The following is a 122,788-nucleotide window of genomic DNA, read 5'->3' on the forward strand; positions in this document are numbered from 1 at the left end:
TTTTTGTTTTTGTCTTTTATTTAAACAGCTTTATTGGAGTATAATTGCTTTACAATGGTGTGTTAGTTTCTGCTGTATAACAATCAGCTATATGTATACCTATATCCCCATATCCCCTCCCTCTTGCATCTCCCTCCCACCAACCCTATCCCACCCCTCTAGGTGGTCACAAAGCACTGAGCTGATCTCCCTGTGCTATGCGGCTGCTTCCCACTAGCTATCTATTTTACATTTGGTAGTGCGTATGTGTCCATGCCACTCTCTCACTTCATCCCAGCTTACCCTTCCCACTCCCCATGTCCTCAAGTCCATTCGGTATGTCCGTGTCTTTTTTCCTGTCCTGCCCCTAGGTTCTACAGAACCTTTTTTTTTTTTTTTTTTTTTTTTAGATTCCATATATATGTGTTAGCATACGGTATTTGTTTTTCTCTTTCTGACTTACTTCACTCTGTATGACAGTCGACAGTCTCTAGGTTCATCCACCTCACTACAAATAACTCACTTTCGTTTCCTTTTATGGCCGAGTACTATTCCATTGTATACATGTGCCACATCTTCTTTATCCATTCATCTGTCAATGGACACTTAGATTGCTTCCATGTCCTGGCTGTTGTAAATAGAGCTACAATGAACATTGTGGTACATGACTCTTTTTGAATTATGGTTTTCTCCGGGTATATGCCCAGTAGTGGGGTTGCTGGGTCGTATGGTAGTTCTATTTTTAGTTTTTAAAGGAACCTCCATACTGTTCTCCATAGTGGCTGTATCAGTTTACATTCCCACCAACAGTGCAAGAGGGTTCCCTTTCCTCCACACACTCTCTAGAATTGTTTGTAGATTTTTTGATGATGGCCATTCTGACAGATGTAAGGTGATACCTCATTGTAGTTTTGATTTGCATTTCTCTAATGATTAGTGACATTGAGCATCCTTTCATGTGTTTGTTGGCAATCTGTATATCTTCTTTGGAGAATTGTCTATTTAGGTCTTCTGTCCATTTTTGGATTGGGTTGTTTGTGGTTTTTTGATATTGAGCTGTATGAGCTGCTTGTAAATTTTGGAGATTAATCCTTTGTCAGTTGCTTCGTTTACAAATATTTTCTCCCATTCTGAGGGTTGTATTTTCATCTTGTGTATGGTTTCCTTTGCTGTGCAAAAGCTTTTAAATTTCATTAGGTCCCATTTATTTATTTTTGTTTTTATTTCCATTTCTCTAGGAGGTGGGCCTAAAGGATCTTGCTGGGATTTATGTGATAGAGTGTCCTGCCTATGTTTTCCTCTAAGAGTTTTATAGTGTCTGGCCTTACATTTAAGTCTCTAATCCATTTTGAGTTTATTTTTGTGTATGGTGTTAGGGAGTGTTCTAATTTCATTCTTTTACATGTAGCTGTCCAATTTTCCCAGCACCACTTATTGAAGAGGCTGTATTTTCTCCATTGTATATTCTTGCCTCCTTTATCAAAGATAAGGTGACCATATGTGCATGAATTTATCTCTGGGATTTCTATCCTGTTCTCTTGATCTATATTTCTATTTTTGTGCCAGTACCATACTGTCTTGATTACTGTAGCTTTACAGTATAGTCTGAAGTCTGGGAGCCTGATTCCTCCAGCTCCATTTTTCTTTCTTAAGATTGCTTTGGCTATTCGGGTTCTTTCATGTTTTCATACAAATTATGAAGTTTTTTGTTCTAGTTCTATTAAAAATGCCATTGGTAGTTTGATAGGGATTGCATTGAATCTGTAGATTGCTTTGGGTAGTATACTCATTTTCACAATGTTGATTCTTCCAATCTAAGATCATGGTATATCTTTCCATCTGTTTGTATGTATCATCTTTAATTTCTTTTATCAGTGTCTTATAGTTTTCTGCATACAGGTCTTTTGTCTCCTTAGGGAGGTTTATTCCTAGGTATTTTATTCTTTTTGTTGCAATGGTAAATGGGAGTGTTTCCTTGATTTCTCTTTCAGATTTTCATCCTTAGTGTATAGGAATGCAAGAGATTTCTGTGCAGAAATTTTGTATCCTGCTGCTTTACCAAATTCATTGATCAGCTCTAGTACTTTTCTGGTAGCATCTTTAGGATTCTCTATGTATAGTATCGTGTCATCTGCCAACAGTGACAAATTTACTTCTTCTTTTCCAATTTGGATTCCGTTTATTTCTTTTTCTTCCCTGATTGCTGTGGCAAAAACTTCCAAAACTATGTTGAATAATAGTGGTGAGAGTAGACAATCTTGTCTTGTTCCTGATCTTAGAGGAACGAGACAGTTTCAGTTTTTCACCATTCAGAATGATGTTGGCTGTGGGTTTGTCATATATGGCCTTTATTATATTGAGGTAAGTTCCCTCTATGCCTACTTTCTGGAGGGTTTTTAATCATAAATAAGTGTTGAATTTTGTCGAAAGCTTTTTATGCATTTATTGAGATGATCATATGTTTTTTCTCCTTCAATTTGTTAATATGGTGTATCACATTGATTGATTTGCATACATTGAAGAGTCCTTGCATTCCTGGGATAAACCCCACTTGATCATCATGTATGATCCTTTTAATGTGCTGTTGGATTCTGTTTGCTAGTATTTTGTTGAGGATTTTTGCATCTATGTTCATCAGTGATATTGGCCTGTAGTTTTCTTTCTTTGTGACATCTTTGTCTGGTTTAGGTATCAGGGTGATGGTGGCCTCGTAGAATGAGTTGGGGAGTGTTCCTCCCTTTTTTGGGAAGAGTTTGAGAAAGATAGGTGTTAGCTCTTCTCTAAATGTTTGATAGAATTCACCTGTGAAGCCATCTGGTCCTGGACTTTTGTTTGTTGCAAGATATTTAATCACAATCTCAATTTCAGTGCTTGTGATTGGTCTGTTTCTATTTCTTCCTGGTTCAGTCTCAGAAGGTTGTGCTTTTCTAAGAATTTGTCCATTTCTTCCAGGTTGTCCATTTTATTGGCATAGAGTTGCTTGTAGTAATCTCTTATGCTCTTTTGTATTTCTGCAGTGTCAGTTGTTACTTCTCCATTTTCATTTCTAAATCTATTGATTTGAGTCTTCTCCCTTTTTTTCTTGATGAGTCTGGCTAATGGTTTATCAGTTTTGTTTATCTTCTCAAAGAACCAGCTTTTAGTTTTATTGATCTTTGCTATTGTTTTCTTTGTTTCTATTTCATGTATTTCTGCTGTGGTCTTTATGATTTCTTTCCTTCTGCTAGCTTTGGGGTTTTTTTAGTTCTTCTTTCTCTAATTGCTTTAGGTGTAAGGTTAATTTGTTTATTTGAGATGTTTCTTATTTCTTCAGGTAGGATTGTATTGCTATAAACTTCCATCTTAGAACTGCTTTTGCTGCATCTCTTAGGTTTTGGGTCATTGTGTTTTCATTGTCATTTATTTCTAGGTATTTTTTGATTTCCTCTTCGATTTCTTCAGTGATCTCTTGGTTATTTAATAGTGTATTGTTTAGCCTCCATGTGTTTATATTTTTTACAGATTTTTTCCTGTAATTGATATCTAGTCTCATAGCGTTGTGGTCAGAAACGATACTTGATACAATTTCAGTTTTCTTAAATTTACCAGGCTTGATTTGTGACCCAAGATATGATCTATCCTGGAGAATGTTCCATGAGCACTTGAGAAGAAAGTGTATTCTGTTGTTTTGGGATGGAATGTCCCGTAGATATCAATTAAGTCCATCTTGTTTAATGTATCATTTAAAGCTTCTGTTTCCTTATTTATTTTCATTTTCGATGATCTGTCCATTGGTGAAAGTGGTTAACGTCCCCTACTATAATTGTGTTACTGTTGATTTCCCCTTTTATGGCTGTTAGCATTTGCCTTATGTATTGAGGTGCTCGTATGTTGGGTGCATAAATATTTACAATTGTTATATCTTCTTCTTGGATTGATCCCTTGATCATTATGTAGTGTCCTTCTTTGTCTTTTGTAATAGTCTTTATTTTAAAATCTATTCTGTCTGATATGAGAATTGCTACTCCAGCTTTCTTTTGATTTCCATTTGCATGGAATGTCTTTTTCCATCCCCTCACTTTCAGTCTGTATGAGTCCGTAGGAATGAAGTGGGTCTCTTGTAGACAGCATATGTACAGGTCTTGTTTTTGTATCCATTCAGCCAGTCTCTGTCTTTTGGTGGGAGCATTTAATCCCTTTACATTTAAGGAAATTATCAATATGTATGTTTATATCACCATTTTCTTAATTGTTTTGGATTTGTTATTGTAGGTCTTTTCCTGCTGTTGTGTTTCCTGCCTTGAGAAGTTCCTTTAGCATTTGTTGTAAAGCTGGTTTGGTGGTGCTGAATTCTCTTTGCTTTTGCTTGTCTGTAAAAGTTTTAATTTCTCCATTGAATCTGAATGAGAAAAAGAAAAAAATAGTAGTAATAATAATAATATTTTCTTGTGACCTCAGCTGTCAGTGTCTTTGTCCCCACAGTGAGCCACAGCCAATCCCTGCCTGCCCAGGAAGTCCTCCAGTACTTCTAGGTAGGTCTCTGGACCTGCTGTGGGCACTGTGGGGCCAGCTCAGACTCTGATCTGGCCTTACTCCCGCGTGTACTTGCCTCCAAAGTCCACAGTTGCCTCCAGAGTCCACAGTTGCCTCCAAAGTCCACAGCCTCAATTGTGGGAGCACTCATCATCTATTCAGATATTTCACAGATGCAGGGTCTAGCATGCTGATTGCAGGGATTTAATCCGATGCTCCTGCGGCTGCATGGAGAGATTTCCCTTTCTCTTCTTTGGTAGCACTGCCCCTGGAGCTCAGCTTTGGCTTTGGCCCTGCCTCTGCATGTGTGCCGCCCTCAGGCATCTGTTCTCCGCCCAGGCAAGAAGGGGTGAAAGCAGTGGCTGATTAGGGCTCACTTGCTCCCTCAGGCCAGGGAGAGGGAGGGATACGGCAGTCACAATTGGGATGTGCGGGAGTGCCTGCAGCAGCAGAGGCCAGCAGGAAGTTGCTACAGCCTGAGGCGCGCAGTGCATTCTCCTGGGGATGCTGGCCCAGGTCACGGGACCCTCGGCAGTGGCAGGTTGCACAGGCTCCCGGGAAGGTGTAAGCAGTGACCTGCGCTTGCTCACAGGACCCTTGGTGGCAGCGGCGGCAGCATCGTGCCTGCCTCTGGGGTCTGAGATTAACAGCTGCGGCTCGCACCTGCCTCGAGCTCGCACAGGCGATGCCCTGCCATCTGTGAGCGCACGGACCAAGAAGCTCCTATGGCGGGCCCACGCCTCGCCTTGTGTGCTCCGCAACAATGGCCTCTTGCCTCTCTGGCGGGCCCAGGCTTTTTCTCGGACTCCCTCAGCTGTGGCGCACTAGCCCCTTCACGCTGTCTTTATGCAGCCAACCCCAGTCCTCTCCCTGGGATCTGACCTCCGAAGCCCAAGCCTCAGCGCCCAGCCCCCACCTGCCCCGGCGGGCGAGCAGACCATCTCAGGCTGGGGAGTGCTGGTCGGCACTGATCCTCTGTGCGGAATTCTCTCCACTTCGCCCTCTGCACCCCTGTTGCTGCTCTCTCTTCTGAGGCTCCGAAGTTCCCCCCATCCCCACCAGTGAAGGGGCTTCCCAGTGTGTGGAAACTTTTCCTCCTTCACAGCTCCCTCCCAGAGGTACAGGTCCCATCCTGATTCCTTTGTCCCTTTTTTTTCATTTTTCTTTTGCCCTACCCAGGTACGTGGAGATTTTCTTGCCTTTTTGGAAGTCTGAGGTCTTCTGCCAGCGTTCAGTAGGTGTTCTGTAGGAGTTGTTCCACATGTAGATGTATTTCTGATTTATTTGTGGGAAGGAAGATGATCTCCACGTTTTACTCCTCTGCCATCTTGAAGGTCCTCCAACCCATCATATTCTTTTATTTTAAATTTAATTAATTAATTAATTAATTGATTTTTTTGGCTGTGTTGGGTCTTCGCTGCTGTGTGCAGGCTTTCTCTAGTTGTGGTGAGCAGGGACTACTCTTCGTTGTGGTGCATGGGCTTCTCAGTGCAGTGGCTTCTCTTGTTGTGGATCATGGGCTCTAGGCACGTGGGCTTCAGTAGTTGTGACACGTGGCCTCAGTAGTTGTGGCTCGCGGGCCCTAGAGCACAGACTCAGTAATTGTGGCTCATGGGCTTAGTTGCTCCGCGGCATGTGGGATCTTCCCGGACCAGGGATCAAACCTGTGTCTTCTGCATTGGCAGGCAGATTGTTAAGCACTGCGCCACCAGGGAAGTCCCCATCATATTCTTAAGGTCACCCAAATTTCCCAAGCACATTCATACATATTACTGCATTAAGTCTCAACATCCTCATGCAGGCTTTGTGCTCATTTTACAGATGAAGATCCTAACTCCTTGTCAGAATGTGATCTGCAGACTAGCAGCATTGGCATTGCCCGGGAGTTGGTTAAACATGCAGAGTCTCAGGCTCTGACCTGCTGAATCATGACCTGCAGTTTAAGATGATTCCCAGGTGATTCATATGCACATTAAAGTGTGGAGGCCCTGGACTAAAACTCAGAAAGGTTCAGTGACTTTCCCAGGGTTCCAGGACAAAGTGGTGGCTCAGCTGGGATGAGAACTCAGGCTCTGAGCCTCCAAGAGAAATGCTTTTCTGACAATAATGCTTCACTCTGTGCTCGAAGGCACAACCATCCTTTAGGTCAGTTCCCGGGTCACGTCCACATCCTTACCCTAAAGACCCAAGCAGAGTCAGACACCCCTGCTTTTGCTCCTGAAGCCCTTGGTGGGCTCCTCTGTACAGTGGTGAAGGCACTGAGCCTTGTAACGAGGAGAAGGAAATCAAATCATCAAGCATCTTCTCAGGTCAGCCACTGGATTTGTCTGGAAGAGCTCCATACATCACTTGGGTGGGCATACCTGAGCAATGGGGCAGCAAAGGGAACAAACTGCTGTGCAAAAGGAGGAATTTGTGTTGATCCTGAGAATGAAGACCAAGGTGGGAGAGAAATTAGGAGGAGAAAAGAGGAGGGGAGAGTGCTAGAGCCTTGTAGGAGGAGGTACAGTAATGCTTCTAAATTCTTGGTGGGAATGGATAGCTTTTTGTGTTTTTTTGGTTTTTGGTTTTTGTTTGTTTGTTTTGTCCATGCCACGCAGCATGCAGGATCTTAGTTCCCCGACCAGGGATTGAACCCGTACCCCTGTAGTGGAAGCACAGAGTCTTAACCACTGGACCTCCAGGGAAACCCTTGTTTGTTTGTTTGTTGATAGTGGTGAATGGGCTGTGTTTTACCCAAAATAGAGGCTTGGATTGGCACACTGAAGCTGAGAACTGAAGCTGACACACTGAAGCCAGAGGGGTGTGAGGCCTCAGTGAGCCCTGGGACTGCATAGTGACTGGTATGGGCCAGCTTGTTTCTTGTGCTTCTTGGAACCCCCAAGACCTAGCCCAGTACTCCCAAAATGTTTCTCGTATGAATGAATGAAAGCCAAAGAAATCCATAAATATCGTCCAGTCCAATTCCCTCTTTTTTGTTTCTGTTTATTTGTTGTTGACTTTTCATTTTTTATAAGATGCATTAAATAGTCCAACATGAAAATACAAATATACAGTTTAAAAAATAACAGTAAAATGAACACCAATATACTCACCATCTGAATCAAGAAACAGAAGAGCAAAGGTTTTATAGTTTTTCCTCTCATGTTTACGTCTTTAATCCACCTGGAAATATTTTCTTTTGTAAGGTATGAGGTAGGGGGCTAAGTATTTTTTTCATATGGATAATCAATTGACTCAGCATTTCTTGAAAAAAATTTTCCTCTTCTCACTGAGCTTGCAAGACCAACTTGGATATAAAACAAATTCCAACTATGAGTGGGTTTATTTCTGGGTTCTATCTTTGGTTCCTTTGATCTGCCTATCATTTTCAGTGTAAAACTATGTGATCTTAATTACCAAAGCTTTATAATAATTACTAATATCTGACATGGTGAGACCCCATGTTGTTCTTTTTTAGCAGTTTCTTGGCTGTTTATAGGCATTTGTATTTCTAAATAATTTTTAGAACCAGTTTGTCAATCACAAAAAAATATTGTGAGGTTTTTTATAATTATATGGAATCCTTAAATCAATTTGGGAGAGAACTCACATCTCTTGATATTTAATCTTCTAAAACATGAACAGGAAATTTCTCTATAACTCTTTAGAAATTCTTTTATGTATTTTAATAAAGTTTTATAATTTTTTCTAAAAAGATTATTGTTCACTTTGTGAGACTTATGTATCAACACTTCATATTTATTGATGCTATAATATAAGAAATCATTTTTTTAAAAACTACATTTTATATATGTTTGTTGCTGAAACATAGAAATTCAGTGGAACTGTGTGTTATCAACTTTTCATTCAGCGATGTTATTAAATTCTCTTGCTAACTTTAATATTTTGTCTGTAGATTCTTTTGGATTTCCTAAAGAAATCTGTAGAGTTGCTTGGGTTTTCCCCTTACGTCCTCTGTAAATGATATCTTTTTTCTTCTTTCCTAGTCCTTACGCCATTTATTTTTTGTCTTTGACTTATTATACAGGTGGGTATCTCTGGTACCAGGTAGAAATGATGACAGAGAAGGCATATTTTTCTTATTCCTAATTTCAAAGGGATCTGTTTTGACATGTCCTCATTGATGGTGATATTTGATTTGTTTTTGTTTTGTTCAGGTTAAAGAAGTCCCATCTTTAAGAATTATTTTTCATGAAGAGATGTTCATTTTTTTTGTCTTAAAAATAAAGTGTAGAAGGAGAGTCAAGATGGCAGAGTAGGACGACAGAGAGTTTGCATCTCCTCACAGCTAGGGCACCTAACAGAGACTGCTGGGGGACCTTGACACCCAAGGGGACAGGGGAAACCCCAGAGCGACCAGGTAGGATGTGGAGGGAGTGAGGAGAGAGGAGAAGTGGAGGCAGGATGGGACCTGTGCTCCTGAAGGGCAGCTGGGAGAGGGGAGGGGTTCCCACACCTGGAGAGGCCTACTCACCTTGAGGGGATCAACAGGGACGGGCAGAGAACCTCAGAGGTTCAGAGGATCGGAGGGGAATGCACCTAGTGTTTCCCCTGCCCACTTAGGCCCCAGGGAGCCTGCTGGGGTCCCAGGCCTGGTCTTCCATCCTCTGAGGCTCCCTATGGCTGCGTGGGTCCTGGGGGTGTGGGAGGGAGGGGTGAGGAAGAGTGGAGTCAAATGAGAAGAGACCCTCGGGGATCGAAGGATGGGGGGGAGCACAGCTAGCATTTTCCCTGACAACTTGGGCCCCGGCGAACCTGCTGAACTTCTGGGCATGATCCTCCCCAATCCGAGGCCTGAGGCACTCCGGGGCTGCCTCTGGCTGCTCTGAGCATAGGGCCCACCCCCACCTAACCTCCACCCCACCTAAGCACTGCCCCCCAACACACACAGCCAAGGCCTTTTCCAGCTTTTTCTTTTTGTTCTTTTTTTTGCTACTGTGGTTCTGATTTACCTTCTGGTTGTTGTTTTACTATTCTAATTTTTTTGTTTGTTTTATGTTTTGGGGTTTTTTTTGCGGTATGCGGGCCTCTCACTGTTGTGGCCTCTCCCATTGCGGAGCACAGGCTCCGGACGCACAGGCTCAGCGGCCATGGCTCACAGGCCCAGCCGCTCCACGGCATGTGGGATCTTCCCGGACCGGGGCACGAACCCGTGTCCCCTGCATTGGCAGGCGGACTCTCAACCACTGCGCCACCAGGGAAGCCCTATTCTAATTTTATTTCATTTTTTATTCTTTGTTATTTTTCTCCTTTTTTTTTTTTTTTGCCACACCACGAGGCATGTGGGATCTTGGTTTATGGGCCGAGGGTCAGGCCTGAGCTCCTGTGGTGGGAGCGCTGAGTCCAAGCTGCTGGACTAACAGAGAACTTCAGGTCCCAGGGAATATTAATCAGTGTGAGGTCTCCCAGAGGTCCTCATATCAGCACCAAGACCCGGCTACACCCAGCTGCCTACAAACTCTAGTGTTGGATGCCTCAGGCCAAACAATCAGCAGGACAGGAACATAGCCCCATCCATAAAAAAAAACTGTGATGACAAAAAAATATGTTACAGACGAAGGAGCAAGGTAAAAACCTACAAGACCAAACAAATGAAGAGGAAATAGGCAAGCTACCTGAAAAAGAATGCAGAGTAATGATAGTAAAGATGATCCCAAATCTTGGAAACAGAATGGAGGCACTGATGGAGAAAATACAAGAAATGTTTAACAAAGACCTAGAAGAACTAAAGAACAAACAAACAGAGATGAACAGCACAATAACTGAAATGAAAAATACTCTAGAAGGAATCAATAGCACAATAACTGAGGCAGAAGAATGAATAAGTGAGCTGGAAGATAGAATGGTGGAAATAGCTGCCGAGGAGCAGAATAAAGAAAAAAGAATGAAAAGAATTGAGGACAGTTTCAGAGACCTCTGGGAAAAAATAAACACACCAACATTCAAATTATAGGGGTCTCAGGAAAAGAAGAGAAAGAGAGAGGGTCTGGGAAAATATTTGAAGAGATTATAGTTGAAAACTTCCCTAACATGGGAAAGGAAGTAGTCAATCAAGTCCAGGAAGCACAGAGAGTCCCATACAGAATAAACCAAAGGAGAAACATGCTGAGACACATATTAATCAGACTATCAAAAAGTAAATTCAAAGAAAAAGTATTAAAATCAGCAAGGAAAAAGCAACAAATAACATACAAGGGAATCCCCATAAGGTTCCATAAGGTTATCAGCAGATTTTTCAGCAGAAACTCTGCAGGCCAGAAGGGAGTGGCAGGATATATTTAAAGTAATGAAATGGAAAACCTGCAACCAAGATTACTCTAACCAGCAAGGATCTCATTTGGATTCGATGGAGAAATCAAAAGCTTTACAGACAAGCAAAAGCCAAGAGAATTCTGCACCACCAAACCAGCTCTACAACAAATGCTAAAGGCACTTCTCTAAGCAGGAAACACAAGAGAAGAAAAGAACCTACAAAAACAAACCCAAAACAATTAAGAAAATGGTCATAGGAACATACATTCACCTTAAACGTGAATGGATTAAATGCTCCAACCAAGAGACATAGACTGGCTGAATGAATACAAAAACAAGACCCATTTATATGCTGTCTACAAGAGACCCACTTCAGACCTAGGGACACATACAGACTGAAAGTGAAAGGATGGAAAAAGATATTCCATGCAAATTGAAATCAAAAGAAAGCTGGAGTAGCAATACTCATATCAGATAAAATAGACTTTAAAATAATGATTGTTACAAGAGACAAGGAAGGACACTACATAATGATCAAGGGATCAATCCAAGAAGAAGATATAACAATTATAAATATTTATGCACCCAACATAGGAGCACCTCAATATATAAGGTAAATGCAAATAGCTATAGAAGGGGAAATTGACAGTAACACAATAATAGTGGGAGACTTTAACACCCCACTTACACCAATGGACTGATCATCCAGACAGAAAATAAATAAGCACAGGCTTTAAATGACACAATAGACCAGATAGAGTTAATTGATATTTATAGAACATTCCACCCAAAAGTGGCAGAATACACTTTCTTCTCAAGTGCACATGGAACATTCTCCACAATAGATCACATTTTGGGTCACAAATCAAGCCTTGGTAAATTTAAGAAAACTGAAATCATATCAAGCATCTTTTCTGACCACAATGCTATGAGATTATAAATCAATTACAGGAAAAAAAGTGTAAAAAGCACAAACACATGGAGGCTAAACAGTGTGCTGCTAAATGACAAAGAGATCACTGAAGAAACCAAAGAGGAAATTAAAAAATGCATAGAAAGAAATGACAATGAAAACATGATGACCCAAAACCTATGGGACACAGCAGAAGCAGTTCTAAGAGGGACGTTCATAGCAATTCAGTCCCACCTCAAGAAACAAGAAAAATCTCATAAACAATCTAACCTTACAGCAACTAGAGAAAGAAGAAGAAGAACAACAACAAAAAACCCGAAGTTAATAGAAGGAAATAAATCATGGAGATCAGAGCAGAAATAAATGAAATAGAAATGAAGAAACAATAGCAAAGATCAATAAAACTAAAAGTTGGTTATTTGAGAAGATAAACAACACTGATAAACCTTTAGCCAGATTCATCTAGAAAAAAAAGGGAGAGGACGCAAGTCAATAAAATTAGAAGTGAAAAAGGAGAAATTACAACTGACACTGCAGAAACACCAAGGAGCATAAGAGACTACTACCAGCAACTCTATGCCAATAAAATGGACAACCTGGAAGAAATGGACAAGTTCTTAGAAATGTACAACCTTCCAAGACTGAACCAGGAAGAATTAGAAAATATAAACAGGCCAGTCACAAGTATTGAAATTGAAACTGTAATTTAAAATCTTTCAACAAAAGTCTAAGACCAGATGGCTTCACAGGTGAATTCTATCAAACATTTAGCGAAGAGCTAACACCCATCCTTCCCAAACTTCCAAAAAATTGCATAGGAAGAAACACTCCCAAGCTCATTCTATGAGGTCACCATCACCCTGATACCAAAGCTAGACAAAGATAGCACAAAAAAAGAAAATTACAGACCAATATCACTGATGAACATAGATGCAAAAATCCTCAACAAAATACTAGCAAACAGAATGCAACAACACATTAAAAGGATCATACACCATGATCAAGTGTGAGTTATCCCAGGAATGCAAGGATTCTTCAATATATGCAAATCAATCAATGTGATAAATGATATTAACAAATCAAAGAATAAAAACCATATGATCATCTCAATAGATGCAGAAAAACCTTTTGACAAAATTCAACACCCATTTATGATAAAAACTATGCAGAAAATGGGCAGAGAGGGAACCTACCTCAACATAATAAAGACCATGTATGACAGACCCACAGCAAACATCATTCTCAATGGTGAAAAACTGAAAGCATTTCCACTAAGATCAGGAACAGGACAAGGGTGTTCACTCTCACCACTCTTATTCAACATAATTATGGAAGTCCTAGCCATGGCAATCAGAGAAGAAAAAGAAATAAAATGAATCCAAATTGGAAGAGAAGAAGTAAAACTGTCACTGTTTGCAGATGACATGATACTATACATAAATAATCCTAAAGAAGTCACCAAAAACTACCAGAGCTAACCAATGAATTTGGTAAAGTTGCAGGATACAAAATTTCTGCACAGAAATCTCTTGCATTCCTATACACTAACAACAAAAGATCAGAAAGAGAAATTAAGGAAACAATCCCATTCACCATTTCAACAAAAAGAATAAAATACCTCAGAATTAACCTACATAAGGAGGCAAAAGACCTGTACTCAGAAAACTATGAGACACTGATGAAATAAATGAAAGATGACACAAACAGATGGAGAAATATACCATGTTCTTGGATTGGAAGAATCAATCTTGTGAAAATAACTACTACGCAAAGCAATCTACAGATACAATGCAATCCCTATCAAATTACCAATGGCATTTTTCACAGAGCTAAAACAAAAAATCTTAAAATTTGTATGGAAACACAGAAGACCCTGAATAGCCAAAGCAATTTTGAGAAAGAAAAACGAGCTAGAGGAATTAGGCTCCCTGACTTCAAACTGTACTGCAAAGCTACAGTAATCAAGGCAGTATGGTACTGGCCCAAAAACAGAAATATAGATCAATGGAACAGGGTAGAAAGCCCACAGATGAACCCACGCACCTGTGGTCACTAACACCATACACAAAAATAAACTCAAATGGATTAAAGATCTAAATGTAAGACTGGACACTATAAAACTCTTATAGGAAAACATAGCAAAAACTCTCTGACATAAATCACCACAAGATCTTTTTTGACCCACCTCCTAGAGTAATGAAAATAAAAGCAAAAATAAACAAGTGGGACCTAATGAAACTTAAAAGCTTTTGCACGGTAAAGGGAACCATAAACAAGACGAAAAGACAATCCCCAGAATGGGAGAAAATATTTGCAAACAAATCAACAGACAAAGGATTAATCTCCAAAATATACAAACAGTTCATGCAGCTCAATATCGAAAAAACAAACAACCCAATCAAAAAATGGGCGGAAGACCTAAATAGACATTTCTCCAAAGAAGACATACAGATGATCAAGAGGCACATGAAAAGATGCTCAACATCATTAATTATTAGAGAAATGCAAATCAAAGCTATAATGAGGTATCACCTCACACTGGTCAGAATGGCCATCATCAAAAAATCTAGGAACAATAAATGCTGGACAGGGTGTGGAGAAAAGGGAACCCTCTTGTACTGTTGGTGAAAATGTAAATTGATACAGCCTCTGTGGAGAACAGTATGGAGGTTCCTTAAATAACTAAAAATAGAACTACCATATGACCCAGCAATCCCACTACTGGGCATAAACCCTGAGAAAACCATAATTTAAAAGGCCACATGTATCCCAGTGTTCATTGCAGCACTATTTACAATAGCCAGGATGTAGAAACAACTTAAACATCCATCAACAAATAATGGATAAAGAAGATGTGGTACATATCTACAATGGAATATTACTCAGCCATAAAAAGGAACGAAATTGGGTCATTTGTAGAGACGTGGATGGACCTAGAGTCTGTCATACGGACCTAGAGTCTGTCATACAGAGTGAAGTAAGTCCAAAAGAGAAAAACAAACATTGTATATTAATGCATATATGTGGAATCTAGAAAAATGGTACAAATGAACCTATTTCCAGGGCAGGAATATAGACTCAGATGTAGAGAACAGATTTGTGAACACAGTGGGGGAAGGGGAGTCTGGGACAAATTGGGAGATTAGGATTGACGTATATACACTACCAAGTGTAAAATAAATAGCTATTGGGAACCTGCTATAAAGCACAGGAAGCTCAGCTCGGTGCTCTGTGATGACCTAGAGGGATGGGATGGGGGGTGGGGTGGGAGGGAGGTCCAAGAGGAAGGGGATATATGTATACATATAGCTTATTCACTTCATTGTACAGCAGAAACCAACACAAAATTGTAAAGCAATTATACTCCAATTTTTAAAAATGAAGTGTAATATACATGTAGAAGATGCCTATGTCATAAATGTATGTATTTCTACAAACGGAACCCTCTGTGTGACCAGCACCCAGATCAAGAAATAGCGTATCACCAGCTCCCAAGTCACACCTTTCCATCTTATTACTCAACCCACCAAGGTAATTTTTTTTTTGCAGTACACGGGCCTCTCACTGCTGTGGCCTCTCCTGTTGCAGAGCACAGACTCCGGACGCACAGGCTCAGCGGCCATGGCTCATGGGCCCAGCTGTTCTGCAGCATGTGGGACCTTCCCGGACCGGGGCACGAGCCCGTGTCCCCTGCGTCGGCAGGCGGACTCTCAACCACTGCGCCACCAGGGAAGCCCGGTAACCAATCTTCTGATACCATAGATTAGTTTTACCTGTTTTTTAGTCCCTTATGTAAGTGGAGTCATAGTATGCTGCCTTTGTGTCTGGCTTCTTTTGTGCAACATTATGTTAGTGGATTCACCTATACTATTTTATACAATTGTAGATCATCAATTCTCATTGCTTTAGTGTATTTTATTGTGTGAATATACTGGAATCTATTTATCCTACGATTGATGGGCATTTGGGTAGTTTCCAGTAGTCTATTATGAACAGTGCTGCCATGAGTATTCTAATACATGTCTTTAGTGAAATATATACGTTTATGTTAAATATATACTTCACGGTAGAATTGATAAACCATTGAATATGTGCATGTTTCACTTTAGTAGAAAAATGCCACACCATTTTCAAAAGTGGTTGCAATGGTTTTCACTCCCACCAGCAGAGTTGGAGAGTTTCACTTGCTCCATATACACACTGAATTTTATCGATTTTCCTGCATCTATTGAGATGACCATTTGATCATCAGATTTTTTCCATTGATCTATTAATGTGGTGAATTACACTTATAATTTTTTTCTAATGAAAAAGGAACCTTTCATTACTGGGATAAATCCAACTTGGTCAAGATGTACAAACTGTACATTGCTTGATTCTGTGTGGTATTATTTTGTGTAAGGTTTTTTTTACCTCTGTCTTCATTGGTGAGGTTGGCCTATATTTTTTATTTGATAATGATCCTAGTTCCCTGAAAGTTTATGAAGGCTAAGGTAAACTCTTGACACCCTCCAAATCTAACAATCTTTGACTCCCCGATTTGCAAAACTGCACATTTGATTTCCTCCTTGTTCTCATGACAAGGGCTTAGCTCATGCATTCCCCAGGCAGAGGAATGAAGCATGGCTCCTACAGTAATCCTCCCGGGAATCTTCGGTGATGTGTGCATGTCTGCTAAAGCCCCCAGATTAGATGAGTCTCACACACTCACAAGGAATGGATGGAGAGCATGATTGTAGGGGCAGAGGAAGAAAGCCTCTGTGTTCATGAACCTGAGGCCCACTCTACTGTGTAGGCATGGGATGTCTCTAGCACACCTCCACTTTGTTGCTGGAGGCTTCTCTCCTGGCCCCCTGGCCCCACCCTGTCTCTGGTGTTGGTGCAGGATGGAGAGCTCCTGGACCACAAGGCTCCAATTTGCCCACGCCTCCCTAAGTCACTAACCACAAGGCTTCCACACAGGAAATTGGTGAAAATGAGAATTCATGCCTCTTGAACCCAGGCAGTACAGACCTTTTTCAATGTTTCATCTCTGAGAGAACTTATTCTGCAAAAGCTTCCAGAACAGCACCCCTGGGAGTTTGATGGGAAATGGGATATCTACATGATCTCAAAGAATCTCTCACAAATGGCTTATTAAGTAAAGGGAAAAATAGCAACTTTACTACTGGTGGACATTTGAATGAAGTGAACAAGGTTGATATCACGAACGCTGGACTAATGGACATCATGTGTCCCCTGAGAAGGACTCATCATTTCTGTGGTGTTCCTGCCAAAAATGTTTAACCTGAACCTAATCACAAGGAAACATCAGGCAAATCCAAATTGAGGGACATTCTGAAAAATAACTGGTCTGTATTCTTTTTAAAATGTCAATGTCTTAAAAAACAGAGAGGCAGAGGCACGGTTTCCAACCAAAGGAGAGTAAAAGGACTTGACAGTACAATCCTTGCATGACCCTGGGTTGGATCCTGAACCAGGGGATGAAAAGGTACTATAAAGGTCATTACTGTGACAATTGGTGAGATTGTAAAATAGACTTCTTAGAGAGTAGTACTGTGTTAATGTTAAATTTCTTGATAACAGTACTACAGTGACGTAAGAGAATGTCCTTGTTTTTAAGAAATTCACACTGAAGGGTTTAGGGATGAAGAAACATGATGCCAAAATTTTCAGCTGATTTAGAAAAAAAATATGTATATATCACATATATATAGAGAGAAAGAGCAAATGTGTCAAAATGTTAACACTTGGTGAATCTTGGAGAAGAATATAGCAATTCTTTGTATATTCTTGCAACCTTTTCTGGATATTATTTCGAAACAATAAGCTAAAAAATCTTTACTTTCATGCCTAGCAAATGGAAAACTACGAAGGTAAAATGATAAGGATCACCTTGGTGGTTAATATAAAGTGTAGTTATTAACACATACTTGGTGCTAGATGTCTTCAGAGGAAATTGCTTATCTTCTTAACCTTTTGAGAAAGGGATCATCACCTGACGTGTACAGATGAAAATGATGAGGGCTACAGAGGTGAAATAAAACACTCAAGCAAATCGCTGAGTGGAATTTCACTCAGGTCTGTGTGACTCCAAAGCCTTCAGGTGCCACAAATTCCCTGGGATGTGACCCTGACAAAAACTGACCAGAAGAGAAGGTGACACTTATGTCCTCTTTGTTGTAAGCTGTTGGGTCTAATTCATCCTGCCTTTTCTAAGACCTACCTCTTGCTGCCTGCCTTGGAAGTAGTGAGTGGAGACCAAAAAAAAAAAAAGGGCAAGATGTGAGTTGAGTCTGGGGAGGAAGACAGTCCAAAGAACACGAGGGTGGATGTGGACAAGATCTACAATGAGAAGCAAGGGTTTCTGGCAGCCCAGAGGAGAAGGAAGTTGATTCTGACTGCCCTGATGGCTTTGGGTAGCTTACTCTATTTCTGATGAGGATTGATGGATGTGAGAGAAGGGGCACTGGTGTCCAAGTGGACAGTATAACCTGGATTGGTACCAGTTCTGCCTCTTAGGAGCTGTGCAGATCTTGGAAAAGTTGGCTAAAATATCTGCAGGGTTGATCTGAGAATTGGATTTAGTGTAAGTGAAATGCTGGTGTGACTGGTTCAGCATCTCTTTTAGGAGCTGGTTTGGCCTTTTGGGGTCTGGGAGTAGCTAAAAAGAAAACAGAGGTTGGTGGAGATCATATTGATGTTACTGTGCCTTTGGTCATCAAGGAAACTAGAATAGAGGTGTCCCCAGCCTGGTTCCAAAATGGATATTCTGAACCAAGCTTTAATACAGGAAAAAAACAAAAGAGGAATAATGCATTATTTCATAAACTCCTCTTATATGCAGGGAACAGGAGTGAATGGTATCAGGAGAGAAAAAGAGAAGCATCTTAACACTCTACCTTCACCCTTAACTTGGGAGTACTTTTCCTGGGGCAGGGGAGGAAGTCCTCCTAGCTCCCCTTTAAGAGTTCTCCATATGCCCATGAGCTGCAAAGCATCCTGTCTTTGCCAAACATCCTGGTCCCTAGGTTCCTCCCACAGAATTTGGAATCAGTAAAACAGACAATACCCATAGGTACAGAGATGAAAAGGTGCCCACCCTAAGACAACACAACCTGAGCACAGGTTTCACCAGCGATGGAAATGTCCACTGCCTGAGGGCTAGTGCTCAGTCTTGGAGCAGTCTCAACCTCAGTCTCAACCTGAAGCTTAAAAGAGGAGCCCAGGGCACTCCCATAACCCCACCAAGGGCGAAATATATAAGCTATGGCTGACTCATGAGGGGTACTCACAAAATGGAGATATTATTAAGTGAAGTCAGAATATGCCACCCCAAAATATGCTACTTTAGTATAAGGATTATTTTCAGTTAAAGGCAACTGAGAATCAATCAATACAGGAAGAGTTCTCTGCCCTTCCCTCGTATACCAAAATCAGGGCATACATTTCCCTTTGAGAAAGGTGCCCACTCTGTACCAGAAAAAGAAAAGTGCCTCTTATTATCAAAGATAAGAAGTTGGCACCAAGTTTAGTTTGCATAAACAGACCTTATTAAAATAGCTCTTATCTTCTATTAGTTCTCTCACATATTTCCTTGTCACTTTACCACAATTTATCATCCTTTGAAGCCCAAACCTCCTTTCCTTTGTTAAAATGGTACATAAGCCCCCAAGTCTAACTGCTTCTTTGAGTTTCACTCCTTTCCTGTGAACACCCATGCACCTAAACATTAATAAAAATTATGCCTTTTCTCCTCTTAATCTGTCTTTTGTTAGTTTAATTTATAGACCTTCAATTACTGAGCCTAAGAGAGTAGAGGAAACTGTTTTTCTCCCCAACATATGCTTAATAATGATAAACTCAGACTTGCCTTGTATACGACTTCTTGTCATGTAGATGCTTTTTGTCATTGGGAGAATTCCAAGTGTGGATTAGTAAATTAACCTACAACTTAATCAGTTACAAAATGGAAACTTACCTGCTTTAAATTTGTCACTGATAGCCACTTTCTATTTCCTAAAAACTTATTATTGAAAAGACAACATATTATTTTTAAAATATTTATTTATTTATTTATTGGCTGCATTGGGTCTTAGTTTCAGCACATGGGATCTTTCATTGCAGTGCGCAGTCTTCTCTCTAGTTGTGGCGTGCGGGCTCCAGAACGTGCGGCTTATTAGTTGCAGCCAGAGTGCTCGGGCTCCAGAGTGCATGGGCTCTGTAGTAGTGGCACGCAGCCTCCAGAGCTCATGGGCTCTTTAGTTGTGGCACGCAGGCTCTTTAGTTGTGGCGCACAGGCTTATTTGCCCCGTGGCATGTGGGATCTTAGTTCCCTGACCAGGGATCGAACCGGCATCCCCTGCGTCGCAAGACGGATTCTTAACCAATGGACCACCAGGGAAGTCCCGACAACATATCATTATTAAAGAAAACTTTCAAAATAAAGAACAGTCTAATATTTGACTTTAATTTCTGCTTGTTTCATTCTAGAATATGATCACATCCATCCGTGTCTTGGCACAGACAAACGTAGCATATATGCCACCTTAATCTGCTTTTCTAATCATAAAGATTTTCCTGGATTTCTACATAGTTTTCACAATGACTTTTTCCTTTCATTATTCATCATTCTTCAGAGAGCCGTTACCTCCTGGGACTCCTGTGATGAAAGTACCATTGTCTGCTAAACCCCTAAAGGGGGGAATCATATAATTTCACCTTTTTATCTCTTCTAATGACTAGAGCAGTGCTGGGAATATGCTAGGTCCTCAGTAAGTTTTTGTAGTGTTGAAAAAAACCAAAAATGTTAGTAGAAGGTAAATTCTGGAATAAAGAACCCTGTTACAGGCTAAGAAGTCTAATCAGGTCATGCATACAATATAGCATAAGTTTCCTGAAAATGCAACTAAAAGTACATATATTATACTATTAACCACACATGTGTCTCCATGTTCAACACTTCAAAGCAATATTGCAGTTGTACCTTTGATTGTATGCAGGCAATGTTCCTGACCACTCTTATACAGGAAATAAATATTTAAGAGTAAGAAAAAAAATCTATTTATTGTAGCTTTTGGGGGGGGTAATCTATGTGGAAAATTAAATTATATAGATGGCAAAAAAGTTTCTGATAAACTGGCTTTATTATCAATAACACATATGCTTTTATTAAACTCAGGTTTCTGCCTACCACTTTTTGTTAAGCAAATGCTTTTGTACCCTGAAAATCATGGGTGGACTTATAGTTGGAAAAAGTAGAAAACCCAAAAAGATTCCCCCTAGTTTTATCCACAACTCTGTAATACTATCACATGAGAATTTTTAAAATACAGTGTCATGTGAAAAGAACCCTAGGCTATGCTTCAGAAGACCTGAGTTCTGTCTCTGGCTCAACCACCAACTTACTGAGTGTTTTTGTGGGGAGTTACTTCCTTTCTGGGCTTAATATTCCCATTTATAAAGAAAGAGTTAGGTTTGATGACCTGAGGTCACTTTCTGCCCAATGCTCTATGGCAAGTATATGTGATAGTACTAATTTATGCATTTACACTGAGAGTTGACTTAAACACAGTCTTTTCTTTCTTTTCATTTTGGAGGAAAGGAGATAGAAGATGCTGTGATCTATTATTTGTCAAGCGGAGAATTGATATCCTATTGCAAGGTAACTGCCTCTGAGGAGGTTATTGTAAGATCTTAAAGTGAGAGGAGGCTAGCCTAGTCTGCCAGAGGAGGTGGAGCTGCTTCTGATAGCAAAGGAGGCTCAAGGGGAACCAGCTGTCCAAGGTTGTCAGATATCTAGGAAGATAACTCACATTTCGGAAGATGTCCTCCCATCTTTCCTGTCTTTAAAGGAGTTCTGACTCTGTGCTGATGCACATCTGGGGACTGCATGATTGCATCTCTAACATGAAGCTAAGGCTAGATCTCTTTGCCAGATCAATTTCCTTGGATGCGCAAATCAAGCAAAATATCTGTAACTGCCTGTTAGTTTGTTCCCATGAATCCCATGATTAACCCACTTAGCCAGAGACATTGGCCCAACGTGTTGTCCCAATCTGTGATTAGCTTGCCCACCCCACACTCTGCCCTAACAACGGCAGTAGTTAGCTGTCCTGCCTCAACACCCCAGGCTCTTACTGTCCCCACTGACTGTGGTGCTGTGAGCCCATTTCAACTATAGTCAGTCCCCAGCACAGCACTTTATAAGAATTTCGGGGTTTCCTTCATCAATGTTTTTAATTCTGAGGTGAAGGGAAGTCTTCTGGATTCTTGGAGGGACATGACAGAGTTGGACTTACATGGGACTTCTCTGGTAGACTTACATGGGACTTCTCTGGTAGATCCAATCTAGCATTTCTGTGTCCTAGAGAATGTAAATTCTTTCTCTTACCTCTGTCAAACGTTTTTTTTAAAAAATGTCCATCCCTGAGGGTATTCCTTCCAGAACCTGGTGAATGTTTCCGTGCAACAGAAGGTGGACTTGGAAAGACCATTGATTCTGGGGGCCTTACATGACCTTGTCTGTGTAGTTTGGTACCTTCTTCTAGGATGCTAGGATCCCTGCCGTGTGCCCAAAGGTGAGGAACGAAGGCTCCTCTTTAACTCTGTCACAGTCTGTGTCTTTAGAGCCAGGGTATAGTAATTTGAATAAAGGCCACCCAAAGATGTCAAGTCCTAATCTCTGGAATTTGTAAAAGTAACCTTATTTGGAAAAAGGGTCTTTGCAGATGTCATTAGGTCAAGGATCTTAAGATAGGGAGATTATCCTGAATTATCCAAGTGGACCCTAAATGCAATCTCATAGTAAAGACTCCTTGGTGTATAAATGAGCCCCAGAATCACCTCTTCCCAAGTCAAGTCACTCAGTCAAACTTGGCCTCTACCAAGTGGCCCAGTTTTGTGGAGTTGAGGAAACATGCAGGATTCTTGGAGGGAATCTTGGAGGGAATCTTGGAGGGAATCTTGGAATCTTGGAGGGAATCTTGGAGGGAATCCCTGACTTCCCTCAGCCCCTACTCAGTTACCCTGCATAAAGCAAGGACATCTGCGCCAAGTCCCATGCTGTCATTCTAGCCCATCCTGGAATTCGGCTTTGGGAGAATTCCACCAAGTCCCTTAGGCCTGCTTGGCTGAGCTGGGGAAAGGTCCACGGCTCCTTCCACAACTTCAGGTGAAACAGGTATCATAGTTCCCGCCCTTGTGATGTGAATCAGCAATATCTGTGGGCCCTGAGTCTCACTTTCTGTGAACCATTGATCTTTGCTTATCACATACAAAACTCTTATAAAAGATCTGAGGTTTTCCCCAAACTGCATCAGCATGTAAATGATGTGGGTGAGGGGAGTTACTTAGATATGAACTCAGGCACCAGCAGATATTTCTATGAGATGAGATTGCAGACAAAAGAGATTGGATGTAGAGGTCATGAAACAAGGCATACAGGAGTACATAAGCATTCTAAATTGCATCTAAAGAAAGAAGTTGAAGTGTAACAGTGATGGGCGTCATCTGCATGTGAGAATTCTTACCTCGCGCCCTGTGTTTCCACGAGGAACTTCGACATCCCTCCAGGAGGGGGAGCAGTATTGGAAAGGACAGCTCTGGTTCCACCTCTCTCCTCACTTCCCGCTCCTCACTGGAGGGTGATGAGCACCTATGATTGGCAGGTGGGGAGAGTTTGTCACTTGTTATCTGTTGGACCACAAAAGCCAGAGGGATGGGCCCCCTTTCTCTGTTGCCTTCCTGGGACAGCCTGAACCCCACAGTAAAGGTGTTTGTGGCTGTAGACCTTTGTGTAAGTTAACCAAGTTGGTCTGGTTTTGTCAGGCCCAGTTAGGTTCTTGCCTCTCGATATTGAGGCAAGAGACTCTCTTCCATGCAGATGACCGAACTTATCCCACTGGCCTGGTCTCAACCAGCAGAAATAAACCATGTGTTCATCACTTCACAATTCTGTTCCTGAAACACCTCTTCTTGCCACCGTAAGGAAGAATCTGTTGCGTTTCTACACACGAAAAATGAAATATCAGAAAGAGAAAGTTTAAAAAATTACCATTTAAAATTGCATTAAAAAAACACCTAGGAAAGAGGCTTTCCTGGTGGCGCAGTGGTTGAGAGTCCGCCTGCCGATGCAGGGGACATGGGTTCGTGCCCCGGTCCAGGAAGATCCCACATGCCGTGGAGCGGCTGGGCCCGTGAGCCATGGCCACTGAGCCTGCACGTCTGGATCCTGTGCTCCGCAACGGGAGAGGCCACAGCAGTGAGAGGCCCGCGTACCACAAAAATAAACCAAACACTTAGGAATAAACTTTAACCAAGAAGGTGAAAGACGTATACTCTGAAAACTATAAAACACTGATGAAGGAAATTGAAGATGATTCAAAGAAATGGAACGATATCTCGTGCTCTTGGATTGGAAGAATCATCCCCCTGCCCCTGAACCCCAGACAACCACTGATCATTTACTGTCTCAATCGTTTTGCCTTTTCCAAAATGTCCTATCGTTGGAGTCATATGGCATGTAGCCTTTTCATACAGGCTTCTTTCACTTAACAATATACACTTAAGACTTCTATTTGTGGCTTGATAGCTGGTTTTCTAAAATCACTGAATAACATGCCATTATATACATTACCACAGTTTGTTTATCCATTCATCTATGGAAGGGCATCTTGGTCAATTCCAATTTTTGACAATTATAAATAAAGATGCTATAAATAGCCATGCTCAGGTTTCTGTGTGGATATGTTTTCAACTCATTTGGGTAAAAATCAGGAGCATGATTACTGGATTATATGGTAAGCCTATTCTAGCTTTATAAAAAATTACCAAACTGTCTTCCAAAGTGATTATACCAGTTTGCATTTCCATGAGCGATAAATGAGAGCTCCTCTTAATCTTCTCCCTCTCCGGCATTTGGTGTTTTGATTTTAGCCATTCTTCCACATCACAAGTGTGTGGCAGTAACTCACTGTTGCTTTAATGTACAATTCCCTAGTGAAATAATGTTTTATCACATGCTAATTTGCCATCTGTATGTGTTCTTTGGTGAGATCTATTTTTTAATTTTTAGTTTTTGTGTGTGTGCTGTCACTATATATGATTTTTAAGCATTTTTTTAAAAAAAGAAGTATAGTTGATGTACAATATTACGTATCACAGGTGTACACTATAGTGATTCACAATTTTTAAAAGTTAGACTCCATTTATAGTTATTATAAAATATTGGCTGTATTCTCCATGTGTACATGATATCCTTGTAGCTTATTTTATACCTAAGAGTTCATACCTCTTAATTCCCTACCCCTACATTGCCCCTCCCCACTTGCCTCTCCCCATTGGTAACCACTAGTTTGTTCTCTATATGAGATCATTTTTTTAAACTTTTTAAATCACTGCAGGGTGCGATAGTAGACCCACCCCTATTCTGCCACTCACCACAGATAAGATACCTGCAGAGGAGCTGTTCTCGTCTGAGCAGAACACATGACAGCGCAGACTCTGAGAAAAGGGAATTAGCAACACTGAAAACCTCTGGAAAGAAGGCTCTAATTAAGGTATGTATTACTAAGCATCCTTGGGGAAGAAGGATGTATGAAGCAGGGACAGTTTTATGTCCCTGGGGGCAGGCAAAGGGAACACCGTGACTTCAGAAATCTGGCACAAGAGGTGACTTTTTTTTTTCTTTGCATATCCCCAGAGTTTACAAACCCTGCATATATCTTAATAGCTGTCTGTGGCTCTGGTGGAGGAAAGAAAGCCATGCCACTTTTCTCTGCAGGATGCTAGGAGGGTGTCAAAGCCCCTCCAAGAGTGGGAAGGTGGATAAGAAAAGATCCCTCCTGTCACCAGGCATCTGGGGAGGAGTCTGTCCATTTGCTGTGTACAGTGCATCTGTGAGATAACAGGAAGACATGTGGGTATTGTTCTCAAGGAACAAAGCTGGCAGGCAAACGTTCATCCCCAACTAGATGCTAACTTCAATGACTTCAGGCACGTCCCACCAACCCCTGAAAAGCGTTCTTAGCCCCCTTCCACAGAGGGGAACCTGAAACTCAGTTTGAAAAACAAGTCCAAGTTTACTCTGCTACAAACTAATCTAGAACTTGGAAGTCAGGTTGTCTAGATTCTAAAAGGTAAGAGCTTTTTACTCTTTTTTTTTTTCTTTAAACATATGAAATAGAGAAATATGGAAAAGAACAAGGATTGGAGTAGACAGATGTGGTTTTTGAGTCCTGGCTCTAATCTCTCACCCTCTGTGTAACTTCAGGCACTGGACAGAAGCTGAGATTCGGTATGATCGTAACTGCAGGAATAGAAAGGAGATATTAGTGCCTGCTTCATAGGGATTCAAGAGGAATAAATGAGGTGATGCATCTAAAATTCCTGGTCCACTGTGATAAATGGTAGAGCTTGCTAATACTTTCCACAGATTTTAAGGATAAAAGAGCACGGGTGAAGTGTGGAGTGGGCGTCAGTAGGAAGGATCTGGGGAAGAAAATGAGTTGAAGACCTCCTCATAGTCCAGGATCTTAGGAGAGAAGAAGAGAAGGACCATGAAATGGAAATTGTTTTTAAAAATAACTGTAAAAGACAAGTAGGGAGGAAGATGTAGGAGGGGAGACTGTTGTTTTGAAAGTTGTTGGCCACATAAAAAAAGACCCACCTCCGTACTTCAGAAACTATTTTAAAATCTATTTTGCATACATAGTGAAATTAATATTTTTTAAATGGCTAACTTGCTTGGCATTTCAAGTTATAGAAATGTGGCATAGTGGATAGGGATGTCTGAATGTTCAATAATCAAATGCCTTGGGAAAATAATAAGTTTAGGTTGAAATTGCCTTGAATATAAATATCAGTTTGAGGAGAATGATCATGTTTTTGTTTGTTTGTTTTCTGAAACGAATTTATTAATGTCTCTCTGTAAGTGGATGTACAGCAGCAAGAAACAGAGCATTGAAAATCAGCTATACCCCATTATAAAGAAAATTTAAAAAAAATCAAACACAGTGAGAGACAGATAAATACTTACAAAATACATTCAGGGGGTGTGATGCAACCAGGATTGACCACACTAAAACCACATCTGGATGAGACCTAAGGCTGGGCACTGGTGGGGCTGAGAGAATTGGTGAGGATGGGTCAGCAAATGTAGCCACTTAAGAGTAATACTGCCTGCCCCCCATTCCATGGGTCCCAAAACTCCAGGTGCAGGGGAACTGTCCTACTGCTGAAACATGCATGGGACACCCAGGGGATGGTACATCGTCTGATCAGGAAGAGTGTGGAAAAGTTGCCTCATCTCCTCATTTCCTGGTGCTCGCATTCTCCCCACCGGCCTCTTTCCTAACAATCTCCCCACTTGGAGAATGCGCACCTTCAACATCCTGTTTCGAACAGCTTGGAATTTGTCCGGAGGATGAAGGGGAAGGGGGGAAACCAATGAGAAACAAGCCCTAGGTGTTTGGACAGGCACATGTCACTCTAATTTCCAATCAAGAAGACGAATTGACCAAAGGCTCAGCTTGCCCCTGGAATCAGATTAGGGCTTGCAGCAATCCTGCTGTTTTGGGGGCCAGTTCCTACAAAAGTAAGTTAAAAAATGGAGGTCAGGGGCTTCCCTGGTGGCGCGGTGGTTGAGAGTCCGCCTGCTGATGCAGGGGACACGGGTTCATGCCCCGGTCCGGGAGGATCCCACATGCCGCGGAGCAGCTGCGTCCGTGAGCCACGGCCGCTGAGCCTGCGCGTCCGGAACCTGTGCTCCACAACGGGAGAAGCCGAAGCAGGGAGAGGCCCACGTACCGCAAAAAAAAAAAAAAAAAAAAAAAATGGAGGTCAGGGGTACTGCAATTCACAAACCTGCAGGGTTGTAAATGATACCTATCGTCGAAAAATGGCTTTAGGAAAGTCATCGAAAGGGGCTTGAAAACAAGGCAGAATTACAGGAAAGGGATTTCAAGAGGTTGATTCGAGTCGCCATTGAAGCACATGAAAAGCGGCTGAACTTCGCCATTGCTGCAGTTGGCCAAAAAGGGCATATGCGTCTTTCCTGAATATAAGAGAATGATCATGTTTTAAATGTTGAGTCTTCCTTTCACTTTATCTCCATTGCAGAAGGAAGGAAGGGAGGAAAAGGAAAAGAATCAAAAGCAAATATGGCAGTATGCTAGCAGTTGCTAATTCTGAGGGGTAGAACTATAGGTATTTAAGTTTTCTTTGCAAATTTTGGCTTTTCTTATCCCACACAACCCCTCTGTATTAGTCAGCCATAGGTATTTAAGTTTTCTTTGCAAATTTTGGCTTTTCTTATCCCACACAACCCCTCTGTATTAGTCAGCCCAGGCAGTTTTCAGCTTTTAAAAAGTGCTAATAGGCTGTACTTTTTAGATAAGTTTTAAGTTTACAGAAAATTTGAAAATTTGGGTAGAAAAGGCAGAGAGGTCCCACGTAGCCCCTGTATTAGTCTGTTTAAGCTGCCATCACAAAATGTCACAGGCTGGGTGGCTTAAATGACAGGGATTTATTTTCTCACAGTTCTGGAGGCTAGAAGTCCAAGAGCAAGGTGCTAACAAATTGGATTTCTGGTGAGAGCCTCTTGGGCTGCCTTCACACTTTGTCCTCATCTTACAAGGACACCAGTCCGATTGGATTAGGGTCCCATCTGATGATCTCATTTAACCTAAATTACCTCCTTAATGGCCTGTCTCCAAATATAGTGACATTGGGAGTGTCTTGGTCAGTTTGGGCTCTTATAACAGAATACCATAGACTGGGTGGCTGACAAACAACAAATTTATTTCTCACAGTTCTAGAGTCTGGGAAGTCCAAGATCAAGGTACCAGAACAGTCAGGTTCTGGTGAGGGCCCTCTTCCAGATTGCAAACTGCCAAATTCCCATTGTATCCTCACAAACCCTAGAGCAGAGAGAGGAAGCAAGCTCTCCTGTGATTCTTACAAGGGCACTCATCCCATTCATGAGGGCTCCACCCTTATGACCTCACCTAATCCAATCACTTTGCAAAGGCTCCACCTCCTAATACCGTCAAAATGGGGGTAGGGTTTCAACATACAAATTATGGAAGGACACAGTTAGACCATAACAGGGCTTTAGAGCTTCAACACATGAACTTGGGAGGGGCGAGAGGCACAATTCAATCCATACTTTTAAATAAAAATATTGTTAAATGAATCTCTCTTAGGTGCCTCTGTAGCCAAGTCTTCCTGCCTTGATGGATTATACACTTGAGCCCAATGTGACAATAACTGACTACTACTATCCTGATATCATCTCAAGCCCCTGCGATGGGGAACTTATCCAAAGAGATAGCAAGTTGCTTCTTGCCGTCTTTTACTGCCTCCTGTTTGTATTTGGTCTTCTGGGAAACAGCCTGGTCATCCTGGTCCTTGTCACCTGCAAGAAGCTGAGGAGCATCACAGACATATACCTCTTGAACCTGGCCCTGTCTGACTTGCTTTTTGTCTTCACCTTCCCCTTTCAGACCCACTATCAGCTGGACCAGTGGGTGTTTGGGACTGTAATGTGCAAGGTGGTCTCTGGCTTTTATTACATTGGCTTCTTTAGCAGCATGTTCTTTGTCACCCTCATGAGTGTGGACAGGTACCTGGCAGTTGTCCGTGCTGTATATGCCATGAAAGTGAGGACGACCAGAATGGGCATAGCCCTGAGTCTGGCAATGTGGCTGATTGCCTTCGTGGCCACCAGCCCATTACTAGTATTTTACCAAGAAGACTCTGATGATGGTGTTCTACAGTGTTATTTGTATTACAATCAAGAGACGCTGAAGTGGAAGATCTTCATCCACTTTGAAATGAATATCTTAGGCCTGTTGATCCCATTCACCATCCTTATGTTCTGCTACATTAGCATCCTGCACCAGCTGAAGAGTTGCCAGAGCCACAACAAGACCAAGACCATCAAGCTCGTGCTCGTTGTGGTGGTTTTCTCTTTACTCTTCTGGGTCCCGTTCAATGTAGTACTTTTCCTTACTTCCCTGCACAACATGCACATCTTGGATGGATGCGTCATGAGCCAGCGGTTGATCTATGCCACCCATGTCACAGAAACCATTTCCTTCACCCACTGCTGTGTGAACCCTATTATCTATGCGTTCATGGGTGAGAAGTTCAAGAAACACCTCTCAGAAATATTTCAGAAAAGTTGCAGCCACATCTTCCTCTACATAGGGAGACAAATCTCTAGGGAGGCCTGGGAAAAGTCATCCTCCTATCAGCACTCCTCCCATTCCTCCAGTATAGACTACATTTTGTGAGGCAGGTGCCTTAGAGCAGCCTTCTGCCTCCATCACCCGTTTTCTTTCAGGAGACAAAAATGATTCACACTGGAATCTGAGACTATGTGAAGGGAGACTCTTAGAAATTTGGCTACAGATACAAGACTTATTTCATGATATTCAAGGAATTCCTACTATTGCAACTTTCAAAAGCTTTGTTACTATTTTCTGAAAAGAGTCTATATATTTCACTATGAATTGTAATGTTAGCTCTAGGGATTTTTTTTCCCTTAGTTTTTGGAGTATCTTTATCAAATACCAACTTAAATTTTATCAGATGCTTTTTCCTTATCGATTGAAGTGATCATGTAGTTTTCCTCCATTATTCTGTTAATTTGGTGAACTATATTGATTGATTTTAAATCAACCTGTATTTTCCCTGGAAAAAAATGACCTCATGGTTATGATCATTTTAATAAATAATTGGATTCTCTTGGGATTTTCGTATCTGTGTTCATGAGAGATCTTGTCTTGTAATTTTTCTTTCTTATAATGTCCTGGCCAGGTTTGGCCCCCAAAACAAAGAGTGGATTGTATTATACGTCAATTAAAACGTAATAAAAAAATGCAAGTCCCCCTCCCCCACACACAACAAAACCAACCAACCAACTCGACAACTCTTCAACAGGGCCTGTAATACCCCGCAAAGATTGTCTCCCTTTTCTCTTTACTTGTGCTGGTCCAGCCACTCTGGCTTCCCTTCAATCCTGGGAGATTGATCTCCACGATTTATTCAAATGGTTCTTCCTCTCAATTTGTGTGTGTGTCTTTTTCTCCCAGAACTCTAGTTAACTGAGTGTTAATATTTTTCTTATCCATATCTTATAGCTTTATTTTATATTTTCTGTTTTTTAAAGAGTTCTTTAATTTGCTCTTCTGATTTTCTAATTCATGTTTTAGCTATATTCCATCTATTATGCTCTCATTTCAGCTATTATATATATGTGTGTGTAGATATATATATATGTATATATATATATGTATATAATGTGCTCCTTATTTCAACTATTATATTTTTCATGCTGGCACAGTGATGGCCTTGATACTTGCTGGGTTAAAATGATGAGGTCAGATAGAATCATGCTGTGTGTAGCCTTTTTTAAAAAAAAATTTTATTGGAGTATAGTTGATTTACAATGTTGTGTTAGTTTCAGTTGTACTCCCCTCTGTTTCTTTTTTTTTTTTTTAATTATTTATTTATTTATTTTTGGCTGTGTTGGGTCTTCGTTGCTGCACACAGGCTTTCTCTAGTTGCGGCGAGTGGGGGCTACTCTTTGTTGCGGTGCGCAGGCTTCTCATTGCGGTGGTTTCTCTTGTTGCAGAGCACAGGCTCTAGGCGAGCAGGCTCAGTAGTTGTGGCTCATGGGCTCTGGAGTGCAGGCTCAGTAGTTGTAGCGCACGGGCTTAGTTGCTCCAAGGCATGTGGGATCTTCCCGGACCAGGGCTCAAACCCGTGTCTCCTGCATTGGCAGGTGGATTCTTAACCTCTGTGCCACCAGGTAAGTGCCCCATCTGTTTCTTAAAAGGAAATCCTGACACCAAAGTCAGCCCGGTGGCTTTGTGTGTTCCTTGCTAAGGCAAGCCTCTACTCTTTGCCATTAGCTGTATGCAAAAGGATTTATATATTTGAAACAAATAATCAGCTGAATACTGGGCTATGTTGAGTCAGATTTAGATGACTCTGCTCAAGCCACATGCATGATGGCAGCTATCCTGTCCACATAATAGATACCAAGATCAAGCCACAGCAAGTTCATTTAAGAGCGTGAACCAATTTCTAAGTATTTTGACAGATATACTTGCAGGTGAGATGATATAGGATAAAATAATTATAATACATGAAAAACGTGTTTTGAATTTTATAAAAGGCATTATAATTGGCCCTCATGTAGCCCTGCTAATGGAGGAAACATATATAAATAATCTTAAATGGCAAAAGCAAAATGCCGTTAAACCCTAGGTCTGAAGTGCGTTGGAATTTACTTTCTCAAAGCAATAGCAAATTACCTTTCTGATAATAGATGGTTTTATTAAATATTAAAAGTGGCTAGTGTTTACTTGAGTTCATCCTGACTTGTCCTGATACATCCTGAGTGGCAGGGGAGTCAACCTGAAATGGAACATTTGCTGGAAATAATCCACCAAATAAAGAATAATCCATATGTGTTTCATCTAGAGATTACTATAAAAAAATGAAATGATGAGCTCAGGAGGGATATGGAGAAGGGAACAGAGGGACATTCACATTTTTGGGCACCTACTCTGAGCTGAGCACTTAACTGGAATTTTCTCATTAATCTACAAAGAGCCCTTCAGGATGATTATTGTTAACCTAAGAGGCTGCCAAATCAGAATCCCAGAGCATGATGTCTCCAAAGCCACAGAGTTCCCCCCTACCTCCTGCAAGTGCACTGTCTTCTCACATGTGCCCTGTGCTCCTCAGCTGGGCTGCCTCGCTGCCTGGCCTGGAGTAGGCTGAGTTCTGCAGGACACAACTCTGAGTTCAGCCAGCCCCTCGGAGGGGCCTCCACCTAGGGCACCACCAGAATGGACCAGCTCGATGGTCGGGGTGTGAATTGGGGAGGGGTCTCCCCGACATGCTACTGGACTGCTGTCTGCCAGGATTTTTCTCTCTCCAACCCAGCGAAGACCATTTGGAGGGGCCAACACTTGTGAAGTGGGATGAATCTCTGGATCTTGAACCATGCTGGCCTTTCCTGATAGGACATTGCAGGGGATGCCTCAGAATTCCTGTCCTGGACCCTGCTCCTCACTTACAAGCCAGCCTGAAGTAACCTCTCTGCGTGTCAAGGCAGTCATGTATAAGATGAGGTTGAAGATGGTGATGATGATGCTTTCTGTCTTGCCTTCTCCATAGGAACGCCTGATGTCCCACCTGTAACCTGTAAACATCTTTGTACACATAAAAGGTTAATTATTATTACTATGATAAAAATACACAGCACATAGCCTTCTACTAGCTGTGCAACTTTGGACACCTTACATTAACTGTTCTGTGCTTCAGTTTCCCTACATGTAAAATGCAGATAGTAATAATGCATACCTCTGATTTCTGTGAGATGGTTGGTTATACAGGGTTATGCGCTGTGTCTAACGCCACCTACCGTTCACTAGCTGGCAGTAACAAGAGTCTCCTACAGCAAGATTGAAAGAATGGGAGATCATTCCTGTGCGTATCTGGTATGTGTGCTTGGTATGTTAAGAATGTGTCTGTCAAGGAAAGGCTAAAAAACTGTTCCAGATTAAAGAAATATATGATCTTAAATTGGATTCTGGATCGAGGGGAAAATGCTCTGAAGGATGGTTTAGGAACAATTGGTGAAATTTTAATTTGGACTATTTATGAGATAGCATTAAGTATTAAAAGCGATAAAACAGGGCTTCCCTGGTGGCGCAGTGGTTAAGAATCCGCCTGCCAATGCAGGGGACCCGGGTTCAAGCCCTGGTCTGGGAAGATCCCACATGCTGCAGAGCAACTAAGCCCGTGTGCCACAACTACTGAGCCTGAGTGCCTAGAGCCCGTGCTCCACGACAAGAGAAGCCACCGCAATGAGAAGCCGGCACACCGCAATGAAGAATAGCCCCCGCTCTCCGCAACTGGAGAAAGCCCATACACAGCAACAAAGATCCAACGCAGCCAAAAATAAAATAAATAAATTTTTTTTAAAAAAGGTGATAAAACAGAGAAACAGAACAGTGCCTGGGTACAGAAAGCACAACAATTAATGTTACTTGTTATTACCAACTGGGATGTAAGCCCCATGAGGTCATTGACTTTACCTGTTTTATTCACTGCTGCATCCCCAAAGTCTGGAACAGTCTCTGGCACACAATATGTGCTTAATTAATATTTGTTGGATGAAGAAATGAACTGGTTCCTGAAACAAGACACAGTTAAGAACTGGGGTGAGGTATCAGGGCCATCTGTCCTCACACGCAGAGACTGAGGTTATCCACTCTGGTTCCTGGTCATTGTTTGCGACCCTGGTGACCCTGGCTTGCAAAACATTCTGAGATTGATTCAGTTGTTCCAGGCACATGGTTCACACAAACAAAAATTCATCTGGCAGCTCCCGAAATCAAATGCATTTGTAACTTACTAACCTGTGATTACAGGATGTCCCTTCTAGTTCTGCTCCCCACTGCTTTGCCTGGCAGTGGGAGAGGGACTTGGGATGCCCTGGCTGCCATCCTCTCTCTGCCCCTCAGGGGACCAACACAGGCTCTGACTGGCTGAGTCTGAGCCTCAGGCCAGTGCTCATCTACCAGGAGGAAGGCTTGCCTTTGTAAGGAGGTTCAGTTGGCACATCTCAGCTGGACATCATGCTGCAGAGAGGTCTCAGGTGGCTGGTGAGGCACCGACAGGCAGCACCCCTTCTCCCAGCCCTGGCTGGCCAGCCCCGGATGCTCAAGTCAGACTGGATGCCAGCCCCCACACATCACCATGTGTACCCACATCGTGTACAGGTGCGGGCAGCTGTGAGTGTGGTCAGAGAGTCCCAGATTGAGGGAGGTGGAAGGAACCCCAGACTCCATTGACAGATGAGAAATCTGAGGCCTGGAGATACGAGATGGCCTTCCCAAGGCCACAGCAGAGCCTTAGAGCCAGGACTCCTGATTCTTAGAAGATGCTCATTTCACTTGGCCATTTCATCCTATATTGAGGGGTGGACCCTCAAACTGGGAACTTAGAGACAACATCTGGAGGCTCCTCCAGTCTTACTGACCCTGCTGAACATTTCCCGTATGGGAAAGTTGGGTTGCTGATTCCCCAGAACAAGCAGAATCAGGGAAAGAGAATCTGATTAGTGACAACTCAAGGGAGAGCAGTGATGACAGTTTAATGTAGCGTTTTCTGGACCAAAAAAAAAAAGGGCATAATTAAAAGTGAATTGTGGCAAGAGGGAGGAGATTTGGAGATACATGTATATGTATAGCTGATTCACTTTGTTATAAAGCAGAAACTAACACACCATTGTAAAGCATTTATACTCCAATAAAGATGTAAAAAAAATACAGTTTTAAAAAGCACAAGCTTTGGAACCAAATAATATTCACTTTTTAAGTCTTCAGTTCAAAAGGAGATCACAGGAAGTTACAAAATACTCAGATCGTGGGTAGATCTTAACGGTGCTGAATGGAAAAAGTAATAAATACAATGAAGACCTTAAATTTTAAAAAAAAGTGAATTGTGGAACAGAGTCAAGATGGTGGAATAGGAGGACATGGAGTTTGCGTCTCCTCACAACTAGGGCACCTACTAGGAACTGATAGTGGTCCTCGGACACCTAAGGGGATGGGAGGAATCCCTGCATGACCAGGTAGGATGTGGGAGGGAAGGAAAGAGGAGAGAAAGGTGGAGGTGTGACGGTACCCTGCGGGGGGCTGGGGAAGGGGAGAGGGTCCCACACTCGGAGGGGCCACTCACGGCGAAGGGATCAGCGGGGATAGAGAGGGACCTTAGGGGGATCAGGGGATTGGAGGGGAATGTAGCCAGCCTCTCTCTCCCCCACCCACTCAGGCCCTGGCAAGCCTGCTGGAGTCCCAGGCCTGAATCCCCACCCCCTGGGGCCCCCTCTGGCTGGGCAGGTCCCAAGCCTGACCCTCCCGCCCCCCCAGCCCCCCCCCCACCCCTACCAACACCTCTTCCAGCTGTGCCGGCCCCAGCGGGGCCGCCCCTGACAGGGATTCCTCTGGCCATGCATGTTCAGGTAGGTCAAGTGCCACCTCCTCCAAGGCCTTCTCTGGCTGTGCCAGCCCCTGCGGGTGAGCCTGTGGAGGCCTGTGCCCCAGCTGACCTGCATGGGCATGTGTGCTCTGGGCCAGCTCCAGGAACAGATGCTGGTGAGAGGAACACATGCAGAGCTGGGGCTGGCACAGTGGGTCCAGATACCTACCTAGAGGTCTTGGAAGCCTACTGGGGAGGCAGGGGTATGCTGTAGCTCACTGTGGGGGCAAGGACACTGATAGAGAAGGCACCAGGGAATTTTTTATTTTTTAATTTAAAAATTTTTTCATTTTCTTTTTTCTCTCTGCTGTTCTGGTTCTGTTTTGTTGTTGTTTCACTTTTATTTTTTTCTAATATATTTTTTATTTTTCCAATTTTATTTAATTTTTTATTCTTTGTTACTGTTCTGCTCTTTTCTGTTTGTTTTATGTTTTTGTTTGTTTTTGCTGTGCCACGTGGCTTGTGGGGTCTTGGATCCCAGGACAGGGGTTGGGCGTGAGCTCCTGTGGTGGGAGTGCTGAGTCCAAGCTGCTGGACTAACAGAGAACTTCAGGTCCCAGGGAATATTAATCAGTGTGAGGTCTCCCAGAGATCCTCATCTTGGCACCAAGACTCAGCTCCACCCAGCTGCCTGCAAACTCCAGTGCTGGACGCCTCAGGCCAAACAATCAGCAAGACAGGAACACAGCCCCACCCATCAAAAAAAATGAGATGCCAAAAAAAATATGTTACAGATGAAGGAGCAAGGTAAAAACCTACAAGACCAAATAAATGAAGAGGAAATAGGCAACCTACATGAAAAAGAATGCAGAGTAATGATAGTAAAGATGATCCAGAATATCAGAAATAGAATGGAGGCATGGATCGAGAAAATACAAGAAATGTTTAACAAAGACCTAGAAGAACTAAAGAACAAACAAACAGAGATGAACAACACAATAACTGAAATGAAAAATACTCTAGAAGGAATCAATAGCACAATAACTGAGGCAGAAAAACGAATAAGTGAGCTGGAAGATAGAATGGTGGAAATAGCTGCTGAGGAGCAGAATAAAGAAAAAAGAATGAAAAGAATTGAGGACAGTCTCAGAGACCTCTGGGAAAAAATAAACGCACCAACATTCGAATTATAGGGGTCCCAGGAAAAGAAGAGAAAGAGAGAGGGTCTGAGAAAATATTTGAAGAGATTATAGTCGAAAACTTCCCTAACATGGGAAAGGAAATAGCCACCCATGTCCAGGAAGCACAGAGATTCCCATACAGGATAAAACCAAGGAGCAACACTCTGAGACACATATTAATCAAACTAGCAAAAACTAAATTCAAAGAAAAAATATTAAAAGGAGCAAGGGAAAAGCAAAAAATAACATACAAAGGAATCCCCATAAGTTTATCAGCTGATTTCAGTAGAAACTCTGCAGGCCAGAAGGGAGTGGCAGGACATATTCAAAGTGATGAAAGGGAAAAAACTATAACCAAGATTACTCTACCCAGCAAGGATCTCATTCAGATTCAACAGAGAAATCAAAAGCTTTATAGCAAGCAAAAGCAAAGAGGATTCAGCACCACCAAACTAGCTTTACAACAAATGTTAAAGGAACTTCTCTAGGCAGGAAACACAAGAGCGGAAGAAGAAAAAGACCTACAAAAACAAACCCAAAACAATAAAGAAAATAGGAATGGGAACCTACATATCAATAATTACCTTAAATGTAAATGTATTAAATGCTTCAACCAAAAGACACAGACTGGCTGAATTGATACAAAAACAGACCCATATATATACTGTCTACAAGAGACCCACTTCAGACCTAGTGACACATACAGACTGAAAGTGAGGGGATGGAAAAAGATATTCCACACAAATGGAAATCAAAAGAAAGCTGGAGTAGCAATACTCATGTCAGATAAAATAGACTTTAAAATAAAGACTGTTACAAGAGACAAGGAAGGGCACTATGTAATGATCAAGGGATCAATCCAAGAAGATATAACAATTATAAATATTTATGCACCCAACATAGGAGCACCTCAATACATAAGGCAAATGCTAACAGCTATAAAAGGGGAAATCGACAGTAACACAAAAATGGTGGGGGCTTTACCACCCCACTTACACCAATGGACAGATCATCAGGAAAGAAAATTAATAAGGAAACACAAGCTTTAAATGACACACAGAACAATAGATTTAATTGATATTTATAGGACATTCCATCTGAAAGCAGCAGAATGCACTTTCTTCTCAAGTGCACACAGAGCATTCTCCAGGATAGATCACATCTTGGGTCACAAATCAAGCCTTCTTAAATTTAAGAAAATTGAAATTCTATCAAGCATCTTTTCTGAAAACAGTGCTATGAGTTTAGAAATCAATTACAGGGAAAAAATACTGTAAAAAACACAAACAGATGGAGGCTAAATAATACACTACTAAATAACCAAGAGATCATTGAAAAAATAAAAGAGGAAATCAAAAAATACATAGAAACAAATGACACTGAAAACACAAAGACCCAAAACCTATGGGATGCAGCAAAAACAGTCCTATGAGAGAAGTTTATAGCAATTCAATCCTACCTCAAGAAACAAGAAACATCTCAAATAAACAACCTAACCTTACACCTAAAGCAACTAGAGAAAGAAGAACAAACAAAACCCAAAGTTAGTAGAAGGAAAGAAATCATAAAGATCAGAGCAGAAATAAATGAAATAGCAAAGAAGAAAACAACAGCAAAAAAATCAATGAAACTAAAAGCTGGTTCTTCAAGAAAATAAACAAAATTGATAATCCTTTAGCCAGGCTTATCAAGAAAAAAAGGGAGAGGATTCAAATCAATAAAATTAGAAATGAAAAAGGAGAAATTACAACTGACACCACAGAAATACCAAGGATCCTAAGAGACTACTACAGGCAACTCTATGCCAATAAAATGGACAACCTGGAAGAAATGGACAAATTCTTAGAAACATACAACCTTCTAAGACTGAACCGGGAAGAAATAGAAAATATAAACAGACCAAGCATAAATAATGAAATTGAAACTGCAATTAAAAATCTTTCAACAAACAAAAGTCCAGGACCAGATGGCTTCAGAAGTGAATTCTATCAAATATTTAGAGAAGAGCTAACACCCATCCTTCTCAAACTTCCAAAAAATTGCATAGGAAGGAACACTCCCAAGCTCATTCTATGAGGCCACCATCACCCTGATACCTAAACCAGACAAAGATGTCACAAAGAAAGAAAACTACAGGCCAATATCACTGATGAACATAGATGCAAAAATCCTCAATAAAATACAAGCAAACAGAATCCAACAACACATTAAAAGGTTCATACATCATGATCAATTGGGATTTATCCCAGGGATGCAAGAATTCTTCAGTATACGCAAATCAATCAGTCTGATACACCATATTAACAAATTGAAGAATAAAATCCATGTGATCATCTCAATAGATGCTGAAAACGCTTCTGACAAAATTAGACACCCAATTATGATAAAAAAAAACTCTCCAGAAATTGGGCATAGAGTGAACCTACCTTGACTTAATAAAGGCCATATATGACAAACCCACAGCAAACATCATTCTCAATGGTGAAAAACTGAAAACATTTCCTCTAAAATCAGGAACAGGACAAGGATGTTCACTCTCTCCACTCATTCAACAGAGTTTTGGAAGTCCTAGCCACGGCAGTCAGAGAAGAAAAAGAAATAAAATGAATCCAAATTGGAAAAGAAGAAGTAAAATTGTCTCTGTTTGCAGATGACATGATACTACATGTGGAAAATTCTAAAGTAGCCACCAGAAAACTACTAGAGCTAATCAATGAATTTGGTAAAGTTGCAGGATACAAAATTAATGCACAGAAATCTCTTGCATTCCTATACACTAACAATGAAAGATCAGAAAGAGAAATTAAGGAAACAATCCCATTTACCATTGCAACATAAAGAATAAAATACCTAGGAATAAACCTACCTAAGGAGACAAAAGACCTGTACTCAGAAAACTATAAGACACTGATGGAAGAAATCAAAGATGACAGAAAGAGATGGAGAGATATACCATGTTCTTGGATTGGAAGAATCAATATTGTGAAAATGACTATACTACCCAAAGCAATCTACAGATACAATGCAATCCCTATCAAATTTTCAGTGGCATTTTTCACAGAATTAGAACAAAAAATTTTACAATTTGTATGGAAACACAAAAGACCCTGAACAGCTAAAGCAACCTTGAGAATGAAAAACAGAGCTTGGGGAATCAGACTCTGAGAGTTGAGACTATACTACAAAGCTACAGTAATCAAGACAGTATGGTACTGGCACAAAAATAGAAATATAGATCAATGGATCAGAACAGAAAGCCCAGAGATGAGCCCACACACCTAAGGTCACCTAATCTATGACAGAGGAGCCAAGAATATACAATGGAGAAAAGACAGTCTCTTCGGTAAGTGGTGCTGGGAAAACTGGAGAGCTACATGTAAAAGAGTGAAATTAGAACACTCCTTAACACCATACACAAAACTAAACTCAAAATGGATTAAAGACCTAAATGTAAGACTGGACACTACAAAACTCTTAGAGGAAAAAATAGGAAAAACACTCTTTGACATAAATCACAGTAAGTTCTTTTCTGACCCACCTCCTAGCATAATGAAAATAAAAACAAAAATAAACAAATGGGAACCAATGAAACTTAAAAGCTTTTGCACAGCAAAGAAAACCATAAATGAGATGAAAAGACGACCCTCAGAATGGGAGAAAATATTTGCAAACAAAGCAACTGACTAGGGATTAATCTCCAAAATATACAAACAGCTCATGCAGCTCAATATCAAAAAAACAAACAACCCAATCAAACAATGGGCAGAGGACCTAAATAGACATTTCTCCAAAGAAGACCTACAGATGGCCAAGAGGCACATGAAAAGATGCTCAACATCACTAATTATTAGAAAAATGCAGATCAAAACTGCAATGAGGGGCTTCCCTGGTGGCGCAGTGGTTGAGAGTCCGCCTGCCGATGCAGGGGACGCGGGTTCGTGACCCGGTCCGGGAGGATCCCACGTGCCGCGGAGCGGCTAGGCCCGTGAGCCATGGCCGCTGAGCCTGCGCGTCCGGAGCCTGTGCTCCGCAACGGGAGAGGCCACAACAGTGAGAGGCCCGTGTACCGCAAAAAAAGAAAAAAAGAAAAAAAACTGCAATGAGGTATCACCTCACACTGGTCAGAATGGCCATCATCAAAAAGCTACAAACAGTAAATGCTGGAGAGGGTGTGGAGAAAAGGAAACCCTCTTGTACTGTTGGTGGGAATGTAAACTTTTTTTAATTTATTTTTTTTCAAGCTACTGAATAAACTTTTTATTTTATATTGGAGTATAGCCAATTAACAATGTTGTGATAGTTTCAGGTGCACAGCAAAGCAACTCAGCCATACATATACATGTATCCAGTCTCCCCCAAACTCCCTTCCCATCCAGGCTGCCCATAACATTGTGCAGAGTTCCCTGTGCTATACAGTAGATCCTTGTTGGTTATCCATTTTAAATATGGTAGTGTGTACATGTCGATACCAAACTCCATAACTATCCCTTCCTCTCACTCTTCCCCCCGGTAGCCATAAGTTTGTTCTCTAAGAATGTAAACTGATACAGCCACTATGGAGAACAGTATGGAGGTTCCTTAAAAAACTAAAAATAGAGGTACCATATGATCCAGCAGTCCCATTCCTGGGCATATACCCTGAGTAAACCATAATTCAAAAAGACACATGCACCCCAATGTTCATTGTAGCACTATTTACGATAGCCAGGACATGGAAGCAACCTAAATGTCCATTGATAGATGAATGGATAAAGAAGATGTGGTACTTATACACAATGGACTATTACTCAGCCCCAAAAAGGAACGGAATTGGGTCATTTGTAGAGACGTAGATGGATCTAGAGTCTTGTCATACAGAGTGAAGTAAGTCAGACAGAGAAACAGAAATAGCGTATATTAACGCATATATGTGGAATCTAGAAAAATGGTACAGATGAACCTATTTGCAGGGCAGGAATAGAGACGCAGACATAGAGAATGGACGTGTGGACATGGGGCTGGGAAGGGGGGATGAATTGAGAGATTGGGATTGATGTATGTGCACTGCCATGTGTAAAACAGATAGCTAGTGGGAACCTGCTGTATAGCACAGGGAGCTCAGCTCGGTCTCTGTGGTGACCTAGATGGGTGGGATGGGGTGGTGGGTAGGAGGGAGTTTCAAGAGGGAGGGGATATATGTATAAATATAGCTGACTCACTTCGTTGTACAGCAGAAAGTAACACAACATTGTAAAGCAACTATACCCCAATAAAAAAATGAATTGTGTGCAAATTAAGTGCTCAAAAGTAGCATCGATTGGATGTCACCCCTTTCATCATTTCATAAGATGAGTAAACTCATTCCAAAATATTTTGAGTTCAGGTTTGGTTTCATATGATCAGTACCAGGAAAGAATTCTTTGGAATCAAACTTGAGGAGGAGAGACTTTTCCTGTTGGATTCAGATGAAACTAACATCTTAGAATGCTTGCTCTGGGCCAGGTACTGAGCCAGGTACATTCCAATATCATGACCGCATGCAGTCCTCACAGCAACCTACAGGGCAGGTGGTATTATTCTCATTTTACAGATTTAACAACTGATGCTCAAAGCAGTTAAAGGACAAGTACCATTCAGTGCAGTGTATTAACGGGAAGAAGTTAGGGAGACAGAATTCAAATGCCACTCTACCCTCTACTAGCTGGCAAAAAGCTCCCTGCAAGAGGGCAGTAAGGATCGGGGACCATTCCTAGGTGTTAGGCTTTTCCCCCTCTTAAAAGCCTGTCTGTCTATAAATAATATAAGAATCTGTATTTTCTCCATCTGTGTAGGTAAGTAAGAGCGTATACAGGGAACTGTGAGTAAGCCAGTAACTAAGCCAGAAAAAATGTAGAAACTGTACAAGAGCAAGAAGGACTGATTGGCACTGATGATATGAACAGTAGCCAGGTGGAAGGTACAAGAAAATGTTGCCATATGATGGATTTTCCAAAACCCTGGGAGGAGGGTTGGCCATCTAGACCTGGTCCTCCTCTCCTCTGTCTGCCGGAAAAGGGAGTCTCTGGTGGAGCCCCCAGCTGTAATGGGACAGTAAAGAGGCCTAATAAACCAGAGAGTCAACCAAGGTGAGCTGTGTTGGGAGAAGAGCCTGGAGGACATGGGGGAGCAGGAGAGGGAAACAGCCGGGAAAAGACCGTGTCTTTGAATTGTTTATCAACCAGGCTCCCAATGTCATTGAGGCTTGACCAGACTACAGGTTCCCATGTGCAAGTAGGAATCCTTCTAACAAGGAAATCTGACCATTTCATTCTCCTGCTTATAGCTCTTCTGTATAAAGCCCAGATTCTTTAACATGGCAGCTTGGGCCCTAGTTTTTCTCTCTGACCTCCTTCCTTGCCCCCCTTCCCTACCACTAGACCTTTCCCCTTGCACAGTTCTGGGAACAGGCTCTCTCTCATCTCTGGGCATTTTCTCCATCAGGCTCTGCCTGGTGAAAACTGCCCCATCTATTAAATACATGCATAAATGATGAATCAAGTTGGAATTGGATCAGGCCTAGTCAGCTACCTCTTTTGGATTTTCCAGGTCTCAAGTAGCCACCTCCATTCCAATACAAAGGATTATTCCCTACCCAATGCCAGCTGGAGCCCAATCATGGTGAGGCTGTACAATGAACACATGGAGAAGATGGTGGTTGGGACGGGGACGAGACTTCCAGGTTATTTGCGCTCTTTGCAGTTCCTTAAAGACTTAGCTAGGATCACTAAAGCTGTCCCTGGTATGTTCACATCCCTGTATCAGGAGCACTTAACCTCGGCTGGAGCAGGGCTCTGGTTAGTGCAGGACTGTTGGCAAATCTTTGCTTATGTGTGTGCATTTTCCTCGAGGAACTCTGTGCCCCAGCCCAGTTCCAGCACCTCCTGTGTGGGCTACATTAGCCTGAGAGTCAGGTGCAAGGCAGTCTGGGCATGGTGATCCTAGACTCACACAATATTAGGCCAGAAAAGGAACGTGGAGGCCACCTTGTTCAACCTGCTAATTTTACAAGAGAGAAAACTGAGGCCTAGATAGGTGATGAAGTGAGTTTTTGGCAGAGCCTGGACTAGAATCAGGAATTCCTGACTCCTGGGGTAGTGCTCTCTCCACCCATGTCTGCAGTCACCCCGGCATCTCCTTATACCTGCCAGCCCCATCCTCTCTTGTAGACCAGACAGGTGCAGTCTCAGTGAGGAATTGGGAAGAGGCAGTGCCTGGGATTAAGGACCAGTGCCTTTACCCTGGTACACACAGGGTCGGAAGCTCAGTGATGCAGCCAGGGGGCAGTATCTTACTGACCCCTGAGGCCAGAAGCCAGAACCTGTTATGGACAGGACTCATGCTCCCTCTAGTGGTCAGTTTGAGCTGAGCTCTTGAACCAGTGAAGGACATCAGATGGAAAACAAACACCGGATCCCGCGTTGCAGAGACAGGAGCCAGCCGAAGTCTTCTAATTTTATATACCTAAGCAGTTATTCGAAATTCTGCTTTGAGATTCATGGTAAAAATGCAGGTGTTTGACAAGTCTTGGATTTTATATATCGGAGGCTTTACCTCTAATTAAATCCTCTAAATTATCCCCAATTCAAGTCATACTGTATAGACAAATTTCTCTGAAATCTCAGACCTGTGGCAGTGAGAGGGGACATATATATTTAATTTACAGAAAGGACTTTTGCCTGCCTATTCCTTGATCTGCCACAATCAATGCATTCAGATTAGTATTTATTATTCAGTTGATAGGAACAGCGGTGTCCCAAATTCACAGGCAGTTCACCCCTCACTGTCCCTCACACTGCTGATCTCATCCCTTCCTTGGAAGCTGCTCGTCTCCTTCAGAGGTTTATGGGGCCATCCCGGGGGGTGCAGATGGGAAGCTGAGGGCAGTGGGTTTCCTGAGGACCTCCTCCGGTTGGATGCTTTCTGCCCTGGAGACCGCACCGTCCCAAGGGTCAGACTCCAGCTCGACGTCTTTCTCACCGACTCAACTCTACTCTCCAGTCCAAATGGTAGAAGACACCCACCACTTCTTCTGGATCACAGAGATGAAGAAACTCGGCTTTGAGTATGTCATCTTCCACAGTGCCTCGGAAAAGAAGTGCATCTGCTTGCTCCAGCCTGAGCCCCTCCTGCAGGGGCTGCCTGGGTGAGGCACAGAGAGCCATCCCAGCCAGTAGCTCAAATGGGCTTTTTCTTGGTCAAAGAGCAGCGAGGGGTGGGGGTGAGAGGACAGTTGGTGGGTCCATGGCTGCCTTCAGCAGGTTCTTGGTTACTGCAGCTTTATTCTACTGACTCCCTGGGTAGGGAGGCTCTGCTAGCCCCTCGGTCACCCACCCGAGGTGTAGCCTCTCCCTGTTAGGGACTTCCTGAACCTCCTAAATGGCAGTGGAGTAAGCAGTGGACATTGGAAATAAGAAGGGGGAAAAACTATTCTTGTTCAGTGGCCAGTATATGCCAGACCCTGCACATGGAGATTTGGCTGTCTTAATTTAATGCCCACAAAAATTCTTAGGAGATATTCCTATCTTATGGATGAAGAAACAGATGGCCCAAGTGGTTCTCTGACTGAGGTCACATGGCTAGAAATGTGAGATTTAGAGTTAGGTCTCTCTGCCTGCAAAGCCCATGCTGTTTTCACTGCACCTTTCTAGTTCCCCCTGAGACCAACCCAAGAGGGAACACAAGATTCATCAGACTTTGTGGTTGGAGCTGGTTGTGGGGTGGGGAGTTTCTTCTGCTTTAATTTATTCTCTTCTAAGCAGGTGTTACTTGCTTCAGACAGCCTTGTTTGCTTCCCCTGCATTTCTTTGCTCTCACATGTCCGCTCTCTACCCTGAGCGATGCAAGAATCTTGTTCTGGATTGCAGGGAACCCTTCAGCATGTCACCACACTGGAACCTCGCCGTGCAGAGTGGAGTCCTGGGTGACTCTTTCTTTCCCTTTCTCCCCTCGTCTGCCCCTGCAGGGTTATCCATGGTGGCGCACTGGGGACCATGACAGACACGTTTTTCATGATGGTGTTCAACAGTGCCAAGGCAGTCGTTACAGGAACCATGACCATCACCTTCGAGAGGTCTGTTTCCTTGCCTGGGTTCAAGTTAGGAGTAAGCTGGCATGGGGTTATTCCATGTGTTGCGATGGAAGATGAGGGCTCATGTAGCAATCCTGAGTGCAAAGAGGAGTTTCTACTTTTGCTTTTCTCATGGACCAATCTAAACTTGTTAGATGTTCCTTTTTCATCCAAGGACAAGGTGATAAGCTTGAAGATGGGTTATGTGTTCCAACATAAAGATATTCTACATGGGATGATGATGAACTACTTTTGGCTGCCTCTCATTTAGAGAAAGCCAGCCCATGTGCCTGTAAATATTTACTTCAGTCCACAAATAATTATTGGGCCCCTACTGAAATGATAATTCCTGATATTTGACTAGTCTCTTGCGAAACATGCACACATTATTTTGTTCAATCTTTACTATAATCCTGGGAGGTCAGTACATTATCTCCAACTTGACAGATGAAGAAGCTGAGGTGAATACACAGCTAGCAGGTGACAAATGCAAGGGCCCCTGATATCTTGGAGTAGAACCCCAGGACCTCCACTCCGGCAGCCTCATCCTCCCACGGGGTCATCCCTCCCTTTCTCAGGAGACCAGCCCACCAGCCACTCTCCCCCATTGCTCTCTCCTAGACCACTCACCCTTAGCTCAGTGGTGAGGCTGGAGGCAAAGGTCACTGGCATGGAAGGAAGAAAGGTGTTTCTCTCTTGTGAAACCCAAAGCAGTGACAGGACCGTCCTCTTCGCCAAAGCTTCTGGTAAGGCCATTAGAATTCTTTTTTCCTCCTGTTTGTGCCCATCCTTGTGACCGGGCACAGAGGGTGACTTTCCACACTGCTGAGGGCACTGCCTACCCTGGGATACTCTTAAGGCTGCGTGTTTGGGGTTGGAGGGGATGCTCTCATGGAGAGGAGCCTCTATAAGTTGTAGGATAGAGGCCATCATAACACACCCATTCACCTCTCTGGGAGGCCAGTGTTGTCCAGTAGAAAAGTAGTTCGAGCCACAGGTGCAATTTTTAAAAATTTTATTGAAGTATAGTTGATTTACAATGTTGTGTTAATTTCTGCTGTACAGCAAAGTGACTCAGTTTTACATACATATGTTCTTTTTCATATTCTTTTCCATTATGTTTTATCACAGGATAACAAATGTAATCTTGTGTTCTAGTAAACATATGAAAAAAGCAAAGAGATAAAATTAATTTAATAATTATTTCACCTAATTCAATACACCCAAAATATCATTTCAACACGTAATAATGTAAAAATTATTCATGAGATTATTTTATCTTATTGTCACGTCTTAGAAATCCAGCGTGTGGATAACTTACAGCACATTTCTGGCACGAAATTTTCAGCGTTTAAAGGGAAATGTGGATCTGCCAAGACAATAAAGTTGTGTTTAATGGAAAAATATTCCACACCGCTTCGGGTTTTAATACAAATTAATTACAATTAAATCAAGTTTAAAAGTCTGGTCTTCAGTCACACTAGCCACACTTCACGTGCTTGATAGCCACAGTTGGCTACTGGCTACCGCATTGGGCAGAGCGAGTCTGGACTGTAACTACCTTCAGACGTGGCGCCCAGAAGCGTACCTCCCTGCAGACGCCCGATGCAGCTCCGGGCGCAGGGAAGCCCCGATCCTGCAGTTCCGGAGGTCTCCACGAGGTAGCACTAAGGAGCACACCCTCGCCAGCGCGCGACCCGCGTCCAACCCCGGAAGTTAAATTCCGCCGTTATACCTAGTTCCTCCGGCTTTCTCCACTCCCGGATGAACCCTGTCTAATACTCTCAAGTCCTGAAGACGGCGACGGGACAGGATGGGCAGGGCAGCAGAGCCTCGCAGTCTGCTGAGCTAGTGAAGAGCGGCGCCTGGAGCCACTCACGTGCGGTGGGCGTGCAGGTCCCGATCGCCGACCAGCGCAGACTGCAGAGAAGTCGCGCGGTAGAACGCGTCTCCCGGCTACCGCCATCGCGTCGTCTTCTCTAGAATCGTCAGGGCCGGGCCTGAGCTCCCACCGACGGCACCCCGGGCCCAGTGCAGTCGCAGGCCTCCCCTCAAATGATTCAGAAGTCACGCCCGGCGCTGCTGCAGCCTCAAGATGTCGGAGACAGGGTGGAAACGCTTATGGTAACCTGCGGGGAAGGGAAGGTAGGGGTTCCGGCATTGCCGGCGCGGGGAGGGAAATTCGGAAGGTTGCCGAGGGTCAGCGGCCCTCGGGGAACCTTTTCTGCCTCCGGGATGCGCGCATAACCCGTTGGGGACGTGGCGGCAGAGATGGAGTTTGACTAAGGGATTAAAAGAGGGGAGGGAGGGAGGAAGGAGAGAAGTTGCAGTCCAGTCCTTGGGATAGGCAAGCAAAGGTCTCGCTCCTGTATTGGTAATCTGGGTAGAGGTAGGCGGAATTGCCGGGGCCTTGGCCGGTGTCGGGGGGGAATGTGCCCGCGTGGTCCAGAGAGAGGTGCGAGCGCTACGGGACGTTGCTTTGAGTTGGATGCCTAGAATGACAAGTGGGAGGACACCTGGGTAGATATTTGGACCATTGCAAAGCCCGGCAATAACGCTAAGCCTGAGGAGAGATTGTTGCTCGAGCGAGGTGGGTTAGGGCTGCACAGCGCTCGCGGGCTGGACCAGGTGGACTCTCCCGGGAACCAGTGCGGATTGCCCTCGCCACGAGGCCACGCCCCTCCCGCGCCTGGATTGGCTGCTATGTTCGCGCCGCGGGGCTGCCATTGGTGGAGGCGGAGGCGGAGGCGGAGGCTGGGCTGGGCCGGCGAGGACGGTCTGGCTGAGTTGCTGCTAGCGGTGGGTGGAGGCGGGGTTGCGGCTTCGCTTTAGGCCGGGAGGGGCAGTTGGCCGTGGCTACTTTTCTCCCTGAGGTCAAGGTCATGGCCCACCTGCGCCGGGGGCAGGACAGGGGTGTGGGGTTTTTTGTTTTGTTTTGTTTTTTATCTTTAACAAAGGTGGAGGCGGGGACCACTCTACGTTTACATCTTATAACATGTGCTTACGTATTTCCTTTTGGGTCCTCCAGCTCTGGCCTGGAGATCTGAATTGGATTTGGGATATAGTTTTTTTAAAGGGAAGCAGGAGTGGCTTGTGGAACCTGTTTGCTAACTATTCAAGTGCTGCTTATTGCCTTTATGTATCTATGTATCATTGTTTGGTTGTTTTTGCCCTAACCCCCCTCAAAAAACAAACAAATAAACAAAAAAGCCAGCTGTATTATTTGTTTTATTTACCTTGAATAAATTTGGGCTGTTTAGGAAAAAAAAAATCAAGCATGCCTTAAAGGGTATGCCATCCACCATTGACAATATCTTAAAAATGAAAAGTGTAAATTCTATTTTTTTAAAACAATTATGTTACCTGTTTTGTTTTGTTTTTAACTATCAGAGGTTAATCTATACTGCTGGTTTATATTTTGCATCTGTTCTATGCTAATGGACCTGGAAAATTACAAAGTTAAAAAAGTTATGGGCCCTATGCATGTATCCACAAATATTTATTTAGCCAATAAAATGTTCAAGCAATGTGCTGTAAAAATAAAAACATTAATAGTTCCTGCAATGGAGGACAGTGTGTTGGGCGTTGGGGAGCAGTATACAGTAGTTCCATACACAACCTGTGAGAGCGTTAGAGAGGCAGCTCCAAAGAGAACTGCTTAGAAGCTGTAACTGCAGGCCATTCCTACAGCCTTACTGGAGTAAAGGGCTGGGGGAAGCCAGGGGAGAGTCCCCTGTCCAGGGATGTGGCCTGCAGGGCCCTCTAAGCTTTATCCTGTGGAATTGTGCTCAAGGGAGAGCCATGTGCAGATTTCCTGTTAGATGAAGTGATTCGTTCATTCTTTTTTTTTTTTTTTAATTTATTTTTGGCTGCGTTGGGTCTTCGTTGCTGTGCGAGGGCTTTCTCTAGTTGCGGCAAGCGGGGGTACTCTTCGTTGTAATGAGCGGGCTTCTCACTGCGGTGGCTTCTCTTGTTGCAGAGCAGGACCTCTACACGCACGGGCTTCAGTAGTTGTGGCGCGTGGGCTTAGCTGCTCCGCGGCATGTGGGATCTTCCTGGACCAGGGCTCGAACCCGTGTCCCCTGCATTGGCAGGCGGATTCTTAACCACTGCGCCACCAGGGAAGTCCCTGATTCATTCATTCTTGATTGTTGAGCACCTGCTGTGGACCAGGCTCCGTGGTCAGTGCAGGAGGAACCACCATGAACAGGACAGTCCAGGCCTCCTCTGTCCTTGACCCTCAGTCATAAGGCAGGTGGGCTCCGGTGCCGTGGAAGCACTGAAGAGGAGCACTGAACGCGAGTGTGGGGTTAGGGTAGATCAATGGCAGGGCGTTCACTGGGATGGAGTGCCCTGGAGGAGAGGCACATGGGGGGTGAGGAAGAAAGATGGGTTCAGGTTTGGAAATGTCAACCCGCGGTGCCTGTGGGCCGTCGGATTAAGTGGATATGGGAGTCTGCAGAAGACAGCTTGCAAGTGTGGACAGAAGGGTGGAAAAGAAGAGGCTCTGCATGTGAAGGCGGAGAGGCCGGGGAAGTGGGAGGAAGATCAGGACAGTGTTAATCCCAGAAGCCAGAGGCAGAGCACATTTCCAGAAGGAGCTGGTGGTGGTCAACAGCCAACAGCAGAACGCTGCTGAGCTGCCTGGGAAGTGCCCTGGACTGTCACTTAGACTGGGAGGAATGGTGGAAAAAAGCATGAACTTTGAGTCTCAGCCAATAGCTTTAAACCCTGTGACTTAGGATACATTGTCATCCCTGTGAGCTCCAGTTTCATCTGGAAAATGGGTTTGAACATCTAGCTCTTACGAGCGTTGTGAGATTTCGAGGTGCTGTATGTATATGGATGCCTCACCCCAGCCTGCTCTGGTAGCGGGGGTTGGCACTGCTGAGGCTGGAGACCCCCAAGGAGATCACTAGGATAGATCAGTGTGGGGCAGGCTCTGGGAAGAATGAGGGGTCATCAGTAGGAGTTGGTCATGAAACAGTAGGTAGATCAAGGAGTCTTATTTGTCTCCCAAATGTCCTGCTGGGACATGAAGGAGAGGCAAGCGTGTGGAGAACCGTGGACAGAGTTTCCATTAGGGGATGTTGAGTTTGAGATGCCTACAGGCCATTCGAGGGGAGGTGGGGGAAGCATGGGGACAGTGGACTCGGGAGAGAGGCTGAAGTGGGCTGGAGGTGTGGGCGTTGCCGGCATGTGTGCGTGGAGCATGGTGTGGTGTGGAGATGAGGGTGCCCTGAGAGGCCGCAGCTACGGGGAGATAAGAGGAACAGCAACATCTGTGGCTGGGGAAAGGAGGCTTAGAAGGGCAGCCAGAAACCACAGAGAGAGGAGCGGCGATCAGCTGTTTCAAATGCACCAGCGAGGCCAAGTAAGAGAAGGCCACAGATGGGAAAGGGGTCCTGGGATATGGCAGGTCCTTGGTGAGGCAGCTTTAGTGGAGGGGCTTACCTGGATGGCAGACTGGGGAACCTGAAGGGTGACTAGTGAAGAGGGAGTGGAGATGATGTGGCATCAGGCTGGAAATATGGGGGGCTTTCAAGCTTGTTCCAGACAAAGGAGAAGATGTCAGTGGAAGTAAGAGGCTGAGTATGCAGGGAAGAGAGGCTCACTGATGCCACAAAGGTTCGGATGAGGCTGAGAAACAAAATTCGTGGGAATATGGGTTAGCAAAAGGAGCAGGACACACATGTGATGAAGCTGTTCCCATCTGGCTTGGTTGTACTAGTGGTCTTACCTTTGATGCTTGGAAGGCTATTTGAACGTGCTTATAAGCTCCAGTATTTATTATATGAACTTATTAAGTCCTTTTAAGGAATTCCAGTTATAAATTGAGACTTGCTCTTTTGGTGAAACGTGGAATAATCTCTCTTCTCTGTGAAACAAATACCACAGATTACAAACATTTTGGTTCCGGGTAGGTAGTTTTTTTGACGTGTATAACAGGCAACTTCATCTTAATAGCATTTTAGGACTATAGTATGCCATTTATTAAAAAGTAATAGTGCAAATGCCATTTAATGAGAAGAGAGACAATCTTTGGATGGAGTTTGCCAAGTGTCTCCTTTGGAAAAGAGGACATTTGTTTCCTGCTTGGATTTTTAAGTGTGTTTTCACAACCATTTGATTGCATCTGGATTCTGGGGCGTGCTGTGGGGCCTCTGGAGTGTGCTTGGGGGAAACACAGTCAGTCTGCGAGGCAGTCCTGCCCTCCTGGATGCCGCCTCTCAATTAGACAGTGTGTGTGACTCTCCTGGCTTAGAGGACAGCCAGCAAACCCAGGAGTGGCTGCTGGCCTAGTGGTGTCCCTGCGATCTATTTAGGTCCCGGTGAGACGAATGGGTATATGACGGGGAAAGTTTTACATTAAGGAAATGCATGGGTTTTACAGGAAATGGCACAGACGTTTCACATTGTACCTGCTCACTTATGGTTTCACTTCCTTTGTCTTACTCCTGTAAATAGCCTGCAGGCCCTACAACCAAGGGAACCTGAAACCAGCAGTTCAGAGTTAAAACACTGTCCAACTGATTTTTGCTTTTGTGACGAGAAGGAGTTGGCCTGTAACTTACCGTCAAGACAAGTAGGGAGGTGTGGCCAGTGGCGTAATTCACAGATGGAAATTACTGTGTTGCTCAGTAGGACCAAAGTTATCCATAAGTTTTTAATTATCAGTAATTACTAAAGTTGTTATCAGTAAGACCAGAGAGCTACCTCTTGGAGTATACTGTGCTCTCAATAACATTCCAACACTGTTCGTTCCTGGCTATGCTTTTCCCTTCTGTGAAGTCTGACGCTAATACAGGGTGCCACCAGGTGAGTTTCTAAGAGATCCTTATAGAGAACTGACTGGTCCCGGTGTGACGAAGGCTGGGACAAAGCTGCTGACACACTGTTCTCTTGCCCTGCAGTTGCAGCCCGTGATCAAAGCTTTCCTGTGTGGCTCCATCAGTGGGACCTGCTCTACCCTCCTTTTCCAACCCCTGGATCTCCTCAAAACGCGCCTGCAGACCCTTCAGCCCTCAGCCCATGGGTAAGGCCTGCTGCCCCATTCCCCCGCCCCCTCCCCCCCTTTTCACTGAGGACCTGGTTTCAACAGCTTCTCTCAGACACTGGCACATCTTTACTGTGTTCAGTCAACTTGCATTCTGTTAGATGAGCGAAGAGAAACACAGGCCAGGCCGAGCTTCCATGTGTTTTATATATACTCTTAATTAAGTGGGGTCCTTCCCTGAGTAGCTTCCTGGGATCTGCCTTGGTGACGTTTGCATTTTACTGTGCCAGCCTGTAATGTCATAACTGTGCTGCCTGGCACAAGCAGTGGGTGGTTTTCTGGAAATAAGATAGGTATTGAGTATATCTTGTGTGCCCCCTATTGGGCTCAGCCCTGTGGGAAGTGCACAGAGTGTATGTAAAATGAGAAGTTATCCCGTTGCTTGCAGTGTGAATGGACAAAGAATCATGCACCTGCCACATCATGAACGCATAGGAACTCAGTAACTCCAGGGTGCCTTTTAGAGATTCTTAAGTGTTCTAGAAAGGAGTCCATACAGAGAAGTCTGTGAGTGGGGAGTTCTTTCACAGGGATGTGGTCTAAGTGATTTTTCCTTCCTTGCCTCCGTTTTGTCTGCCTTCAGATCCAGACGTGTTGGGATGTTGGCTCTGCTCTTGAATGTGGTTCGCACGGAGAGTCTTTTTGGCCTCTGGAAAGGGATGTCCCCCGTAAGCTGCCTTTTGGGTCTTGTCTTGCACCCCCTCCTTTAATAACTAGCCGTCTCTCATCCACCTCACACCTCCTCTCTTTTAAGGGTACGTGAGGTTGGAGGTGGTGGGAGGGCCTTTCTGGTCTTCCTGTCCGTCCCTCTCACTGTCGCTGGCTTCCATTTGAGGGCCCTGGGAATAGCACACCTGTGCATCCTGGGCACGGCTTCTTAGTGCAGCATGAGGTCCTAGAGCAGAGGCAGCTGGCGCCCCACCTGTGAACAGACCTTGCCCTTACCCCTCCAGTGCCTCCACACCTGCACTTCTTTGCCTAGACAGCTTTTTCTGGCCTTAGGAACTCACTTTCCTGGAAATGGCAGGGAATTCACGCTCACCCCAACCCCGCAGCAGCCCTTAACCGATGAAAGACGAGAGCTGATGTTTAAAACTTCCCTTCCCTCCTCAGGTGGCAGGGTAACCTAGGATACTGATTCCCAGAGTTCCCCAGAGGGATTCCGTTGCCCATGGCAATAACTGATGAGATGACACACTCTTTGTTGGCTGCCTTCTCTCCCATCTCATTTCCCTACTCTCCCATTGGTGTTCCCTCCACACCTTAAATCGACTCCTTGCATGCGAATCCTGGGTCTTCTTTGGGGAAATCCAGCTCAGACAGGATCTTACATGTTGGTGTTTGATTCCGTTCCTCCCTCCGACTTGTTCTGCAGTCCATCGTGAGGTGCGTCCCTGGCATTGGAATCTACTTCGGCACTCTCTACTCTTTGAAGCAGTACTTCCTGCGAGGCCATCCCCCCACTGCCCTGGAGTCAGTCATACTGGGGGTGGGCTCCCGCTCTGTCGCGGGGGTCTGCATGTCACCCATCACTGTGATCAAGACACGGTACGAGGTGAGTGGGCAACCAGAGACACCAGGCTCTTGAGTCAAGTGGTCACTGATGCCACCTCCCGATTTATAACCTAACACAGGGTTGATGTGGTCGGAGAACTCATCTGTGTAGTCAGGCCAAGCACATGCAAACCAGAGCCGCCAGGGCTCCGGTAATGCACCCTGAGGATGGCTTCGTTCAGTGCGCAAACCCAGGGCCACTGTGCCAGCCATTGGTTCTGTGCTTCCTTTGCAGAGCGGGCGGTACAGCTATGAGAGCATCTACGCGGCCCTGAGGAGCATCTGTCACAGCGAGGGGTACCGGGGTCTCTTCAGTGGCCTGACAGCAACACTCCTTCGTGATGCCCCCTTTTCCGGAATCTACTTGATGTTTTACAACCAGACCAAAAACATTGTGCTTCATGGTACGGGTAAAGGAAGGTGTGGTGGGAAGAGATATCCCTTGAGAGATCACATCCTCACCACTTTCTCTGAGACAGGAGACTATTCGTTGTTCTTAGCAGCTCCAGATTCTTATCCTAGTTTTAGAAACCGAGCCATATCTGCATTGTGTCAGGCATGGGACCCGGTGCTGGGATGCGAGGGCGGCCATGAAGACATGGTCCCTGCCCTTTTGAGTTTATAGCTTCCTAAGGCAGACTACTGATAGTATGTAATTCTTGAGTCGGGGAGAGGGTAGGTTAAAGCTCATTTTGCATAGGTTTTGCAGCAATACTTCCCACATTTGCCTGATCTGGGTCCTACCCAAGGCATCCTAAATCAGAAGCTTTGGGGTAAGACCTCAGAGACTGTATTTTTCAAGAAGCACTTGTTGTGATTCTTATCAGACAAGCTTGGGAAATCCAATGGCTTAGGAGCTAGAAGAAAAATATTTTCATGTCCCTTGCTGTGCTCTTGGCTAACATTGTTTTGAGCCCTCCTTTTGGTTGGAGAGAAAGGTGCCAAACCCCTAGCATTCTGGCAGGCCCACGCTTCCAGAAAGCTCGTGTTGTCAAGACATGGGCAAAATCGACAGGCAGTAAACATCCACCCAAGCAGAGCCAGGCATTGATAGAAACACATCCTATAAAGTGAACCTGCATTCAGTAAGGTGTCTATGGATAATGTGAGCAAGGAATTGCAACCAAAGTCGTTTAATTGGGAAAGCCAGAATGCCACCCCCAAGACAGTGGTGTCAGTTGGAGTGCTTTGGGAGATTTGCTGCTTCTCCCCAGGCACCAGGAGGTGTGACACTACAGGTCACAGCCTTACCTTACAGGAGAAAGTTAAGGCAATAAGGGGGCTTGGATATACATTTTTAACTTCTTCATCCATCCTAAAAATTTTTTTTAATTTGGTATTTAGAAATCATTTTATGCTTACCAAAAAAGCCACAAGAATAGTACCTATAACTCCATAGCTCATTATTCTCTTTCTATGTGTATAATTGTTTTCCTCAAACCATTTAAGAATAAGTTGCAGACATGATGCCTCTTTACCCTTAAATACATCAGTGTGTACTTCCTAAGAACAAATGCATCCTTGTATAACCATCGATAGTTCTTTCATCTATAGTCTTGATTTCTCCAATTTTCCCAATAATGTATTTTGTAGCAATTTTTATTTTTTATTTTCAAGAGTATAAGCCAGTTATATAACCTCAGTGTGGGTTTCCCTGATGTTTCCTTTCAACTAGATTCATTTACACCTTTCTAGCAAAAGGAGCACATAACTGAGGTTGTGTCTTCAGTGCCTTATATCAGGAAGCTCATGACATCCGTTTGACGCACTGTGGGTGATGTTAACTTTTTATCACTATAAAAATAGTGTCTCCACTGAAAACTCAATTGTTTGTTCTTTTGTAATTTCTAAGTATCTCTGTGGGGAGATACTTTGAATATATAAATCTATATAACACTTCCTGTCCTTTCATCCATATATTTTAGCATCAGTGAATGACTCTTGCCTGAGTCAATTATGCTGATGGTTGTAAAAAGGTGAACTTTTCCATTATCCTACTTACACTGATTAGTTTAGATTTTGATTTCTTAGCCTTGTTTGCATCCAGACCCTTCTGGCTTTCAGGAAGAATTAGTGGGCAACTTGACATGGATATCTGATGAATGTGGGATTTATTTATAACTGAATGTTGCCTTTGTCCTGTTTCAGACCAGTTGGATGCAGTCCTTGTTCCCGTTGTAAATTTCAGTTGTGGGATATTTGCTGGGATTCTGGCCTCACTGGTAACTCAACCTGCAGATGTTATCAAAACTCGCATGCAGCTCTCCCCAATGAAATTTCGGTGGATTGGCCAGGCAGTGACACTCATTTTCAAAGTAAGGCTTTAGAATAAATATTGGTTCATACTGTGGTTAAGGCTTTCTCTCTCAGGCAGTAGCTCTTATCCTTTACATGGTAGAAACACCTGGGAAGCTTTTAAAACAATCCCGATTCCCAGCTCATAACCTGGGCTTATCATATTAGAATCTCTGGAGGAGATGAAACCCTGGCATCAGTATTTTAAGTTCCCTGGTGATTCCAGTGTGTTGCCAAGGTTGAGAATCACTGCTAAAAATCTATGGTTGTGGGATTTTCTGTTGTTGTTGTTGTTTTGGTTTTGTTTGTTTAGGGAGGGAGCCTGACATTAGGACAACATGTGATATTTGTTAAACATGCATATTGTTGGGCTCTACCCCAGACCTACCTAGTCAGGAGATCCAGGAGGACTCCTTAACCTAATCAAGGATCTAGGAGAAAATGTAGTCAGAAAAAAATCACAAGCACATTGTTTTGTTTCCAGGAGTTCGCACTAATGCAAATGGACAGATGGTATTGAAGATAAACAGTATAGTAATTGTAAAGTACACTAAAATGCTATTTAAAAGCCACTGAGTAAGCCCTTTGGGAACGTACTGTTATCAGATATTCTTTTTGAAAGTAAATTCGTCACCTAGATCTTTAGATGTTTCTGTACTACTCAATTTTTGTATGTAGCACAGGAAACAAGTAGGCATCTGCAGCAAGTATCTGCCTTATCCTAGATATAAGCAAGTATTTGTGAGTCAGATCATATTCATCACACGGCTTAGGTTGCCTGCTTCCTTATTCTCTATACCTAAAATCATGAAGTTTGAAAAGAGAGTCTTCAGTATATGTGAAAATGGTAAGATTTTCAGCTAAGAAATAAATTCCCCTGGATGGAGCAAGCCTAAAAAAAGATAAAGCTTAGCAACTATTCCAAAAAAATTTTTTTTTAGTTTATTGCCTCCTTGGACCCAGTATTCATAGTTTTAACATTATTTATAAAAGTCTAAAAAGTAAGACTTAACAATGGGGTAATGCAGAGAGAGATCCTCACTCTCGTGCCAGGTATATGAGTGTATTGCTGCTTTAGTCCCAGAGTTTTGGCCTCCATTTTCCTCCTAGGATTATGGGCTGCGTGGCTTCTTCCAAGGCGGTGTCCCCCGGGCCCTCCGCAGAACTCTGATGGCAGCCATGGCGTGGACAGTCTACGAAGAGATGATGGCCAAGATGGGCCTGAAGTCCTGACCGAGCCAGGACCAGGCAGAGATGGGATCTGTCGCCCTGCCTGTTTTCTGCCAAGGACCTCTTCAACTCACTACCCTGGAGTAGGACGAAGTCCTATCTGGAGAGGCAGGCAAACACGTCACCTTCGGTTACCCAGCTCAAGAAGAGAATAGGTGGGTCCGACTCAAGCCTTCCAGACCTCCCAGAAGAGGAGTCACTGACATGGACATCATTTTGGGGAGTTAGGAGAAGGGTTTGCATACCCTGCAAGGCTACTTGAAAAGGCATTTCCAGAGAGTGCTCTGTCTGGTGTCTCTGCTCAGCCACCCACTACACCACAGTGCCTCTTTGGATCTGCTCTTGGGCAGTGCAGCGCCAGGGGTGCTGTGGGCCGCCTGCAGTGGCGGAGGAGTTCCAGCAGCCAGGCTGGATCTGCCGAGAGAGGAGTCACTGTCACCAGGCTGAAGACTGCCTCTGAGGTGATGTTAGGATGCGGAAGCACAGATGTCACGACTTCATTGGTTCCTCATCGACTTCTCAGAGGCTCCGGAGAAGGGGGGCAGTGGCTTCCTAGCCCCTAAGTGTCCAAATAATATTGTTTGATCTTGGCTCCTGCACTGTTTCAACTCCAAGTTACTCTGGCTTTTTTCTGCAGCTAAAGTTGGATAAATAAAGTGAAGCACTTTATCATTGAAAAACCTCAAGTGCCACGACTCTGCTCTAAAATAACAAAATAGTCTAAGGTGGCTGACTCTTGATCTGTATAGGTCCTCAAACCTAAAATTTTTAAAAATAGCTTTATTTTATATATCATACAATTCATCCATTCCAAGTAGACAATTCTGTGATTTTTTTAGTAACTTTACTGACTGGTGCAGCCATCACCATAAATCAGTTTCAGAACACAGTCACCCCCCCGCCCCCAATAAGATCTCTTATTTACAATTAACCCTCGTTCCCAGCCCCAGCACAGCCCAGGCAGCCACTGAACGGCTTTCTGTCTATAAATTTGCCTTTTCTGTGCACTTCCTACATAGTCATACACTATGTAGTCTGTTGTACCTGGCTTCTTTCACTTAGCATAACGTTTTGGAGGTTCATCCATGATGTGGCATGTTCAACAGTTTATCCTTTTTTTATGGCCAAATAATATTCTATTGTGTGCCTATTTATCCATTCATCAGTTGATGAATGTGTGAATTGCTAGCACTTTTTGGCACTTGCGAATATTGTCACTATGAACATTCACGTATGAATCATTTGTGTGGACATACATTTTCATTTCCCTTGTGTACATGCCTAGGAGTGGAATTACTGGATCATGTGGTAACTATGTTTAACCATTTGAGAAACTACCAGACTGTTTCCAAAGTGGCAGCACCATTTAACATCACCACCAGAAGTTTATGAGGGTTCTGATTTCCGCACACCCTCCTCAACACTTGTTATTGTCTGTTTTATTTATTGTAGCCATTCTAGTGGGTTCTATCAACTTTCAAGCTTAGGAAGGGGCTGTTGTTTTATCCAAACAGCAGAAGGGGGAAGTTTGATCTCCTGGTTAAGAACATGGGCTGTGATTCAGGCGGCCCAGGTTAAAAGGCTGGCTCTCCACCTACTTAGACACATTTGAAGTTGTCCCCAGGGGATGGGGATAGTAATATTTCCTACCTCCCAGGGTGGTGGCAAGGGTTAATTGAGCATATGTTTCTGGTGCATTACATTAGTTTCCTAGGGCTGCCACAGCAAACCACCACAAGTCGGGTGGCTTCTAACAAATTTATTCTCTCAGTTTGGAGCCTACAAGTCTGAAATCAAGATGTCTGCAGGGCCATACTCTCTGAAGGCCCTAGGGGAAGATGGTTCCTTGTCTCTTCCAGTTAATCCCATGGTGGCTGGCAGTTCTTGGTGTTCATCAATTCAACCTCTCTCTCTGTCTTCACAATGCTTTCTCCCCCGTGTGTCTCTCTGTCCAAATTTGCATCTATTTTTAAGGGCACCAGTCATTGGATCAGGGCCCACCCTACTCCAGAATGACATCTTGATTACATTGCAAAGACCGTATTTCCAAATATGGTCATGTTCATAGGAACTGGGGGTTAGGACTCCAACGTATCTTTTTGGGGGACACAAGTCAATTCATACATATTAAGTTTAATGATTTATAAGTTTAGGTTAGAATGCCGTATTCCAAATTATAATATGGAGAGGAGTATGGGAGAAGTCAAACCAGGATCCTAATCTCCTAGTGGTACCCAAGCCACCAGTGCTTGGTGACCTATGTGTGTGAGGCTGTGTGCTGGGGAAAGCAGGGGAGCACCTATGGCTGGAAATGGTGTGCTTGGGGCAGCAGTGCAGGGCAGGCAGCTTAACACAGGTGATTGATGGAGTGCCTGCCGCCTAAGGACTTAGCCTCTGAGGCAGGATGTTCAGGTTTCTTGGCCTCTTCAGTCTCCCTGACCCTCATCTTGGGCTCTGGGAGCCTAATGCCAGTGGGGCCCGGCCACGGGCTGCTGGGAGTGGAGGGGCAGAGATAAGCCCGAGAGGTGCAGGCTTCATCCCAGTGCAGATTTGCTCGCCTTATACACAGCTGGTGAATTTCAGCCACCAGAGGCCCCTCCCTGCTCTTCATTTGTTCTGTTGGGGGCAAATCATCTTAAAATTTGGAGAAATCGTCTCATTTTCTCTAAATATGGAGTAAAACTGAAATTTGCCATTATGAACTCTGATTCCAGAGGCAAGTGGCCCTGGAGTCTACATATCCCAGGCCCCCAGAATTTTTTTCCTCTCCCGTAGTCTCCCACAAGTATTAAAAGTTCAGAAAGGAAGTGGCTAGTGAGCTTCAGAGGGCTTTGGAAACACTGCCCAGTGCCCTCCCCCCACTATTTTTTTTTTTTTAAATTGATTCCTTCTTGGCTGCCTTAGACTTAAAGCAAATTATATAGGGGCGGAGCTTTGTGGGAGTAAACAGTCATCTGGCACTAGAGATAAGGCCTAGTAAGGCAGGAGGCAAAAAGGACAGAAGCAAAGCTTTCAAGCTGCTATACTCAATTTCCAAGAATATGTTACGAAATATCTCAATCACAAGAGTAGAATAGATGGTACATTGCCCCTTCACTCACATCACTCAAATGGAACAATTATCAGGATTTAGCCACTTTTGCTTGTCTTTCCCCTCCTCCCCACCTCCTTTTTTCTTTCCTTAACTGAAGCTTTTAAAAGCAGATCCCACACATCATACCATTTCACCCTTCCACATTTCTATATGCATATCTAAAAATAACGGACATTTTTCTTAGGTAACTACAAAGTTATTATCCTACTTGAAAAAAAGTTAACATTTTTTTTTTGCTTATCAGCCAATACCCAGTCCATATTCATGTTTCCCTGATTGTCTCAAAAATTATTGTTTACAGTTGGTTTATTTGCATCAGGATTCAAACAAGTCCTAAGATTCTTTCACCAGCTGTTGGAAAGGGTAAGTAATTTTGAGGCAAACCACAGTTAAAGTGAGTCATCACTTCCTGAGGGCCCTATCAAGTCAGGGAGCCTAGCAATAGGACTCTGGGGGGTTGCAAAGCTGAGATCTGCTCTCCAAGGCAGTGCTCCTTCCACGCCTCCAGGCTGAGCAGTGTGTCCTTCCACCTCCTTGCTGCCTTCAAATTCTCAAATATCAGCTTTTGTCACCATGTCCTCTCTAAAAAAAACTGGCTCAATGCCATAATCTGTAGGTGTTCTTTCACCTTCCAAGTTCTTCCCTGCTCCTTGGGAACTACTGGCTTAGGTAGCTGGTAAACGCTCTAAGGTCAGTGGTTCTCAAACTTGGCTGCACACTGGAATCATCAGGGAGCTTTAAAAACCACTGATTCCTTGGTCGGCCACCCAGACGTTCTAATGTAATCAGTTCAGGTTGTGGCCTGGGCATGACTAGTTTCAAAAGTCCTCCTGGTGATCGTAACGCGTGCCAAGGCCGAGCACCTCGGAGTAGCCCTGCAGGGCGGGCACCACTCGGCTCTGCTAACCCAGGCTCCAAGGGTTAAAGAAGGAGCTCTTGTGGGCGGAGCGGGGCCTCCAGGGTGCGGGGCGTGGCTCCGAGGCGGGGGCGGACCTCGGGCCCGAGAGGACGGAAGGCGGGACCTTGCAGGCGGACGGCGTCCAGATCTCCGGGCTTCAGAGGACGAGCGGAAACGCCTCCAGTTTTCAAAACAAAGAGGAGAAGCGGGAGGCGTGTGAGGCGCGCAGGGCTCAGATTGGTCCCTCCCGCCCGGTCGCTTCAGCATCATTGGGTGACAATGGAGGGGAGCCCGGGAATCGGCGGGCGCTCGGGGTCTGACGGTTCGCGGGCGCCTCCGAAGATCCCGCCGGCCATGGAGGAGCTGCAGAGCCGCTTGCAGGAGACCCTGGACCTTCTGTCCTCGCAGGAGCTGCGCAGCTTCCGCGACCACCTCAAGAAGGTGGAGCCGCGCGTGAGCCAGGTGAAGCTGGAGCTGGAGGGCCGCAGCCCGTCGGGGCTGGCCAGGCTCCTCGCCAAGCAGTACTACCCACCGGCCGCCGCCAAGCGCGTCCTCGTCCAGGTGCTGGAGCAGCTGCCCCGCGCTGACCTGCTGCCGCGCTGGCAGAGCGCCGCCGCCGACGGCCCGGGTGAGCGCGCGGAGATTCCCGGGGTTGGGGGGACCGGAGGGGGTGCTTGGTGACCGCTGGGTTTGGCCCTACCGCCCGGGGATTCCCGGATTGGCGGAGGGAGGACTGACCGGGATTCCTGGGCAGGGGGAGGGGGTACTAACTGGAGGGAAGGGGGACTGGCGGGGAGGGGGATGTCCTAGGTGAGCGCCGGGTTAGGCCTGGGGCACAGATGAGCGGCGGTGGACCGAGCTTCGGTGGGGTGGGGGGAGTGGAGCAAGGAGGATGCGGGGGTCGAGGGACCAGTGAACGCGCGGCGGGAAGTGGGAACCGGGGGATAAGCGGGCAGGAGAGAGACAGTTCCCAGGCACGGAATCGAAGTGACCAGTCCAAGAGTAGCCATCAGGGTCTACCAGTTCATTCTGGGGTGGGTTGAGAAATCAGATTGACTCAGCAGGCCTGAGATGCATTTTTAACAATTACCTCCAAGTGATTATGATGGAGGAGGTTTTTAGATGATGCAGTGAGAAACCCCGTGTTGGAATCCACCATTAGAACATTTGCCATAAATCTGGGAAGATGTGGCTTAAGATCAAGAAATGTAACAAGTTGGGGGTGGTTAGGGTTTCCCCTCATAAGTTTAGTAAATGTATGTGTGTATAATATGTGAGCGAATTTGTGTACATAGAGAAAGAGAGAATGAGAAAGAAAGAGAAAGCACTTCTACTGGGCACACTGAGGTAGACACTAAAATATACTGTTGCTGGTCTCTGCCATCGCATGCTTATGATCTGGTTGAGTTTTTGGGGTTTTTTTCCTTTTTAATTATTAAATCAAAAGTACGACCGCTACTTAACTCTACACACGCATTTAACATTTTTTAAGGAATAACGTAGTGAGTCATTACACCAAATTCCTGACTAATAGCTCTCCAAAAATTTGAGAAAAATCACGCGGAGGGGAAGAGTAAGCTGGGACGAAGTGAGAGAGTAGCATTGACACATATACACTACCAAACGTAAAATAGATAGCTAGTGGGAAGCAGCTGCATCGCACAGGGAGATCAGCTTGGGGATTTGTGACCACCTAGAGGGGTGGGATAGGGAGGGTGGGAGGGAGACGCAAGAGGGAGGAGATATATGTATACATAGAGCCGATTCACTTTGTTATACAGCAGAAAGGAACACAACATTATAAAGCAATTGTATGCCAATAAAGATCTGGTTGAGTTTTGAGGTATGTTGCTTTGCTGACTTTTAGATTCCTAATGGGTGACAACTGTAAACGACCTCAAAACATGGCCTGTAGGCAGCATACTGGCCCCACGAAGCCTTTGATTCTCCCTTGACTGCATCTGCACAGCACTTATCATAATGTCTCTCCAGGCTTAGTGGTTAATGTATCACACTTTTGTTATCACCCCTTTAAACTGTGAGTCTCTTGCAGTTGGTAAACTGGGCTTTTTTGTTTTTCAGAATCAACCAAACTACCCGGTATCATGACTACACACTGTAGGCACTCCAAAAATATTTGAATTGAATGCTAAAAGTTTGTTTAATTAAAAAATTAAATAGGGTCTAGTTCCTTTAACTTCATTTTTCTCTTTATTGATGTCTTGGTCTCCTTTTCTGGAGGTACATGTTCACTAATGTTCATTGGTGCTTCTCCTTTTCATCTCTGGCCTGGCTTTCCCTGCCCCTGAATCTGACTGGGGCCTAAGGGAGTTCTGTTAAGTTTTCGTCCTTATGAGTTTGGGAGAGGGTTTTCAGAATCCTAGAAACCTGTTTTAAAACATAAGAGGCAACTGATTTCCTTGGGAAGTGCTTCCTGTTAACAGGAATGACAGCAGATCATGCTTAAGAAGAGGAAAAAGAAAAAATATGTTCTTTTCTGTTTTGTCTTTTCATGAAAATTCATTCAGTGATTCCACGAAAGATTCCAAAGAGAAGCTATGACTGTGTGGAAGGTGAATTGGTAAATATCTGGACTCTTTAAGATAGTATTTAGTCACCATTTGAACATTTTTTTGTGCTGCTTCTGTTGGATTGGAGGTGGGTATCTGTGTCATTGTCTCAAGCGGTCAGATCTTCCTGCTTTCCGTTATAAATAGGAAAAGCAAAACATTAGCCAGATAAAACCACTTTGCACGCATTAACCAAATGAGGTAAGCACTGTTAGTATCTGCATTTTACAGACGAAGGCATTGCAGGCTGTGTGGCCTCTCGAAACTACATAAATTGCTGGCTTCTGGCCTTTTTTTTGCTTGTTTTATTATGGACATTTAAAACATAAGCTAAAGTAGAGAGAAGAGAAAAATGAATCTCCAGACTCCAGCCCAGCCTACTCTTTGCCCTGATTCAACAATTAGCAACATGGCCAATCTTGTTTCATCTGCTCCTCCCCCCACCCACCCCATCATATTGAAGCAGATTCCCCAGCTACCATATCACTTTCATACGTACGATACTTGAGTATGTATTTCTGAGAAAGACTTTTTCCAAACATAGCCATGATACCATTATTCTACCTAGAAACAAATTCCTTATTGGCAGTCAGCCTTCAGATGTCCTTGGCTGGCTCTTACGCCTTTTACAGTTGGATTGAGTCAGGGTCCGACTCACGCAAGGTCTACACAGTTACACTTGATGGTTTGTCTCTTAAGAGGCTTAATTTATGATACCTCTCCCTTTGACCTCTTCTCTTGTTTGTTGACGAAACCAGGTTATTTGTCCTGTAGAATGTCCCACATTCTGGATTTTGATAACTGCAGCCCTGTGTTGTCATTTACCATTTTCCTTAAATGGGCAGTTCTGGCTATGTATAGGAATTTAAAAATGAAATTGGCCTATTCGTCCTAGTTTGAGAAAGGTATTTGAGAAAATTATAAATGAAGTCATGATGAGAGAGGAAATCAGTGTTGTGCCCCTGCTCTGAGCTGGGAAACGTCATCATTAACTCCAGAAGAAACTCATTTCACATATAAGGTGTATTTGGATTTGGTTTGGTTTAAATATTGTTTCTTGGCTTTCCTTGAAAACAGGACCGTTATGACCTGAGTGGCAGGCGGAAGGCCTTCCTCATGTGTGTGAAGAGAAACAGGCTGGGCGCTCACCAGGATGTCTTACTGATGGAGGACTGGCTTGGCCAGTGCCAGTTCGAAAATACGTTGTGCATCGATCCCGACAAAATGGTATCAAGTTAAAAACAAAAATGAAAATTTGTGGCTCGGGACTTCCCTGGCGGTCCAGTGATTAAGACTCCGTGCCTCCACTGAAGGGGCGCAGGTTTGATCTCTGGTTGGGAAACAAAGATCCCACATGCCTTTGCGGCACAGCCAAAAAAAAATAAAAGAAGAAGAAAAATTGTAGTTTGGATATTATAATTTTCCTTCCTTTTTAAAAATATTGGGTTTTATTACCTGGTTAGGACCAGGGCCTGCTGAGCAATGGATGTGTATGTCCTGATGAAATTCTTACCCAGCTTACCTGTTGGATACAGATGCTTTTGTCATGTTAAGTGTGTGATGATACTCCAGCTTCCCTTCTAGTCAAGCAGGGACCTCTTGGGTCCCTGCATTTGAAGAGGGAAGGGAATCCAAGAAGGTGTAAAAGTGAGTTGGGCAAGGAGGCCCAAGGACTAGCTGTGAGTCCAGAGTAGGCAAGGTCCAGAGCATTTGGAAACAGGAAGACCAAGGGGACAGCTTTGAGAGGTCATCAAGCAGCCAGGCCAGAGGAATCCCAGCAGCATTGGAGCCCAGGGGCTTTGGAAGATCCTGGTGGGACTTGCTTAGAACCATGGGAGGGGTGGGGAGAGGAGTTGCTGAGAGCCCTGGGCAGAATTGCATTGTGATTTAACTCGAGGACACAAGAAAATGAGGTGGAAGAGTGGTGGTGGTGGGTGGGAACTGCATTTTGACTTCTCTGACCCCAGCTGAGTCCTGGCCTAGCTCTGCGCATGTTTTGGGATAATAACAGGAAAGTCCTTCATAGACCCCAGGAGGCACTGCTCGTGAATATCAAGGAACAGCATAGCAGAAGGGCTAGGAAAGCAGCACACACTGACTGGTGGAATCTCGTCTCTTACTAATTGTTACCTTAAATCTGGTTCTCAACTGAGGGTGATTTTTGTCCCCCCAGAGGACATTTGACAATGTCTGGAGACATTTTTGGTTGTCACAACTGGAGGGTGCTATTGGCATCTTGTGTAGTTGCCGAGGTAGAGCCAGGGTGCTACTGAACACCCTACAGTGTACAGGACGGCCCCCAAGGCAAAGATTACCTGACACAAAATAATAGTGCAAGAGTTCTAGAAATTCTGTCTTAAATTAATTGACTACTTTCTTATCTCTAAAATGGAGGGGGAGCTGATAGTAATTTATCTTGTAGGGCTATGGTGAGGATGAAATGAGCTGCGTTATGTAAAAGTTCTCAGAATAGTAGCTGGCTTATAGTAAGCGCTCAATAAATTTTGATTTTATTATTTCAAAGCTAAAAACAGACTCCTTCATGTTTCCCAACGATTGTACCAGAATCTCTTCCAATATTATGTGATTTTTTTAATCCAGTCCTTTCCATTCAGATTACAGATAATTGCCAGGGTTCTTCTGGTTTATTCTCCCAAAAGTCCAGAAGTGGCCTCTTTCTCTACATCTTGTCAACATTTATTTGTAAATATTTAGCAACTTTACTGGTAAAATTATTTCACTGTTTCATTTTCCTGATTATTAGTTTGGTTGAACATCTTCTGGCCATTTTTTTTCTTCTGGGAATTATTTGAATTACCTGTTTGCCCTTTTTTCTTACTGGATTTTCTTTTTCCTTTTTGTTTTGGCTGTGCCATGTGGCTTGCAGGATCTTAGTTCCCCGATCAGCAATCGAACCCGGGCCCTGCATTGAGAGCACGGAGTCCTAACCACTGGACCACCCTGGATTTTATTTTTCTTATTCTGTAGTTCTTTTTCCTGAATTTTAGACAAAATAGAGTGCAAATATTTTTCTCCTGCCTTGTTACTTGCCTTTTGACTTTTTGTTATCTTAAGTCAAATGGAAGTCTTTTTTATTTTTTTTTAAATTTATTTATTTTATTTTTAGCTGTGTTGGGTCTTCGTTGCTGCGCATGGGCTTTCTCTAGTTGTGGCGAGCGGGGGCTACTCTTCGTTGCAGTGCGCGTGCTCATCACGGTGGCTTCTCTTGTTGCAAAGCACAGGCCCTAGAGCACGTAGGCTTCAGTAGTTGTGGTGCGTGGGCTCAGTAGTTGTGGCACATGGGCTTAGTTGCTCCGTGGCATTGCAAGTCTTTTTTATTTATTTATTAAATTATTTATTTTGGCCTCACCATGCGGCTTGTGGAATCTCAGTTCCCTGACCAGGGATGAAACCCAGGCCACAGCAATGAAAGTGCCAAATCCTAACCACTAGACCACGAGGGAACTCCCCTGGAAGTCTTAGTTTTTGTGAGTAAACTTGTCAGTCTTTCTGTTTGTTGCCTTCTTGGCTTTTATGTCTTGATTAAACTCCATGATTTCCCAACTTAAAATTTTTTTAAATTATTTTTCTGTAACATTTTTATAGTTTAAGGTTAGCCTTCTACTCACTGGAATTATATTTTTTGGAACAGTGAGGTGGGAGGTCTAACTTTATTTCCAAGCCAGTCATCTCATTTTGTTGATGATACATCCTTTCCCCACATATTTGAATTCCATTCTTATCATAAATTAAATCCTTATATATATATTTGGATCAATTTCTGTATTCTAAAATATTCTATTCATACATTTGTTTATTCTTAAGCTGGTATATCAGTGTTTTGTTCACCATGATTTTATAGTACCTTTGGATGTCTGATAGGACCTATCCTATGGGGATTCATTGTTTTTTATGTTTTTTTTGCTTTTTTTTTTTTTTTTAAACCTCTGAATGTTCTTTGCTATTCTTGAGCACTTTGCTGTTCCTGAGCATCTGTTCTCTGTGACCTTGAGAACCATCTGGTTAAGTTTCACAGAAATCCTTTGAGATTTTAATTGACATGACATTGAATTGAGATTAATTTAGAGTTAACTGGCAAATTAATAGTATTGAGTCATCTCAGAAACATCGGTATGTCATAGTTTATGTTGCCTCTTCACTAAAGTTTTTTTTTTAATAATTTTCTTCACTTAGGTAATGTCCATTTCTTGTTAGGTTTATTCCTACGTATTGTTTTACTTTTTTTATGACCATGAATGGATCCCTTTTCCATTATGTGGTTTACATTATTATTCCTGGGTAATTGGGGAGCTATAGATCTTGGTAAATTAACTTTGTATCTGGTCAACTTGCTGATCTCTAGTTCTAGTAGTTTTTAGTTGATTGTATTTCTAGATAGTCATATTATCTGTAAGTAATGAGTTTGTTTCCAATGTTTAAACTTCATCTAATTTTTTACTTTACTTTATTGAAATGGCTAGGATCTTTGTTACAACATGTATGAGGCTAGTGAGAACAGCCATTCCTGTCTTCTCTTTTTAGTGGGATTGATTCTGATGACGTCTCCTGATAGATTCTGGCAAGTAGATATGATTGGGTAGACTCCTCCATTCCCTTCCATTTCTAGCTTATTGAGGGTATTAATTTTATAAGATAATTTTATATATTAAAGTAAGTTAATAATATAGCATTGAAATACATTAACCCTTTGGGGAGCTATAATTCTGTTGTATTTTGTGGTAGAGAATCAGAAATACCCTAATTTTGTCAAACAAGAACCACCAGTGGTACAAGAAGAAATCATATGAATTCCGAAAGCAACCAAAAGGGAAGTGACAAGTTATACTGACTCTGTTAGAGATGCAGGTATTTTCATATTTGTCGTCTCATTGGATCACCTTGTAAAGGAGCCATCTCTGGGATTTCTGGGTTTTCCTACTTGCAGTTCTTTTTAATATGTTTTCCTATTTTACAGGAGTTACTTGGAAAAATAACATCATTTCGAGATGGACTAAATGAAATTAAAGATGACATTGGCTGTTGCCTTGTTGCTCTTATGTCCCACGGAGAAGAAGGCTTTATCAAAATGAAAGATGGTGAAAAAGTCAGCCTGGAAGGCATTTTTGAAATGTTTAACAATAAAAATTGTCCAGCACTTCAAGAGAAACCCAAAATCTTTATAATCCAGGCCTGCAGAGGAGGTAAGTGGAGACCTCTTTGTAATAGTTCTGTTTCTAGGAAATTCTCATATTGATGATTGAGGAAAGAAAACTGAGTTTTAAAAAATTATTTTACATTAGCGGACACTTAGCTGATGTAACTTTAGTTATGTAGTATAGTAGGGACTTTGAGCTGGGAGGAAAGAATGAAGGGAAAGCTTTCCTGGGATAGGATAGTTAATTTAGGCTCAGGAAGGGTCTAAGTCTTTAAATTCATGAGGTGGGTTGGGGAACCTCAAATTCTGGGAGAGAGGTGGGCAATTTCCAGGGGATGTCCCACCGTTCATGTGATTCCAGGTGGCTTGTGGGACTAATACCTGATTTATGTTAACTTTGGTGGATATTTCTCTCTCTTATGGAGATACAAGCTTGTGACTTTTATTAAAGATTACTGGTGTCAGTGGTGTATTATCGTAGTTTGCATTTTCATTCCTCAAAAAATAGAGAGAAGAGACAGTGGTGTTGAAACGGATGATGAACCCATGGACTCGGATGATGGATCAGAGAAGAGGAGGCTGCCTACATTCAGTGATTATTTCATCATCTATCCCACCCAGGCAGGTAAGACAGTGAGGCTTGATGACAGTGAGATGCACATTCGTCCAGAGAGTTTAGCTTATTCCTAATGATTTTGAAAATCTTTTTATTTTTTTTTAGCTCTGCCACGTGGCTCATGGGATCTTAGTTCCCCGACTAGGGATTGAACCTGGGTCCTCGGCAGTGAGAGTGCTGAGTCCTAACCACTGTACTGCCAGGGAATTACTGAAAATCTTTTTAAAAAATATTATCTGTGCTTTACAGATTGATGTACATAAGGAGAAATTTTCACTAACCTATCCATCTTCAACTGTTCCACTTTCAGAGATGGCAAGTTTGCATCTGACTGTTCATGTCTTCCAGGAAGATGCCATCCTTTTAGCAAAGTATCACATAGTAAATGAGATCATCAGCTCTCATGTGAAAAAGATCTTGGTCCAAAGCCAGCTCTGCCACTTGCTGTCTTTGAGACCTTCAATATTTCTTAGCCTCTAGATATGTCAGTTTCTTTATGCAAAAGAAGAATGATAAAATATACTTGTGTCATTGGGATGTTATATAAATTAAATTATGTAGTGCAGGTATTGTGCTTATCATAATAACTGGCATAATAAGGTAAAAAAGAAATTAATATTATTACTAATATATTATGCTGATTACATTATTATCCTTATTATTACTATACTATTAATACTAATAAGTTAAAATCCAAAAGAATCTTGTGTGCTGAAGGGGTGAACTTGATTCAGTTGTGAAAGGGAAACAGGAAAATGTAGAGAAGATAGAAATAAATGGTCAAGGGCATTTATTTAGCTGTTTTTATCTTGACTTTCTTCAAAAAGGATTAAAATAGCTTATGTGTGTGTATATATACATATACACACGTATATGTATATATATATATATATATATATATATATATGCAATTCAAGATAAAATGTTAGTGAAGAAATGGAAGCAAAGGAAAATAAGGACAATAATATAAAACGAAAATATCCCCATTAAAGTTAGATGTAACTTTATTCATCCAAGAGAGATGAAAGCATATGTCCTGAGACTTCCCTGGTGGTCCAGCAGTTAAGTCTCCGTGCTCCCAATGCAGGGGGCCCGAGTTCGATCCCTAGTCGGGGAACAAGATCCTGCATGCATGCTGCGACTAAGAAGCCTGCATGCTGCAACAAAGATCCTGAGTGCCAAAACTGAGACCTGGCACAGCCAAAAATAAATAAATATATAATAAATAAATAAGTATTAAAAAAAAAGAAAGAAAGAAAGCATATGTCCTGATAGACACTTGTAACATAGCAAGTGCAAGCACGTTTATTTGAAAGTCAAAGATTAGAAACAACCCAAATGATCAACAGGTGAAAGAACTACTCAGCAATAAAAGAAATGAGCTTCTGATGCATGCTACAGCATAGATGAAGCTCAGAATAGTCCTGCTGACTGAAAGGAGTCAGACAGAATAAAGCAGATACTGTGTGGTTCCATGCATATAAAATTCTAGAAAATGCAAACCAGTCTATAAGACAGCAAATCAGTTGTGTTTGGAGATGGGAGTGGAGAGGGAAGGAAGGATTGCAGAGGGGCATGAGGACATTGGAGGGGGCTGATTGGATTCATTATCTGGGTTGTGATGGTTTCACGGAAGTATACGTATTTCAAAACTTATTAAATTGTTTGCTTAAAATATGTGCAGGACTTCCTCGGTGGTCCAGTGGTTAAGAATCCATGCTTCCAATGCAGGGGTCATGGGTTCAGTCCCTGGTCAGGGAACTGAGATCCCACATGCTGCGTGGTGCCACCAAAAATATATATATATGCAGATGCTTGTCAATGATCAATCATACTTTAATAAAGCTGTAAATTTTTTAAAAAGTTAGATGTAAGACAGGCATGCCCACTCTCAGTCCTACTGTTTGACATGGCATGGGTAGTCCTAGCTAATTCATTAAGATAAGAAAAGATGTAAGGATCAATATTGTAGAAATCAATAGTTTTGAATATCTAGCAGTAATCACTTAGAACATATAATAGAAAAGAAAAAAGATACCACGTTATTTTTTCTTGCTTTAGTGAATGATGTCTAGGAATGACTAACAAAAGATGAGCAAGAACTTTATTAGAGAAAATGAGAGAACATTCCGGAAAGGCATAAAGAAAGACCTGAATCAATGGTGGGAAATACCATGCTCATGGTTGAGATTTTCAATACCATGGAGATGACCTTTTTTTCCCCAAATGAGTTTGTAAATTGAATTCTACGTGTTTTTTCGTGGAATTTGACAAACTAATCACAAAATTGTTATGGAACAGTTAAGGGTCAAGACGAGGAATCTTGAGCTCCGATTTTGCTGAGTGAATGAATTTCATGACTATATGCTGGCTATTTCTGTTGACGACTAGAGATTCAGTATTGAACACAAGAACTAAAAATCTCTGCCTCCATGGAGCTTATGTTCTAGGGGAGGAGACGACAGTAAGCACATACGGAAAACAGATCCTGGGTTGCTTTATGATTCCATGTCTATGAAGTTCAAAACCAGGCAAAACTAATCTATGGTGGATGGTAGAAGTCCAGGTGCTGCTTGTCCTCAGGGTGCACAGTGTTTGGAGTGGTTATGACCAGAGCAGCAAGAGGGGACTTCTGGAGTACTGGTATCATCGTGTTTCTTGATGAGGGTGCCAGTTATGGGGGTGTGTTCATTTTATGAAAATTTATTGAGCTATTATATATCCATATGCTTTGCATACTTTTCTGTATGATGGTTACCCTTCAGTGAAAAGTTTACCAAATAAAATGTTAGATGGTGATAAGTGCTATGGAGAAAAGTAATGCAGGAACCGGGGAGAGGGAGTATTGAGGGGTAGAAGTGGAGATTATAATTTTTTTGTTTTTTGTTTTTTTGGCTGCATTGGATCTTCGTTGCTAAGCACAGGCTTTCTCTAGTTGTGGCAAGCAGGGGCTACTCTCTTGCGGTGCGTGGGCTTCTTATTGCTGTGGCTTCACTTGTGGAGCACTGGCTCTAGGGTGTGCAGGCTCCAGTAGTTGTGGCTCACGGGCTCTGGAGCTCAGGCTCAGTAGTTGTGGTGCACGTGCACGGGCTTAGTTGCTCCGCGGCAGGTGGGATCTTCCCGGACCAGGGATCTAACCCATGTCTCCTGCATTGGCAGGTGGATTCTTAACCACTGCGCCACCAGGGAAGTCCCGAGACTGTGGTTTTAAAAAGAGATGTGTAGAGATGTTTCCACTGAGAAGGTGATTATTGTGTAGAACTGAAGGCCATGAGAGTGTGAGCTATGCAGATATTTGAGAAAATGTGTCTTCTAAGATATGAATACTTAGTAGAAAGCAATAACAAAAACTCTATCAGCCGGTACATAGACAAACAGATCATTGGGATAGAATAAAGAATGTAGAGGTAGACCCAAATATATAGGGAAACGAGACACATGACAAAGAAGCCATTGCTAATCAATGGTGAAAGGATGGACCATTTAATAAGTGATGGGAAAACTGGCTTCTCAACGGGAGAAAAGCAAGTTTATTTTCTTTTTTTAAAAAAATTTTATTTATTTTTGGCTGTGTTGGGCCTTCGTTGCTGTGCGAGGGCTTTCTCTAGTTGCGGCGAGCAGGGGCCATTCTTCATCTCACCGTGGTGCGCGGGCCTCTCACTGTCGCGGCCTCTCTTGTTGCGGAGCACAAGCTCCAGATGCTCAGGCTCAGTAGTGTGGCTCACAGGCCTAGTTGCTCCGTGGCATGTGGGACCTTCCCAGACCAGGGCTCAAACCCGTCCCTTCTGCATTGGCAAGCAGATTCTCAACCACTGCGCCACCAGGGAAGCCCAAGTTTATTTTCTTATTTCTTGTTGGAGGGTTCCTTGTATCTTTAATCACGTGGACTCTCTATCTGTAGTTATGTTCCCTTCTTTACCTCTAATATTTCTGGCTTTCTTTTTTTTCTTGATCAGTCTTGCCAGTGGTTTATTTATTTAGTTAAGAACCCATTTTTAGTTTTGTTAATCCTCTCTATTATTATGTTTGTTTCTGATTTCATTAATTTGCCTCATATTTCCATTTTTCTCCATTTTTTAAGGGTTTATTCTACTCTTAATTTCCCAGCTTTTTCAGTTAGGTACTTGGGTCATTATTTTCTACCATTTTAAAAAAAAAAGCATTTTTAAACCTATAATCCCCGTCTAATTACTGCTTTCACTGTATCTTTTATATTTTAATATGTAACATTTTTATCCTTCCGTTCCAAGAATTCTTAAATTTCCATTATTCTTTTACCCATTAGTTATTTAGAAATATGCCTCTAAATTTTTCTGGTATTGAAATTTTAAATTTTATCCTTTTATTATTATTTATCCTTTTATTATTGATGTCTAGTTTATTCTTGAGAAAGAATATCAACTATACCAATCTGAAATCGGTTGAGACTTGATTTATGTCTTCATCTGTAGTAAATTTTTTTTTCACGATACTCGGGCCTCTCGCTGTTGTGGCCTCTCCCGTTTAGGAGCACAGGTTCCGGACGCACAGGCTCAGTGGCCATGGCTCACGGGCCCAGCCGCTCCGCGGCATGTGGGATCTTCCCGGACCGGGGCACGAACCCGTGTCCCCTGCATCGGCAGGCGGACTCTCAACCACTGCGCCACCAGGGAAGCCCTGTAGTACATTTTTTAATGGCTACTGATCTATCATGAATATTCTATATGTGCTTAAGAATATGTGTTCACCTCTTGAATACAAGGTTCTATATATTTCTATTAATTGAGCTCAGTTGTGTTGTTCCAAGTCTCTACTAAAGGTCAAGCAGACATATTTAGTAATTTGTCTGCTTGACCTGCCAATAACTGAGATAATGTGTTACTATGTCATGTTATCCTGGTGGATATGTCAGTTTCTTCTGTAGTTCTATTATCTATTTTTCTTTTCTTTATATATTTTGAGGCAACTTTAGTAGAGGCATATGATTTTAGAATTGTTACACTTTGTGGTGAAATAAATATTTTAATCATTATTTAGTGAACCTACTATCCCAAATATTGCTTTTTTTGGTATTAGTTTTTTTCTGATATTAATATAGATACCCCAGTATTCTTTTGGCCCATATTTGCCTGGTATATCTCCTTCAGACCTTTTTCTATTAAACTTTCTGGGCCTTATGTTTTAGGTGGTCCTTTAAACAGAATATAACTGGATTTTGTTTTTTAATCCAGTCTAATATCAATCTTCTTACTGGTGAGTTAGGACAATTTATCTTTATTGTGACTATTGATATATTTACATTTTTACCATTTTACTTTGTGCTATTTACTTTTATTTGCTTTTCTCCCCTCCTTTATTGCTCTTTTTTAAAAAAAATTGAAGTATAGTTGGTGTGTACAATATTATGGTAGTTTTATTGCTCTTGTTTTTGATTGATTGTGAGTTTAGTTTGTCATTCTTACATTTTATCCCTCTACTGACTTGGAAGATATGTGTTTCGCATCTCTTCTTCTCCTGGTTCCCTGTGAAATGTTATAAGTAAGTAAGCTTATTTTTACTCCCTGATGATACACAGAACCTTAGAACACTAATTCTCATCACCTTCCACACTTAAGCGCTATTGTTCAACATTTACTTCTAACTTTTATTTTTTGTATCTTTATTTATATGAAATTATTTATGTATTCTTACACTCCTTCTCCTTCCACCCTAATTTTCTTCTAAATTAGGATATTAACCCAACACATTTTCATCAGATAGGCTGGCATGTTCTAGGCTGACAAGCACTATGCTAGGTAATGCCTATTCCTTTTTTAAAACCCCACAATTTAGAACACTTTTGTAATATTTTATACAGTGTATGTTTGTTTATATTTATGCATGTGTTTACCATTTTCTTCTCTATCTGTCCTGAATCTCAGACCATTTTCTTTCTTCATGAAGTATATCCTTTAGAAATTCATTTAAGGAAGATTTATAGGTGGTAAGTTCACTTTACACCCAAATCTGGCCGATGATGTAACAGTGTCTTTGCCTGTTCTTCCTTGTGATTCCATCATTTATTTCTTTAAACATTTCATGCACAGTTATTTTATATTTTTTACCTTATACTTTCAATATCTAAAGTCTTTGGGGATCACTCTTGTGGTCGTTCTGTTGCCTGTCACTCATGGGGGTTTGTTTCTTTGTGTGTCTGAACTCTTAGCTCATTTATTGAATCTTAATCTGTGATACTTCTGGGGGCATAATTCAGTTATGCTTTCCTTTAGAGAGGATTACCACCCGCATTACCACCCGCACGTGGACCTCTGTAGCTCTGCTCAGGGTCACATGGTTAATGCAGGCTCTTAAATTCATCTTCCTATCTCCCAGGTACACCTTCCAAACTTGACATTTCCCCTTAGACACAAGCACAACTCTGGTTTTCCCGTTTGCTTTCTGCTTCTAGCTCAAGTTTCAGCTTCCTTGTTTGGAGGAATGGCATGCCTTGGGGATTTCCATTCATTCCTATCAGCCGAGAATAGTATTAAACTTTTGCTTTAATCAAGAATTAAGATTTATACCTGGAGGGATATTTAAAGTACCCAAAGTGCCCAAAGTGGAACACTTGGAATATGTGATAAAATTAATCTTTTGGATCACCGATTTTTTTTTGCATGATCCCAGTTCTTTTCATTTTTAATTTTTTTTTTTTTTTTGACAGGAAAGTAGGATTTATTGGTGGGCACGAGTAAGGAGGGGACAGCACCAAGGCTCTCGTGAGTGCAGGGCCCGCCATTTGTCCAGAGGGCCGCAGTTAGGGATGTATATGACCCCACAGCCATCCAGGATGAGCCACTTTTCTGCCATCATGTTTTCAAATTCGTCTGCATTAAACTTAGTGAATCCCCACTTCTTGGAGATGTGGATCTTCTGGCAGCCAGGGAACTTGACCTTGGCCCTTCGGAGGGCCTCAATCACATGCTCCTTGTTCTGCAGCTTGGTGCGGATGGACATTGTGACTTGGCCAATGTGGACCCTGGCCTCTACACCCTGGGGCTTTCTAAAGGCACTGCGCATACCCGTCAGGAGCCTGGACTGGGGACAGCATGCCAGTCATTAATGTCCACTGGAAAGGGCTGTCTCCAAGGTGCCTTAGGGCAACCCATACAGGCAACAGGCCGCATACACTACTGAGGAGGCTGCTATTTGCAGCCATTGCACACCGGGCCCCCATGGGGAAAAGAGCACAGTCGGCTTAATTGGCTGCAAATATTTTTTTTAATTTTCAATTGATTTATTTTTTATTTTGGCCGTGCCACGCGGCATGTGGGATCTTAGTTCCCTGACCAGGGATCAAACTTGTGGCCCCTGAAGTGGAAGCTCGGAGTCCTAACCACTGAACCACCAGGGAATTCCCTTGGGTCACCCATATTTACCTGATTGGATGAGACAGTACCAAATATGTGTGGGGATGGGGGGCAACGGGTACTTCCATATACCATTGATGAGAGCAAGTTATAATGCCTCTTTGGAGAGCAATGTGTGATACCTAGAAAGTTTGTTTATTCCACGACCCAGCAATTTCACTTCTGGGTATACACCCTAGTGCTGCGGTCTCCAGATCAGGGGGCCACAGTGAAGTCACACAGCTATACTTAATTCTGTGAACCACCAGCTCAGGTGAGGTATGGTTCCAAAAATTAGACTGTGCTGTGTTCTTTTTGATATCATATTTTGGTGGTATCTAGGTTTTGGAGGTTCGCTGAGCTAAAAAGCAAGTACCATGGTGGTATCCTGGGTTGAGAAGTCATGCAGTGTCCAAAAGGGGCACACATCCCATTACTAATTGTGGTTATTTAAGAATGAGGGAATTCCCTGGCAGTCCAGTGGTTAGGACTCTGTGCTCTCACTGCCGAGGGCCTGGATTCAATCCCTGGTCGGGGAACTAAGATCCCATGAGCCGCTCGCACAGCGCAGCCAAAAAAAAAAAAGAATGAAAAAAAAATTTTTTTATCAATTTGTCTGACCATCACCTTTCAATTTTTTTGACCATCTATTCATGTGCCTATTGGCCATCATGTATCTTCTTTTGCCCAATGTTGTATTGGGTTGTTTGTTTTCTTATTAAGCTGTATATATTCTGAATACAAGTCCTTTCTCTGGTACGAGTTACAAATACTTTCTCCCAATCTGTGACTGGCTTTTCATTTTCTTAATGATGTCTTTCAAAAAGCAAAACTTTTATAAGCATTGATGGTTCAGTGGTAGAATTCTCACCTGCCAAAAAACAAAAGTTTTAGATTTTAAGTCCAATTCATCATCTTTTTTTCTTCTATGGCTTATGATTTTTGTGTTGTAAGAAACTTTTGTCTACCCTGAGGTTGAAAGATGTTCCATGTTTTTTCTGTCCCAACCCAGGTTTACTATGAGAGCATGCAATCTTAATATTCCCATTGAATTTCCATACTATATAGACATATTTCATGTTTTTCAGCCTAATAATAAAGATAATTTCAGTAAACTCTTGAATACCACCAAATAAATTCCATATGGTTGTATTTAGGGCAATTTAGCTTAAAATGCTAGAGCAAAAGTCAGCAATAAAAAAAATAGAAAAGGAATAAATAAAGCAAATACGACAAAATGATAACTCTTGGATCTGAGGGATGATTATATGGGGGGTTGTTAAACTTTGCTTTCTACTTTTTTGTGTATTTGAAAAGTTGTATTTTAAAAATGCATATAAAAAGAATGTCCTCTTGAGAGGTTATGTGCTATTGGTCACGTGAGTTCTCTGTGATTGTATCTTAATGCAAGTGTTTCTATATTCTCGATTCAAAGCCATTTTCCAGGTTTTAACTATGGGTCAAAGAACAAGTTTGCTGTAAGTTAGAGGAGGAAAATGGATGAAATGACTTTTTTCCTTTGTAGATCATGTGGCTTTACGGGACCCCCGCACCGGCTCTGTGATGATCAAAGCAATGACCGACGTCTTTAAACAGTATGGAAATAAGTGGCACATTGCTGACTTCTTCACCAAAGTAAGTAAATTCCAAGTGAACATGTGCTCCATTCTGTCTAAAGCTAATGCACTTGATGGGAACATTTTCACGAGAAGATTGACTTAAGCCCGAGAAAGCGTGAGAGATGGTGAGAAGTTGTTTGGAAACAGCAGGCTGATGGTGCGTTAAGAGGACTGTCGCAGAAGTCATGGCCGAGCCAGGTGCGAAGGGAAACTGATAGTGACACTTTATTCATTGGTACGTGAGTGAGTTGGATTTTAGGTGAGCTTTGAAGTTCTGCTTGCTCTCCAGTTGCTGTTCCCTGCACTTCACAGATATTAATACATTGAGTCTTTCAACAGCTCTCAGGCAGGTACTGGGATTCCCATCTCCTATTACAGATGGAAAGCAGCCTTGGCTTACCAACCCAGGCAGAGCACTTCTAGAGCTCATGGCTTAACCACAGTTATATAGGATTACTTACTCCTTATCTCCCCAAGTTATGGTAGCTATTTTTATTTCTTTTAAAAAATTGTTTAATGCTTTACATATGATGCTTAACAGCTTTCAAAACTCCTTTTCACCTCATTTTTATTTTTTAACATCTTTATTTGTGTATAATTGCTTTACAATGTTGTGTTAGTTTCTGCTGTATAACAAAGTGAACCAGCTATATGTATACATATATCCCCATATCCCCTCCCTCTTGCATCTTCCCCCCACCCTCCCCATCCCACCCCTCGAGGTGGTCACAAAGCACGGAGCTGATCTCCCTGTGCTATGCAGCTGCTTCCCACTAGCTATCTAGTTTACATTTAGTAGTGTATGTAGGTCCATGCCACTCTCTCACTTCGTCCCAGCTTACCCTTACCCCTCCCGTGTCCTCAAGTCCATTCTCTTCATCTGCGTCTTTATTCCTGTCCTGCCCCTAGGTTCATGAGAACTTTTTTTTTTCGATTCCATATACATGTGTTAGCATACAGTATTTGTTTTTCTCTTTCTGACTTACTTCACTCTGTATGACAGACTCTAGGTCCATCCACCTCACTACAAATAACTCAATTTCGTTTCTTCTTATGGCTGAGTAATACTCCATTGTATATATGTGCCACATCTTCTTTATCCATTCATCTGTCGATGGACACTTAATGTTGCTTCCGTGTCCTGGCTAATGTAAATAGTGCTTCAGTGAACATTGTGGTACATGTCCCTTTTTGAATTATGGTTTTCTCAGGGTATATGCCCTGTAGTGAGATTGCTGGGTCATATGGTAGTTCTATTTTTAGTTTTTTAAGGAACCTCCATGCTGTTCTCCGTAGTGGCTGTATCAATTTACATTCCCACCAACGGTGCAAGAGGGTTCCCTTTTCTCCATGCCCTCTCCAGCATGTATTGTTTGTAGACTTTTTGATGATGGCCATTCTGACCGCTGTGAGGTGATACCTCATTGTAGTTTCGATTTGCATTTCTCTAATGATCAGTGATGTTGAGCATCCTTTCATGTGTTTGTTGGCAATCTGTATGTCTTCTTTAGAGAAATGTCTATTTAGGTGTTCTGCCCATTTTTTGATTGGGTTGTTTATTTTTTTGATATAGAGCTGCATGAGCTGCTTGTATATTTTGGAGATTAATTCTTTGTCAGTTGCTTCGTTTACAAATATTTTCTCCCATCTGAGGGTTGTCTTTTCATCTTGTTTATGGTTTCCTTTGGTGTGCCAAAGATTTTAAGTCTCATTAGGTCTCATTTGTTTATTTTTTTTTTATTTTTTTTGTTGTTGTTGTTGTTGCAGTACGCGGGCCTCTCACTGTTGTGGCCCCTCCCGCTGTGGAGCACAGGCTCCAGACGCGCAGGCTCAGCGGCCATGGCTCACGGGCCCAGCCGCTCCGCGGCATGTGGGATCTTCCCGGACCCAGGCACGAACCCATGTCCCCTGCATTGGCAGGTGGACTCTCAACCACCGTGCCACCAGGGAAGCCCTATTTTTGTTTTTATTTCCATTTCTCTAGGAGGTGGGTCAGAAATGACCTTGCTGTGACTTATGTCATAGAGTGTTCTGCCTATGTTTTCATCTAAGAGTTTTATAGTGTCTGGTCTTACCTTTAGGTCTTTAATCCATTTTGAGTTTATTTTTGTATATGGTGTTAGAAAGTGTTCTAATTTCATTCTTTTAAATGTAGCTGTCCAGTTTTCCCAGCACCACTTATTGAAGAGGCTGTCTTTTCTCCATTGTATATTCTTGCCTCCTTTATCAAAGATAAGGTGACCATATGTGTGTGAATTTACCTCTGGGCCTTCTATCCTGTTCCATTGATCTATATTTCTATTTTTGTGCCAGTACCATACTGTCTTGATTACTGTAGCTTTGTAGTATAGTCTGAAGTCAGGGAGCCTGATTCCTCCAACTCCATTTTTCTTTCTCAAGATTGCTTTGGCTATTTGGAGTCTTTTGTGTTTCCATACAAATTGTGAAATTTTTTGTTCTAGTTCTGTGAAAAATGCCATTGGTAGTTTGATAGAGATTGCATTGAATCTGTAGATGCTTTGGGTAGTATAGTCATTTTCACAATGTTGATTCTTCCAATCTACGAACATGGTATATCTCTCCATCTGTTTGTATTGTCTTTAATTTCTTTCATCAGTGTCTTATAGTTTTCTGCATACAGGTGTTTTGTCTCCTTAGGTAGGTTTATTCCTAGGTATTTTATTCTTTTTGTTGCAGTGGTAAATGGGAATGTTTCCTTAATTTCTCTTTCAGATTTTTCATCCTTAGTGTATAGGAATGCAAGAGATTTCTGTGCATTAATTTTGTATCCTGCTCCTTTACCAGATTCACTGATTAGCTCTAGTAGTTTTCTGGTAGCATGTTTAGGATTCTCTATGTATAGTATGATGTCATCTACAAGCAGTGACAGTTTTACTTCTTTTCCAGTTTGGATTCCTTTTATTTCTTTTTCTTCTCTGATTGCTGTGGCTCAAACTTTCAAAACTATGTTGAATAACAGCAGTGAGAGTGGGCAACCTTGTCTTTTTCCTGATCTTAGAAGAAATGGTTTCAGTTTTTCACCATTGAGAATGATGTTGGCTGTGGGTTTGTCATATACGGCCTTTATTATGTTGAGGTATTCATCTCATTTTAAGGTAAGCTCTTGGGGGAAAAAATGTTAAATGGAAGGAGTATAGACAATTTTGACAGTCATTCTAACCATATTTCCAAATCTCTTATATTGCTCAATTTCTCTCTTTAAGAAAATAGTTTCTCGTCAGTGTCTCAATAAAATGTAATAATAAAGACAGATTTAACCTACCGTAAGTAGAAATCCATTTTAGTTAATGCTAAGTGAAAGTTGTTTTGCTGACTGGTGTTCATTAAGTCTTTATTGAACAGCATTCTCTTTTTAAAATTGAAAGCCAGTATTTTTTAACTGAATGAAAGATTCTTTAAATTCTATAGTGCTTTACAATTTTCAAAAGTTTCACACATGTTTTCATATAATCCCATAATAACCCTTCTCCCCCCACACCTACATTACCCCTGCACCCTTCCCTCTCCCTACAGTAACCACTAGTTTGTTCTCTATATCTGTGAGTCTGCTTCCTTATTTTTTAATTCACTTGTTTGTTGTGTTTTTTTTGAATTCCAAATATAAGTGATATCATATAGTATTTGTCTTTCTCTGACTTATTTCACTTAGCATAATACCCTCCAAGTCTATCCATGTTGCTGCAAATGGCAGAACTTCATTCTTTTTTATGGCTGAGTAGTATTCCAGAGTGTGTTTTTGTGTGTGTGTGTGTGTGTGTGTGTGTATCACATCTTCTTTACCATTCATCTGTTGATGGACACTTAGGTTGTTTCCATACCTTGGCAATTGTAAATAATGCTGCTACAAACATTGGGGTGCATGTATCTTTTCAAATTAGTGTTTTTGTGTTTTTTGGGTATGTACTCAGGAGTGGAATTGCTGGGTCATATGGTATGAACAGCATTCTTTTTTTTTTTTTTTTGAAATGTGGGATCTTAATTCCCCGACCAGGGATGGAACCCGCACCCCTGCAGTGGAAGCGTGGAGTCTTAACCACTGGACCGCCAGGGAAGTCCCAACACTGTTCGTTTTTAAAGCACTTGCTAAGTAGACACTGGCAAGAAAGTCCAAAAGTGAGCATGATGTGACCTTTGCATTAAAGGCACTTAGAGCTTAGTGAGGCAGCAGATGGTAGGGTTACAAGCAGCACCGGAATTAATAGAGCTATAGGATACTTTGGACAAAACATAATCCAATGCTTTCATATGCCATGAGTTACCAAGGGTCAGAGGAGGTTACTGTCTTGCCTGATGTTACCTAGGGGCAAGTTGACTTGAACCCGGGTCTGTGCACGCAGCCACTCGATGCCTTCAAGCACTTGGTGGGTGGTGTCTGCATTGTTTTCCTGGTGCAGTCAGAGAATTCTGCCGTCTCCTTCTGTGGGCTTTACTAAGAGGCTTTTGCTGAGGGCTTTACATTCTCTTGGACGGTTTGTGCTTTTATCTTACAGGTGAATAACAGAGTGGTGCACCGTGAATTTAATCTTCGTAATGAACCAATAAAAGTATCACTTGTAATGGAGTCAACTTTAACTAAATTTGTATACTTTTGACACCAGGAAGATTAAAAAAACAAGGACTGCTTTACAGTAGAGTTTGAAAAGAGCTGTGAGCATTTGTAGCATTGTACTAATGGTTACCATTTTGCATTATTTTTGTCAATGGTTGTATTTGTCCAATTTGTTTTGTATATATATATATATATATATATACATATATATTATTTTTCTAAGATTTAACTATGCTTACTTGATACTCGTAAATAATTTGACTTTTTTTTTTTAAAGATCAGTGTTTTCTGAAAAAAACGTTTCCTGAACCGTTACCAAAACATGGACATCCAGCTCCATTTGTGTACTGTTTTTATCCTGTGTTTCTCTTGGTGATTACACCCTACCTTCTCCACTCTCAGCTTGATGCTGGTGTTAAGCCTCAATTTCTTGGCTTAGTCAAGAATTGCCTGTGTGTGATCTTGTCCTGTGTTTCACCTTATTTACCCAGTATTTATTTACTGTTTTCTGCAGTCAGTCTGATCTCCTCTTTGACTCCGTAAGCCATTCTCAAGTCTTACCTGGATGTCTCTGTGCCCTTGAGGCCTTCATGTGTTCCACCTTCCATCCATTTCCCCACTTCCTCCTTGCTGCCTCATACCTTTGAACTGCTGTTTTCTCCACCTGGAACCCTCTGTTCCACCCCACATAGGTAAGTCCTCTCCATCCTTCAGAGTTTGGTTCAAGCATCACTTGCACAGGGAAGCTTTCCACAGCCCCTCATGCTAGGTCAGCTTCTTCTAAGTGCTCAGATACCCTCTGCTTCTCTTCTGTAACATTGAAATGACTGTCTAGTGGCTGTTTAATCTCTCTCTCCAGTTCAGTCGTAAGATCCGAGAGGCAGAGGCTGTGTGTCTCATTCATGGCTGCATCCTAGCTTCCATCTGTGCCTTAGGACACAGAGAAGCCATGCAATGAGCGTTGAGTGAGTGACTGATCCCTCCCTGTCTTTTAATTATTTTATCCATCCCTCAGACCTCTGTGCATATCTAGCCACTTGCTACTTAACCCCACACACGTGGATGTCTCATGGCTACTTTAACTCAACGGGTTGGACGTTAACCTGAGTTTCCCCTAAATCTCTTTATAAAACCCATCCCATTGTTAATAATCCTTTGAATTCCCACTGCCTGCTGGATATACCCCAAAATCCTGTAGGAGAGTGTTGCAAGTCTTTCTCCGTCAGGCTTAATCTACACTACTCTTTTATTGCCTGTTTGTCCTCGTAATTCGCCCTCCCCTTAATAATCCTGTCTCACAGAATCGGGCTTGTGGATCAATGACTGTGGATAAACACTCTTGGATATGTTATCATATCAGAGTTCAATCTCTCCTTTCTGTCTGAAATGCCCTTCATTCTCACTGTGTGCTTCCTCTATACTGAGTATTCTTTAGGGTGCAACTTGGGTCCCCTCTCACTATAGAGCAAAGCTGTATGTAGACTAGTGTTTTTAGAGTAACAAACTGTGGACTGAGCATGACTGATGGGCCTGTACGAGGATGCAGGTGTTTGGTGAGAATGCCCTGAAGACTGAGAGCCAAATTGACTGAAGCAATCCAGAATCTCCAGGCCTGTCTCCACTTCAGGGATTATTGTGTCCTTTTTAGTTAATGTGATTTCTTAAGTATAAATACATGCGATTTAATTTTTAAGCCTTTGAGTTCTGATATTTGATATGTAGCTTTGTTTTTGTATAGAGCATTAAAATGTCTCTGGTTCATAAAATATGAACATCAGGTGAGCCTTCTCTTTCACTTGGATTCTGGAGGATTTCTAGGCACAGAGGCTCGTTTCGGGGGGACAGCAGCAGCTGAAATATCAACAACTCTTTATTTCCTGGGAGAGGTTGAGTGACTTGGTCAGAGTCACAGCATGTGGTGAAGCTGGGATTCCAAACCATGAACTAATTCAAGACATGAAGTGCCAAGTGATAGAGAAAAGTTTTAAGACAGAATGCTTTTGATGGACAGAAGGGACCATTCCATTACCACTTCACTGATGGAATGAGGGCTTTGGGACAAAGGAGGGAAAAGTGATTTTGGAACCCTGCTCAGACCACTACAGGTAAGGGTCACGGAGAAAACTGTAGGACAACTGCATACCAGACAAACAGGTGAAGAGGAGCAAGGAAGAATTCTGGTTAGAAAGGTAGGTGGCCCAAGATGAACTTGATGCCTGGGGCTAGCTAACTGCCCCATATTCTCTCAGCTTCAAATCAGTAGAGACTGGCCTAGCCATCCAATGCCATGTGAAATATAGCCCAAAAAAGTAGTCTCTGGCACAATTTTATATTTGAAAAAATTATTTATTTATTTATTTTTTTTTTAAATACAGGAACCAAAGTTGGCAAAAGGAAGGCTCTGAGATTTTTATTAAAAATGTGTATGAATAAAAAATAGTGGAGAAACTTGTGCAGAAGACTAGGAGGCTGAGGTGGGGAGGAGAACACGTGGCTGGGGAGCTACAGCCGTTTGACAAGTGCCTCTTAGGCCAAGGGCACCTCACCATGGCTTATTATCACTACAGTACGTTGTCACCTTTGGAGTTAACTCACTTCCTTGCCGAATATTTTCATCATGCAGATCACGTCTCAAGGACAAAGTTATTTTGTGGGAAAAAAATATTTTGTGGAGAAACCCTAAATTTAATTACAGTACCATTTCCTAGTTGTCATAATGGAAGTATTCTGGAGATTCTATGGTACACAGGGGAGGGAGCTGCTGAGATAGTTTGGGAGTGCCCCAGAATGCCCTCCACAGAGAAGTCCTGCAGTGATAGAACACTGTCCCTAAAAGCCAGCCATTCCTTTTAAGTCTTCCTTTTTTTTTTTTTTTTTTTTTTTTTTTTTTGCGAGCCAAAATATCTACAGATATTTTCAGCAGTTTCTAAGGATGCTTAAAGCCATGACTAAATTTACTCCTTTCCTTGTCTGTCAGCTCTTTATTTAAATGCAGTGGGGTTTGTTTTGTTTCAGTTTAAAAACCTGTGTTCCTCATAGAAAATTTCAAGAAACACTAAAAAAAAACGAGGCCAAAAACCTACCCAGTTTCTCTACTTGTATATCCGTAGTTCTCACCCTGGCTGCACATTAAAATTATCTAGATTCTTGTGGTTTGGAGTTGGGCATATGTTTAAAAGCTCTCCAAGTGATTCTAAGCGCAGCCAGGCTTGAAACCTACTGTATAACTAATAATCTGGCTCTTGATTATTTGTTTACAATCATTTAATGCCTAGGGCTTCAATTTTTAAAAATAATCGCCCTCATCCTGCAACTCCTTTTTGTATTTTAATTATTTTTTAACGGCTTCATAGTATTGGGCGGAATAAATATTAACTAGTAATGGATATTGCAATTTTTCTCCTATGAGAAAGAAATTCTCATGCAAACCACCTGTGCAGTCTTCATTTTATTTTTTTTTTCCGGGAAACTTCCTGTAAGATTTTTTTTTTTGGCTGTGTTGGGTTTTTCGTTGCTGCGCGTGAGCTTTCAGCTAGTTGTGGTGAGCGGGCTTCTCATTGCAGTGCCTTCTCTCGTTGCAGAGCACGGGCTCTAGGCACGTGGGCTTCAGTAGCTGTGGCACGCGGGCTCAGTAGGTGTGACTCACGGGCTCTAGAGCACAGGCTCAGTAGTTGTGGTGCATGGGCTTAGTTGCTCCGCGGCATGTGGGATCTTCCCAGACCAGGGCTCGAACCCGTGCCCCCTGCATTGGCAGGCGGATTCTCAACCACTGCGCCACCAAGGAAGCCCTAAGATAACTTTTTAAAAATCTGAATTACACAGTGCTAACTTGTCCTCCAAAAATGCAAAATAATTTCTCCAGCTTTTATTTATCCAATACAGGCTTGTGTTCAACACCCCTTCCCACGTAAGGAAACTGCAGCCTAGGTGCAGGACCCGCTCAAGTTGATAGGTACAAAAGGCTGGGCGAGAGGTCGAATCCATACGGGGGGCGCTGGCTGACTGCCTGGCTGACTTCCGGCCCGCGTCCCTGGTCGCAAACTGCGTGTTCCAACCGGCCCGCCCCTTACCGCCATTCGATAGCGTCCGCGCCAGCGCTGCAGCCCGCCTTCCGGAGGAAGACCCGCCCCCACAACTCCTGCCTTGTTAGCGCTTCTGCTCGCCTTTCGTTGTCATTGGCTGGAGGCGGAATATATAAGGACGTCATTTCCGCCCGCGCGTTCTTTCCGCGCCAGATAAGGGTCCATGCGGCTTTGTGCTCGGTGAGTAGCTTGTGGCGTCCGGGCGTACCGCAGGGCCACCAAGACGAGCTTCCTGCCGCGACGAGTGGTGCGAGCACCTGGGTGGAAGCCCGCAGGCGGAGCGCGTCTGTTTTCGGCTCGGCGCGCTCCCCCTCGGATTTGGCGTCCTGCACGTGGCCGGGCTCGGGCCCGCGCGTTCCCACAAGGCTCCGGGAGCCCGCGGAGGTCGCGGTCCAGCCGCTGAGGGCCCGAGTTGGGGTGCCGGTGGCTGGGGGTGCAGAGAGACCGGTCTACGCAGTGCGCTACGGTCGCTTCGGGTCCCGACACTCGGCGGTAAACCCAGAGACCTAGGCTCCAGTTTTCTTCAGCTGGTTGGGTTGGTCTGTTTTTTCCCCGTTCGTGGTATTCCGTTCAAGAGTTAAGGTTCTTGGCGAGGTTTTTTGGTGCCGGACAGGCTAAATTAAAGGTCTAGGTTCTTATTCTGCTTGTCCAAAAGATTTCGGACAGGGGACGCAAAGAAAGGCACATACAGGGCCTTCCCTGGCGGTCCAGTGGTTAAGACTCAGCTGTTACACTGCAGGGGCCCCGGGTTCGATACCAGGTCGGGGAACTTAAGATCCTGCATGCCTCGCGGTGTTAAAAGAAAAAAAGTATTTTTAATGGTTAAAAAAAAAAAAAAAAACCACAGAGACTGAGTTGTAGAGAAAAACAAAGAAGCAACTTATGAATGGGCAGAAGCGAAAGTACGCATTCGGAGAAGAATGCGGGCGTCCTCACGAGTGAGGAGCGCACCGAGGGGTTTTTCTGACCCCCCACCCCCCACGCCTTTTATTTCACTTTAATTCCTTGAATGGGCGCATATTTCTTTGTTTAGGGGCGGAATACTCATTGTTGGGAGAATCGGAGTGGGATTTTGATTCCACCTCGTTACGTCAGTTTTTGCTCTTTCCCGTCCGCCTCCAGAAGCCACCGCACCTGCGCTGTAAGAGCCATTTTCCCTTGCTATACGAGCGCCAGGCGTGTGAGGTGGTACAGCAGTCACCTGCAGCCTGTGTGCTCGGCCACGCTCTCTGGGTTTTATGGTCAGGGTTCCCTCTTAAGGTGTCACAGAGTTTAATCAAAAGTTTAATTTACGTTCTTGTTGTTGACACCATTCCTCCATGCTTCATGGTCTCATTAAGTGTAAAACAAGGAGGTGGCTTTGCTTTTTGCCTAATGTCTGTTTGAGGAGGCTGTTCTTGGGTTCAGCCCTGTCTTTCCTGTCTGATTTTGAGGAAAACTAGTTGTAATCGCAGGGAGAAGTAATGCCAAAGCTCCCAGCTTCAGTCGGCTTGAAAATAAACTTCACCTTTGCTTAGCTTTAGAGTAGTCTAGAACATGGCTGCTGTTCCACGTCTAAGTCCTGCGTACCTTGAGAAGTATTAAGTCTCAGTTCACTATTTTAGTTTAGTTTCATTATCTGGGTGTTTTGTCCATCTCCATAATACTCTTTAGCAGGATTTCCAGCAGTTTTACAAGGTGTGGCATATTTTACAAGGTGTTCTTGTGTCTCGTCCCACTAGACTAAGCCCAGTGCCTGACACTAGGAGGTGTTGTCTGTGGTTAGATTGTTTATTTCAAGTTTATCAGTATTTTTTATTGAAGTATAGTTGATTTACAATGTGTTAATTTCTGCTATACAGCAAAGTAATTAGGTTATACATATGTATACATTCGTCTTTAACATTCTTTTCCATTATGGTTTATCATAGGGTATTGAATATAGGTATCTGTGCTATAGAAGAGGACCATGTTTATTCATTCTGTATATACAAGTTTATATCTGCTAATCCCAACCTCCCACTCCACCCCTCCCCCATGACAACCACCAAGTCTGTTCTGTCCTGTTTCTGTTTCATAGATAGGTTCATTTGTGTCATTTTAGATTCCACATGTAAGTGATATATGGTATTTGTCTTTCTGATTTACTTACTATGATAATCTCTAGTTGGATCCATGTTGCTACACATGGCACTTTCTTTTTTATGGCTGAGTAGTATTCCATTGTATATATGTACCACATCTTTATCCGCTCATCTGTCAAGATGGTTAGATTTAAACATTGAGTCATTTGACTCTCAAGAGGAGTTGGAATGCACCCGTTACCTCATCCCACTTGTCACTGGAGTGTAAAGGACTTTCGTTAACTATTGTTTTTCAGATTCCCGTCGTAACTTAAAGGGAAACATTAACAATGTCCGGAGCCCTTGATGTCCTGCAAATGAAGGAGGAGGATGTCCTCAAATTCCTTGCAGCAGGAACCCACTTAGGTGGCACCAACCTTGACTTCCAAATGGAGCAGTACATCTACAAAAGGAAAAGTGATGGTCAGTCATTGCTTTAGGGTTCTTTTTCTTGGTCATCCCAGCTGTAAGGACAAATTTTGATGCTTCTGTTCTGATGGGTAGTGCTGAGTGAAGTGATTTCTAAAATATCAGCCTTGGCGGGCTCTCACCAAGTAACATGAAATTAGATCTTTAGATGGGTAAGAAGCTTTAAAACTGAGTAAAAGTGCTCTGGTTTTTGGAAGGAAAGGTTTCTGGACTCCAGTGGAAGAGTGGCTATTGCTAGGTTATGTGACCTGGGTTGGGCCATGAAGAAGCATGATGTAAACATAAAGAGGAAGTTCGTCAGCTTATTTCCTAATAACTTATCTCCATGGTGCCTTATATTTTGTGGCTACTGATACAGGTTTGTAAAGCTGAATTCTGAGAGAAAAAGCCACAGATGGGAATTTGGCTTGCTTGAATGTATCAGAAAAGGGAATGTAGGTTGTGATGAGACTATGGAAGGCATTAAGTTCTTCAGCTTAGAACCACTGAAGGAATTCTGTGTGTGAGTGGCAGGGTTTAAAGGAGTTGGGGATGAATCTGACATCAAGGCAGAAGATAAGAGGAAAAGAGTGGTAACAGGCCAGAAGTAGGTAAGAGCTTGTTGGTGTCTGCATGGGGGGCCTGAGGGCGGGTTAGTACAGGGGAAGAGTAGGGGGAAGGTGCACTTTGCCTACTGAATCAAGACTGCACACTATTAAAGCTCAGAGTGGAGGCCAGTCTTGGCCAATGAACTTCTGAGTGTCGGAAGTGTGCTATATTAATGGCAGGATTTTCGCTAACACCAGTAGAGCTTGCCTCTATGACTGGAGTTTGATAGTACTCGCTGCCACATGCATTCAGCTTTTTAGAAGAATGTTAACTTTTAAAGCTTGGCGCTAGGTGTTAACAAAACCTTGTGTCTAGGCATCTACATCATAAATCTGAAGAGAACCTGGGAGAAGCTTCTGTTGGCAGCTCGTGCCATTGTTGCCATTGAAAACCCAGCTGATGTCAGTGTCATATCCTCCAGGAATACTGGCCAGGTTTGTGGAACAATATGCTTGGTTTTTGTTATAAAACCTAAAGATGTTTTGTGATATATAGAAAAGCATAAGAAAAAAATAACCTGTAATTTCACTGTTCAGAAATCATTTGAAATTGCCCTGAGTCAGAGGAATTGCCAAAATTCAACCATTTCAGTATATTTATCACTTTGCATCTGACAGTATGTCACGGTTCATGTTTTCATGTCATTGTGTGTTTTCTTGTGCCACTAAATATTAAGGGATGACCCTATTAAAGTGGCTCACCACATTTTTCTGCAGTGAGCTTTTTATATTTAAAATGATGAAATACTGGGTTAAAAAAATTAAATGTCAACTTCAGAATATTTCAGGAAGGTCTTCTGAGAGTAGGGTACCCCCAGTCTTTGTCTGATAAGCAAGAGTAATCTTTGCCAGTTTAATGAATAAAAAATAGCTTAGTATTTTTTAATGGCAAGTAAGGTAAAACTTTAGTCTTTTTTGTCCCATTTCTATCTTGATAATTATTTCCTTTTTCTGCTGAGAAAACGGGTTTTTTAAAAAACATGCTTTATAAAAGCATTAAAGCTCTTAAAAGGATTTCATTCACCCTGTTTCTAATTTTTAAAAATTTGACTTGGATTTTGACAGTTTTTAAATTAATGTATTGATAGTAAGATGCTCTTTTTTTAAATTCATTTTTTTAAAACTTTTTATTGTATAGTATTTGATTTACAGTGTTGTGTTAATTTATGCTGTACAGCAGAGTGACTCACTTACATATACATATATTCTTTTTCATATTCTTTTCCATTATGGTTTATCACAGGATATTGAATATAGTTCCCTGTGCTATACAGTAAGGCCTTGTTTATCCATCCTATATAGCCTAGTTTGCATCTGCTAATCCCAGACTCCCAATCCTTCCCTCCCCCATCCCTTATTCCTCTTGGCAACTACAAGTCTGTTCTATTTTTCTCTTTCATGGATATGTTCATTTGTGTTGTATTTTAAATTCGACGTATAAGTGAAGTCATACGATATTTGTCTTTCTATTTTACTTAGTGTGATAATCTCTTGGTCCATCCATGTTGCTACAAATGGCATTATTTCATTCTTTTTAATGGCTAAGTAGTATTCCGCTGTTTATACATGCCATATCGTCTTTATCCATTCATCTGTCTATGGACATTTCAGTTGTTTCCATGTCTTGGCTATTGTAAATAGTGCTCCTGTGAACATTCGGGTGCCTGAATCTTCGAATTACTGTTTTGTCTGGGTGTATGCACAGGAGTGGAACTGCTGGGTCATATGGCAACTCTAGTTTTTTGAGGAACCTCCATACTGTTTTCCATACTGGCTGCACCGGATTACGTTCCCACTAACAGGATTAGAGGGTATTCTTTTCTCCTTATCCACTCCAGCATTTTCTATTTGTAGACTTTCATGATGGCCATTCTGACCAGCGTGAGGTGGTACCTCATTGTAGTAGTGATTTGAATTTCTCTAATAATTAGCAATGTTGAGCATCTTTTCATGTGCCTATTGGCCATCTGTAGTTCCTTGGAGAAATGTCTGTTTAGGTCTTCTGCCCAGTTCAGTTGTTCGTTTTTTTGTTATTGAAATGTATGAGCTCTTGGTATAGTTTGGAAATTAAGCCCTTGTTGGTCACATCATTCGCAAATATTTTCTCCCAGTTCTTTGTATATTTGGTAGAATTCGCCTATGAAGCCATCTGGTCCTGGACTTTTGTTTGAAGGGAGCTTTTTAATTACAGATTGTTTCATTTCTAGTAATCAGGCTGTTCAAGTTGTCTGTTTATTGATTTAGTTTCAGTGGGCTTTATGTTTCTAGAAAGATGTCCGTTTCTTCTAGTTTGTCGGCATATAATTGTTCATAATGTTTTTTTGTTGGCATATAATTGTTTGTAATGGTGGTATCAGTTGTGGTTTCTCCTCTTTCATTTCTTATTTTATTTGGATCTTCTCTCTTCTTGGTGATCCTGGCCAGAGGTTTGTCGATTTTGTTTACCCTTTTAAAGAACCAGATCTTGGTTTTATTTTAATCTCTATTTTATTTATTTCCTCTCTGATCTTTTTTTTTTTTTTTTAATATTTATTTATTTGGTCATGCTGGGTCTTAGTTGTGGCTCACCAGCTCCTTACTTGTGGCACATGAGCTTAATTGCAACTCACGGGCTCCTTAGTTGTGGCATGCATGTAGGATCTAGTTCCCTGACCAGGGATCAAACTGGCCCCCTGCACTGGGAGTGCGTGTCTTAACCACTGCACCACCAGAGACGTCGCTCCTCTCTGATCTATCTACTTCCTTTTGCTGACTTGAGATTTTTCTGGTTTCTTAAAGGCCTGTATCGCTGTGAACTTAATCTCTAAGGAGTGCTTTTGCTGTATCCCATAGGTTTTGTGTTTTCATTGTCATTTGCCTCAAGGTTTTTTTTTTTTTGCGGGCCTCACTGTTGTGGCCTCTCCCGTTGCGGAGCACAGGCTCCAGATGCGCAGGCTCAGCGACCATGGCTCACGGACCCAGCCGCTCTGCGGCATGTGGGATCTTCCCGGACCGGGGCACGAACCTGTGTCCCCTGCATCAGCAGGCAGACTCTCAACCACTGCGCCACCAGGGAAGCCCCTGCCTCAAGGTATTTTATAATTTCTTGGATTCCATTGTTGACCCACTGGTTTCTTAGTAGCATGTTGTTTAGTCTCCCATGCAGTTGTTGTTTTCTTGTTTCTTTTTCGGTGGTTGATTCTAGTTTCATGCAGTTGTGGTCAGAAAAGATGCTTGAAATAATGTCTATGCTCTTAAATTTGTTGAGGCTTATTTTGTGCCCTAGTATGTGGTCAATCTCAGAGGATGTCCCGTGTGCACTTGAAAAGAATGTATATTCTGTTTTTTTGGCTCTAAAGTCTTGAAAATGTCTTAAGTCTGTTGTATCATTTAGGATCTCTGTTGCCTTACTGATTTTCTCTCTCCCAGATATGTCCATTGATATGAGTGTGGTGTTAAAGTCTCCTATTATTAGTGTATTCCTGTCAGTTTCTCCCTTTATGTCTGTATTTGTTTTATGTATTTGGGTACCTGTTGATGAGTATAGTGTCCTCTCCTTTTATTGATCCTTTTACCATATGTCGTGTGCTTTATCTTTCTATGTAGCCTTTTTTTTCAGTCTGTTTCGTCTGATATCAGAGTATTGCGACCCGCACTTTATTGTGATTTCCGTTTGCATGCAATATCTTTTTCCATCTCCTCACTTGCAGTCTACGTGTATCATTTGCCCTAAAGTGTGTCTCTTGTAGGCAGCATATCGTAGGCCTTTTTTTTTTAATCTAATCTGCTGTTCTGTCTTTTGATGGAAAATTTAGTCCATTGACATTTAAGGTAATTTTATTGGTATTTTAAACATTGTTTTCCTGTTGACTTTATATTTATTTGTCTCTTTCTTTTTGTTTTTCCTTTTGTGGTTTGATGATTTCCTTTTGTATTGTGCTTTTGTTTTCTTGGTTTTTGTGAATCTGTTGTGTTTTTGATTTGTGGTTACCCTGTTTTTCAAATATGTTAACCCCTTCCTATATCAACTTGACTTAGACTGGTAGTCATATAGGCTCACTTTCTAGAAGAAGAAATATCTACATTTTCTTTCATCCCCCACATTTTGTGATTTTGATGTACTCTTTTACATCTTCATGTTTATCCTTTTGCTTTAAGTGGTTATCATTGCTTTTAGAGAAATTTTCTGATTTCTTTTTAAAATCTGTTTACTGGTTTATTTTTAAGTGATTTACTTTCCAACTGTGATTTTTTTTTTTTTTTTTTTTTTCCTTTTCCTTTTCCTATAGATTCTTCTTTTCTATTTAGAGAAGACCTCTCAGTATTTACTTTAGGGTAGGTTTAGTATTGTATTATTACTGTATTAGTATTGTATAGTATTATAGTTTTTGCTTGTCTGAGGAAACTCTCCTATTCCAAATGATAATCTTGCTGGGTAGAGTTGCAGATTTTTCCCTTTCATAAGAGTTGCCACTCCCTTATGGCCTACAATGAGCTGAAAGCCCTATGGGGGTTCCCTTGTAATTAACTCTATTTTTCTCTTGCTGTCTTTAGAATCCTTTTGGGGGGGCATTTTAATTATGTCTGGGTGTAGGTCTGTTTTGGTTTATCTTGTTTGGGATGCTCTGTGCTTCTTGTACCTAGATATCAGTTTCCTTCTTTAGGTTTGGGAAGTGTTCAGCCATAATTTCTTTTTTTTTTTTTTTTTTTTTTTAAACATCTTTATTGGGGTATAATTGTTTTACAATGGTGTGTTAGTTTCTGTTTTATAACAAAGTGAATCAGCTATACATATACATATGTTCCCATATGTCTTCCCTCTTGCGTCTCCCTCCCTCCCACTCTCCCCATCCCACCCTTCCAGGCTGTCACAAAGCACCGAGCTAATATCCCTGTGCCTTCATAATTTCTTCAAATAGATTTTCAATCCCCTTTCTCTTCTCCTTCTGGGATCCCTATTACGTGTAGGTTGGAATGCTTTATATTATCCCATAGGTCCCTTATATTGCTTTCATTTTTCATTTGGCTTTCTGTCTGCTGTTCTGATTGGGTGGTTTCCATTCTGTCTTCCAAATCACTTTCTTCTGAAGATAGATCACTGTCTTACAGATAACGTTCTTCTGCATTATTCATTCTGCTATTCATTGCCTTTAGTTCAGCTTTTGTCCCTGCACATGAATTTTCTGATTTTTCTTGGTTCTTCCTTAATAATTTCTAGTTCCTTTTCACAGTAATCTGCATTTCTGTTGATAGTCTTTCTCAGTTTGTTCAGTATTTCATTATTTCCTTTTTTAACTCGATGTCTATTAGACTCGGGTCTTTTTCATTGTTTGTTCTTTCAGGGGAATTCTCTTGATCTTTTAATTGGGAGTGGTTCCTCTGTCTCCTCATTTTACTTATATTTCTCTTGCTCTATGAGTTGAGAAAGTTATCTACTGTGGTGTTGGAGGGCTTTTTTTTTTTTTTTAACTTATTTTATTTTGGTTGCTCTTGGTCTTAGTTGTGGCATGCGAACTCTTAGTTATGGCATGCATGTGGGATCGATCTAGTTTCCTCAGCAGGGGTCGAACCCACGTCCCCTGCATTGGAAGGTGGATTCTTAACCACCGCGCTACCAGGGAGGTCCCTTGGAGGGCTATTTTTATGTGGGAATGTCACTGTATAGCCTCTTTGGGTTTAACATTTTTGGTGTGGGCTGTTTTTACTATGGATGCCTGCTGCCTCTTTCCCCAGTGTGTATGGTGGCCATCATCCCCTTGACAGGAGGTGTGACTGGTGCGGTGAGTAGAGCCTGCACTAGATGTTGTTTACTCTGTGGTTGTCACTACCCTGTCAAAGGCAGGGTATCTCCCTAGTTGTTATAGAGTAGAAGCCCCCAGAGCTGAGCTGCAGCGTAAGGTAGGCTGGATTGGAGCGTTTCCACTGGGAGAGGAGCCACTGCGTCTTTCTCTCCTGGAGCTGTTCACTGGCTAGTGTGCTCTGTGGTGCCACCTGTCACCCACTGTGCTGTTGGCACTGCCCTTGGCCCCATCGTAACCCGGGGAATGCTGGTAGTCAGCCCTGGTGTCCTTCAGGTGTTGTTTTCACAAGGCCACCCACGCAGATCCATTGAAGTCAGGTGCCAGGACAGCAGTAGTCGCACACCCGGATCCCCTGTAGGAGGCAGCTCAGACCCTGGCCCAGCCCCCGTGTGCCTGTGCCCACAAAGCCCACAGCTGCTTAGGCAAGACCCGTCCCAGTTGCAAGAGGCTGCACTGGTGACCCCACTTCTCCTTTCGCATGCCACTTAACAGTGGCGCTTCCCTTCTGTGGTGGGCCCGGCCTTTTTCCACAAACACTCCTGGTTGTGGCTGTGCCACTCTCCAGCCCCTTCAGGCTATCTCTGCACAGCCAACACCAGTCATCTCTCTGGGTCTGTCCTCTAAAACAGCACCCAGCCCCACCTGTACTAACGGACACGCATCTCAGGCTGGGGCGTGCAGGTCTCTCTGTTATGCCTACCAAAGCCAGTTGTGCTCTCCTCTGAGCCTTAGGAGCTCCCTTTCTGTCCCTGTTGATCTCCCCACCGTTGAGGGGGCTTCCCAGGGTGTTGGGAGCCTTTCCTCTTCACCTCCCTCCTGGGGCACAGGTCCCATCCTGCTTCCTCTTTTTTTTCCTTTTGTCCAACCCAGTTTTGTGGAGATCTTTCTTACCCTTTCAGGTGTTTGAAGTCTTCTGCTAGTGTTCAGTAGGTGTTCTGTGACAGTTGTTCCATTTGTAGATGTATTTTTGACGTAGTTGTGGGAGGAGGTGAGTTCCATGTCATTCTACTCCACTATCCTGATCGGAACCCCCTGCAGATGTATGTTAACGGGGTTATTCCCCAGAGGCTGGCTTATGACGACCTCTGTGGTTTGATGTATGGCTGACAGTTTTAATTCTGCTGTAGAATGAACGTAGTGACCACTCCGTGCTTCCCTCAGCGAAAATTTACTGAGTATCTAGATTGGTCCAGGCAGTGCTTGCTGAGTGCTTGGAATATAGCAGAAAAGCAGTCTATTTTTGAAGGGATAAAGGAAATAAGCTTTCTGTAGAGTTAGAGGATAAGAAAGGTGGATGTACTCCTGCTCTGTATAGGTTGCCTGTGACAAAATCTGACTGGTACAGAAGTGCTTACTGGATGCTGGGCACTGTTCTGCATGGTGTAATTTTTACAATTCTGTGAGACACGTGAGTAACTTGCCCCAGTTACTCGTAAGTGACCTACTTGGTACTTGAACCAGGCTGGTTGGCTCTGGAACCTGCAGAAGTGAGGAAGTAGTGAGCCTCAGATACCTGAGGGAAGAGCATCCCCAGCAGAGGGCCTAGGGGTGGGGCCGTGCTTGGCATGTTTTTTGGCTCTAATTTTGTAAGTATTTTTCATGTAATAAGTGAAGGATGTAGAAGAATACTGGATGTTTTGAATGTTTAATTTGATGGTTTCATTTTTGAGTAAGGGATTTCAGGAGGTTCTGACTAGATAGGCTGCTTCATGTGATTACAGAACTTGGTGTTGACCCATTTATAATTGCAGAACTCCTGCAATTCTGCAAGATGGCGCTATCTCTGGAGCACTGTTAACTCTTTAATATTGATTCTTCTAGCGAGCTGTGTTGAAGTTTGCTGCTGCCACTGGAGCCACGCCTATTGCTGGCCGCTTCACTCCTGGAACCTTCACTAACCAGATCCAGGCAGCCTTCCGGGAGCCAAGACTTCTGGTGGTTACTGATCCCAGGGCTGACCACCAGCCTCTCACAGAGGCCTCTTACGTTAACCTGCCTACCATTGCTCTGTGTAACACAGACTCTCCTCTGCGGTATGTGGACATTGCCATCCCATGCAACAACAAGGTAACAATTTTATGATCTAAACCAGAGCTGGAGAATAAGTGCTCTAGAGACAGACATTCCTCTGCACATTGTTAGAGCTTGGAGTTGAGGCCACTGGCCGATGAACTCACAAGTGTAGGTAGTGTGCTACATGAGGGGCAAGTTTTTCGCTAACATCACAAGGGTCTCTGGCCCAATGAGTGGAGTTTGATAGTAATACTTGCTACAAACGTATGATTTTAATACATGAAAGCTTTAAGGAGAGATGAAAAAAATTTTTTAAATGGCCTGTGTTTTCTTCTGCTTTTCTCCATTATTTCTTACTCCTGGACCTCTCAGGCATTACTTGGCCTGTTTTCAGACTAACTTGATGTATCCTGATGTAAGATCCTAAAAAGGTGCGTTGCATATGGTTCAAATGTTACACAAAAGAATCAGGCAAAGGTTTTGTTTTGTTTTTTTTCCTACTACCAGTCAGGCACTGACCCCAGGTTAATTCATTTTGTTGTCTAGAGTGGACTCTTGATTAATCCCCATGATTCATTCCAGAATGTGGCAGTCAAGGTTGAGAACCAGAGTTATGGAATAATCTTGTTAAATAAGTAAAGTCTTATTATTTTTATTGGAGTGTATTGCCTTACAATGTTGTGTTAGTTTCTGCTATACTATAAACACTTCTAAACTAAGACATGTCTGTTCACATGGTACCAAGGGACCCAGCTGTTAGGTGGAATGGGAGGTGCTTGCTGTTTGGGGTTCGCCGAGTATCACTTTATAATAACCTGGCACTCTTGCAGGGAGCGCACTCGGTGGGTCTGATGTGGTGGATGCTTGCCCGGGAAGTTCTGCGCATGCGTGGCACCATCTCCCGTGAACACCCATGGGAGGTCATGCCTGATCTCTACTTCTACAGAGATCCTGAAGAGGTGAGCTTCCTCCACAAAGGCTTGTGGTGACATGAACAATGGACACTTTAGTCTGTGCTTCTTGGCAGTAAAGTCGAAAAAATTTTTTTCTAAACCAGATTGAAAAGGAAGAGCAGGCGGCAGCTGAGAAGGCTGTGACCAAGGAGGAGTTTCAGGGTGAATGGACCGCCCCAGCTCCTGAGTTCACTGCTGCTCAGCCTGAGGTGGCGGACTGGTCCGAAGGCGTGCAGGTGCCCTCTGTGCCTATTCAGCAGTTCCCCACTGGTACGTATCAAGATTCAAGGGCATCAGGCTGGTGGTTTAGAACTTCTGTGTTTCCAGTGTAACATATATATGCGCGCATGTGTGTGTGTGTGCGCATATATATACACACTTTATATATATACACATATATACGCACACTTTATATATACGTATACAGTAAATCCTGTACATACAAACGAGTTCCATTCTGAGACCACATTCGTAAGTCCAACACAGTTAGCCTAGGTACCCAACTAACACAATGGGCTATATAGTACTATACTGTGATAGGCTTATAACACTTCACACAAATAACACATAAAAAACAAAAAATAAAACATTTTTAATCTTATAGTACAGTACAACAGCTGGCATACAGGGGCTGGTATCGAGTGAATAGGCAAGAAGTGTTACTGACTGGAGCTGAAAGGTCGTCAGCTATCGGAGGTGGAGGGGTAATTTCACTCACACCTGACCTTGATGGCACAGGTCTGGTTCCCTGCTGGATTCAGTTCTGTCTCCTTGAAAAAAAAGAGTCAGTGATGTCTCGGTAGTACTGTATGTACCAGCTACATCACCACTGCTTTTACACTTGCTTCCGGACATCCTGGGCTTGAAGTAAAGATACTGTAACTGTGTGTGCTCTATACAGTACTGTACAGTCCACAAAAGTAAAACCACTTGTAGAGGAGGACAGTGTACAGCAGACGTGCGAATTAACTTATGTGATTGGACATGCGAATACACTTTCTCTTTGAGAGTTCATAACTTGAAGGTTCGTATGTAGGGCACTTAGTGTATGTATGTGTACATTATACGTATATACACATATACATACACTATATATATATACACACACATACTAGCATTAAAGGGTTTTTGTCTCGGTGTGCCATAGCTGTGCTGATAAACTAACAGGTTGAATTCAGGTGCTTTTGAAATGTTCTGTCTTTGTCTTTGTCCTTTGAAATGTGTTATCTGTTGGAATGCAAGGCAGATTGCTGCTGGTGGTGGGGGTGACAAAAATACTACGGGAATGGGGCTGATGGCTTTCTCTGTCTTTTTTTGGTTTTTTCTCAACAGAAGATTGGAGTGCTCAGCCTGCCACTGAAGACTGGTCTGCAGCTCCCACTGCTCAGGCCACCGAGTGGGTAGGAACAACCACTGAGTGGTCTTAAACTGTTCTTCCACAAACTCTTAAAATGGAAATAGGTTGATGGAAATAAACAGTTTCTAAAAATTGTGTCCATTTATTTCAGTTCATGGGACAGGCCTGGGATGAAAGCCTTGCTCAGCCTGTTCCTAGTGTGTGGCTCTGGGCAAGAGATGTTGTTTCTGGGCCCAAGTGTCCTTAGCAGGGGATAATCTTGGAGCTGTGATGCAGAGCAATGTATCACATTGTCCTTTGTTAGTATATAATTTAAAAGTAATTTTAAAGAGTAAAATATACATGCAGATAATCATGAAAGACATACCTGTGTATTCTTGGAGAATAGGCCATTACACAGATTACCAAGTAGGAAGGTTCCGAGATCTGAGGAAGTCTTCGTGTTCCCCTCCCTGCTCCTTCCTGAAGTCGCAAGCTTCTCTCCTTCGATCCTTTGGAAAGGGTAAGATGATCAAATCAAGAATTCTTTAGTTTGTTTTTGAGCTTCCTATAAATGGTGGAATCATATCGTGTGACTTGCTTCTTTTCCCTTTGTTATTTTGTGCTTTTCACCCTTCTTGCCATGTTCCCAAAGAATCATCCATGACTTCTAACTGCAGTGGCCATTTGAGTTGTTTCCATATTTTGGCCATTAGCAGCAGAGCTATTTTGAACATTTTTGATAGATCCTGGTGTATGGAAATTTCCTCACTCTGGGTTTCAAACTCTAGCTTCACTAGATAATGTCAGATGATTTCACAGTCATCTATAAAATCTTCTGAAAACACAGCCACAACCCTTAGTACTAAAGCACTGTCCTTTATTCACTGCTCAGAACTGCTGCCTTAAAAATACAGGGTGTGATCCTGGCCCATCTCTTTCCCCACTGCTCTTACGACTGTCCCCAGGCCAATGCCACACAGTCTTTCCTGTTGACTGGAGTTTTATAGTCCACTATAGCAATGGGTAGCATGGTCCTCCTGCCTTTTTTCCAAATGTTATGGTTATTGAACCTTCTGCATTGTCATATAAATTTTTTAACCTAGTGCAGCTCCAGTATAAAGCCAGTTGGGATTGCACTGACTCTAATTTAGTGACTATAATTGATTCACTGTATGGAGTTTTTCAGTCCATGAACAATCTACATCCTGCCAGATTCTCTTTATTTTGTTGTACGTGGGCCTCTCACTGTTGTGGCCTCGCCCGTTGCGGAGCACAGGCTCTGGACACGCAGGCTCAGCGGCCACGGCTCACGGGCCCAGCCGCTCCACGGCACGTGGGATCCTCCCAGACCAGGGCACGAACCCACGTCCCCCGCATCGGCAGGCGGACCCTCAACCACTGCGCCACCAGGGAAGCCCCAGATTCTCATTTTTATGTCCCTCAATAAAATTTTAGAATTTCTTCTAAAGAGGTTTTGCACATCTTGTTTGGTAAATATATTCCTAGATTCTCAAGGTGTTTTAAATCGTACTCTTCAACAATTAGGGATCCTGTTGGAATCCATGTTTAAATAAAACAGGTATGCAATGTTAAATGTCACTACTGCCACGGTTCTTCTGACCCTGCCTGAGCAATCCACACTTTTTGTGCAAGGCAAGAATGAGATTACCGAACTCCACCTGTGAAAAACCTGCCCCAAACCTACATGCCAAACATTGAACTCATTTAGTAGAGAAGAACCTACTGCACTCCTACCCATGCTAAGTTCAGTGGGTTTCACTTACACATAACCTGAGAATTTTCCAATTCTACCTTTGCAAAGAATCTCAAGTAAAATAATTCAATAATCAACATATTAAGTGCTTACTCTGGACCACACATGATTCTAAGCACTTGGGGGTAGAGCAGTGAATGAAGCTTGTGACCCTATGGCAGTTACATTTTGATGGGTGAGGCAGTAATAAAGCTAAGTATGCCATTGTTTATAGGATCAGAAGTGAGGATGTAAATGTGAAGGTTTGCCTAAATCACAGGCATCAGGCTATAGGAGAGAAAAATGGGAGAGGATCACTGGGGGAGAACCAAAAGAGCCCAAAGAAACTCCTGGAAGGAGGGGTCTCATCAAGCTGGGAGAGGTTCTGCCCTCCCTCTGGGACTTGGGGCCCTTTACCAGAGGCCATGGAGTCTCTTGGAGCCCATGCTGTGTGAAAGGTATGGAAATGAGTTGGGGACCGGGGTGGGGGTGGGGGGGGGCAAGAAAAATCTCTAACCATACAGACATCTGTTCCAGTTATGCTCCCTGCTGTACACGCACTGGAAGACAATGGCCCAAGGAGCACTCCGCAGCCCCAATCCCCGCCACGTGTGATGCACGCAGTCCACACCAGTGCAAAGAGCTCTCAGCGTTGCCAGAAGTGTCCACCATCATGTCCCCACTGGAAGGCCCTCTGCCACATCCTCAGCCACCGATCTCTGCATTTCCTTCCATCCAATACCCTGTGCCAACCCAAGGGGTGTCTTCCACTTAAAACTTTCAAGAGAAAGTTAACAGCTTTCATTATGGGAAAGTAGCCCTCCAGACCATCATGGCCACACAAGACTGCATAGGGGCCTTAAAAGATTTCAAGACAAGGAATGACTGGGCTGGCATAACATGACATTTGTTTCAAAATCCTTTTTGGAGGTTTTTTTCTTTTTTTGTATTTATCATTTCATATAGAGATAATTCTGTTGTAAATTGCTTCTTAAAACAATGTCTAATAACACTGCTTTTGCAATTTAGAAATAAAAAATTACAATTTATAACAATGGGCATATGAAACAATAAGACACTTGGAGAGGAGTTTGGTGAACTAGAAAAATATATGAAGAAATGACAGAGGGATATAACATAGAAAAGAGAAGATTAATGTAGAGGACAAAATGAGAGTCAAACATCTAGTTGGAGTTCCAGAGGGAGAAGAGAGAATGAGGGAAGTCAGAATTTTCTGAACTCATGAATCCACCAATTCAGGAATTCCAGTGTTTAACAAGTAGATCAATTTATTTTTAAAAACCTATCCTCACACTGTTGAGGAATCAAGGAAACGCCAAACACAAAAGTGTTATTGAAAATAACCAAAGAAAAAGGACACCCGACTGTTCCCTATCAACAGAGACAGAAGACAATAAAATGAGAAAAAGAAGTGGTCAACCCACCTCTGTTAGCCCAGAGTTAGGACACTATACTTTTCCAGAAAACAAAGTTACTAAGAAAAAGTGATGCCAGAAGGAAGCTGTGGCCAAGAGTGCTGGTGGTCGACCAGTGTCCATCCTCCCTTCTTCCACAGTAACAGATGTGCTGATTGTTAACGGTATAGGCTGAGAAGCTGGTGCCTCACATTACACAGTGATAAGATGTTCAGTCAGGTTTGGAGGCCTGCATTACTTTGGAGGGTAGACTATAATTTGACCAAATCTGTGTCATTAGGGACATGGTCAGGAAGATTTAGAATGATGGATTATGTTGCCAATTTTTTGGCTGCTTTGAGCAAAGTCCGGTGAAGGAACAACTCCAGCTAAATCTAGGCAGCCTGTAAGCAGAAATGGAAGGACACAGTTCTGCTAATACAGGCACGTTCTGTCTCTGACCTGCAGTATACTCAGCCAAACGTTTCTGTACACCAAGTCAAGCAGTTATGAGCTATGCATCTGAAGGGGCAGACTCTGAAGAAGGTAACACTCTTGCTCCTTGGAAAGCTAGCACACAGAAAAATTAGGTAGGATTAAAGGTGCTTTCCATTAGAAACCTGTGATAAAGAAGAAAAAAATCTGGAAAAATCAGATTATGGTAACCAGCCTTTGGAACAGGAACTCTCATACTGGCTGGTGGGAGTATAAATTGGTGCAGTTTGGCATTATTTAGGAACACGAGCATCTGTAACATCCCTCTTGGGGGTATACACCAAAGACACCTATGCACATTTGCACTAGGATATGTGGACAGGAATGCTAATCAATAAACCTGGAAATAGCCCAGGGTCCGTCCAGAACACAGTTCCTAAATTGCGGTATGTTTATATCAAAGAGTGCCAGGCAACAGTCAAAATGAACGAAGCACAGCTACATGCAATTAAGTGCATAAATTCAAGTGTTTCAGTGTCTCTGTAATCTGAGAGAGGTTAGAATATAAGAATGTCTGTCATCCACACGCTCACTGTACGACGTGACCTTCCCACAATCCCATGGGTGGAACCTATGTCCTCTCCCTTTTAACCTGAGTGGAACTTCGTGACTCCCTCAACTAATAAGGTACAGTGAGTGATGCTACGTGATTTCCAAGGATAGAGCATAAAAGTGCCACTCCCTTCTGTCTACATCTCTTGGGACATTTGTTCAGGGAACTCAGCCGTCATCCAGTGAGGAAGCCCTAGCAGATTAGAAGTCCACTTGGAGAAGCAGCAGCAAGGCCCCTCACTCCCAGGCCCCAGACCAGCAGAACTGCCAGCTGACAGCCAGCATTAACTCGCCCGCCGTGGGAGTGATCTGTACTGAAAGTGGACTGTCCAGTATCAACTAGAACCATCTCAGTTGATGCGATGTAGAGCAGATGAAAGTCACTCCTGTCAAGCTCTGTCAACAACTGCATATTCATGAGCAAAATAAATGATTATTGTTGTTTTAAGCCACTTAGCTTTAAGAAAACTTGTTACTCAGTAACAGGTAGCTGATATAATGAGAAAATTCTAGAGACATTTTCACTAAAGTCAGAAACAAGACATAGATGCCCACTATTACCACTACTTTATATCATAGCAATGAATTTATCGGGGAATGCGATGAAGCAAGAGTAACTAATTATATACACGATCTATAGTCACCTGATTTCTTCATAGAATTTACCATAAGCATTTCTCCACAATATAGCTTTTGTATATATATTGTATGTGTGTGTGTGTATATATATATATATATATATATAGCTATTGTATATGTTAACTATAAAATATTAAGTGGCTACCAAATGCTTTGTATATGCTTTTTCCTATTTTTAATATTTTCCAAATTTCTACTTTCATAAACATAGCTATCATGAACATCCTGTGGTTAACTGGATCAAATAACAGGAATATTTTAAGGATTTAAAATAAAATCGTTAAGTATTCTGGAATTACATTTTTAGTAGCAACAAAAGGGACTGCAGGCTCAATTTTATTGTCACCCACAATAATAAATAATAATAATTATTATTATCCTGGTCATGCTGCATGGCTTGTGGGAGCTTATTACCCCTACAAGGGATCAAACCCGGGACCCCGGCAGTGAAAGCACAAAGTCCTAACCACTGGACCGCCAGGGAACTCCCCACAATAATTATTAATCTCTGTTAATCTGATTAATGAAAATTTTCATTTCAGTGTGGTTTCTTTGCATTTCAATTACGTAAAGAGCAGTTCTTGGCCTGCTTTGATTTGAACATCCAGAAAGAAGCTACAAGGCTTGATGTTCCAAAAGCATTTCTCCACATACTGGGAAGTTAGTCTAGATGGCATTAAGGTACCCTCTGCCAGCAATAATCTATGCATAAGATGACCAAATAAGAAAGCCACTGCCTTCCATTTTTGTTGCAAAAATAGAGGATAGAAAACAAACTGATATCTTGTAATTTTACTATTCAATGATATTTGCTAAAAACTATGTGCTCTGCTCAGACCTAGGGACAAGAACCGACAGAGAACTAGGACCATTCCCTACCCTCCAGGAATTTACTCTGTAATTTGGAGAGAAGACAAATAGAAAGGTGTCTATTGGGACTTCCCTTGTGGTCCAGTGGTTAAGACTCTGTGCTTCCAGAGCAGGGGGTGTGGGTTCAATCCCTGGTCGGGGAACTAGGATCCCACATGCCACACGGTCCAAAAAAAAAAAAAAAAAAGGCATCTATCATGTGAAGGTGACAAAGGGCAGAGATACCTATGCTACTTCTGTTTTTCTATCAAAACAGTAGGTTTATGAGTTAAAAAAGATACAGACTTGAGAAAAGCGTTCCATTTTGTTTTTCAAATAATTTAAGTATTTTACCTTAGCTATGCCCATAACAGAGACTACCATCTAAATGAAAATGGGAAAATAGAGGAATTTATGGCTTTACTACATCTAAATCTAGAACCCTAAGCAGAGACCTTGCCATGTCACTGTCGATCACTCTGTTAACCACAGGAGGGCAGACTTCACAGGAAAAGCTTCCTCGCCAGCACTTTACCAAACCCTGGTGAAGAGCTGTACCTTCTCCACCATCTGAGATCTGGTGCTCAGGGACCAGAACATGCTCCAGGGTGCTTAAAACATGGTTTCTCACCTATTAACCCTGCACAAGGTTTCCACCGGGAGATAGGTCAAAGGCCAGGGAAGAATGTGTCCCCTTTTGTGACATGAGATTCACAAAGAATTCCTTTGAGCCCCCTGCATCGTGCCTGTGATGGGCAGCCCGAGGGGCTCAATATTGCAGAGGGCTTTCTCCAGATCAGGTGGGTGCACGGGATGAGAAAGGCCATGGGGAACGAATGTCTTTCTTAGAGCACTTTTCTGAGGCTGGAAGGGATGTATTGTCATCACCAGCATAATTCCTGTTGTTTGAACAGGTCCTGAATGACCCTACACTTTAGTGTGGAAAAGCTTTTTGTTGTTCTTTCTCGTCTTTTGCCTTAGACTCTCTCATTTTATTTTAACTTTTGAAGATGCCAGCTAGTACATTATTTACCATAGCACGGACCCTAAACACTTGCTACTGTATAAACGCCATCTACTGTTATTCAGAAAACCAGAACCTTAAATGTAAGACTTAAAACTTTCAGCAAGAACACCCAATTTTATTCTGAGCAAGAAACCTGGTGTATTTATACACCTTCCAGATTAAAGTCTGCTTTTGTGAAACAACCCAGACAAATTAATTGAGTTCTTGTTCTTGCCTTTGAAAGAATCTCTTTAGGCGGTGGCTTGGCCACTTCACACCTGGGAGATTGTGGCTTATTACCACTCTTGGGTGCCCCCCTACCCACCCAAAGTCCATAGCTCAAGGGGCTTTGAAATATTTTTTAAGGTGGGACATCACTATGAGAGTGAACTGAATTTTTGATACATACTGAAAGAAGTTTGGAAACAATGATGTGAATAAAAGGGCAGTCAAACTGCATCCTCCTATTCGAGATGGAAAATGGAAACTGACTCTACAGGCAATGAGGCCAAGTTGTTATGTGACTTCTAAGCTGGCTTCAAAGGAGATTTCCAGTGATGGGTCCTAAACATATTTTGACCACCTAAAGGGCCCCGTTCCTGTGCAAGTTTAGTCTGGAGTTTAAGGGTTAGTCATGAAACTTTACCCATATTTCCTGAAACTTTACCCATATTTCCTGAAACTTTGTCAAAGGACTGCACCTGCTTTTGTAATGGCCAAACAGCTCCTATCAAATATAATCTCCCCTGGATAACCACTAAAAACTCTAGGGAAAATATTTTTTTTAACTATTGCCAGAAGCTCTTTGCTTGAGCTGACACATCCATCTTCTTCTGCTCTTGGACACAGGTGATCCTGACGTTCAGGCCTTCGGACTCAGACTGAGATTCATATCACTGCCCCCCACGCATGGCCCTATTCTCAGGCCTTTGGACCCAAACTGAATTACACCACTGTGTCTCCTGCTTCTCCAGCTTGTAGATGGCAGACTGTGGGACTTCATAGCCTCCGTGATCATTTACTATAATGAGCATCTCAAACTGGAGAATCACAGCTTTCAGCAGCACTTCACTACCTGGAAGTTCTGCATAGAAGCTATGTGGGGGAGCGAGTAGGAAAATTTGCTTTTTCCGACATGATTCCTGATTCCTGGGAGAGGTGTAAGAAAAAGAGAAACTAGTATTTTAGAAGATGGTGGAGCAGGAGGGCCTTCAGCTCACCTCTTCTTACGAGCACACCAAAATCACAATTAACTGCTGAAAAACCATTGATAAAAAAGATTGGAATCAGGACCAGATGGCTTCGCAGGCAAATTCTATCAAACACTTAGAGAAGAGCTAACACCTATCCTTCTGAAACTGTTCCAAAAATTGCAGAGGAAGGAACACTTCAAAAGTCATTTGGCAGGTCTTCCCTGGTGGCGCAGTGGTTGAGAGTCTGCCTGACGATGCAGGGGACACGGGTTCGGGCCCTGGTCTGGGAGGATCCCACGTGCTGCGGAGCAACTGGGCCCGTGAGCCACAATTACTGACCCTGCGCGTCTGGAGCCTGTGCTCCGCAACAAGAGGGACCGCGATAGTGAGAGGCCTGCGCACCGAGATGAAGAGTGGCCCCCGCTTGCCGCAACTGGAGAAAGCCCTCGCAGGGAAACGAAGACCCAACACAGCCATAAATAAATAAATAAATAATTTAAAAAAAAAAAAAAAAAGTCATTTGGCAGATCTAAACAGACATTTCTCCAAAGAAGACGTACAGATGGCCAAGAGGCACACAAAAAGATGCTCAACATCACTAATTATTAGAGAAATGCAAATCAAAACTACAACGAACCTCACACTGGTCAGAATGGCCATCATCAAAAAGTCTACCAATAATAAATGCTGGAGAGGCTGTGCATAAAAAGGAACCCTCCTACACTGTTGGTGGGAATGTAAATTGGTACAACCACTATGGAGAACAATATGGAGGTTCTTTAAAAAAGTAAAAATAGAGGTACCATATGATCCGGCAATCCTACTCCTGGGCATATATCTGGAGAAAACCATAATTCAAAAAGATACAGGCACCCCTGTGTTTACAGCAGCACTATTTACAATAGCCAGGACGTGGAAGCAATCTAAATGTCCATCAACAGATGAATGGATAAAGATGTGATGCCCATACATATGTACATATATACATAAACATATGTATATATAATGGAATATTAATCATAAAAAAGAATGAAATAATGCCATTTGCAGCAACATGGATGGACCTAGAGACTGTCATATTGATTGAAGTAAGTCAGACAAAGAAAGACAAATATCACATGATATCACTTATATGCAGAATCTAAAAAAAAAAATGATACAAATGAACTTATTTACAAAACAGAAACAGGCTCACAGACTTAGAGAACAAACTTATGGTTACCAGGGGGAAGGGTGGGGTGGGGACAGTTAGGGAGTTTGGAATTGACATGTACACACTACTGTGTTTAAAATGAATAACCAACAAGGACCTACTGTACAGCACAGGGAACTCTGCTCAATGTTCTGTAATGACCTGGATGGGAAAAGAACTTGAGAAAGAACAGGTACGTGTCTAAGTGAATCACTTTGCTGTGCACCTGAAGCTAACACAACACTGTTAATCAACTACACTCCAATGTAAAATAAATAGTCTTTAAAAAGACTGGAATCTACCAAACAAAAAAGATATTCCACATCCAAAGACATAAAGAAGAAACCACGAGACAGCAGGAGGAGCGCACTCAGTATATTATCAAATCCCATACCACTTGGGTGGGCATCCCACAAGCTGCAGAATAAGTACACTGCAGGAGCTTGAGATCTCTGAGCCCCATGCCGGTCTCCCCAGCCTAGGTGTCCAGCATCGGGAGGAAGAGACTCAAGAGCATTTGGCTTTGAAGACCAGCAGGGCTTGACTGCAGGAGCTCCACGCAACTGGGAGAAACAGAGACTCCACTTTTGGAGAGTACACACAAGGTCTTGTGCACAGTGGGTTCCAGAGCAAAAGCAGTGACTCCGTAGGAGTCTGGGCCAGACCTACCTGATGGTCTTGGAGGGTCTCCTGGGGAGGCAGGGGTGGCTGTAGCTCTCTCTGGGGGCCATAAAAGCTGGTGGCGGACATAGCGGGGACCTACAAGACCTCTGGCTGGAGGCAGACACTTTGGATCCTAGGTACTGAGACCTGGCCCCACCCAACAGTGTGTAAGCTCCAGCCTCAGGCCAAACAACCGACAGGGCAGGAACACAGCCCCACCCATCAGCAGACAGGCTGCCCACAGCCACCTCTAGACATGTCCCTTGACATGGCCTTGCTCACCAGAGGGCCAGGACCCTGTTCTACCCACCAGTGGACAAGCACCAGCACACTCCCACCGAGAAGCCTGCACAAACCTCTAGACCAGCCTCACCCACCCGGGGGCAGACGCCAGAAGCAAGGAAACTATGATCTTGCAGAACTGAGTCTGCAAACACCGGTCAGAAACTACCCTGGGACCAGCTGGTCCCCGGTCCTTGGGTGATGAGAGGGAAGTGTACTGCTGGAACATATAGGACATCTCCTACAGAGGGTCACTTCTCCAAAGTCAAGAAATGTAACTAAGTTACTACATAAATAAAAAGACAAATAGAAATTTAAACAAAATGAGATGGCAAAGGAGTATGTGCCAGACAAAGGAGAAAGATAAAACCCTAGAAGACAACTAAGTGAAGTGGAGATAGCCAATCTACTGGAAAAAGAGTTCAGAGTAATGATCGTAAAGATGATCCAAGAACTTGGGGAAAGAATGGAGGCACAGTGTGAGAAGTTACAGGAAGGTTTTAGCAAAGAGTTAGAAAATATAAAGAACAACCAGACTTGAAAAATACAACAAGTGAAATGAAAAACACTAGATGAAATCAATAGCTGAATAAATGAAGCAGAAGAACAAATCAGTGAGCTGGAAGACAGAGTGGTAGAAATCACTGCCACAGGACAGAATAAAGAAAAAAGAATGAAAAGAAATGAGGACAGTTTAAGAGACCTCTTGGACAACGGCAAATGCAACGACATTCTCATCATAGGGGTCCCAGAAGGAAAAGAGGGAGAGAAAGGGCCTGAGAAAATATTTGAAGAGATAATAGCTGAAAACTTCCCTAACATGGGAAAGGAAACAGTTACCCAAGTACAGGAAGCGCAGAGAGTCCCATACAGGATAAACCTAAGGAGGAACATGCCAAGACACATAGTAATCAACTGACAAAAATTAAAGACAAAGAGAAAATATTAAAAGCAACAAGAGAAAAGCAACAAATTATGTACAAGGGAATACCCATTAGAGATAGCTGATTTTTCAGCAGAAATCTGCAGGCCAGAAGGGAGTGGCATGATATATGTAAAGGGATGAAAGGGAAAAACCTACAACCAAGAATATTCTACCCAGCAAGGCTCTTGTTCAGATGTGATGGAGGAATCAAAAGCTTTACAGACAAGCAAAAGCTAAAAGATTTCAGCACCACTAAACCAGTTTTATGACAAATGCTAGAGGAATTTCTCTAAGCAAAAAAAAAAAAAAAAAAGACCACAACTAAAAACTATAAAATTATGAATAGGAAAGCTCACTGGTGAAGGCAAACATACAGTAAAGGTAGGAAATCTCCACACACAAATATGATATCAAAACCATTAATCGTGAGAGGAGGAGAGTACAAACACAGGATATCTGAAATGCATTTGACATTAAGAGATCAGCAACTTAAAACAATCATGTATAGACCGCTATATCAAAACCTCATGGTGCGGGCTTCCCTGGTGGCGCAGTGGTTGGGAGTCCGCCTGCCGATGCAGGGGACACAGGGTTCGTGCCCCAGTCTGGGAGGATCCCACATGCCGCGGAGTGGCTGGGCCTGTGAGCCATGGCCGCTGGGCCTGCGCGTCCATGGCCTGTGCTCCGCAACGGGAGGGGCCACAACAGTGAGAGGCCCGCGTATGGCAAAAAAATAAAAAAAATTAAAAACCTCATGGTAACTGCAAATGAAAAATCTGTAATACACACAAAAAAGAAAAAGGAATCCAAACAACACTGAAGATAGTCATCAAATCACAAGAGAACAAAAGTGGAAAGGAAGAAAAAAGACCTACAAAAACAAATTCAAAACAATTAACAAAATGGCAATATGAACACACATATCAAGAATTACCTTAAATGTAAACAGATTAAACACCCCAACCAGAAGACATAGACTGGCTGAATGGATACAGAAACAAGACCTGTATATATATTGTCTACAAAAGACCCACTTCAGATATAGAGACACATACAAACTGAAAGTGAGGGTATGGAGGAAGGTATTCCATGCAATGGAAATCAAAAGAAAGCTGGAGTAGCAATACTCATATCAGACAAAACAGACTTTAAAATAAAGGCTGTCACAAGAGACAAAGAAGGACACTACATAATGATCAAGGGATCAATCCAAGAAGAAGATATAACAATTGTAAATATATATGCACCCAACACAAGAGCACCTCAATATATAAGGCAAATGTTAGCAGACATAATAAAAGGGAGAACTGATGGTAACACAATAATAACAGGGGACTTTAACACCCCACTTATATCAATGGACAGACCATCCAGACAGAAAATCAATAAGGAAACACAGGCCTTAAACAGCACATTAGACCAGATGGACTTAGTTGATATTAAAGAGCATTCCATCCGAAAACAGCAGAATACACATTCCTTTCAAGTGCACAGGGAACATTCTCCAGGATAGGTCACATGCTGGGCACAGAGCAAGCCTCAGTAAATTTAAGAAAATTAAAATCATATCAAGTATCTTTCCCAACCACAATGCTATGAGGTTAGAAATCAACTACAGGGAAAAAACTGCAAAAAACCATAAACATGTGGAGGCTAAACAATATGCTACTAAGCAACCAACGGATCACTAAAGAAATCAAAGAGGAAATCAAAAAATACCTAGAAACAAATGAAAACGAAAGCATGATGATCCAAAACCTACAGATGCAGCAAAAGTAGTTCTAAGAGGGAAGTTTATGGTAATACAAGCTTACCTCAGGAAACAAGAAAAATCTCAAACGACCTATCCGTACACTAAAGAACCTACCCTTACACCTAAAGCAACTAGAGAAAGAAGAACTAACAAAACCCAAAGTTAGTAGAAGGACAGAAATCAAAGTTCAGAGCAGAAATAAATGCAACAGAGACTAAGAAAACAATAGCAAAGATAAATGAAACTAAAAGCTGGTTCTTTGAAAAGATAAACGAAATTGATAAACCTTTAGCCAGCCTCATCAAGAAAAAAAGGGAGCTCTTGCCTTCCAAGATGGCCCATGCTCTGTCTATGGAGTGTGTATCTCCCTGAATAAACCTTCTTTCACTTTACTATGTCTTGCTCTTGAATTCTTGCCTGCACAAAGCCAAGAACCCACACTTGGCGGCCATCCCAGGGACTCAGACATGACTTGGGATGTGATTATCCTCTCGCACCCCACTCTCTTTCCTGCAACATCTTTTCTGGCATCCAATGTGGGGCCTCAAGAGCCATAATCTCGATCCGCCTATTGGGCTATGGCTCCCCTCTGAAGGGTGGCTGGGACTTATCCTGAGCCGTGTAGATTCAAGTAGCCCGTTAAGTGGCAGCTGACGTCGCCTGCAGAATCGGGCAGAGACCAGTTCTCTGGCCGTGAAGAAGCGCACTGAGGCCAAGGCTTTTCCCCTTCAGTCTTTCTCATTCTCCTATTGCTCTGTCTCTTTGGACTTGAAAAGATCCACCCAGACAACCACCAAACATCCAAATTAAGACTGTGCGGCAAGCAATTGACAACTTGGTTGGGTCTAAAGAACTCCTGCCAGGGGGCTTATCTGGTGGTGCAGTGGTTGAGAATCTGCCTGCCAATGCAGGGGAAACGGGTTCAAGCCCTGGTCTGGGAGGATCCCACATGCCACGGAGCAACTAGGCCCATGAGCCACAACTACTGGGCCTGCACATCTGGAGCCTGTGCTCCGCAACAGGAGAGGCCACGATAGTGAGAGGCCTGTGCACCGCGATGAAGAGTGGCCCCCGCTTGCCGCAACTAGAGAAAGCCCTCGCAGAGAAAAGAAGACCCAGCACAGCCAAAAATAAAAAAAAAATTAAAGAACTCCTAAAAAAAAAAAAAAAAAAGAAGAAGAAGAAGAAAAAAAGGGACCCAAATCAATAAAATTAGAAATGAAAAAGGAGAACATACAACTGACACCACAGAAACACAAAGGACCATAAGGGACTACTACAAGCAACTATATGCCAATAAAATGGACAACCTAGAAGAAATGGACAAATTCTTAGAAAGGTATAATCTCCCAAGACTGAATGAGGAAGAAATAGAAAATATGATCAGACAAATCATAAACACTGAAATTGAATCTGTGATTTAAAAACTCCCCCAAAACAAAAGCCCAGGACAAGATGGCTTCACAGGCAAATTCTATCAAACATATGAGAAAAGTTAACACCTATCCTTCTGAAGCTATTCCAAAAATTGCAGAGAAAGGAACACTTCCAAACTCATTCAATGAGGCCACTATCACCCTGATACCAAAACCAGACAAAGATACCACAAAAAAAGAGAAAATTACAGGCCAATATCACTAATGAACATAGAAACAAAAATCCTCAACAAAATACTAGCAAACCAAATCCAACAATACATTAAAATTATCATACACCGTGATCAAGTGGGATTTATCCCAGGGAAGCAAGAATTTTTCAATATATGTAAATCAATCAGTGTAATACACTGCATTGAAAAATTGAAGAATAAAAACCATATGACTATCTCAATAAATGCAGAAAAAGCTTTTGATAAAATTCAACATCCATTTATGATCAAAACTCTCCAGAAAATGGGCACAGAGGGAATATACCTCAACATAATAAAAGCCATATATGACAAACCCACAGCTAACATCATACTCAATGGTGAAAAGCTGAAAGCATCTCTTCTCAGATCAGGAACAAGACAAGGATGTCCACTGTCACCACTTTTATTCAACACAGTTTTGGAAGTCCTAGCCACAGCAATCAGAGAAGAAAAAGAATTGAAAGGGATCCAAATTGGAAAAGAAGTAAAACTGTCACTGTTTGCAGATGACATGATATTATACATAGAAAATCCTAAAGACACTACCAGAAAACTACTCTAACTCATCAGTGAATTCAGTAAAGTTGTAGGATACAAAATTAATACACAGAACTCTGCTGTGTTTCCATACACTAACAACGAAAAATCAGAAAGGGAAATTAATGAAACAACCCGATTTACCATTGCATAAAAAATAAAATATCTAGGAAAATAATAATAAATAAAAAATTAAAAAATATCTAGGAATAAACCCACCTAAGTAGGCATAAGACCTGTACTCCAAAAACTATAAGAAGCTGATGAAAGAAACAGAAGATGACACAAAGAAACGGAAAGACACACTGTGTTCTTGGATTGGAAGAATAAACATTCCCAAAATGACCATACTACCACAGGAAACCTACAGGTTCAATGCGACCCCCATCAAATTATCAGTGGCATTTTCCACAGAAGTAGAACAAAAAATTTAAAAATATGTATGGAAACAACAGCCACAGCAATCTTGAGAAAGAAAAACGGAGCTGGAGGAATCAGGCTTCCTGACTTCAGACTATACTACAAAGCTACAGTCATCAAAACAGTATGGTACTGGCCCAAAAACAGAAATATAGCTCAATGGGACAGTATAGAAAATCCAGAGATAAACCCACACACATACGGTCAACTAATCTATGACAAAGGAGGCAAGAATATACAATGGCGAAAAGACACTCTCTTCAATAAGTGGTGCTGGGAAAACTGGACAGCTACATGTAAAAGAATGAAATTACAACATTCTCTAACAGCATACACAAAAGTAAACTCAAAATGGATTAAAGACCTAAATGTAAGACCAGATACTATAAAAATCTTAAAGAAAAACATAGGCAGAACACTCTCTGACACAAACTGCAGCAAGATCTTTTTTTTTTTTTTTTTTTTTGCGGTATGCGGGCCTCTCACTGTTCTGACCTCTCCTGTTGTGGAGCACAGGCTCCGGACGCACAGGCTCAGCGGCCATGGCTCACGGGCCCAGCCGCTCCGTGGCATGTGGGATCTTCCCGGACCGGGGCACAAACCCGTGTCCCCTGCATCGGCAGGCAGACTCCCAACCACTGCGCCACCAGGGAAGCCCACAAGATCTTTTTTGATCCACCTCCTAGAGTAATGAAAATAAAAACAAAAATAAACAAGTGGGATCTAATTAAACTTTTTTTTTTTAATTTTTGGCTGCATTGGGTCTTCATTGCTGTGTGGGGGCTTTCTCTAGTTGCGGAGAGTGGGGGCTACTCTTCGTTGTGGTGTGAGGGCTTCTCATTGCAGTGGCTTCTCTTGTTGCAGAGCACGGACTCTAGAGCACAGGCTCAGTAGTTGTGACACATGGGCTTGGTGTGGCTCACCGGCTCTAGAATGCAGGCTCAGTAGTTGTGGCACACAGGCTTAGCTGCTTGGTGACATGTGGGATCTTTCTGGACCAGGGCTCGAACCCATGTCCCCTGCATTAGCAGGCGGATTCTTAACCACTGTGCCACCCAGGAAGCCTGGACCTAATTAAACTTAAATGCTTTTGCACAGCAAAGGAAACCATAAACAAAATGAAAAAACAATCCACAGAATGGGAGAAATATTTGCATGTGAAGCAACCGACAAGGGATAATCTCAAAACTATACAAACAGCTCATGCAGCTCAATATCAAAAAAAACCAAACAACCCAATCAAAAAAATGGAAGATCTAAATAGACATTTCTTCAAAGAAGACATACAGATGGCCAAGAGGCACATGAAAAGATGCTCAACATCACTAATTATTAGAGAAATGCAGATCAAAACTGCAATGAGTTATCACCTCACACTGGTCAGAACGGCCATCATCAAAAAGCTACAAACAGCAAATGCTGGAGAGGGTGTGGAGAAAAGGAAACCCTCCTACACTGTTGTTGGGAATGTAAATTGGTACAGTCACTCTGGAGAACAGTATATAGGTTCTTTAAAAAACTAAAAATAGAACTACCATAGGATCTAGCAATCCCACTCCTGGGCATATATCCAGAGAAAACCATAATTCGAAAAGATACACGTACCCCAATGTTCACTTCAGTACTATTTACAATAGCCATGACATGGAAGCAACCTAAATGTCCATCAATGGAGGAATGGATAAAGAAGATGTGGTATATATATACAATGGAATATTACTCAGTCATAATTATGCCATTTGCAGTGACATGGATGGACCTAGACATTATCATACTGAGTGAAGTAAGTCAGACAGAGAAAGACAAATATCATATGATATTGCTTATATGTGGAATATAAAAAAATGGCACAAATGAACCTATTTACAAAACAGAAATAGAGTCACAGATGTAAAAAGCAAACTTACCGTTACCAAGGGTAAAAGGGGGGGAGGGATAAATTAGGAGATTGGGATTGACATATACACACTATTATATACAAAATAGCTAACTAATAAGAACCAACTGTATAGCACAGGGAACTCTATTCAATACTCTGTAATGACCTATATGGGAAGAGAATCTTAAAAAGAGTGGAGATATACATATATGTATAACCGAATCACTTTGCTGTACACCTGAAACTAACACAACATTGTAAATAAACTATATTTCAAAAAATTTTTTTAAATGGATTAGAGACCTAAATGTATGACCATATACTATAAAACTCCTAATGGAAAACATAAGCAGGACACTCTTTGACATAAATCTCAGCAATATCTTTCTGGATCCATCTCCTAGAGTAATGGAAACAAGAACAAAAATAAACAAAATGGGACCTAATTAAACTTAAAAGCTTTTGTGCAGCAAAGGAAACCATAAACAAAATGAAAAGAAAACCTACAGAATGGGAGAAAATATTTGCAAATGACGCAGTCCAGAAGAGATTAATCTCCAAAACAAACAGCTCATATAGCTCAGTATCAAAAAAACAAACAACTCAACCAAAAAATGGGCAGAAGGGGCTTCCCTGGTGGCGCAGTGGTTGAGAGTCCGCCTGCCGATGCAGGGGACATGGGTTCGTGCCCCAGTCTGGGGAGAATCCACATGCCACTAAGCCTGCACGTCCGGAGCCTGTTCTCCGCAACGGGAGAGGCCACAACAGTGAGAGGCCTGGGTACTGCAAAAAAAAAAAAAAAAAAAAAAAAAAAAGAAAAATGGGCAGAAGATCTAAATAGACACTTCACCAAAGAAGACATACAGATGGCCAACAGGAACATGAAAGGTTGCTCAACATTGCTAATTATTAGAGAAATGCAAATCAAAACTATGAGTTATCACCTCACACTGGTCAGAATAGGCATCATCAAAAAGTCTACCAAAAATAAAAATGCTGGAGAGGGTGTGGAGAAAAAGGAACCCTCTTACACTGTTGGTGGGAGTGTAAATTGGTACAACCACTATGGAGAATAGTATGGAGGCTCTTTAAAAAACTACAAAAGAGGGCTTCCCTGGTGGTGGAGTGGTTGAGAGTCCACCTGCCGATGCAGGGGACACGGGTTCGTGCCCCGGTCCGGGAAGATCCCACATGCCGCAGAGCGTCTGGGCCCGTGAGCCATGGCCGCTGAGCCTGTGCGTCCGGAGCCTGTGCTCTGCAACGAGAGAGGCCACAACAGTGAGAGGCCCGCGTACCGCAAAAAAAAAAACAACAAGCAAACAAAAAAACTACAAAAGAGCTACCATATGATCCAACAATCCCACTCCTTGAGCATATATCCAGAGAAAACCATAATTCAAAAAGATACATGCACCCCAATGTTCATTGCAGCACTATTTACAGTAGTCAAGACATGGAAGCAACCTAAATGTCCATCAACAGATGAATGGATAAAGAAGATGTGGTACACACACACATGCACACAATACACAATGGAATATTACTCAGTCATAAGAAAGAATGAAATAATGCCATTTGCAGCAATATGGATGGACCCAGAGACTATCATACTAAGTAAATCAGACAAAGACAAATATCATCTGATATCGCTTACATGTGGAGTCTAAAAACATGATACACATGAACTTATTGACAAAACAGAAAGAGACACACAGACATAGAAAACAAATTTATGGTTAACCAAGGGGAAAGCAGGCTGGGGGAGAGTGATAAATTAGGAGGTTGAGATTAACATATACACACTACTATATATAAAATAGATAACCAGCAAGGGCCTACTGCATAGCACAGGGAACTATACCCAATATTTTATAATAACCTATAAGGGAAAAGAATCTGAAAAGGAAAAGGAATCTGTATGTATAACTGAATCACTGTGCTGTATACCTGAAACTAAAACAATGTTGTAAATCAACTATACTTCAATAAAAAAGTTTTTTAAAAAAACTATTGCTGGAAGATACCGAAGAAAAAACAAAAGCAGAAGTTCTGGAGGGGAATAGACCCCTATAGGAAGAAAGTCACTAGATGAGTTTCCTTTTTGTGTGTGTGTGTGTGTGTGTGGCTTTGGTCCTTTGGTCAACCTCTGTCCCTCCCAAGCAGGACAGCTAAAACCTGGGTAGAATCCAGTGGATCTTCTAATTTGAAGAACAAGAACTAGTTTGAGGCAGTTTAACTAAAATCACTTGTAACCCCACTAGTACACACTGGCAATCATCTCACACAGAGAAATAATTGTATTTCATACACCTGTCCTCACAGGTACAAGGATGGGAACGTGTACCTGAGATCGTTCAGGGACAAAGGACTGACCTCAGGCAGCACATGGAGGCTGTACAATGACTGTTCCCTTCCTTTCTCCTCTTCCTTCTCAAGGAACACAAACAATGGTCTCAAGAGTCCACATTTCACATTCCCAGTTCTCTTTTGGCCCCTTCTCTGAGCTCAGATAGTCTAATAAAACTTAAAAGAAGGGCATCTGTCTGTGATGACGGTCCCATAAATATTACTGAGCGGAGAACCTTCAAATACCAAAGAAATCTTAAATTCAAGGCGTTGCTAGAAAAAAACAGAGCAGGACAAACTCACTTTGGAGGGATACTTAATATTCAAAGGAAAGAGAAACTTGTAACCACTAAAGGAATTAGGCAGCAAATTCTTCTTTCATCCAGAAACAGGGCTGGGACTGAAAGGATTAAGGCAACTAGCTTTGGGCCATCCTTGGAAGATTCAAAGTGGTCCCTGGTCCTGGCCACCATCACAACCAGGCCTTCATGATTCTATCTTCCTTGCTTATTTTTATGCATTTGTCTATTTTAACAGTGTGGGTTTAAGAAGCTGCCTTGTCACACCTCCATGGTGGCTCATTCTTAGGAGTAAAAGGCACAGCTCTCGTCTGGCAAGGCCTTTGTCAGGAAAGCTTTTGGGAAAAGTGGACAAGTCTAGCTGATCTCAGCCTGACATGGGGAAACCCTGCCCAGGAGTTTGGTTTGGGGCGTTAGGACATCTCAGGGCCTTCACAGGCTCACATCATCCCTTCGTTCCACATCACTGAGGTCAGGCTTGGTCTTCAGTGTTCCAGCCATAAGCACGCAGCCTGTGGGTGAGAACTGGCTGGGCAGCTGGCAAGGCCTTTTGAGCACTCACCCTTAGCCAGTGCTGGGAAAAGCCCATGTTAGACGAAAGCAGTGGGCTTATAAGCAGCTCTTTACAGGAAACCACCCTCAGTAGGAAGCCCCTTTTCCTGGCACTTTAGCAAAGCTGTATTGTAACTAACTGTTAAACCAGGCTCCCCCACGATCTACTCATCTCCAGCCCAAGCATACCTTTCAAATCTTTCAATCACACACAATACCTGGCCTAACTTGTAATTAATAGATGACCAGATCTCTTCCCTAGCTTCCCTTTCAGTAATCTCCCAAACTGTGTGAATAAGACAACATCTAGGGACTTCCCTGGTGGCGCAGTGGTTAAGAATCCGCCTGCCAATGCAGGGGACACGGGTTCGAGCCCTGGTTCGGGAAGATCCCACATGCCACGGAGCAACTAAGCCCATGCGCCACAACTACTGAGCCCACGTGCCACAACTACTGAAGCCCGCATGCCTAGGGCCTGTGCTCTGCAACAAGAGAAGCCACTGCAATGAGAAGCCAGCGTATTGCAATGAAAAGTAGCCCCCCACTTGCTGCAACTAGAGAAAGCCTGCGTGCAGCAACGAAGACCCAACGCAGCCAAAAATAAGTTAATTAATTTTAAAAAACACAAAAGAGCTTTAAAAAAAAATAAAGACAACATCTAGGGACTTCCCTGGTGGCACAGTGGTTGAGAGTCTGCCTACCGATGCAGGGGACATGGGTTCGTGCCCCAGTCCAGGAAGATCCCACATGCCGGGGAGCAGCTGGGCCCATGAGCCATGGCCGCTGAGCCTGTGCGTCCGGAGCCTGTGCTCCACAATGGGAGAGGCCACAACAGTGAGAGGCCCGCATACAGCAAAAAAATAAAACAATAAAACAACTAGAGGGGGAATTCCCTGGCGGTCCAGTGGTTAGCGCATTCACTGCCAAAGGTCCGGGTTCCATCCCTGGTCAGGGAACTAAGATCCCATAAACGTTGAGGTGTGGCCAAGAGAGAAAGAAAGAGATAACATCTAAAGGAAGATCACGAGGAGTCGACAAGCCTACACACAGTGGGAGTTGGTGAAAACTCTGACCCCCTACCTCAATGATTAACTGAGATTACTTCCCTGTTTTCCTTTAAAGTTTCATGAAAAGGGAACCCTCCTGCACAACTGGTGGGAATGTAAA

At 42.6% G+C, this 122,788-nt stretch overlaps 4 protein-coding genes and 3 non-coding genes across 12 annotated transcripts; 6 read left to right on the forward strand and 1 right to left on the reverse strand.

Annotated features, from left to right (window-relative positions):
• Window positions 1–25,116: 25,116 nt before the first annotated feature.
• Window positions 25,117–30,253, forward strand: CCR8 (C-C motif chemokine receptor 8). The gene is made up of 2 exons (XM_032649402.1): window positions 25,117–25,218; window positions 28,864–30,253. Exon 2 carries the CDS (start codon window positions 28,894–28,896, stop codon window positions 29,953–29,955), a length of 1,062 nt encoding a protein of 353 aa, XP_032505293.1. The 5' UTR covers window positions 25,117–25,218; window positions 28,864–28,893; the 3' UTR covers window positions 29,956–30,253.
• A 17,396-nt stretch (window positions 30,254–47,649) lies between these two features.
• On the forward strand, window positions 47,650–58,747 carry SLC25A38 (solute carrier family 25 member 38). Of its 4 annotated transcripts, none has more exons than XM_032649942.1 (7): window positions 47,650–48,055; window positions 52,846–52,967; window positions 53,572–53,656; window positions 54,364–54,543; window positions 54,778–54,946; window positions 56,691–56,857; window positions 57,948–58,747. In XM_032649942.1, exons 1-7 carry the CDS (start codon window positions 47,987–47,989, stop codon window positions 58,068–58,070), a joined length of 915 nt encoding a protein of 304 aa, XP_032505833.1. In that variant the 5' UTR covers window positions 47,650–47,986; the 3' UTR covers window positions 58,071–58,747. The 4 variants fall into 4 exon arrangements, with proteins under 4 accessions (XP_032505833.1, XP_032505832.1, XP_032505835.1 ...); XM_032649941.1 differs by having other exon boundaries at window positions 47,671–48,076; XM_032649943.1 differs by lacking the exon at window positions 47,650–48,055 and adding an exon at window positions 51,079–52,750.
• A 3,435-nt stretch (window positions 58,748–62,182) lies between these two features.
• On the forward strand, window positions 62,183–79,916 carry CASP14 (caspase 14). Its single transcript, XM_032648359.1, has 7 exons — window positions 62,183–62,687; window positions 64,588–64,640; window positions 65,707–65,856; window positions 69,605–69,830; window positions 70,293–70,409; window positions 79,293–79,362; window positions 79,446–79,916. Exons 1-7 carry the CDS (start codon window positions 62,339–62,341, stop codon window positions 79,447–79,449), a joined length of 969 nt encoding a protein of 322 aa, XP_032504250.1. The 5' UTR covers window positions 62,183–62,338; the 3' UTR covers window positions 79,450–79,916.
• LOC116762962 lies at window positions 77,496–77,630 on the reverse strand. The gene has a single exon (XR_004352388.1). It is a non-coding gene; the product is annotated as a small nucleolar RNA SNORA70 (small nucleolar RNA).
• An 8,150-nt stretch (window positions 79,917–88,066) lies between the features above and the next one.
• On the forward strand, window positions 88,067–101,396 carry RPSA (ribosomal protein SA). 3 transcript variants are annotated; one of them, XM_032648360.1, is made up of 7 exons: window positions 88,067–88,218; window positions 90,398–90,563; window positions 91,473–91,591; window positions 98,758–99,003; window positions 99,780–99,908; window positions 100,007–100,172; window positions 101,235–101,396. In XM_032648360.1, exons 2-7 carry the CDS (start codon window positions 90,431–90,433, stop codon window positions 101,327–101,329), a joined length of 888 nt encoding a protein of 295 aa, XP_032504251.1. In that variant the 5' UTR covers window positions 88,067–88,218; window positions 90,398–90,430; the 3' UTR covers window positions 101,330–101,396. The 3 variants fall into 3 exon arrangements, with proteins under 3 accessions (XP_032504251.1, XP_032504253.1, XP_032504252.1); XM_032648362.1 differs by having other exon boundaries at window positions 88,212–88,530; XM_032648361.1 differs by lacking the exon at window positions 88,067–88,218 and adding an exon at window positions 88,219–88,573.
• Window positions 91,253–91,403, forward strand: LOC116762959. Its single transcript, XR_004352385.1, has one exon. It is a non-coding gene; the product is annotated as a small nucleolar RNA SNORA62/SNORA6 family (small nucleolar RNA).
• On the forward strand, window positions 99,064–99,213 carry LOC116762958. Its single transcript, XR_004352384.1, has one exon. It is a non-coding gene; the product is annotated as a small nucleolar RNA SNORA62/SNORA6 family (small nucleolar RNA).
• Window positions 101,397–122,788: the final 21,392 nt, after the last annotated feature.

This window comes from Phocoena sinus, chromosome 11 (assembly GCF_008692025.1).
Source record: "Phocoena sinus isolate mPhoSin1 chromosome 11, mPhoSin1.pri, whole genome shotgun sequence".
In the NCBI taxonomy this organism is placed as follows: domain Eukaryota; kingdom Metazoa; phylum Chordata; class Mammalia; order Artiodactyla; family Phocoenidae; genus Phocoena; species Phocoena sinus.

Excerpts from the sequence above, each read along its gene's own strand:
- CCR8 (XM_032649402.1), top strand. The coding sequence starts at position 28,894 with ATGGATTATACACTTGAGCCCAATGTGACAATAACTGACTACTACTAT.
- SLC25A38 (XM_032649941.1), top strand. The coding sequence starts at position 47,987 with ATGATTCAGAAGTCACGCCCGGCGCTGCTGCAGCCTCAAGATGTCGGA. Across the intron at positions 53,657-54,363 it reads TCTGGAAAGGGATGTCCCCC|TCCATCGTGAGGTGCGTCCC; the intron begins GTAAGCTGCCTT and ends CTTGTTCTGCAG. Across the intron at positions 56,858-57,947 it reads CAGTGACACTCATTTTCAAA|GATTATGGGCTGCGTGGCTT; the intron begins GTAAGGCTTTAG and ends TTTTCCTCCTAG.
- CASP14 (XM_032648359.1), top strand. The coding sequence starts at position 62,339 with ATGGAGGGGAGCCCGGGAATCGGCGGGCGCTCGGGGTCTGACGGTTCG. Across the intron at positions 64,641-65,706 it reads ACTGTGTGGAAGGTGAATTG|GACCGTTATGACCTGAGTGG; the intron begins GTAAATATCTGG and ends CCTTGAAAACAG. Across the intron at positions 69,831-70,292 it reads AATCCAGGCCTGCAGAGGAG|AGAGAAGAGACAGTGGTGTT; the intron begins GTAAGTGGAGAC and ends CTCAAAAAATAG.
- RPSA (XM_032648360.1), top strand. The coding sequence starts at position 90,431 with ATGTCCGGAGCCCTTGATGTCCTGCAAATGAAGGAGGAGGATGTCCTC. Across the intron at positions 91,592-98,757 it reads CCTCCAGGAATACTGGCCAG|CGAGCTGTGTTGAAGTTTGC; the intron begins GTTTGTGGAACA and ends TGATTCTTCTAG. Across the intron at positions 99,004-99,779 it reads CCATCCCATGCAACAACAAG|GGAGCGCACTCGGTGGGTCT; the intron begins GTAACAATTTTA and ends GCACTCTTGCAG.